Below are 144,179 nucleotides of genomic sequence, written 5' to 3' on the forward strand. Positions count from 1 at the left end.
CTCTTCAGTTACAAACAAACTATACAAAGCCTCAAAACCAAACATCTGTAAGTCACAATATATATTAATTACATTGCAAAACAACTTGGTTTCAATACTTCATGTGGTGATCACTCCAAGCAGGAAATACTTAAACATCATAAAACGGTTTTGGATATCTTTAATATCCTCAATAAAAAATGAATGTGATTCACCGTATTTATATACAGGATTCCAAAGATTCACAAAAGATTCACAAAAATCGTTACAAACAAATATATATAGCAGGTTCCGGTAAATGTTCTAGCAAATATCTCTCTTTACTCTTTATTAACACTCTCACAGTATTGAAGAAGAAACTTAAAGAGTACTGTACAACAATATACTCCAGAAGTGGGGTGAATCTGATGTTGATATTTTAAAACTTTAAAGAATTATTCGAAATTTTGAAGTCACAAAATCTTACCAAAATCAATAACATCAAAACATACGATTCCTGAACGCTCTAAACAACGAATCCCTGTAACAAATCAAAATCTAGGCTTTTTTATATCATTGACAGTTGTTTTTTCAATAGAAATGTTACTCGTAAATTTTCTTATACCTTGCAATTAGATATCACAAAATTAATTTGCTAAAAACCATTTTGATTGGATTGCACACAAAGTACTCTGAAGTTGATATCAAAAAGGTGCTTGAATTTATGATAGACAACATCTTCGTAGTTTTTTAGACCATATCTTCTAACAATCTATCGGAATTCCCCAGGGCACAAATTGTGCTCCTCTCTTGGCTGAATTATTTTAATATTCATATGAAGCAACTCAAAGCTAATTGTGCAAGAAAAAATAAAACAATTGCTGTGATCTTCAATTGGACATTTAGATACATTGATAATGTTTTGTCCATTAACAAGAGTTACTTCCTTTCTTATGTTAACTCAGTGAGCTTGAAATAAAAGATACCACAGATTCTGAGACATCTGTTATATAGTTGAATGTTATACTAGACCACTGAAGTAAATGGTAACCCAACAATAAAAGTATATAATAAACGAGATGATTTTAATTTTTTCAATCGTCACCTTACGTAAGTAGCAATATACCATCATCACCTGCTTATAGGGCCTTTAATATGTCTCTCAGCTTGTTAGTCCTGCAAGAGCATGCTCTGCATAAAACAATAATTTCATAAACGATACAAGCTACCGAGGCCAAGTTGTTGGAACACGAATATTAAGAACCTCGATTAAAATCATCTTTACGCAAGTTCTGTAGTCGATACAATGACCTCGTAAGAAAGTACAATGTCTCACTGAGACTTGTTAGACCATTATTTATACACCGGACTGACTACGGTTTCTTTTGTTTTTTATGGTCATGACAATAAGCACACGGCGGGTCTTGAATTTCACTATATGGATTTTTGAGATGGCTGCTTCCGAAAACTATCATAGTAACTATTAGCATTTTTCTTCTTCGCATTTTTCTCATTTTTTGCATTTTACCTAATGTCCTCTATAAGAGCGATAACTCTCGCCAAGGTCATTGACTTTTCATTCCTTAAGAAAAGACAGTTTCAGTCACATGTTGGCCAAAGATCGTTTTTGAAAGTGGGGGGGGGGGGGGCAGACTCATCCAAAAAATGACTGGCTGGCGTAGTACATGTATATAACTTCAATTTTACTCCTCCTTTCCTTATTTTCATATCAATTTTTTACATACTCTCAAAAAAGTGGGGGGCCAACACCATGATAATTCAATTTTTTATATGTAAATTTTAAGGCCCCCCCCCCCCCCGATGCTACGTGCCTGTATCTTATAATCTTACCTTATTGTGCATGTATAGGACACCCCAAAACATATTCCAAGTGAAAAAACGGCATTTTTTACCAATATTTTTTGACCCCGCAGGACTAACAGAGAATTTTTGAGACCATTTTACAAAACAACATGACACCCCAAATCAAACTCCAAGAGTTTATGTTGCTTATTTGAAAGATGTAAGAGCAGTTTGAGAAAGTAAAACGTGACAAACGGACGGACGCACGGACGAGCGGATCCCGGGAAGTGAAAATAGATACCCACCCCTCACCCAGGAGACATGATCTGTGTCTCAGTATATGATATTGACAACTAAACAAGAAACAGAAGGCTACTTCTCAACATTACCTGGGCGGTATAAAATCAAACATCGTCTTTATATAGTTTTATAAGAGCATATGTCATCTTTTTTTCTGTCACGCACATTTCCTAATATAGCTCTTTATTTATATTTGACGCGCGTGATGCGACTAACGGCTTAATCTTAATCTTTAAAGTCACTTTAGAATTTTATCAAAAATTGCTACCGTTGAATATTTCTAATTTTAATGAATAAAAGATCGATGTTTCTGACTAGAGCCTCCTAACGCTGCTATATTTAGTTGGCAAATTATGCAATTTCTAAGAATCGAAACAAAACCTTTCAGTGGATAAAAATTTCTTTTATTTATTTTAAAAATGTGTTTTAGAGCGCGGGTTAAAATGATTATTGCATGTATAATCATTTTCTCACAATTTTCTCTCTTAAAATTATCATTCCGAAATTGTTTTCATTATAAACGAAAAAGAGTTATTTTTATAAATCATTAAAAAGGCCGTAGTCTATTCTTTAACGGGCAATACGACTTATTACTATATGTAAAGTCTAAGACACATGTCATCCTTAGTACAGGGATACTTTACTACACAATTTGTCTTCATTAGACCATAATCCGGAAATCAGCGCCTTCATATCCGGGAAATTTCATTCCTTTTATGTGTATATCCTGATTATCTGTTACGTAATACGTTGAATTTGCAATAAACTAAAAAGGACTTATGTTGACATCTTTGTGTGATTAAGAATAACAACATCCGAATTTGATTTTAGTGTTCTTAATATTGAAACATATTAAAACGCTTGAACAAAGAAAACCTTTTAATTATACCACTAATAAAACTCATTTTATTTACACTTTTGAAAATCACAACAGTCATAGATTGGATCCTGTGGTGACGATTTAGTGATGATATGAATAAGAACCGCAAATTCAGTCTGTGTCATCAAACGTTAATCCCCATTGCATTTTAGAAACAATGCCCTTTTTATTCCATATACATGAATTCGGTTATTTTTTTTAAATCAGAGCATATACATTTGGCAATAAAGTCATTGTCCCTGTAACAAAGAACGGTGCGGATTTCTACGTTATCTTCGTTATAATTCCAGGGAGAAGGTTCCCACCAAATGTAGGGTGACGATATGTAGGGTGAATAAAATCCATCAATCAAGAACTTGCATATGATTGTAAAAAAAAATTAAAAATAAAAAATAAAAACTTATGGGCCATCAATCAGACACGGTACAATTACATCTATTGTCCATGTTAACCAAGCAGGCAGTGTATGCTTTTTTTAAACCTACTTAATCTTCAATTTGAGTCTAAAGATACACAATAGGAAATATAAAACGATCGGGATATCCATCACTGTATATATAGATACATTATTACATTATTTTTTGTTTTAAAAGGGATTAATAACACGCACAAATTAAAAAACGTGTGGATCCAATTGCATTTCAGAACAGAAAATGACAGAGAATTTTACATATAAAAAAAGATACCGGTATATGAATCTCATCTATACTACTATATTAAAATAATAGACTCGAATTTTTAAGCTTCAATAAGAGTATTGCCTTTTGTTTTATATATTTTAAACAACATTGGTACTTGAAGTTTACCAATTTGTTTTTATTTTTTCTCAATCAAGCTTAGCTAATTAATAATCAGTGACAATTCCTCAAAAAATTCCGGAAATCATCTGGAGTTTTTGGATTTTACAATCTAGCGCGTGCGCAATACATTCACGCTGACGAGATCTTTAGTTTATGATTCCACAAAATCATATTTGCATTAATAAAATCAGAAATGATAGTACAAATACGTGTAAATTTTCATTGGAAATTTAATTGCTATATATTCTGTTCATATATATTAATTTTATGATTCCTTATGAGAGAAATTATAGAATAACAAATATACATATTTACTTAGTATTTAGCCTACTTTTGTTTTCGTGTATCTCTTAGGAGAGTGAATATATAATGTATAGATTGTTTTATCGTTAAAATGAAAAAAAATATATTTATGTCCTACGGGCCCGGTTTTACGATAGAGTGCGTTCCGTGTATTGTCTCTGTAGCAAAGAAAATACGTGTACGTTGTTGAAAAAGTGTAGAATTTTTACATTATATGGATTAAATTTTTAGATGAAAGGTATTTACAGGCAGTCTCAAAATGGTTTATTATAATTCATTTGACTGTTATTTTCAATGCTTATTCATTAATTTTCTCCAAAATCGTTACGGGGCGATTTTGCAATTTTGTGTTACATTACGGGTATATGTGAGGCATTAATAATAAATGGTTACATTGAAATTAATGTTAAAACGGGCTTGGCCCCTGTGGATGTATCTATTTCGTAAATGTACATGTCCGATATGCAATGTCAACCCGTGCACGCACGGGCCAAAGTCTATTTTTAATTTTAAAAAGGCAGCGATTCTTGAATTTCTGAATTGCTTAATTGTTTGATGCCCTCAACGTTTTCAAAGTTATTCATACACCGAAACATAGATCAGAGAAACCATTAGGCCACCAAAACATCCATATGCATCATCTTAGCTATAGCATTGTATAATAGATATAAACATATAAAATGTTTCCATGCATGTATGTTGAATAGGAATTAATTGTATTCAGAAACCAAAGCGAGTGAAATCCAGTTTGTGAAGAGAAGAAAACTGACGGAGTATGTTTACAAAAGACGTTTGAATATCATTATGATAAAAGTCAGCAATCTTATAACTAACAATATGCTTGCTCTTCTGACCTCAACATTTTCAACGGGAACCTGTTTAAAAAACAAATCAAGCATCATAAATGTCAAAACATGCAGCGATATTTCCCTCCGTCCATTCCGTGCGGCATGTGACCGGTGAATGATAATGACATTGTCACCGAGCGAGCAGCGGGGCGATAAATAAGATTTACTGATGATATGATAATGATAATTTCTTTAACTGCAATTAAAAACACATATATATTGTGCACATTGATGCATATCTCTGTGTTATGTCAACGCCCACTGAAACAATGGCAGTTAAGACATTGAAGATCATTTCAATTCAACGACGGAGTCACAAGCTTGTGTTAATGCAATATTTTAAAATATGAGTTTGTACCCAAATGCCAAGATTTGTAAGGACTGACCGACTATTTTTGCCTATATTTTTGTTTGTACTGTTCACCATTTTAAGTGCTTTAAGATGTATGTATTTTGCAATAAGAAAAATAAAGTTTATAGGGTTTAATTTTAGTTACTAGTATACAGTGCATTTTTTAAAAAGTTATACTTTACACAGGCTGGCAGCTCATCTCTTTCCAAAGTGAAGTAGGAGGATATTTCATCAATTTACACATACACATGTCATTTGGTACATAAGCACAGTAGTACACTGTCAGATTATATTTAGTCATTTACAAAGATACATATCCTTATATTGACTTCTCAAAAGAAATGTTACAAATAACTTGAATCAATGCGAAAGATTATGTTTAAAAGTAATATTGTTTCTTATCGTTCTCATTCAGATACATGCATTTATTGTTTACTATCAGATTATGTTCCGTACAACGTACAGGTCAACTGTTGTACTGACTTAATTTAAAAAAAATATCAAAAACAACTTTAGTGCGAATAATCCCGTGTTAAAGTAATTGTTTTTAGTTTCATTCTTAAAATTATCCTTATGCATTCAATTTTTGGAATGGCCTACACTTTTGGTAATCTGAGTGATAATATTCCTCTCTCTTTCTGTCTGTCTACTGAATTGTGAATGTATTCAATCCTTTATGAACTCTTTGTTGTTTAATAAATATTAAATGTGTCGTAAACATCGTTATTTTTTTTTGTGGAAAGGGGGGGGGGGGTCCAGACAAGAAATTATACATTAATTTCAATTTGATGATTCAAAGAGACAAGATTTATCCTCAAGTAAACATCCTTCTGACCTAGCGGATGAATACATTAAAACTGAACCTCTCACAAAAGCAACGCTTATCACAAAACTGCAATTGAAATATTCCTGGGAACTGTTAAAGAATTCAAAGCTATTGTCCTTTCTGATATATTTCATAGTCATGTTGTATATTTTATTTGAAAAAAATGAAATATATCAGAAAGGACACTATCTATCAAAACAGTAAATCAATGGATTAGATATGCAGATTAGCATGTCTAAAACAAAATTACATCGTGTAAGAGTGCTACATCAGACATCTTGACAGCCTGTCACCTTGACACAAAAGCTGATCTGTCGGTCTCTCCAGCTCATTAGCATTCTAATTAACGATGCAGCAATATGAATAGGCATTATGCAAACTTAAAACAAAACATAACAAACGTATATAAAGAAGCCTTCGAGAAAATAAATGTCATAAATTTCTAAGTCGTGCAGATTTGCAATGAGAGACTGAGAATAAGATTACAGACCGATTTATATCTTCAAACAGGTAAGCATTATCTGTTATATGTAAACCTGTTTTGATATCAAAAAAGAAAATAGTTACAATTTTTTAGAGTTAAAATGATTTCTTCTTTCTGTATTTTAAATAACTATATCTCCAAAATGTCTTCATTGTGGTTCTGTTTTAAATTGCAAATGTAAAGTTGTTTTTCGAGCTTGCTAAACTTTAAAATTTTAAATTGATGAAAAAGAAGTCACAATATGTTAAATATGGCAATCTCTATGGTAATAAATAGATCTCAAATTGTTATACCAATCGTAATGAAATCTTTTTTTAACAAAGCTCTCAAAATGCTATAATGTACATATTACAATGTAGTATTGTAGATCTGGCTTAAGAGACGAATAGTTTGTTACGTAATGCTCAAATCTGTTTAAATGACACTTGGAATTATCGTATCATTTGTTTAAAAGAGACTTGAATACTTTTCTGATTGTTTTCTGAAAGTAATAATTTACTATAAACAATGCAGTTGTTAAATCTATGTTTTGAATCAACTGGATGAGTGTAAATGCAAATTATTTATACCATAAGTCCGAAAACTAAATACTTATTCCAAACCGTTTGAAGGTTTTTTTCGAAGCACGTATTTTTTTTCAAAGTGCATTGCAACAGATGTTCTTAACATTTAATGGTATAATAAGCAGAGACACTTTATATCAACTCTTAACCATTTTAGTCATACATGTACATAAAACATATAATCCTATATCTTTTTTATTTTCGTTATAGGCAAATAAGGAAGGATGTTGACAGGAAATAAGCTCATACTTCTTTGGACCATACAGCAACTCTGTGCGATAGAACTTGTACAAGCCGTGTACCAACAAGTGCATTTAAATCCTTGGAGTGCACCCATCCCACCCTTTCCTCGAATACACAACAACGTTCTACCTCGACCGAATCCATCGCTTCCTCAATTCCAGGATAAAGCAGAAGCTTCAGACAATTCATTGCCTTTCGAAGTGGATAACTTTGAGAAAGACCTCGAAGATGACAACGACAAACTCTCTGCCAAGGAAGAAGAGGAAGATTACGACGTGGATGGTGATCCGTATCAGGAAGATTTAGCTTCAGATTTAGATTTCCAATTTCCAAAACCTTCCAGAAAAGACGGTCTCTTCCACCCTCTAAAAGGGCTGCAAGCTTTACGTGAGTTCAAGAAAGCGAGATACCAGGATTCAATGTCACACCCACGACGGGAAAATCGCCCAGACATTTATATGGACAGAAGATTCAAGACACGATCCGAAGAAGTCGACGATATGCCTAGACCTCACAACATGTTCGAGAATTCAGCTGGATATGGAAAAGAAACTCTCGGTGATAGATACGCAGGTCCACCTTTCGATCGTCCCAGTGCCTTTCCACATCTCGCTTCAAGAAATTCCTTTAAACCAGTCAGACAACTCCCTTTCCTACCGATGAATCTCCCTCGATATCGTCCTCCAGTAACGTCGCCTCCTTTGCCGTTCCCATCAAACTTACCTATGCACCAAATGGAAAACACGGTTTTCCAGGGATATTCGCCGAACGCGCATCTAAGGCGTACACCGTTACCTCTAAACTATTCTCCACTGCGGCCTTTCATACCACTGTCTTTTGTTTTTAACGCTCTATTGTCACTATTGCAAAGCGGGAGAATACCGGCTGTCTTCCCAGTACGCCCAATGCCACCCGCACAGAGAATGGAAATGTTACCTTTCCTTCCGAGACCATTACCTCTATATTCACCATCACATCAGTTTATGCGACTACCTGCTCCGACTCCAAATAAATATATTCCTCGAACTGATAATAGATTTATTCCATTGAATCTTCCAGAATTACGTGTTCTGTTTGGGTCTCACTTGGGTACAGCTGTTGGTCCGAATCGACCAGGGTTCCAGGGCTTTAATCGCAATTTCCAAAAAATGCAAATGGGTCGTTCATATGGACAATTCCCACAGCCAATGAGAAAAGAATCTACTTTTTACGGAAGGAAAGTTTTCCCAGCGAATCGTCCAATGCCATTCTTTCCTTTGCCAAATCGTAACATTGCGCCACAGCCTCTTCACAATTTCCAAAGACAATTTCATGGTCAAGTCCCTCAAAATCCATTATATTTCAGACCTCGACAACCATTCCTCCCTCCCGCTGGAGTGCTCCGTCCTGCACTCAGGAACATGCCTCCTCCTCAGCCAATGCGACCGCCATATTTTAGAGCACCATTCTTGACCCCTAGGTCTCGACTATCGTTAAATCTTCAACAAGTATCAAAAAATCAAATTACTCTCCCACCTCGTATAGTAATGCAATCTAGGACACAGATGCCAGGGCCTGGTGTGAACACACTATTTCCACGTATTTCGTCGCCTTATAACCCCGCTCCTTGGCTTCCAAACAGAAGTCGTCCTCCGCCAAAAAATATTCCATATCCTTATAGACCGAACAACGCTTTTAGAAACCAGCCTAGCATCCCCGTACGATCTTTCAACCCCCTCCTCCCGCCCCAACATGTGCACCTGTAATGAAGGTGATGTAAGGCGCATCCCCAGAGGAGTGTATGAACATCATTGTCCATACCCTCACTCTGTATACAGTTTGTCTCACAGTAGATAGTGAAATCCACACCTCTGTCATTTGTAAATTGTTCTTGACGATTAATTGTTTCTGTTTATGAATTATGATGCATATTTTATTATTCTACTTCAAGTATTGAACGTCAGAATATAGCTGTGCATTTTATAAATACAAGTTATATCGGCATATATGATAGATTATGTTTGTGTTTTAGACTTTGTATCTTTAGTTCCATGTAGTTGATAGAACTTTATAATAAATTTCAGTCAAGTTTGCTTTTTTTATTTACAGCGATTGTCTTTATACGTACTTAAATATTGTATAATTATGCATGACGTTATAAATTCATACCCGCAGCAAATGCATGGAACTTGATTGGTTAAAGAAAATATATTCACCAAAGCATAAACTTAGAGCATAACCGTAAAGCATATGCTAGCATAACCAGTCTGTTATGGAATCCCGTTCTCAAATTGCTTATAAGTGAAATCACCTTTTTAGCTTTTGAATTAGTGATATCACTTATTCGAATATGTGGTATTATGACAATTATCTATCAAAGTTTAATTTATTCCTCATAGAACAAATTTAACAAGACCTTGGACTTTCGGTAGGAGGTAACTATCTATTTCGTTCACAAAACAAGTTGAAAATGACGCTGGTTTTCAATGAATCATACACAGATTGTGGAGTTTAAGATTCAAATAGCTATGGCTGAGTGGCCGCCAATGAAATAGACAGGCCTACGTCACATTGCTGCTTGACACAACTATCCAAAGTCCAAGCTCTTGTTAAAATGGTTCTAATTAAATCTTCAATTATTACCAACGTAAAACTTTAAACATTACAGCATGCGGATTGGTACATTTTAGGTCACCTGAGTCAGTTGACATTCGTCTTCGTCCGTCGTCGTGCATTGGGTGTCGTTCATTAGCAATTTTACATTTTTAACTTCTTCTTGAAAACTTTAAGGCCAATTTTTACAATTTTTGATTTACAGGATCTCTAGGATAAGAAGAATATAAACAGTAAAATGTTTGACCTATCACTTCCAGGGCGTCATGGGTGGGGGCCATATGGGCAATAAAGGCCAATTTTTTCAAAAATCTTCTTCTCTATACTCCTTCACATGTCGAACAGAAAACTAAATGCTTGGCTATGATTTCCATGAAGCCTAAAATGACTAATCTTATTTTAAAAGATTGACCAGTAAAGGCATGCACTTTTAATTAAAAGTTTACAATGTTTGGTCCATGGAGCTAGGGTATAGATAACCCAAGATTTAACTGACTCTACCAACCCCATGCCTTATGAATAAAACTTTTTCAAACATCAAATAATAAATGGTAAGGGTTACAGTCAGAGGAGTTTCGGACTAGGGTTTAGACTCCAATTTGAAACTTTAAAAAAATGCAAAAATGAGGCCCTCTGACAATTTAAGGGCTATGGTACTCATGACCAGATGGCCGTCAATGCTTGTAGTCCTCTTGTTTGATAAAAAATCCTGCTTCAGAAGGTAAAACTGAATGGAGTGAGCTAGCATTTAAAGATGATAATAATGAATGGAATAAATTCCATAAAATAAGCTCCAAAAAGTGACATCTGTTACATGTCTGGTTAAAAGGATGCTTTTTTATATTACAAAATATAACTAATTCTTCTCGTACCCCCTTCTCTCTCTCTCTCTCTCTCTCTCTCTCTCTCTCTCTCTCTCTCTCTCTCTCTCTCTCTCTCTCTCTCTCTCTCTCTCTCTCTGCATTTTCTATTTAACCCACTGTATCTCCGGATTCGCCCCCCCCCTCGATCTGCCACTGCGATAAATCAAATACAAAATCAGATAAGACATGGCTACACTATATAGTCCTTTACCAATTTTCAATCTTAAGTTTAAAATTGTTATCTAATTTTTCATGAAATATTTTATCTTAAATTTGGATTAAGAATTAGTAAAGGACAATATAATATCAGGGATATCGGTCAGAATCAGTGTGCATCATTTGGTTACATTTTACTAAAAGGGGTAGGGGGTATTGAAATGTAAAATTAGAAGCTACATTGAATATTGCAGCTGTGTCCTTAAAAATTACTGAATTTTATTTTATCAGTTTCAATTAAATTGATTTTATCTTGGTAGAATGATAAAATCCCGTCAACGACAACAAAAAATTTAATAATGCAGTTTGGTATGATTTCTGCTGTGTATTTTTTCAAAAGTGTGAAGTTACTAAATCATAGATGGCATCAAAAAAAAAAAAAATCTATGCATTCTGATTGAGACTTGAACATTTATATAGAGTTCTCTTGACTTTTTTCTTTAATTTTTACATTCCATGTATAAATTTTATTATATTTAGTTTGAATTGTTAGGGCCCCCACCCTCCCTACCTGAAATTATGATATTTGCGCGGTAATATTCTCTCGATATACATATATATATCTTTTTCTTATTTCATTATTTAGAATAAGTTTATGAGTTTTTTTTTTTAATTCATTTATTTAAAAACAAATCTACATAAGTGTAGAATTTATAGATACATAAATAACTTCATTGATTAAAAAAAATAATTTGATTAACTTCAAAAGTATCTTTATTAATTAACATAGCGTCATGGGGACCGGTTTGTATTTTTCCGGATCTATCTACGGCGTCGTTGTTGGTTTTAGAGGTAAAATTTAAATCGACAGAAAATATGGCGTTGAGGAGTGTGTACGAGACTTTTTGGAGTGAATGGTTTTGGTTGCCGGCAAATGTGACTTGGAAAGACTTAGAAAACAAAGATGATGGTTTATATTATCCACAGACAAGAGATCTATATATTCCATTAGTCCTTGCATTTATAATATTTGCTATCCGTAAATGTTTCGAAAGGTGAGTCAAAGCATGTGATTCGGAGGGTGTGTCCCGAGGGAACTCGAACGGAATGTATCGTACGATATTTTTTTAAACAGAAGCCAAATAGTTGTTCTTCGTGTTTTAATTGCACTAAGCAGATTTCAGATGTCTGAAAGATTTGAGAAACTCTTCATAAAAAGCAAAAAATCATGTCCTGCTTTACAAGTAACGCAATACTTGATTTATGAGCTTCAAACATGGATCCGGCCAGCCCGAATGAACTCGGTATTTTCTCAAATTGTATCATGCGATATGATCGGATGCATTTGAATACCACGAATCGTACCTTTGATATTTAACAGTATAATTATAAAAAAAATAATTTTCACCCTACACTATTTGCTAGCTTTGTAACGTTACAGTTCAAGAGGTTTATGGTATTTAGTAGCCAAGTAGGCTTGGGTTATTTCAGGGCTGAATCTTTCAGAAATATGTCAGAAGCTTAATAATCCATGCATGCATTCCAATTATTGTAAATCCGTAAAATACTTATAAAAATTAGGAACTTTCAGCATACATTTTTTTTCTGTAAACCCTGACTGACCCCCCAGCACTCTAAAATTTCTTGTGGGTCAATTTTATAAACTTAAATTTTACAGAAAAGTTTGCTTGCTAAAAGGTGTTTTATTTAATGTAAATGATAATGTTTGTAACACAGTAATACTTCTGTTTTTTTTTTTTTTTTTTTTACATTTATTACACTGTAAATTTATAATTAATGTGGGATGTCATATTATATCAAATTGAATATTATAACCCTATTGGTGGTTATATGTGCCCCTAACTTTAAAAAAAAACCAACTTACTAAACTAGCATTTAAACTGAAATATTGTTTTAAAATATTTATAGTGATAGATTTTTTTGGTTAGACAATTGAAGAGATAAAAGGATAGCATTGATAAACAACAATGCTCATCATTGCTGATTGTTAAAATCCCTATTGATAAAAACAATGAGGTGATTATTGTGTGCACACAATGCCTGAAGGGACAAGTCCGTAGTCTCCATGATACAAGCATTAACTTGGACTTTTAATTGTTTATAACTAATATCCCAAGTTCCAAGCAATGACCAACCGAGTTCATATCCTGGTTAACTTTTTAACATTGCTACCCACTACTTATATTTATGTTTGAAAGAAGCAAACCTTACAGAATTATTAAAATTGCCATGTTTTAATTTTTACAATAACCCTAGCGTTAAACGATAAGTGCGTGCCGTAATCATTGTGTAATTCGTGATGCCATGAAAAAGTTCACACAGAATTGAATGTTTTTGCTATTCAGTATGTTCATTAAGGAAACATATTTGCAAACATAAATATTTGTTTATTACTAATATCCAAAGTTGTAAGCAATGACCAAGGAAAACTTTTTGTTCTCTTTCTCTTTAATTTTGAGCTTAAGAATCATCATACTTTGATCACATTTAACTTGGACTAGAGCGATCTTTGAAATAATGCTTGATTGGCCTCTCCCAATCATCTGTCAAATTTAGACCCCTGTATGCAATTTCTTAGATTGGCACATATATGTATTTTTAATTATTGTTTTACAATATTTGAGTTAACAGTACAAAACCATTTTTTAAGATTGTTAAAAGTGTTCAATATCTTTGCCAATTAATTGTATTTGAAACATTTTAAAAATGAGTAAATGTAAGAAGGTAATAAAACACTTCTATAATTTTTTTTAATAATAGCTGCGTGTATTTAGATTTTTTTTCTTTCCTTGATTAAGAAGTTGATATCAGCTTCATAACTATTTTTTTTAAAAATCTCTCGTGTAGATTTTTTTTATTTACAAGTATAAAAAAGTCAAATTCTATTAAGAATTATGTCATCTGAGAGGCATGAAGCTTTTTTCATGTAAAGTGGCCACTAGCTAGTTACTAATAATACAGTCCCTAGGGTCTCACTTGGACATCACATGTTTATACTTGATGTGACTGTATTCTTTTTTATTACTGTCATGAAGATTTCAAGGGTTTTAATATCAATGTTAAGATACATACTGGATTATTTTATGGCTGTCATGAAGAAGATTTTGGGGCTCTTAATATTATGTCAAGGGGGATTAAAGTATAGAACAATGTTTAACATCAGTAGTAGCTAGGGCATCAGTCGACTCCTTCTCTCCGCTGTCAGTCTGAAGTGGAGAGTCCACTATGTGTCCTACTACAGAGCTCTAAGCATTGCTCTATAGATAGATACTGCATCTCAATATATTTAAAGCCATGATAATGCTGTCACAGCTATAAATATCAACATAGGAGACCTTTAACTCTCCTCATTGGCTGTCGGACTGAAGTGTGCCTTGTTTAGAAGGCTCTGGGTTTGTTAATAGATTAATTGTGACCAAACAAAGGGTAATACTGAGATAGTATAGTACTGTTAATGATTTCAATGAAAGACTTAAATTTTTTTCAGCCCTGTGGTTTTATATTTCGGGAAAAAAAAATTATTGACAGTTTTGTTGCATTGCGAAAACCTGTACCTTTACATAAGGCTAGTAGATAAATAGAATATGCGATGAGGTATAGAAACATTTTCTTTTGATTTATTCTCTCTTTTGTGTTGAAAGGTTACACTTCCTTCTTTGGAAACCTTTAAAACTCTAATTGGAAACATTTTTGCAAAAAGATTCAAGGTTTCATGTGTGTGTGGGCTTTGGAATGGGAAAAAGTAAGTTTAATTAGCAGAAATGGTTAATTTCTGCAGAGGAAAACGGAATTGACTGTTACACTAAACATGCTACATTTAAAAATATCATTGTGTAGCAGCATAGATCAGTTGTTGACATTTGTATCCATGCTCAGTATGCTACTTGAACTGTAAATTATGGATCTATTAGAACATGTTAAAGATTCCTGGGGTTGGTCCTTCCACATCAAAATGCACCCATAGCATCAGCCCCCCTTCCCTTCCACCTCCCCCCCCCTTCCTTTCCTTTCACCCAGACAGTTCCTTTGAGGTTACATCAGATCAACATCAGCCCCAATCCTTTGCCACCATTTTCAGCACCTTCATTTCTCTAGATTCATTTAGCAGTGATATATGTATACTGCATACAGTTTACTGTATATAATATGTAGGTATGATGACTGTACACTGCATGTTTAAAAATGCATTGCAACATCGATTTGAACATACTTGAATCTACACTACCTAAATGCATTGTAAATTTTTATATTTATTTGTACGTACATTAAACACCTGTAGGCTTCTTCCTGGTTTGATCTGTTTTAGTTTAATGTTCACTTCAGGGTTGTCAATTTGAATTACCTGTAAATACCTGGGAAAATTATTGCTTTATATTGGTAATTGATCAGTACGGAATGAGAGGTGAAACTCTTACCTCCCCATAGATTACTTGAAACTTTAAACGCTAGCTAGCTGGTGAAAAAAAAATTGGACATATAACAGTATTTAGTTTTATTAGAATTCCTTTACAATTTACTACCTGTATCCTGGCAAAAAGCTTCAGGTATTTTTACCAGATATGAAACAAAAAAAAATGATTCAAAGTACTAGCATATGTAATTTATTGATAATTTAGTGAATATGTTGCTCATTATACCATTGTGTGATTTTCTTTGAAGTTCTATAATGATCTAAGGCATAAAATGACTCTGGAATATTTACATGTAATATGATTTTTTTGTAACCCAAAGACCTCCCTTGTATGATAGAGTGTAGGGGGTGGGGGATGGCCTGGGGATCATAATAATGTGTCCAGCTATGTGGACAGTTCATTCATTGTTTAAAAAACAACCTTGTTCAACTGGGATTTAAAACTTTTGCATGGAGGCCTTTAAAGTAAGTTTTGGAATTATCTCAGTCATAACAGAGATCAATATTGGATTACACTTTGCTATTGACACCTTGCTTTTGATCCTTGGTCATATACCCTGCAGTGCCCTAATCTTGTTTTTTAGAGATTTTACAGACAGCCCAAAAGGCAAGGAAGGCTAAGGATTTGGGGTGGTGGGGGGGGGGATGTCAGTTTCAACTTTGTGCTTAAAACGGCCTCTAAATCCCTAGAATGGTTTTAAATTGATTTAGAATGCCATTAATTTATAAAAAAAAAAAAAAAAAAAAAGCATAAATTAACTATGGAAACATGATGCCTCAAGTTATCCATGAATTAAAATTTTTAAAATAGGATCCGTATCTAAAGTAATCCAAAGTCATTACACAGGACATATACATGTAGGGCCAAAATGAAATTATTGTTTGTTTGGAATTGCCTCCTACCTCATTTAAATACCCCCAAAAATTTATTAACAGAAAAGAAAGAACTTTTTTTTTTATAAGGAGATTTTAAATTTGTTTTTACCCATTTTTAATAAGTTAAACTACAAGTTTGGAAAAAAAAATCCCTTCTTCCTTCCTGAGTCTAGAAGTAGAAACCCCCAGGTGGCATGTCCAAAGAAACATTTTTTTAATGATGGCCTAGGATATAAAAGTTCAGTAAATGAATGATTTATTGAATGGTTGTTGCTCTTGTCTCAGGAATGGCATCTCAGATTGCTCTTTCCCAGGATGCACCTGTTTTCGCCTGGGTGCAGTCTTCTCAAATGACTAAGTGTTTTCATATAGGTAGAGAAATACAGTACGCTTTTACATATATTTACATAGGAGTCTTGGGAATGAAAATATTGATTTACCTAATCTCAAACAAACTTGTGAGAAGTTGTTTACTTATGTCTTTAAGGTGACATGGATACACTGTGTGATATATATTTACAGATAAATGCGTTATGCTTCCATGTATATTTAACTTTTGAAAATAATCAAAATTTACAATATTTGATCAAAAGAAATTTGTGAAAAAGTTCTTTTTAAAAATTTAAATGTAAAGTAAATTTATTGTAATTAAAGTCTAGACATAACTCGAACTCAATACGACCTACATGCTGATGCTATTACCAAAGTTCTTTGCTACAGGGTTCGCACAAGGCTTTTTTTTTAACTTGAGTCCCTGGGCTTAATGTTTCTTACAAGGTCGAAACCCAGCTAACTTTATTAGATGTAGCTCTACATTCTGTCAGCTATTGTTGTAATATACTTTAAAGACTTCTACAGTCCGGGTATGGTATAAAGTTATGTACTTGTGTGATGTAGCTATGTATATTGTCCGCCATGCTTATAATACATATACATGTGGTAAAGTTTAGAATTATGTACCTGTGGTGTAGCTATGTATATGTTGTCCGCCATGGTTATAATACATATACAGGGGTATGTAGAGTTATATATGTGTGGTGTATAGTTATAGGATTATGTCCCCACTGATAGTACAGGGGTATGTAGAGTTATATACGTGTGGTGTATAGTTACAGGATCCTGTCCCCCACTGATTTATGAGACCTAGCCCCCTGTCCTCCTCTGTAAGTGTACCGTGACCTTGGATCAGGATGGAGCTCTCTGTATTATCTATTGTCAGTGTCCTTGAATGGACCGGGGTATGTAATCTGGCTGAAATACCTAATAGTGTGTTATCTGAATACCGCATATCCTATCAGTATTATGTATATAATGGACATGTATGATGTAGATCAAGATACAAGTCAGGACCTTCATCTGATGAGGGTTGGATAGGGGTGGTTGGATAAAGTGGGAGACCAAAAAAAAATCCTTAGAGTTATAGGACTATATAGGAGTAGCTGTGAAGAAGCTGGCAGCAAAGACAAGTGTTACAGAAGCTTTTATTATAAATATGTACCTCCATATGTATCACTGACAGGGCATCAACATAGAATAGAATGCTACATTCAGATTTATTGCAATATCAATTTTACATGCATTCGAACATATATTAAAAAGTTTTCTTTTTTAAAACATTGCATTAGTTCACATTGGAGTAAATGTTAAAGTGTTGATTGAATAAGTGTTAATACTAGATGGGATTTTTGTTACACATTAAAAGTCGATTTCAGTATTTTATTTTTTATGGTATGTCACACCCATTGTATAAGTGGCTGTTCTACCTTTAATGTCATGAACGATGAAGTAAATGATAACTTGATAAGTAACTTATCACTCTCATTCATCTGTTTGTCAACTACCTACACATCTTGTGCCTGATTTCCCGACAAGGTCCTCCAAAGTTTAAGTGAGGTAGAGGCGTTATCACAAATTGTACCACGTAGAGAGTTTGGCTGACATGTTGATCAGATCTCAAAGTGATACAATATTACAGTAAATACATCTGGTACCTGCATCCTGACTTGGAATGTAGTTTTCTTTGGAGATGGTGGAGAATACTTTGTTTTGTTCATTCCAAATCATCATAATACTACAATACTTATACATGTATGTTTGTATTCATGCAAATAAAAGTTTAAACACTTGTATTTTGCTTAACATACATATATATATATATATATATATATATATGTGCTGCTGGTAAAACTATGACAAAGTGAAATAAAGAAATCGATTCAATGTTTTTGAGCAATAAATTCTGGAGAAGGAAGTTGTACAATGTTTTGATCATAATCATTATAAGGGTAATGTTATTGAAGAAGAAAAAAGATTTTACATTTATGCAACAGCAGATTCAGGTGTTCTCTACATGTTAATTCACACAGTTATTTCTCCTTGTGGGACCTGTAGGAAGTAGATTTAAGCTTTTAATCCCCATGAAGTGGCCTTCAAAACCCAGGTAAAATGTAATAAACTGAAATTAATCCTATAAGATAGTTACCTATTAAAGTCACAGGCGATAGTAAAGAGTGGAACTTCAATCGTACTTTTAACAGCCATTGCCGTGACCCCTGTATACCCTTACTCCTTGTAGTGCAATAGACAGATTAAAGGCTTGGAAGGAAAGTGATAAACAAAATCCAAATTTCTGAAACACAAACAGTGGTACCTGGAGTACTTTAGATATTAGTTGCACGTGAATTAATGCTCGGAAATCATGATTATCAAGGAACATTAACGAGACAACTTTTGAATATTAATCTGCTTTTGAAGTTTTGACTTGTTGTTAATGCTCCTCAGTAGTCTTAATAGAGATGTCATCTACCGAATGGGTTTGTTTATTCCAACAAAAGCCTTTTTGTCTGTAGTATTAGTCCATTAGGTCATCAAACAGACCTTGCACTGTGACTGTCCTATATATATACCGTTATATACAATGTACAGCAATCATGCGATGACCCAGTAATCCAGGGCACTGCCCAGTGTAACTCCTACACCACAACAACAAACAAAGGTTTTTTGGGGGGAAAGATGATGTGTGAAGATGACTCAGCAATCCTATGAGGAAAGAAATAAATCATGGATATTTAATAAAAGAAGAAATTATTACAATTATCGAAAGTATTTTGGGAAATTTAATAATTGATGAAATCTTTAGATGTGAACCACTTATACTCTATTCTGCTTTGTTGTTTGTGTGTTATGGTTCAATGATTCTGCTTTTAATTGTTATTTGTGTGTTGTGGTTCAATGATTCTGCTTTGTGGCTTGTTCTTGTGATTTTGTTTCTGTAGTTCTCAGATGGGTTTCACCGAAATGTAACAATATACATTATAAATAGAATATATGAAATTAACCGACCATGAATGAAAACAAAATAATCATAGAAATTGAACAGAAATCTCAGAGTTTTCCCATATGCAATAATATAGGATATTGAATTAACTGATCATGATATTGATAAACTCGAACAGAAATAGCTAACTAATTTGAGTCAGACCTTTGATTTATGCCAGCACTGATCATTTCAATCAAAAGACATGTTTAACTCTGAGATTTTGTGGAGAACTAGTCCAAAGATTTTGTGCACAACATATACACAGATGGTTCTAATCAAATCTGAAGGTCATATGTTTAGTGTATAATTTAGCCAAAGAAGACACGTACAACATCAAATAGACAAGTGTGAAAGTGCTCCAGATTTGATCCGTACATTGTCCTGAGATTCCTATAATGAAATGAAATGAAATGAAATATGTGTGAATATTGCATTGCAGTCAATATTTTGTATAAACTTTTTGGCTAATAAACATTGCTGGTGTGTAGTGGTGAAACTCAGTGTCACCTTTCAAACAATATAATATCTCTAACAATAATCTTAATATGTATCTGTTTATTAGTCCCCTACCGGTTTCACCGGAGGGGACTATAGCTTTCCTCTGCATCCGTCTGTCCATCCCTCCGTCTGTCTGTCCCACTTCAGTTTTCCACACTTTTTTTCTTTATGCGGAATTGAGGAATAATATGAAATTTGCTGAACAGCTTCAAAATGTCAAACTACAGATCAAGTTTACACTTTTGTAGCGTCTGGTTGACATATTTTCGAGAAAATTAATTTTTCATGTTCAAATTTTTTAATGTTCGGGTTCGATATTCTGCATAACAGTGCATTGTTTTAACAATTTCCACAAACCAGTAGGGGACGTGTATTGCTTATGCAATACTCTCAGAATGCTTGTTTTATTTGATATTTTAAATATATGACCAAACAGAATTTAAGTTTCCCAGGCCATAAAATCAAAATGTGATACAACATACAGGTATTTGTTTTTAGTTTTACAAGATTTGCACGGGGGACAGCTCAGCCTCTATTTTCATATAATTTAACTGAATCAATGCGACACCTGATGCAGTGGTGCTAGATCTGAGAAACAGTTGAGGTTTAATTGTTGTTGTTACCTAACTTGTAATGATTTATACGTTAATATATTGTTTTTTCTTTCATTGCAGCTTTATTGCTAAACCAATAGGATTATATTTTGGTATAAAAGATGGGAGACCCAAGACGGTACAACCCATCAGTGCCTTGGAGAATTCATACAGAATCAAGAAGTTCCCTTCAGAGGACACAGTTAAGGTATGTATACAAACATAATAAAAAATGGAGAATTCATAAAGAGTCAAGAAGTTCCCCACGGAAGACACAGTTAAGGTGTGTATATACATACAGGGTGAACAGGCATCTGTAATTATAATGATCAGGGTAACAGCTTGAAATACCCTTTATCCATTTATTTTGATGATGATTTTTTTTTTTTATGGGATTATGCACTTTGTAAAAAATTATATCTGGTTTGTTATATTTCATGCACTTTTACATTGCATTTCATTGTGTGTTAGTTGCCTTCTTCATTACTTGATTGACTCATGAGTTGCCTTCTTGATTACTTGATTGACTCATGAGTTGCCTTCTTTATTTCTTGATTGACTCATGAGTTGCCTTCTTTATTTCTTGATTGACTAATGAGTTGCCTTCTTCATTACTTGATTGACCCATGAGTTGCCTTCTCTCCTGTAGGGGTTAGAGAAACAGACAGACATGACAGAGCGGGAGATACAGCGATGGTTCAGGATGCGGAGGAACCAGGAGCGACCCAGCCAGATGAAGCGCTTCACGGAGGCCTCGTAAGTCTGTGGCCCTAAACATTATACCTTTAGCATTGGGGAGGGGTACTTGCAGAAGCCTTGGAAGTTTGGGGTTCTAGCTACATTATACCTATAACATGGGAAGGGGGACTCAAGGAGGCCTCGTAAGTCTGTGGCCCTAAACATTATACCTGTAGCATTGGGGAGGGGTACTTGCAGAAGGCTTGGAAGTTTGCGGTTCTAGCTACATTATATCTATAACATGGGAAGGGGGACTCACAGAAGCCTTTAAAGTGTGGGGCTTTAACCACATTAACCTATGATATTGGTTTGGGGGGGGGAGCCACAGAGGCTATGTAAATCAGGGGCCCTAGCTACATCAACATGTACCATAAGGCCTAAAAAAAATAATAGTGTGTTTAGGGTAACACTGATGAAAAAATTAGGTTAGGTAGGTGGGGATTTTTTTTTATTTATCTTTTTTTTTTGCCTGAATCCTAAGAATTTTTGTTTGTTTCATATTTAATCCGTATTTTTTATTGGAAATAAGATAAAATTCACAGTCGGATAAAATCAGGCATCTAAAAATGGTAGGATCGGGCCATTTTTGTAGGTTAGGTCGGGTTACCCGAAACACACAACTTTTTTTTTTTAGGCCTAAGGATGAGGGTTCATAAAGGGCTCATTAGTGTTGCCATAGCTACATTGTACTTGTAAAACTTTGGGGGGTGGGGGCTCATGCTCATGCTCATGCTAGAGGCAGAGGCTTTTGTTTGTAAGGCTAAATGATAGAATTGTGGTGAGGAGTAGCTACCTGTACCATGAGGGTCAGGATTTGAAGCAAAGGAGCAACAGTACTGCTTTGACTTCTTTTCCTCTCAGTGTACAGATACAGTACAAAATATGATACATTAATCCTACTTTATCAACCATAAACACAAGTATCTATGGCCTTTAACCAACACCTATTCACCTTGGGTTGATATCTAGGTTCACATTAGGTCATTTTGAAAAAAAAGGGTGTGTTGTTTTATCCTCTTGTAGTGGATTGAATGAGGAATATAAAAACAAGTTATCAATGAATTTGTGCATGTGTGAACAATTTTGTGTGAATCATTTGAAGTTAATAAAAAACAAAACTACCAAGAATGTAACTTGAATAAATGTGTATGTGCATACATATACACATATACTTATTAGCTCACCTGAGCTGAAAGCTCAAGTGAGCTATTCTGATCACTTTTTGTCCGTCGTCCGTCCGTCCGTCCGTCCGTCCGTCTGTCCGTCCGTCTGTCTGTCCGTCTGTAAACTTTTTACATTTTGAACTTCTTCTCTAAAACCGCTTATCCAATTTCAACCAAATTTGGCACAAAGCATCCTTATGGGAAGGCGAATATAAATTGCAGAAATAAAAGTCAGATCTGTATTCAAAGCGGAGAAAACCTTGAAACTGTAAAAAAAGGGGGGTGCATTTTAAAAAATCTTCTTCTCAAGAACTACTGATTCCAATTCAACGTTGTTTAGCATAAATTATCCTTATGGGAAGGAAAATATAAATTGCAAAAATTAAGGTCTAATTATGTTTCAAATCTGAGTTATTACGAAAATAATAATAAAGGAAAGGCGTGTTTCAATCAGTTTAATAGCTTCGGATTCGGTAAAATGGGTAGACAAGACTTGGCCTGGGCAAAACAAAAGATTGGCAGTTATTAATCTGCCAATCTCATTAAAATTTCAGGATATTTGATGGACCAGTATATTTGTATTTGCTGTAAATATTGCTGCAAAATAATGCGTATTTGGAATTGACGATTGCCGATCTGCCCCGGCTTTTATTTTGCCACGGCCCAGGTTTGCGTACCCATTTTACCAAGTCTCGTATTCCATACATCTAAAACGAGGTTCTTTGTTTAAAGCAGCCATGACATTATACGAAAAAGGGTCGATCTGACTATGATGAATTTGCTTGTTGTGCAACAGTTCGCGAATGAAGGGAGAGTTTTGAAACATGCAAAATGTATTTGTGCCGATTTTGTGAAGTAAATTGAGGCTAAATATTTCAATGCGTTGACAGTTTTCACACATGACATTGGTGTTAGCTTGTTCTGATTTTCGTTTCGTTTTCATTATTTATGCTTTGTAACCTGGGAACTATCGTCTGTATTTCGTGATTTTTACGTATCAAATCAAACAGAGACTTCGGTAAATCAAACAGTTAACTGTTTACCTGCGCAAATTAAGCAAAATCTGATGTATCAAAAAAGTACTGAAATACAATTCATTCTATCGGTAATTCGGCATTATATTTTGCGTAATGGTATATTAATGCAATAGGTTTTGTTGAGATGCTCGGCATTTTCTCGAGTTTATTCAGTTTAAATAGAGTTTGATATCGCTGTCGGAAATATGTAGGTATATACATGTACATGTATATATATGATTCATTTCGAAAAAATAAATTGTGTTCTTTATTTGTTATAGTGCATGTTTCTTGTGTTTTATATAATTGTTTACAATTTCTATTTACTAACCATATTTGAGTGTTAAGCTTCGAATTATAAGCAAGATACAGAGATTTGCTCACAATTCTATGTTTGTACACAGATCTTAAAAACTAAAGATTAAAAAACTAAAAAAAAATTCAATATTTATGAAGAAAATTTTCAAAGTCTCTTCTTCCAGAAACCACTTTAACAACTTATTGCATTGTAAACTTAACCTTTTTTAGCTCACCGGAGCCAAAGTCTTCTCAAAAACTATTAGGCCAGGAAAGCTCAAATTTGAGTGGAAGCATCCTCAGATAGTGTAGATTCAAGTTTGTTCAAATCATGGTTCCCGGGGGTAGGGTGGGGCCACAATAGGGGGATCATGTTTTACATAAGAATATATAGAGAACATCTTTAAAGATCTTCTCAAAAACTATTAGGCCAGAAAAGTTCAAATTGAAATGAAAGCATCCTCAGGTAGTGTAGAATCAAGTTTGTTCAAATCATGATCCCCGGGGGTAGGGTGGGGCCACAATTGGGAGATCAAGTTTTACATAGGAATATATTGAGAAAATCTTTTAAAAATCTTCTTCTCAAAAATATTTGGCCAAGAAATCTCAAATTGGCATGTAACCATCCTTAGGAAGTGTAGATTCAAGTTTGTTCAAATCATGGTCCCAGGGGGTAGGGCGGGGTCACAATGGGGGATGAATTTTTATAGATAGAGAAAATCTTTAAAAGTCTTCTTCTCAAAATTATTAGGCCAGGAAAGCCCAAATTTGAGTGGAAGCATCCCCAGATCGTATAGATTCAAGTTTGTTTAAATAATAGTCCAGGGGTAGGGTGAGGGCACAATGGGGGATGAATTTTTACTTAGGAATATATAGAGAAAATCTTTAAAAATCTTCTTTTTAAAGAATTTTTGGCCAGAAAGGGTTTAAACTTGTGTAGAGGCATCCTCGGGTAGTGTAAATTCAAGTTTGCAAAATCACAGTCCCTAGTGGTAGGGCGGGACCGTGATGGCGGTTTGAATTTTTACATAGGAATATGAAGAGAAAATCTTTAAAACTATTCTGGGAAAGTGTTCGGTTCAAAACTCAGTACTTAGTGTGAAAGCAAAGGTTATGCAGATTTAAGTCTGATGAAACCATGATTCCCTAGAGAAAAATGGGGTCATGAAATGGGGGGGGGGGGTATATAGGAATAGAGACAAATCTTCTTACAGGTACAACAACAAAAGGGGCTTGGTATTTACCAAAAAATAAGAGGTTGATAAAAATTGGCAGATTTTCAATTTTTTTTAGCAAGATCTACTGTACTCAGTTGTCAAGATATTTTGATACTGTAATGCTAATTTGATCAGAATTAAGGCAATTGTTGCTCAGGTGAGCGATGTGGCCCCTGGGCCTCTTGTATACATATATGTTTTGAACCAATGTAGAAGATACAAAACAAACTTTTGTGATTTAAAATAAAAGTATTAAAAATCATCAAATTTTGATTTACAAAAGATAAGATAGATGCTTTGCTGTGTTTATATTAATATAAATTAAGACATTGTGATCTTTTATTTTTTCAGATGGCGTTTTTTCTTCTATTTTAATATATTTGTGTATGGTGTAGCTGTTTTATGGGATGTAAGTAAACAATATTTTTTATGCATAAATCAACAATTGAAAAATATATCAAAATCAAAAAAAAAAAAAAAAAGGTTGTCAGAGAGATGCATCAAGGTTAAAATATGTTAGATAAAGAGTGGTATATCATTTCACATGGATATGTTCAGGTTTTTATAATATTGATGATTGAGAATATGAAGTTTGACTGTATAAAATTTTACCCTGTTTTATTGTGAAATGGTGGTCCTACATCAATGACCCCCTAGCACTTACATCTGTGCCAACAAAAGATATTAATATAAGTTGTGGAACTTGTTTATCAATTGTTGTAAAATAAATAAAGTTCTTTCATTTATTCATCGCTATAGATCTTCATGCCCTATCTTTTACAGAAATGATTGTGTTTTACAGCACTAGATCTTTATACCCTCTCTATTACAGAAGCCCTGGTTTGCAGAGTCCATCCAGTGTTGGGTAGGATACCCCAAACATGTAGGTGGAGCTGTTTTGCTACCATTTTCCCTCTCAGTCCATATTTTTTTTTCACACTATTTTTTTCATTCATTAGTTTCCAGATTAGTGTGTTATATATATATTCTCACTGGTATTGATTTATGATATTTTGGCTAAAGGCCTAACAAAAAAAGTTGTGTGTTTCGGGTAACCCGACCTAATTAAGCCTACAAAAATGGCCCGATCCTACCATTTTTAGACTGTTTTCCCCAGGCCGATTTTGCATGGCGGTACCGCCATTGAAGATCCCCTGCCATGCATCACACAGTGCCGCCATGCTTCCCACTATGCATGTTTATTTCAAAGCAAAATTCTTCTTCCGATTATTACACATCTTAACTGTAATTAGTAGATATAAAGTTATCGTTTATCCGCTCAAACTTCAGAAAAACACTTGCACCCGCATTGAGCGCAGTTAATTTCGACATCGATCTCAGCAATGGGGCACACGTGGTTTACGGTTTAAGGACTTAGCTTATGATTACTAAAAAAATCTCTTCTATAAGGAGTGGGAATGGAGTGGGACAGAAACTGATGTTGAACTGCCATGTGAATCTATATTTCTTGTGTTTTGTGAAAACTTGAGAGGACCAACCTCTTAAAAAACTGATTTTGAAAAAAAAATGTTATTAGTTTTGCAAGAAAAAAATCCAGAAAAATTGTATATTAAATATACACAGATATTAAAATATAATTATAAATTGAAATGATCCTTGTTGATGTAGATTTCATGAAAATGCATCAGTTATAGTACATATCATGTAGTACGTTTCATCAAATGGTTATATTATTACACACAGTGATTTCCCCGGCTTAGGCGCTTTAATGCCGCACCGCGCACTTACTCTGACAAACTTCCCTCCATGCTTCAAAAATTTTCTGGGGAAAACACTGTTAGATGTCTGATTTTATCCGATTGTGAATTTTATCTTATTTCCAATAAAAATTACGTTTTTAAATATAAAACAAAGAAACATTCTTACGATTCATACAAAAAAAATATGATAAAATAAAAAAAAATCCCTACCTACCTAACCTAATTTTTTCTTCAGTGTAACCCTAAACACACAATTTATTTTTTTTAGGCCTAATATATATAAGTTTAATTGTGTTGATTTATCGACTTAATTGACTTAAAAAATATTTACAGGAGTTTTACATGCATTGTGAAAGTAATGACTTACAGGATTTATCACCCGGAGTAATCTGGTATAACATGATAGAGATCTCTTACTTAATGTGTTATATATTACAGGATTTATCACCTGGAGTATTCTGGTATTACATGATAGAGATCTCCTTCTACTGGTCACTAATGTTTTCACAGTTCATGGACGTCAAAAGAAAGGTCAGACTCCAATCAAGGGAGGTTAATCTTGTCAGGTCTTTACAGGGAAAAATTAAGCTTTATTTACATATTTTAAATTTTAATCAACAAGCTTTGGATTAGCATAGGGGCATAACAAGTTTTTCTTCTTCAATATTTGGTTTCTAGCTTAAATTTCTTTAATTTATTGAATTTTTTAAAAGTATTTGATATATTACAAGATTTTTGTAATGGTTATACACTGTGTATTTTGATGACTGCTGATTCTGTGATGGTGTGGTGGTTTAATTTTCAGGATTTCTGGGAGATGTTCACTCACCACTGCGCGACGATATGTCTGCTGACCTTTTCTTGGTGCGGCAACTTTGTGAGGGTGGGGACCTTAGTACTGTGTATACATGATGCTGTAGATTATTGGTTAGAGGTAAGAGAAATGGTCACTCAAGTAAACTCACCTAAAAATGCTCCAAATATCAATTAACATATCATCCTTGCTTATTCTGCTGTTTTGTAAGTTTAGATGGAGCAATGCTTACATTTTGCCATTATCAGATAATCACTCAATCAATAAACAATGGTTCTCATCAAACAACATTATTGACTATTCTTATTGTAGTTCATAGTGCCATGAATGAAAATCTTTGTTTTATCAGGGATGTGATTTTTTTAGTAGAAATACAGATTCTGTTGTATTTTGAGGTCAATCTTGTCATTACTCAGATCAGTGCAAATCCATATTCGATTTGATTCCATCACATTATATTTGCATTTAAAGTTTTTACAAATGAAAATCTAACCACCATACAGTAACATTCAAAAGGTTACAAATGTGCCTTGTTGTTAGTTATCTACATGGAGGCCAAGCGTTTGTATTGTATTTGTTAAAACCTCAGAAAAGGGCATTGATATTTTATATATGATAAGCCTGATAATTAATAATGTTGTTTCCAGTACTAAGTTTTTGTTTGTTTGATTTCTTCCCCCAGGCTGCCAAGATGGCCAAGTATATCAAAGCCCAGCGCCTGTGTGATGTGCTGTTTGCTATATTTGGAATTGTTTGGTTCATCACTAGATTAGTTCTCTACCCCACAAAGTATGTACCCGTTACGGTCTTCTGTATTTCTTGTTTCAATATTTGAAAGCATTATCATGATTATGTTTAAAAAAAAAAATGCTTTATGTTTAAAAGACGTTTAAAATATAACTGGTATTAGAGAATTTATGATAAATGTTCATTTTTGATATGATTGAATTTTCATCATTTCTGATCATATGATATATATGCAGCGATACATACGTTCATGATCTAGACGATTAGATAATTACATATTCCATGCACAGGCCAATACATTATGAATGCATCTCACATCTCTATCATCTCGGCCATCTCGCACCTGTGATATCTCATCTGAATCTCTCAAATTATAAAGAAAAATTGGTCTGAGGAATTTTTTTTTTTTCTTAATATATTTCATACTTTTAAGCTTATTTTTTACTTTGGCACTTGGAAAGGAAGAGTATTCAAAAATTCCTCTAAGGCACACTGTCGCTCCCCTGTTTGCTGTGTTCCGTGTTTATTTATTTGTTTTTGTGGATCGATTGTCAGGGTAGGCCACATACAGCTCTTTCAAATTTTTGACTCATTTAGACCATTGTATTTAGGGTAGGGATATCGGTAGGAAAATCCCTTTGGTAGATTGGCAGTGGGTGTAATTGATCGAAGCAAATTGGCCCCTCCTACTGTACAAGTGATCCTAGAAATTCTGAAGTTAATTTTTATAGATGTTCTCGAATTAAGCATTGAAGTCTGCAAATCCATGAACATTAAATACTTGTGTAAAATTCATCAATGAAAGGGGTTCTTCGTATTGTTATACTTTTCTTCATGATTGCGTATTTGTTCACATGTATCCATAGAGAGTACATATTAACATTATTTGCCAAAACAATCCATTAACTAACACTCAGTCTAGTTCAGGCATTTCTTGTTGTATGAACTCAGAGCTGAAGTGTGGCCTACCTTCACTGTAATATCTCTTGTATCAATAGATTTTGATTATTTTGAGTTTTTAATATATGGTGGTGGCAAACTGTTGAAGATCTGTTTTAAAACAAGACATTATGACTCATCTCACTGACTATGAAATCTAATATCATAGCAAAGTGTTCAAATATTTAGGATAATAAAAAATTGCAGGCAATTAAAACACAGGCCTGTTGACTTGTTTATTACATTTCTTTATTTGGATTTTCATGTTCAATTGGACTCTTTGGCTTACCTATAGAAGTAAAAGTATTCCTCCTAAGAGATACTGTACATTTTGTATTGAATTTCATTGATGAATACAATAAGTTTAGAATCAGTAGTAAATTTCTCTTTGATGAAATAGCCCTCAATGTCTATCTCTGAAGATTCTATAATTTTGTGTTTGACATTTAAAAGCTGATTTGCCTTACTTTTCTTCCAAATAGATACTGTACTGTTTGTATTTCCTATGAATATACTGAGTTAAAAATCAGTTTTAAATTCCTCTTCGATCCTATACCATCAATAGATTCTTTAATTTTGTGTTTGATCGATATTTTAAAGATGAATTGGCTTAAATCAAAAAGTTTCAGGATGGTAAACAGGCCTAATAAGTAACATTAACAGTTGTTTTAGATTATCCACTAAGGCCAAATTTATTTATTTTCTCAAGCAGTGGGTTCCTTCAAAGCCAAACCTCACAAAATACAATAACTGACTCATTGTAAAGGGAATAATTTTCTTTTTAAAATTGATTGAGGAAAACCAGGAAGAACAAATTTATGATGAAAATAAAAGCTCTTCTTCTGGTTTTTTTGCCTGAGAAACTAAATATTAACTTTTTTGGCCTATAATATTGCTTAAATCTCATACTATCAACCAGTCTTTAGGAAAGTATATTTTAAAGAACCACACACAATTTCTTTGTTTGGCCTTTATTAGATATGAGCATATTTTCAACTTTATCTAGATACCAGTAAATGTCTTACTAAAAGAAAATTGAGTATAAAGGCAGCAAAAATTAATTTGTGTTTTGGAGTACAATGCTAGTACTCTTCATTGTCTCTACTTTTATATGTTAACCTTTAGTTATTATTTATTGTACAGAAAAAAAAACCCAGCTATAATTATTCATTTATATGAGCAGTCCACAAAAGTAGAAAATTGTCAGCTGAAATTTTGTGTGTTTTTTAGTAGTTGCGATTTTATATAGATCCCTATTGTATAAGAATTAGCACAACATTTCTGTTACAGTAGTAAGTTGTTGAAATCTTTCACCTAAAACCTGTCTTGGAGAAAGAGAGACAGAGAGAAGAGAGAGACTGTGTATGTGAGAATGAGATATATTTTGTAGCAGAGGATCAAGGGAAAGAGAGAATGGTATTAGTTGTCTATGTTATTTGAAGAATTAAAATGTTGATATCAATTAAAAAAAAAATCTTCATTAATTACAGACACACTAATTAATAACCTGTATGGTGGACATAGGATAGAACAAATGATGTCATATACAGTAGGTCTATGTTACACAATTGACTGTACCCCTTCTAAAGAACCCAAGTAGTGTCTTCATTCATAGTTGAGTTAATGAATCCCTCCTCCATGAGCTTCTGTATCCTTCCCAGCAGGAATCTGAGAGTCTATCAACATGCTGTGTGATATTGCAAACTGAATAGAGATAACATGCCTTCATTTGCTATTCCCAGGAAATTATAGAATGTTAGACAAAGCACTAAGCACACAACATGAACAATAGAATGTGCTTTTTTAATCTGAATATTGCATGTAAAATGCCCACGTGAGAAGCCTTTTGAAACTCGCCACTGAATACTATCTTCATTATGATTTGTGACTACTTTGTATATGATTGTCTGTATAGAACCATAGTGTAATGTAAGCTTAAAGATTTTTTGTGAAGTTAACATGGTTAAGGCCTACATTATTTTGAATATTAAGAGAAAAATCTGCAATACAGCTTAGCTCAGTCACCTGTCACCGTGAGTTCAATCTCTAGGTGGACTGCTAGCCATTGGGTTCATTGCAGAAACCAGCACTATTATAAGGCTGTTTATTAGATATAGTCCTGTAGATAGCTTTGTCTAGGTGAGCTGTGGTAGTGTGGTGTTTGCTATAGGGAAGGGGTTGTATTATAAAGGTGTAGGGAGGGTTGTAGCACACAACTGTAGATTCCTATTTCAGCGAAAAGAATTAATGTCCGCACGAAATCGTAAGAAACAACCCTCACAAGTTTTAAAATCTTGTTTTTTTTTCTGACAGTTTTTATCACAAAAAATTGATGTCTGCAATTTTTAATCCTTTGCCATTTGATACAAATTAGAGGAATTGTAAAATTAAGTACTTCCATAAAATAAGGAATTTACAGTATATAAGGTGGGCCAAGATTGTAGCTTTTTGTTGTTCAGCATGACAGTGTGCCTTGTTTTTGGCTTTGTTATTGTTACTAGGTTTTTTTTTATTACCTATCATTTTGTCATCTGAATGTTGCTTTGACTGTATCAGATCAGGTCTTGTTGTCACTAGCTACCTAGGAGCTTATTCCAATGATCAGCTTTTACTGTAGGCTGGGTAACCAGTGCATGTATCAGCTAGTAGATTGAAGTTCTCTATCTTTTCACTTTGCTGTAGAAAATGAGAAGGGCTTAAAAAATATATACACTCTATTTAAGATTTCGTGAATTCCTGATTTTATATAGCTATTTTTACACTGCAGTATTAAAATGCTTCATTTGTTCTTCTTACGTGAGAAAGACAGTCCATTGTGAGTAAGAGATGTATACTTGAGTAATTGTAAATTCTTGATTTGGAACTCTTGATTCTGTCATGTGTAATTAATTACCTGATTACTACATACATGAAAGCTGATTCCTTTCACAAAAAGAAACAGTTTCTAATCTTTAGATTATTTGATCTTGCTCAGGAGTAGAGAATATGATGAGTTGAATGAAAAGGAGAAAGTAGAATGTTTGAAAATGAGAACTTGTGTAAGATGTGTGACATTACAGAGGAGACTGCATCTATTTAATATGAGACAAGAGGACTACATGTCTTGATCCTGTTTAAGCTATAGATGCTTACCCAAGATGTGTTGTTTCCACATAGCTTTGGAATGGGACTCTATCTATCCAGATCTAATTTGAGCGTTTTGTATCCTCTTTTCAGAATTGTAGTTAGCACACTTTTCTATGCCCACCCAATCGTGGGATGGGGCCCCGCCTACTTTGTCTATAACGGTCTACTGATAAGTCTACAAATTTTGCATCTAATTTGGACATACATGATTGGCCGTATCGTGTGGCTCCAAATCAGTTCGAAGGTAAAACATACCTAAGTTATCCGCATGCCGACCTCGATAAAGGCTGCCACTAACGTCTTTAGTCCTAGATTTAAGACAAGCACAGGGGGCACTATGAATAATTTAGTTCAAGAAGCTTTTGAATGAAAATTTCAACCCTAGCAAGCAATATGATTGACTGTAATATCCAAAGTTTTGGCATTTGTAATATATTGATATAAAAGGTGGTCTGAATAGCTGTTTATCAAGAGTTACAGTGGTTAGTTTTTATCCTGTGTTTGTTTCAAATCTTGGGCTTGCTGCCTGTGTATATGGTATATTGGGTTTGTATCATTGTAATTGGGGCAGCAATGTGGACGATTTTTTTCCCTCCATTTTTATTGCCACTTGCTTTCTACATACTCATATTATATCAATCTTTCCAACACATCTGCAAATCATAATTTTAAACAGTGAAGTCCCAGTATATATGCAATCAAAAGACATAGTGTACAGTTGTCTGAATAGAGAACCCTTGATTATAGCAGACATGCTTTGCACATCATGTACAACAAGCTCCTGAAGAAAAAACACGCCAGAAACATATTCACAGTTCACCTAGCTTAGAATGATTAAGTATCACGAAATATTGCAGTTGAAAAGATATATATGTTTAAATTTTAGATTTTCTTTTACATAAATCAATATTGAGTTTAGAGCAGATATTTTTTTTTTCTTCATATAACAAGAAAGCACTCCCGTATATGATATTTATGGAATGAGAATAGCTGGATATTTACAGATATGTGTGTATATGTATGCTGCATGATTTGCTTGAGTGGTTAAGGGTGACTACCAGTAGCGGTTTAGGCATGACATTAATGGCATGGTTTGTACAGTCCAGGGATAGACTTGACTTAAGAGACTGTACTAGTTAATTAGAGATTGGTTGACAGTTCTGGCATCAGGGGAAAAGGAGCTAGAGGAAGTTCGGGTTTCTGCCATCAATTATTATGATTTATCTTTTGCAGTTCTTAGATTCAGTGTTCTTGAAAAATAAACTGATGCTACAATGGAGTAGTATTTGACATAACTGAAGTTTCCTTTCAGCGAAGATTTTGTATTATAGATGTATTAGTTTTTTTCATGATGTTTTTGTTCATGATGTCACACTCTGGATTACAGATTAATTTTTTTGCTCAGAGTTTACTCAAGGCAGCATTTGAGTAAGAATTAGTGCAGCTGTGAAATATTTTTCTAATGAATAAGAATGGATGTAGCTATGAACTATATGATATATTTTTTTTCTGCGTTCAGCACTTGAATAAGAATTAGTGTTGCTATGAGATAAATGAGACATTTTTACTGTGTGTCTGTTTATTGGAGATATTTTTGCTGTCTACTTCACAGTTTGTCACCTCAGATAGTAAAAACTGATTTTCTTTTTCATCAAATTACACTTAAACTTTGATATCTCCAACTTTCAGTGTGTCAAACTTTAATATCTTTAATACCTTGAATACCATGTGTATGTTGAAGTAAATTGGAAGTGCCACCTACTTTTCATTTTGTATTTTAACCATTATATCTTGAATCATCTTAAAGCTTTATATCCTCTTCATCAGAGTTTGCTACAACAAAGATTGACAGTTTTTATTTGCTGAAAAATTTGACATGTAAAACTATTTTTGAGGGGAGTGAGGGGTTAACACCTCATATTGATAGCAAAAATATTGATATGTATTAATGTCTGGTTAAAATTTGGTGTATCTGTGTGATTTGCAAGTAATATGCTCTGTTATATGCGTTGTGTGTTTTTAATCTATTGTTTTAAGCGACATTGTGCCAGACCCTCAAATTTCTATTTCTTAAAAAAAAATTAGTTATGACCAAAAATCAAGGAAAACTTACTTGTCTTCAGAATGGTCATCTAGGAACATTTTATAAAGAAACAGAAATGAAGTAGTTTATATCATTGTCACTATCATCATCATCATCATCATCTAGAAAAAAGAAGTAATTTTCCATCTTTAAATTAAACACAACAACAGTGTCTATGCAGAGACAATCATGGGATGTTATCTTAATGTCCTTATGGACAGAAAAAATGTATGGTACTCAAAAAATACAAAAAAATTCATAATGAAGATAAAGTTTTCATTCAAATTTGTTTTAAAAAGAAGAAACATTAGAGACATACCTGTAACGCTGTCTTCATGCACCATCCACAATCATCATGTTTCCAGACACAAAAAACTTCATTTATGTATCCAGACACACCTACATACATCCTTCATGTATCCAGACACACCTACATACATCCTTCATGTATCCAGACACACCTACATACATCCTTCATGTATCCAGACACACCTACATACATCCTTCATGTATCCAGACACACCTACATACATCCTTCATGTATCTAGAAACGCAATCATCCTTCATGTATCCAGACACACATATATCCTCTATGTATCAACACACACCTACATACATGTACATCCACCATGTATCCAGACACAAACATCCTTTATGTATCACACACCTAAAAACACCCTTCATGTTTCATATACCTAAATACATCCTTCATGTATCCAGACACACCTACAAACATCCTTTATGTATCCAGGCACACAAACATCCTTCGTGTATCCAGACACACTGACATATATCCTCAATGTATCCAGACACACAAACATCCATCCTCCATGTATCCAGACACACAAACATCCATTATGTACAACACACCTAAAAACATCCCTCATGTTTTACACACCTACATACATCCTTCATATATCGAGACACACTTACATACATCCTTCGTATATCCAGACACACCTACATACATCCTTCATGTATCCAGACACACAAACATCCCTCATGTATCCAGGCACACATACATCCTTCATGTACCCAGACCAACCTACATAAATCCTACATGTATCTAGACACACCTACATCCTTCATGTATCCAGACACACATACATCCTTCTCGATCCAGACACACATACATCCTTAATGAATCCAGACACACATACATCCTTAATGAATCCAGACACACATACATCCTACATGTATCCAGACACACATACATCCTTTGTGTATCTTAACACACATACATCCTTCATGTATCCAGACACACAAACATCCTTCATGTACCAAACACATCCACAAACATTTTTCACATATTATTACAGGCATCCTTCACAAATTACACACATACAACCATCTTTCAAGCATCAAACACACACAAACATCCTTCATTTATCACACACTTACATACATCCTTTAGGTATCCAGACACAAACATACTTCATTGTATCCAGACACATCTATAAACATCCTTCAGGTATTCAGATGCACTCAACATCTTTTGTGTATCCAGACACCCACAAACATCCTTCATGTATCCATACAGATCTACACAAACATCCTTTATGTATCCAGACACCGACAAACATCCTTCATGTATCCAGACACAACCCCACAAACATCCTTCGTATATCCAGACACATCGGTACAAACATCCTTCATGTATCCATACAGATCCACACAAACATCCTTCGTGTATCCAGACACCCACAAAAATCCTTCATGTATCCATTCACATCCCCACAAACATCCTTCATGTATCCAGACACATCTATAAACATCCTTCAGGTATTCAGATGCACTCAACATCCTTCGTGTATCCAGACACCCAAAAACATCCTTCATGTATCCATACAGATCTACACAAACATCCTTTATGTATCCAGACACCCACAAACATCCTTCATGTATCCAGACACATCCCCTCAAACATCCTTTGTATATCCAGACACATCCCTACAAACATCCTTCATGTATCCATACAGATCCACACAAACATCCTTCGTGTATCCAGACACCCACAAAAATCCTTCATGTATCCATTCACATCCCCACAAACATCTTTTATGTAGTCAGACACCTACAAACATCCTATATGTATCCAGATACACACCCACACCTGACAGATAACACTACAAACATTCATCACCCGTTACCAACCCTCTGTTCAGTTGCGGCTACTATTAACCATGCCATCTGTCCGCACGCTTTCTTCTAGGGTCATGTGGTCTACCTATTTTGAATGCAAGCAGATCGTGGGGCCGTTTCCCAGTTGCTACTTCTTAAATTGCGTACTTGTGGTTCTTTTGATCCTGCATGCCTATTGGTTCTCACTAATCGTCACCGTCGCCTACACGGTGCTGTCAAAGCAAGGGGAGGTAAGTACAACAGAAACTTTTTTATAGATGTGCTTTAGTTATTCCATTGTGTGAAACTGTGTGTGTGTGCTTTTCTTTTAGGTATACAAACCATATTCTGTAATCAATAATGTTTATATATCAAATTTCCAATCCAGGGGGCCCTTGGCACCCCAGGTGAGGAATAGTAGAGGGCCTCTGCGGAGGCTTTGTCTCAAAATTTTTTTTGTATGTTATGAAATAAATAAATACAAATTTAAAAAAAAAAAATATTCTGTAATACATTGCTTTAACCTTTTTTTTTTCTTCAAAATTTAATATGGTATCATAAAATATGATTTAGTCTTTAGAATATATTTGTCAATTACAAAGGCATTAATTTGAAAGGAAATTGTTCGCTCCTCTTCAAACACCCATCAAAATTTTGCTTTGACAATACTTTTCTAGTGTTGTTATGAAACAAGAATACATTGCTGTTCAAATTTAATGGAGAGGTTAAGTATTATTATGCTAAAATATGAAATCATGGCTAAATTTATTTGTTTGACAAAAGTGACCTGCATTGGAAAGAAACTTTGCCCCCGCACTCTCCTTACACCCAACAAAATTTTACTTTGACATGGCTTTTTCATTGCTGTTGGTTTTTTTTCAAATCTTCATATTTCTAAGCATCCTTATATTATCTTTAAGTTATTTACTAGATAAAAAATTTCAAATAATTAGAAATGTGGTTTACAGCAATTGATTCTCTCTTTTTTTCTGTTTAAGACTTAGAAAATAAATTTTGTAAAGGACTTAATGCAATTGTGCCTAAACAACCTAACATTAATATTTAGGACTTTAAGAACACATCAAAGAAATAAATAGACAGTCATATACCTTCATAAAACTTATTCAAGCTCAGCTTTCATCGCTTTCTCTTAGTTCTGCTATTTTTGTTGTTGTTCAAAAGTTAGATTGAGATCCAAAGCGGGTTCATATTTGTTTTATGGCCCTAAGCCAGGGCCTTTTAATGTTGTGAATGCCTCCTATTTATCATTGATCCTACAGGGTGTAAGATAATGCAATACATGTATGCTACACCTACATTGTTTTGATACTGAAGCTTAATAGCAATATATTATTAACATGCTTGTTTTTAAAAACAAAAAAAGAATAAAAAAATTTTTAATGTGAAAGACCATTTTTGAGAAACTTTATTGCACCAGGCAATATTAATTTTATTGTATTTAAGATTTAACTCAGTTTTATTTATATATTTCTCAATTTACCTTTATTTTCAAAATGAAAGTGATATGGTTGAAACAACTTAAACTCACTATATCTAGATGTATGTGAAATGTTTCTATTGACAATATTGAAACAATATTATATCACTATTGATCATTATTATCCAGAGTGACCTAGACTATACACAATCTAATACAAACAATATCTACAAGTTCATATTTGAAACCTGATTATATGTTTTAACTTCTGTGTATGTGGAGTTGATTGTTTACCTGCTTTCATCCTTTTTTTATATTTTATGTTGAAGGGGCAGGTATGTAGAGGCTAATACTGCCGAGTTTGACTTAATTCTACCGCTTTCTCTTTCATGGTGTAATCTTTGTGGTAGAAATAGAGCAACTGGCACTCATATTTCAGCCTTTAGTTTTAATCAATTTGAATTTTGTTTATGGGTTTACTTTATTTTATTTCATATCTTATTTAATTTCCCTATTTTTAAAATAAATTTTGTTTAAATAATTGAATTGAATAATTGTCAACATTAAAACATGATATCCCCCCCAAAAGAAAATGAAATAAAAGTGATGAATTGATAGACAGTTTGTGAGCAATGTTCAGCAGGTGTACTTGGGGTAAAAGTTTGATACCATGGTGAGGTTGATAGGCCGATGTTTTATCCGTGAACCAGCACTGTGTACATCATGACTGAGAATTCGGTGTGTACAATTACCTCGGTCCTTGTGACTCTCGCTGTAACTTACAATGTATTATAACTGCACTGCCTCACACTCTCAATCAACTCTCATAGCCCATCATTTCCGATTCATTTCCTCCATTTTAAATTCTATGTTAAAGCAAACATCATGGTCACATATTCCATTTAGGAATTCACATATTTCTAAGAGAATATACAGCAATTATTTTAAAAATGTTCCTCAAGATTTCTCATGTATAGAGGGTTAACGCATTTTTCATGATCATTCTCTTCTATCAATGAGGCATCTCAAAAATATGATTCCTTGACATAATCAAAGAGGAATTTCAGACAGAGTGATATTTTCAAATGTAACTTTTTATTTGGGTGGGGGATGTTACTGTGGAATCATAAGACTTAGTGGTGGGTAAATTTTTGTGGTATTCGTCGGTACCTCTCACCCACGAATTTACATCCTCAGCTAAAACTAATTATAGAAGATTTAGTTTTCTTACTGAAACTGAAAACCGATTCATCTATGAATATACATCCCCTCAAATAAGCAGAAACCCCACAATCTATGAAAATTGGCCCCCACAAAACTAAATGATTCCACAGTATTTAAGGAGGCTGGGCGATCAACAAAATTAACCATCAGATGTACATTAAATTGCTTACAATGATTTGTTGATCTATATAAACTATAAATTAGTAAAGAAAAATCCATAAAGGACTGTATATGATAAAGGCCTAAAATGGCCCTCTAAAATGAACATCATCATTTTACTATCATTCTATGTTTTCTTAGTACAGATATGTATGTGATGTGTTTACATAATATTCATTTTGGTTCAAGTGCTCACAATTTAGAAATTCGACATTGTAAAGACAACCTTTTTCCGCCATTTTTGCATTTTTAGCGTAAAAAAAGCTTGTTTTCAAGCAGTTTTTCCTTCCGAAAACATAGAGCGCATTCTTAAACAAATAAAATATTTTAATCAGAGATGTATCTAGCCAAGACTAATAAGTGAGAAAAAAAATTTCCTTGTTCAAGCATGCGCTCTATATTTTCCATTCGTATATAGATAAGAAAAATGTCAATTTTTGGCTGATTTTGATTGAAATATAGAAATGGCGTCACTTCTGACGTCATATACTGCCAGTGAGTGCAAATAAATCAAATAAATAGATGAAAAATATATTTTATATCAACTCTTCTAAAAAAATAGTTAACATTTTATTGTACCCGAAGCACTTACAGACCCTGAAACGTGCTACTTCACCAGTTGCACGGTTCGGTTCGTTACGCTTTTTGAACGGTACGGTTCGCTTTGTGAACGGTACGGTTCGTTTTGTAAACGGTACGGTTCGCTTTGTGAACGGTACGGTAAGCTTTGTGAACGGAACGGTTCGCTTCTTGCACGGTACGCTTTGCTAAAAATAGCTGCACGCTTTGTGAACGGTTTGCGCGCTTTATTAATGAGGTAGGCGTGGCCTGCACGCTTTGATTTTTCTCGATATAATTTTGTTTAGTTTTTGCCCGATCTACTTCAGCATGGTGGTAATTATGACAAGAATTTTTTTTTTTATTTATATGATGTATTACAAAAGTATTTCAATCGATCTATTTAAAATCAGGACTTCCATCCGTTCCCCCGTTTTTAATACGTTGCGCGAAACGTGTACTCAGTGACAACCGGGAAGCGGGGGTAATTTTAATTTTGATCAATCTGTTATTATAAGTATTTAATTTAGATAAATGTAATCATTAAGATAGATTAAAAGAACTGTTTGACTTTAATCCGATATATTTTTGTTAATTCGGCGAGCTGTCGATAATTTTACAAATCGTCTTAAGTTTTTATTTCTATACATGTACTTGAGTTGAAGTCATTAAATATTTCTAATCCATTAAAAATTTCTACAAAAAATTGCCCAACTTTATTCCGATATTTCTTTAGTTTCCTTTATCGTTGTCTTGATTCTCGGCTAGTTGTTATTATTCATAATTTGTATGATCATTCTTTATTGCGTACTACTGTAGTACTACTGCCGACCGCCGATTGCCTTAGATGTAAAATAAATGATAAGATAAAAAATGAATTTCAGATAAGAAATCTTGAATTAAACTGTTATATAGTTTTTTCACACGAATTTTATTCATTTAAATATTGATTCTATGATTTTCTGCAATTGTTCGTATACACAGATGATACCTACATGTAACCCGTCATCGCTTCTCTTATCTGAACTAAGATCGCGTGTATAGTCAAAATATGACAATTAGTTTTTGTTTTTCCGTTAAACTATACATGTACATGTAACATATTCTTACGATATGTACACAACTGGATATACACAAAAAGTCAATAACTTTTATATATGTAATGGCGATATTTATCATTCTGTTGAACAAGTGTCCGCTCTTCACTGTATACATGCGATTTAGCTGACGTTTTACAACTGCTGACTAACCTGTTTATATTTTATTTACCTTTTTACACACAAACTTGTTGTAAATAGGACACGAAAAAATACCCGGTAATCAACAAATAAATGTTAAAAGTGATAAATATATAAGAATTTATCAAGTAACAAAATAATACGACAGCGAGGGAAAACGACTCTGATCGCCAGTATCTGAATTATAATCATGAAATCGGAAAGAAATTATTGTTGAATAATTTAAAATAGGAACACTCTTTTCAATAGGGATTTAAGAAACATAAAACAAAAATGTTTCATTCGATAACTTTCTTCTAGCCCTATAGGAGGAGCCAAGTAGCACGTGGCGCATGGCGTGATCTGTACTGTTATGCTTAAACTGATTGACAGGCGAAGCACGTGGAGTCCTGAGATAAAATCCCGCTCAAATGACCAACTATAGAAACTTAAAGCGAAATAATAAAGTTCAGTAATAAAACTTAAATTTAAGTATTATAATCAACACACAAGTTCTCTCTCTCTCTCTCTCTCTCTCTCTCTCTCAATTTGAGGGTGTATGTGATTGTGTGCAAACAATTTTGAATTATTAGATTTTTATTTGTATGAATTTAATTCATTTATTTTAGACTCATGGTTTTCACAACGATTTCAACACAATGACTAAAAGTTTGTACAGTGGACGATGTACATATAGATTGATCTCGACGGTTAAAATTTCGACGCTATTTCACATCACAGATATTAGATTGAAAATAAATTTAAAAAGAGCTGTGTTTGTGCTTACATGTACTTGTTATCTCATTCAACTATTTATGATGTAATTAATCATTTTTTGATACATTAATGTACCCGGTAAATGATATTTTATCGCAAGTTAATATGTGAAAATCCCGCATGTACAGAGTCGCTGAATTGTTCTACGGATCCACGCGCCGATAGTCTTACGTGTAGTTGTTTGTGTTCATTTCTACAGACAATTCTTTTGTTTTCTAGAGATTAAGAACAGCCATGAAACTAACAAAGTATAAGTAAGATATATTTAGACTATACACACGACAGATTGTGATGAGTTACCTAACAGGTGTCCGTGGAAAGGTGTGAATACCGGCATATCGTGTACACCTGTTTAAGCGTCCAAATATACAGAGTTAGTTGTAAAGTACAATTACTGCTAAAAAAACAAAGAAAGACAATAACACCTGTTGTGTATAGAACCAAAAATCAGCTTCTGTACTCGAGTTTCGCGCGAGTGATTTTTGTTCATGTGAAATCACGACACCATTACCAGCTATGCGGGAAATAAAGTTGAAAGTTATTTTATGGAATGCGTGTACTTTTTCCCGTTCAATGCTTGCATTTAATAAAATTATTTAATAAATATAATTGTGTGAAAGTTAATAGTTTACAATGTTTAAGAAATCGGCGATGCAAGTTTTGTCGAAAAACAAAGAAATGATTACGGTCTAAGAAATGAAATATTTTTGTAACTGTTTTAATAAGAATAACAGTTTTAAATCTTAGTATCTGTTATCGTATCCCGTATAAAAAATCTAGCTAAATATTGAACTTATCTGGTCAGCGATAATCTCCGTCCGTACTCATCTAAAGACATTAGGTCAATAAGCCGTATATGGAAGTTGCACGCTTATTGCACGGTACGGTACGCTTTTTTGTCCGTCTAGAGGCGGGTCTTGCATAGATTATCTTGAACGCTTTTTGCACGGTATGGTTCGCTTTGTGAACGGTACGGTTCGCTTTGTGAACGGTACGGTTCGTTTTGTGAACGGTACGGTACGCTTTGTGAACGGTACGTTTCGTTTTGTGAACGGTACGGTTCGTTTCTTGCACGGAACGGTACGGTTCGTTTTAGAGGTGTAGTAGCACGTTTCAGGGTCTGTAAAAAATGGCCAATTATGGGGGCCAAATTTAACTCTTATCATATATAGTTCTTTAAATTTTTTCCTCTATTTTTATACAGAGTTCTTCTTAAGGAGATTTATTTTGTCATAAAATGGCCACCACCATCCAGCCCTCCTAATTCAGTGACTGTGCTGTCTCTATGATAGCTGGAGTATAGCTATTTTCTGCTGTCTCTATGAGAGCTGGAGTATAGCTATTTTCTCTGTCTCTATGACAGCGGCAGTATAGCTATTTTCTGTTTTCTCTATGATAGCTGAAGTATAGCTATTTTCTGCTGTCTCTATGATAGCTGGAATATAGCCATTTTCTGCTGTCTCTATGATGGCTGGAGTATAGCTATTTTCTGCTGTCTCTTTGATAGCTGGAGTATAGCTATATTCTGTTCAGTCTGATAGCTATTGCATACATATTTACTCAGCAGAAACAAACCATTTCAAATCTATACCTTATCAACTTTCTAAAATTCTACTTCATCTAACTAACGCTAAGTGTGCCAACAAAGATAGACTTTTATCCTCTATCCCCTTTTTCTAGATAAATAATGTAGCATGGTGATCAGTACTTCTTTGAATTATTATTTGAAAGACACTTGTGACAAATTTTGTGTTTTTGAAATTCAATGTGCAATTTTCAGTTGGTATTAATTTTAACAAATTATCTCCAATTAAAAGATTAAAAAAAGTAAAAAAAAAAAATCAGTGCAATAAAGATGTTTTTGATACTTGTATTTGTATAATTGCACATTTAAGTTATAAATAAGTTACTAAATTTTGTTATATCTTTATGAGATTGAAAACAATGTTATTATGTGTGTTTTAGAATAATAATCAAAAAGTGTTTATGCATATATACATGTAGTATATATACACTACTAATATGAATAGTTCTTTATATATGCAATATATGAAACAATATTCAGTCATTTCCAATTTCAACTTCAAAATGTAATTTTTTTATAAAAGTAATCCTTAAGCTTATAGTCCTATTTATGGTTAAGGAAAGTTTATCATGTGAATTTACATGTAAACTATCAGTTTTCATTAGCTATTAAGTTTGGGATCATTAATTCTCACCTTGATTACTTTCAAGATATTTGATGCAAGAATAAGAGAATTCTTGTATGCTATTTACATGTTCATTGTGTCTGCATAAACATTAAAGAGACCTCATACAAAACACTAGGATATGCTTTGGACATCTAAATATTATTATGTCCATTCAGAGATTAATCATAAATGTTTTTCAAAAAAAGAAAATATCTGATTAAAGAGTTCCTTCTTTTTTCTCTTTTCTAAATTTTATTGTATATTAAATTAGATATTTTTTTTTCAAACAAATAAACTGAAGATAAAAAGAAATTTGGGAAATAGCCTTGAACATTTTAATTTTTTTCAAAAGTTTCTATACATATGAGTAAATTCTTTCATTTGTTTAAAGACCTCATTGGAATTTCTATATTTAGCTAAATTAAGTAATAGTTTGAAACAGTGGTGTTTCTATATGTAAGCAAGACTTTTGTTGGGTTAATAGTGTACCAGAACAGTTACTGGTAATAATGAGGACAGAACTGCAAGACTCTCTGACACATAATGTTCTGAAGGCAGCATATTGGTCTAAGAGTCACAACATTTTATGTAGTTCCCTCACATCCAGTCCACAATTGTACAGAGCCAATCATCTTATGAAAATATAACAAACTATATAGATATAAATCTGTGTATAAAAGATACATGCATAACATGACTAGCTATATGAAGCAATGTTTGGAGATCCTGTGTTGCAATGTAGGTGCCTCCAGGCAATCAGGTATGTATAGAGGAAACAGTGTACCGCATCCTGTATTACTCTCACCGCTCTCTCTGACCGCTCTCTAATCAGACAGTCTGGGTCTCGACAGAGCTTGACACTTTCCTTAACTGATGTATGCAAATTTACTTTAGAGAATATTTGACGTTAATTGTAAATTTTAAACAAAACTAGTCATTTCTTTTAATCTTCTTAATTTAGCAAGAAAGAAATCAAAACACTAAAATTTGTACAGCATACTGTAGATTTACTTCTAGGATCTACTGTGGAATCATTTATATTCATGGGGGCCAATTTTCGTGGATTGTTGGTTTTTTGCTTATTCTTTGGGATATAAATTCGCTGATTTGTTGGTTTTCAGTTTTAGTAAGAAAAGTTACTCTTTCAAAACTTGTTTTCGTGGAGGACGTAAATTCGTGGGGGAGGGCTACCCATGAAAGCCACGAAAATTGAGCCACCACGAATTCTAATGATTCCACAGTATTTAGTCAAATTTTTAAAACCATTGAGTTGACTTCTCAATAGTTTTTCTCAACACAAATAAGAAGTTTATATTCAGTTTTTATGCTCCCCTCTCTCCTCCCCGAGCCTGAACTGCACCCGATCTATCTACACATGCACGATTCGGGACATTTGAGGCGTGTATGTGTTAACTCATGTAGCGAGTGGTGTGAATATAATGTCAGGAAATTGATAGTGTTCCTACACAGAGCTTGGTCTGATGGTAAATGTACCGTTTCCTACTTCTTTACTAGCTACATAATTTTGCACTCAGTGAGAATTTGAACTATGATATATTACTGTTAACAATATTAAACAGTCATGGTCTTTGGCTGGTGTGCATTAACGTTCTCTCCTTTTCAGTGGAATTAATATTTATTTTAACACTGGTGTTGATGTATTGTCTGTTTAGGTTTTATCATCTTTTTCTTTGGTTTTGATTGATTGATAGTTATAGCCATTTAAGTTGAAATCCTCTCAAGACCACAATTGTTGCACATTTTTCCTTCATGCAATAAAAGTACAATGTAGCATTGGATAGAAGATACTGATATTATACACATTATGAAATATATGTCACTGTATCTAAACAGGATTATTCAATACGTACTATGTTTTGCAATTGTATTAATGTGTAAATTTATAAAAGTATATATATTATTAATAAATTGTAAAAGAAAAAATATTTGATTGATAAGATTGAAGTTTTATGAAATGTAACAATAATGAGCTCTTTTTTAGAAGAAAGTACAGGCCAGACCCAAAGGTCATATCTAAATTATCATGTATCTGACTATTGTTTTGTTTCAGACTATTTGATGATCACAGACTATTGTTTGTTTGCTTACTAGTTAGTAATTTTGGACTTTATGGACATTACCAATAAATCTTTAGTCCTGTTTTATGTTTGGGACTATTTGTTAGTTTGGACTATTATTAAGTCACTGACTAGTTCATAGTTTTGGACTATTTGTTAGTCTTGGACTATTGTTTAGTCTCTGACTAGGTCATAGTTTTGGACTATTTGTTAGTCACAGACTATTGTTTAGTTTCTGACTAGTTCATAGTTTGTGACTATTTGTTAGTCACAAACTATTGTCAGTCTATGACTAGCTTGTAGTTTTGGACTATTTGTTAGACATAGACTTTTGGTATGTCTTTGACCTATTTGTTAGTCAAATACTATTGTTTAGTCTCTGACTAGTTCATAGTTTGTGATTTTTTGTTAGTCACAGACTATTGTTTAGTTTCTGACTAGTTCATAGTCACACTAGTCACAGATTTTCTAGTCTCTGATTGGTTCATTGTCACACTGATCACAGACCATCGTAAAGTCTCTTCTGATTGGTAATCTTTGTTTAATTTCAGGAAGTTACAGACATCCGTAGTTCAGATGAAGAAGAGGTCAGTGAAGAGGACTCCTCGCGTAACGGCTCCGGAGACGGGAAACACCTCAATCATGTCAATAACTCCAAGTGAACTTAGAACTCTATGTTATTTTTAACCAAATGACATCATCAGGGAAGCTGTCAGAATAGAATGAATTGTGATTGTTCATTATTTGATATGTATAGCTTCCTGACCACCATGTTTCATTCTCATATTGTTGTCATACATAAGATGTGGAGTATTTTATCATTACTAACCAATTCCATTCATTAATCTTGAAGGTTTTTTTTAGCATTGATCATTAGGCACAATAAAAGGGTTGAAAATGTGCTGTTGGTAGAAAAGAAACTGCTTTTGATAACTTCCCTGATGATAAGGGATCCAGATGAGATTTAGTTAATACCGTACATGTAGAATATATCAGATGTTTTTGCAGCAAATTCTTCTGTTTAATTCAACAGGCTTTGTTTATTTTTTGTGCTTTGCTGATCATTCAAACAATGTAATATTTTCTATGTCAGAAAGTGTTTCTGTGCATTGGTTCAAAATTCTGTTTTAACATCAACCAATAAAAACAATAAAGTCAAATGTAAAAAGATGATTGAAAAGAATGTCTAGGAAGTAAAAAGATAGGAAAGAGACTAAAATCCTTTTATGTAGGGCTCCAGTCAGGGTTAATATGATAACAGGTATCCTTGTCAATGCAAGACAGAAATAAACTAGTGTCATTATAACTTGATACATGCTCAAGGCGACAAAGACCCGCGTCTGTCTGTCAAATAGTTACCTATCACAAAGTCCTGTAGCTTTTATTTGTTTTGACCAAATGTATGTATATAAACAAAAAAATCAGAGTCTAGTTAGAAAACGGTACCCAATGTCACCTAAATTTTCAAATCTCAACTCAAATCTTTAAAGGAAAAGTGCAGAAATTTGAGGTAAAACTTGAGGCTAAGTATTCACATGAGGAAAGTTGGTGACAATGGGGCCTTATACAATATCTAATTGCATGCAATCCTAAAGATATTATTTGAAAAAAACGGCATTCACTCCAATTGTTGTGTTTTTTAGATTTTGTTCATTGATTCACAAAAAAAGTTTGAGAATATTTGTATGTATATGAAGTGAGCATGTGCGATTTTAGTGAGTGAATACCTTTATATTTTTGTATAAAGTCCCCACTAGGTTAAAAATACAATGTATTTCTGTGTAATCTTCATAACAAACATAGATTTCACTGCCCTGTTTCTATGTAAAGCAATGTGATGTTCTGAAAGGTATGTACAAGATGTTATTCGTTCCTTAATTCGCCAACAGAGGGAGGGCAGCTCAGTAGAAAACCAAAGGCAATGAATCCTTGAACTATTTTTTTTTTCATATATACCCATTATTTTTGCGGGGTTGGGGGCATGCATTTATAAACATTCTCCAGTATTTATTAATCAAATTTTAAAGTAAGAGTTGATACACTCTTTCAACCGTTCTCTGTTCAGCGATTTATCATGGAGTTGTATAGTATGTACTGATATTATGAACCAAATAGTTAATACTGCATGTTGGAATAGTAGTACATTTACCAATAATTCAGGTACCATCTTAATTAACTGTACAGGTAACATGTCTTTACAAATGCAAGTTTGGAGCAACGTTTTCATTCTGTTAATCACACAAAAACATAGCCTCAGTTTGATTAAATGGAATACTGTACACAGGGAAAAATTCGCCCAGGTTTTATTTTCGCCCAATTTGCCCTCCTTGTTAGCGAGTGAATATAAGACTGAGCGAATTTTAATCTCTCAAATTATAAATCTTTAAACGCAACTGTGTATAGGCGAAATTAAGACGGGGCGAAGCTGTTTATTAAGTACAGGCGCGTGAAAATTACATTGAGCGAAAATAGCATTGTTCACAGTAGTTACTGGAGAATTTGCACATTTATTTGGACATTGCATGGATGGGACCAAGACTTGGTTAACTTACTGAAGATGTTATTTAAATAAAATGTCAAGTTATTCGTATAACCTCTATAAGATATTTAAGTAAATTTTTGAAAGGTGTCAAGTTCATATATTTATCACAGCCTTCCATTAACTATCGTAAAACAAACGACAAGTTCTGCATGGTTAAACATATTTGTTATCAAAGTATACATGTCAAAGTTATGCCAATTATTTAAGATTAAATGTTCGTGGTATTGATTGAGAATTAATTTGAATACTTTTTCACAGCATCAAAGGCAACTACAAGCTGGAGTTTACCATTGAACAAAGTGGGCTTTTATATTTTTCATTGCAAAGAATTAAAGAATGTTGAGTTTGAATTGCAGCGAAACAATGTTATGTCCACATTTTTTCTTAAGTAAAGGCTTATTTACAGCAGACTGTGATCTTTCGCTCAATATGTTCTAAGACCATAATAAAATTGTTTTAATTTTTTTTCTCTTCATTGATTTTAAATTAACAAGGTTGACATGATTGTATAGATTTCTGTGACTTGATCCAATTATTTATTTTCTGTAAATATTAAATGTTTTATGATGTGTACCTTTTTTCTATTGATGTAGTAGTTCTTGCATTAATATTGCTTATATGATTCGTGAATAAACAATCAATATGCACAATATTTCAGTTTCTATTCGTAATTATTTTCTAGGCATCTAGATTTAGGCATTAATAAGTAAATCGAATGATCATTTCGTGACCAATACATGGACATAAATTTGGCTTACTACTACATTTTCCTCCAAAATGTAGATGTGTCCTGTTGAATTAAATTGGAGGTCAAGGGCCAATGAACAAACTATTCATGACTTGATCCTTCTTATGGTCAAGATCTACATGTAGTAAATAAAAGATGCCTACAAGTTTATGAAATTCAAGATATAAATCCTGTTAATGATGCTTCATAACAATATCTTTGTTTCATATGGTGTACCGGGGATTAAGTTTTTGGTAAACACAATGTTTCAAACAACCATTTCCTATGAAATATGAATATGAAATAAGTAACAAATCTTGGAGTGTTGTCTATTTTTGACTAATGAAATATATCTAGAATGCCAACAGTCTCTCTAAAAACGGCATTAAACAACCTCATGACCTCCTCTTTACAATGATATCATTTGAAATTGAATATGGGTATCGGGATTACTTTTTCCGTGATTAAATATAGAATGTTTGAATATTTTTTTTTTATTTTCCACATAATTCCTTTAAAGTCGTAAAATACGCGAAAAGATTTTACTAATTAATTATGACGTCATAATGGTTCTAGCACCTAATAGACACTCTGAAATCATTTACTAGATCTTGACCTTATTAAGTGAAAGTGTCGATCAATATTCTTAAAAGCCATTCGTCAGGCATTAAATTTGGTACATACTGGCGATCTTGATACAGTTAATGAACCTTATGCATTTCAGAGACTTGTGGTAAAGGGGTCAACGTAATCTGGATATAGGACTAATTGTCCAAAAAAAGCACAGAGAGACATCAGCTTTGGTACATTTATACACTTATAATTATAATAGAAATACTGATTTTAGGAGTAGATTTGGTCAGCAGTCAAAGAACTCTATAAACTAAAGACAAAGGGTGATTTCCTTCGCATATCGTCTTGTTGATGAATCCTGTAGAGCTCTGAATCAAATGTAAAGGTTCAGTATCATACATACTGTTTAATAGGATCCATTGATAAAAATAAGGTATTTGTTCTTTTACGTTTTATATTTGTCTTCTAAATCATTGCTTTGTATTTCAAAACGTACAGTACCAGGTTGGACGTGCCTGTAACCCCATATCCTTGTATATTTAAAATCATTGTCTGTTGTTTTGAAGGCATGTGTTTTGCCAAAATTCGTGAACTAAATTGATAATAATCATAAGCTAAAGAGGTGGCTTCTGTTGTAATTGGAATGCAACATGTAGGCTCTTAAGAGCTTGAGAGACTGAAGTATAATGTAAAACATACGGCTTTCACCATAGGGTTACTACGTAGTAAAATTGCAAGTTACAGACCAGGGGTGTAATTCTTAGAAAGAAGTTGGATGGGAGATATTAGAGACACAGGTACAGGTTTAGTGTGTGCAAGACTGATAAATGCACATGGTTCGGATTGTCATCTTCATGCAGGGGGTTAGCTGAAGATTTATAGCGCTAAAGAAATCATGACAAATCGTTGAACAATGAAAAACTCTTTGAAATTTACACATCTAGTGTAGAAATTTTCTTCCGAAATAGGTGTTTTTTGGAGAGTGAATCAGAGGTTGAAGTGCGACATGAAAGTACTGGACTTTATAATAACAGAGTTTTATCAAAAATTGGTTTTACCAAAGTAAAAGAAAAAAAAGTATTGAATGTTACAATAACTAATTTTCCTTCTTGAATGATCCGCAATGCACGGAACATTTCTTCAGCGTACGCTCTACAAAAAACGACCAGCAAAGCACACTGTACTGATGGATGTAATGAGATAAAAGTTAACTAGAATGAAATACATCTTCCTTGATCGTTTTTTTTCAAACAGATATGACTCTGTACGTTTGGGCTTTGAAATTGATATGTGTTGGACTTCTTTTGCAGCATTCAAAAGGTAAATAATAAAAAATCGACCAAAATTGATAATCTGAAATTCCGATGGATCGAATTCTTTAGTAACTGTTAACTGTTTGTGTGGTTTACCAGTTAATGGGAAAGGATGCTCAACAAAGTCACTATTACATCCGCCTATGATTTTAAGATAATGATTTGTTTAGCTATAAACAATTACTTAGTAAAAAAAAATCCATATATTTTTCTTTTCAATTTAAGTTTGGGTTTTTTGCTATATTTAACATAGAGCTCTTCTTCTATGGAGGTCAATACAGTCTAAAAACGACCACAACTATCGAACCCTCTAATTTTATTTACAGAACGTGTGCTCGTTCATGTTTCTGAAAGACAGATCCAGTTGAATACCTCATCTATCCTTGTATCTTGCAATGCGATTCTAGAGAGCTTTGAAATGTCGAATAAAGTGGTTCTTGAATTCCAACCGAACAAAATGAAAGGGTGGGTGCCGATTGTGAAAGTCAACAAGTCTGGTATGTTCCAAATTCACCATCTTGAAGCGAATAGATCAGAATCATACCGACTGGCAGAGAACGTCTGTGACTTCAACACGCTAGGATGTACGTTTGATGCCCGTGTATCCTTGAAGTTGAAAAAATGTCCAGATGAACGTAATGGTTTACCAAGTTTTCGCTGCCAAGCGTCTAATGAATATGAAACTGCAAATTATTCGGAGGAAATAGAATTGCAAATAACAGGTAAATAAAACACCAGGTTTAAATTTGCAAATTACTACTAAGAAGATAATAGGTGATCGCCTACCTTGAAGGATAGTTTTTGTTTTTATAAAAGCCATAATCGCGGATGAAGAATAAAACGGCAAAATGAAAACGCAATGTTAATAAAAGGAACATACGCTTAACCAATACATTTTTTTAAAGGAGATATTAAAAAAACAATGTTTTTTTTCAAACAATAAAGGTCAACCAACATACATTGAACCCCCGTCTATTGTTCATCCTCTGAATCCAAAGATCTTCACAGTTGGTGATGTATTACAGCTGCAGTGTACAGGCAAAAAGGACTACAGAGCTGAAAGTGAGGTATATGTTATTAGATGTATGCTAGTTTACAAATGTCTGTTTTCAACAAATTTCATTTCTCATACAATTGTCCAAAGAAGCAACCAATTGCAATTCCTTCTATTGACATGATGTCTATCTCTTTCTTTTTTTTTCACACAAAAAATGTACGTTTTTCTCTTGTGATATACCGAAGATCAATTGTTGATCTTCTGTTGTCAGATGTGATATTTTCGGGCTAAAGCATAGCCAAGATTGTGCAGCACATATTATGCTTTATTAGCATTAAGATAAATATAATTAAAATATTAAAGGAAACATTTTTATAAATGTAGACTATCAGATGGTGCAAGTCTGTATCAGGGCAGTATGAGGTCATATCCCTACATGAGAATCATCAAACTCACAATGTATCCCAAAGTGACGACGGCTGTACCGTTGTTCAAACATCAGAGATATTTTATCACATAACGAAGGAAGACAATGATCTTGAAATCATATGCGAGCTGGGATATAATAAAAGCAATAAGATATGTGGATACGGTAGATTTAATTCAACACTTCACATCGAAACTCAAGGTAGATATAAACAGGTGCTTGTTTGACACAGTGAAAGCGTCATTACCTGACGATGTTAAACATTGCATGTTTTGAGGATAACTCAAACTTTGTCCGAGTACCAGACCGCGAGCTTAAGTACCTCTATAAACCATCTTTGTAGGCACCATGCACATGTTCATGGCCTTTGATACTACATCATTCCTAACTGTTTTCTAACAAATATCTTCAAACTCACGATCAAAACTCACATAATAGAAATGATTTACTGAAAATAAACAGGTTTGCGGTGACATATATTCGCAACAAAGATTAAAATTATCATAAAAATAAAAAAAATTGAGAAATTTGAGGACTTTTTTGAGGCGTATGATATTTTCACAAACTTTTCGAAATTTTTGCATGTAAAAAAAGAGCTGATTTACTGTGCTTGATATGTACATACTGTCCTTCTGTGTAATCAATTGGTGTTTGCATAAAATGTAAACTCGTTACGTTAAATGCGCATTTCAAATACTGCTTAAAATCATTAGGGATGTTAAATAAACCTAATTTACGTTTTAAATCGGTGAATGTTTTGTTTTTTGGTCTTTATATTTAGCAGGCAATTAATATTGATGTGAGTTAACTGGTTTGTAACGTATTACAGGAACACGACTGTTTTACTTCCTAGCAAAATCTTAACTAGTCATTTATTTGCAACATCACATCAAAAATTGAATTAACCAATCTAAATGTTGTTAATTAGAATAACTTTCGCTGTTTGTAACAATAATAATGTATATAACGCACAAACAAAAATGTGTTTGTCACTTGTTTATATACATTGGTACAACAAAAAAGGGTAGGTCAATTTCATCTGTTATGATTTATGATAAACATGCAAGGCGCAATGTAAATAACATCACTTTAAAAGTAAATGGCAAGACCCGACCGTACAACTTTTAATTGGCTTCATTGACAACGTTACTTACATTCATTATTGTCAGAGTTTATGGCTTTTGACTAAGAAATTAGGTACTGTATCAAGATTTGTTATTAAGTAAAATAAAAAAAAAATACATGAATACGTTTACTATGCGGCACCATTCTGATAAGCTAGGGGATCCCTCTTACTTATTCTTTTCTTATTCCGTAAAAAAAAATGTACTTCTTAAGGAAATTTTGTTTTCTCTCTAAAAAACTACTAGTTCCCGGATCCGGAAGCAGCGACACATGGCCGATAGTGTCAGTGATCGTGTCTGTACTATTGGTTGCCATCTTGTTATCTGAGGCGCTTCTTCTTACACTTGCACACAGGAGAGGCGGACTAGTTCTGTTAGGTAAGATTGTTGAAGACAGTCATTGAAAAGGTAACTTTTATGTAAACACAAGTGTTTGCGATTAAAAATCATTTTTTTCCACACCATATCGAATAGAATGATGTTATGTTCTATATTTAGATTTCTGATTACAGTGTACATAGAAATGGGATATGAGAATCATTTTGTGTTTGTTGCATTCGTATAGAATTGGGTTGTGCTTCAATAAATCAACAATTATGTTTACATTTCTAGCTATCAAAAGTATTTAAAAACATAAGTATCATGATTAAGACGTTTTGCTTCAGAGAAATTTATGTTCTTTTTCCTGGGGAAAATTTGTAAATCTCAGAACGAAGTTTGCTCCTTTCACATTTAAAATCTTTCGGAAGGTATACAATTTTTACAATATCTAGTTAAAGACATTTTTAAAAAATATCAAATATATATTATATTTAAATTTCACTAAGTTTTGTATATTTCAATCTATCTATATGTTTTTGGATTTTGTTGTATTCAAGGGATCCTGATAAGATTTGAAAGGTAAGCTAGATACTGGTCATAATCTATGTATATGATTAAAGCAGGTTCGCACAAGATATATCTATGGCACTAAGTAGAATACTCTACTGGAGCTTTACTTCACCCTTCTTTTCTAGACCTGTAGATCTTACTTCCCTAGCAGAGTGTGCGTAGCGTGCAAACTACCGCTATTGTTATTTTTAAACCTACTTCGTATGCTTGTTTTTTTTTTAAATATCTACATAGGAATGTATATTTATATACACTTTATCTATCTGCTGATTTTCATGAAATATATAAATATTTATGAACCATTTTTTTTTTTGCATTTTTATAATCATGTCGTTCTGTCTTTTGAATGACTTTAACTGCTCACTTTTCTGGATTATTATTCAGGATACCGGTACTTGCAATTCTATGAAATGTTTGTTTTTAGTAAAACAGCAACCACCATGAAAAAAGAGGAGGGCCACATAAAACCAGGTAGCATGTGCATATTTATTCAATAATATTATTTATTAATAAGGGAAAACGGGGAATCATATGATTTAAACATCTACAAATTTGAACTGTAAAATATCATGTTATTTAAAGATTATTATTATACTCATTATTATTTTTATTTTATTAATCATAATTATCATTATGAAAATTTGTAGATCAAGACAGAGAAATATCATTGAACTTGAGAGCAGGGTAATCTTTGTTTAATTACTGTATATTCTCATCTCCCATTGAAATATCTTTTTTTCACACTTTATTGTAAAAAACAAGTGTGGACTTCACAGTGGACAGAGGTTTAGCTTATTTAATTTTCTAAACTCTGTGCTACAGTAAAATTAAAAAAAATCAGCAATGTAACTTGTCTGAAGCCGAACATCAAGGTTATTGTATAAATGAAAAAGTTCAGAACTACAATTACAGAATAAATATTATGTAATTTATTCATTATAAGTTGGTGTTATATTTTTCAATTTACGATTGAAAAAGTTTAATACTTATTCATCTATTCGTCTGTGATTTTGATATGCTATTTACAGTCCAACGTACGAAGAGTTAAATTTGAGTGGGATTCAAGTTGAAAAGTATGAGGCACTGGAACTCAAATGACTATTCTAAACCAGTTTGTGTTTTCATCTGACACTCTTATAAAGAAACTTTTTGTATATCAAACGATTTTCTCAACATGCAAACCGCAAGTTTGTTTTGTTTTTTAGCTCATCTGAGCTGAAAGCTCAAGTGAGCTATTTTGATCACATTTTGTCCGTCGTCTGTCTGTCCGTCCGTTCGTCTGTCTGTAAACTTTTTACATTTTGAACTTCTTCTCTAAAACCACTTGGCCAAATTCAACCAAATTTGGCACAAAGCATCCTTATGGAAGCAAATATAAATAGCAGAAATGAAAGTCCGTTCTTTATTTTAAGCGGAGAAAACCTCGAAACTGTAGAAAAAGGGGTTGCATTTTTAAAAATCTTCTTCTCAAGAACTACTGAGTCAAATTCAACGTAAATTAGCATAAATCATCCTTATGGGAAGGAAAATATAAATTGCAAAAATTGAGCGCTAATTCTGTTTCAAATTTGAGTAATTTACGAAAATATTAAGACAGAGAGAATGGGGGTCAATCAATTTAACTTCGGGCTCGATATTTCATTTATCGAAAACCAGTTTAGAGGACCAGTCTATGTTAAAAGCAGCCATCTTGAAAGGAGATGAAATTGCATGTTGTGTTTACGTGCGAATGGAATATTTGAAACATCCAAAATATATTTGTGCCGTTTATATGAAGTAAATTAAGGTAAAATATTTCAATGCGTTGACATTTTCATTTGTGACGATGGTTTTAGCTTGTTTTGATTTTCGTTTAGCATGTTTAGTTTTACTTGAGAGGAACCGTCGTCTTTATTTTCGAATATAAAAGTTTTACGTTTAGACCGGTTAATTAGACAGACTAACTTCTATTGCTTATATGTGCCTGCGCAAAATCTGACAACATATTAAAGAATAATATTCATTATGTTGGTACATGTAATTCGGTACGATCTCTACGTAATGGTTCATTAATGCAACATGTTTTATTAAGATGCTCAGCAATTTCATTCTAAACAGAGATTATTCTCGCTGCTAGAAATATATGATTATATACATTTTTTAGTGCATTTTTCTCTTGTTTTAATTGTTTACAAATTCTATTTACTAACTTCTATTTACTAACCTGAGAGTCAAGCTTCGAGATATAAGCAAGAAACAGAGCTTTGCGCACAGTGCTACTGTATGTTTGTACACAAAGCTGAGGTCATGCTTTAGTTCGGTTATATTTTAAATGCAACTATGCTGAATAGGAAATACCAAGTTTAAAAATCTAAAGTTGAATGTAATAAACTCATGTGAACAAAAACATGACTCAAACCAAGCTATGTATCTTTCTTATAATTCCACGATTGACGCTGAAATTTTGGTTGATCAATAGAAATGTCTTGCTAAAAGTATGATATGCTGTAACCACTTTCGTGTGCCCCTTCTTCAACGATGAATTGCTTAAAATCTATAGTTATATGATAGTTTTTCGAACACGGATAAATAAAAACGACGTCTTTAAACAGTTTCCATAGTCCTGACACATAATTATAATGATGATAAAAGCATTATCGGTGTTCTTAAAAAATTATTGCAACGGAAAATCATCTTTGTTTGTAGATATTTGTTGTTTTTTTATTAAAGATGAAAATAATGGGTGGGTCTTTGTACAATAGAGCGACATGCCTGCCAAAAAATAAATTTGAATTATAGCTCTTTAACATATGGAACAGTTTTCAGTTAAGTTTATTCTTCAGTCAAGTGAGTAAGGACATGAAACGTCATACGAAATGAATTCATGCCTGGTAAACGACAATTATTTATAATGGAGAAGGCTAATTAAATTTTTCAATGTTTTTAATTTGAGGAATTGAGCGCATTCATTCTGGTGCATTGGGGTACACTTTTCATCTTTCACATGTAGGATTTTTTAAGATAAAATACAATAACTAGTGAGTAGTTGAGGGAGAAAATGTACCTTTATGCTGTCATGCATTTTAATCGTTTTATAAAGTGTTTTGTTATTTATATTGCATATGATCTTATTTTCCGTAAGAATGATATTCCATAAAGGTAAATATGTCAAAGATTAAGTGTGTGCAAAAATAGGTGAAAATTCGGATATTCATTTTTGGTTAATCTACCGAGAGGCCACATGGCACAATATCCTTTAAACGCCCATATAAAGCCAGTGTTGCTCAGGTGAGCGATGTAGCCCATTGGGCCTCTTGTTTTTCTGTTTGTTTATTTTTTTGTTTTGTTTTTGTTTTTTATTTTGGCTTTTAAATATTTCTTTATATCACATTTATATTTTAACATGACTGACTTTGGTTTTTGCTTTTCAATATTCATGAAGATAAAATAAAGCATATTTACGTTTTTATAATTTTTCACACAAACTTTATTCTTTGTTTAAGATGTTAATAGTTAAACTCTTTATGACGAGTTCTTAAACTTTATTAATAAAGAAAAATGAATGTGGAGTACTTTGGAGATTATTATAATAAAACTAAGAACATCAAGAATTTATTTTAAACTTGATTAACAAATCATCTTCTGTAATACCCCATAATAATGACATTTTCTATTGCTTTTGAGATTTTGAAATTTCTCCTCTGTATACGGAACGGAAAATTTGGCAGGGATGTGCTTAATGATGTATGAAGTATTGCTAATTACAAAATAAAAACCAACTCAAGCAGGATGTGGTTTGTGGTAAAAAAAACTTTTATGATTAAGCGACTAGATGTACAAACACATATGTACGGTTTTGCGTTTCTACGGACGCATCAAAATTGCATTGTCATTTGCTCTTAAACAATTCGCATTTTTACGTTGTTAAGGAGCTGAGACTTATGCATATAAATATATTTAACCAATTCTGCCTAAAATTTAACTGTAAATTCGGGAAAAAAACTCAGTTCATCACAATTAAAAACACTTCTGGTTTCAATAATATGTGTCAAAAATACGTAGCGTTTAATTATACACGTTAATCATATCAACTGAATACAAATAACTGAATACGAGATTAAAAATAAAAAGGCAAAAAGAACCGCAGTATTAAAAAACATAGAATAGTCAGAGATGTTCAGGAAACCAATCGAAAGATGTTATACATATTATTAATTTTATTTAATAATGACTTGAGGTTAGCAAAGATATAGGGAAGTGTAGAAATATGAAATATTATGACCGGAAAGGAAATAATACATAGAAACTTTTGTTAAACGGACCCTTGAACTATTTGATGCACAAACGTTACAGTGATCACAACTTCCTTGATCAACATTTAGCTTGTTTATGTAGATGGAAAAAAATGACTGCTCTAAGTTGTGTTTGGAGTGTGTTGTTCTGTCTGTTTCTGTTTCATCATTCAAAAGGTAAGAAAAAACCTCGGATTTGTTTATCAATAAAAAGATGGTATCGTGTGAAATTATCACATGTTATCTTATCTATGATATTGTCTCAGTTCCGTAAATTATTTTTTTTTCAGAGCAATATGTAGGAATAGATGTTACTAATACACAAATATCAGTGGGAACCTCGTATATATCCGTCAATTGTGGTCTTAATGGAAAGAGTATTTTTAAGGATGAATACTCGAAAATCGAATTGCATCTTCAATGTCGCCAAAACAAAACCAATGACTGGCAGACAATTGTTTTGCTCAATGATTCCGGATCATTCATAACAAACATAAGTAAAGACATTGAAACAAACCTAGAGAAAAATGGAACGTGTGACTACGATTACAACCGATATTGCAAGGGATTCAGGATATATGCCAAGATATCAATACACTTAGAATCCTGTAAAGGATATCTTGATCCTAGCTTTCGATGCCAACTATTTGGTATATATGGAAGATTCAAAGGTGATAGATCAAAGGAAGTTCAACTGGAAATTTCAAGTAAGTGAGACAAAACTTGTTAGATATCAGGAAACCTAACGCAAGTTACCCTATTTATGTAAGGTGGAATATCACTCTGATAAGAGAGATAACTTCTGTAGAACAAAATCTCACTTTGTTTCTGTAAACTCACAATAATTAAGGCATGTAGCAATAAGGTAGGCAGTGCTGGGCCCCAATTTATGTTGGAAGGCGACATTTATTTTATATTCAATAATATAAAAAGAGAAAATTTGAACGAACCGCACTGAACCCAAACTTTTGGCAGGGGAAAAAAGGACAGAAAACTTATACCAAAAAAAAATGCTAGAAGCGAATCATATTGATCAACATTTTATTGAGGCAATATCTACATGTATACTCCCCCCCCCCCCAATGGATTAATTTTTTTTTTAATAATTAATTTTATGTACTTCTTAAGTACATGAACAGTACATGTTTGATGTTTAAAGCCAGAAAATATTGGATGAAATTTTGCTTGCTCTCTCTCTCTCTCTCTCTCTCTCTCTCTCTTTCTATTTATAGCTCGTTCACAAAGATGAATGAATTATAATTGAGGAAACAATTGCAAACTCTAACTTAGTTCTTATAACATTTCAATTAATTAAATACTTAAAATTAAATAAGGGTTTTCTTATCTGAAAGAGCAGATATGGGACAACAAAATTAAAAAATAACAGTAAAACATTTCATTCAAGACAATATTGAGATCATATCAATTACTGGAAGATCCTTCATTTGATCCCCTTTTTGTGTTATATAAGGAATAAGGAATCATTCTTTGAGTATTATGAGGTGATAATTTCGGTCGGGGCGTGATCAAATCCAATAAAGCCCGAAGGGCTTTATGATAGATTTGATCACACCCCGACCGAAATTATCATCTCATAATATTCAAAGAATGATTCCTTATTACTTATATTTATATAATTTTAAGCCATCGTGCCATTATATATTAAAATGATAGATAAGCAAACCCCGCTGGCGCCTCGATTTAGCGTCATTTGTATTATGGGTTATATAGTACAAAATCGATACGTAGTGTTATCAAAGGCGAAGACATTGGAAAATGTAAATATAACAAAATGCACTCATGACTGGTTTACATGTTTAGCATTTCTAAAACATATGGATCCATTTACATGCACTATTATCTTATCCAAATTTAAAAACAGAAAACCTTTCTGATTAATTAGAAACTGAGGCAATTTATCATGTACTGTATGTAAAACATGTAGGTATAACCTTAAATAGTCTATGATAAAGAAAGATAACTCTTGCTAATTGAGGCAATTTTTGTTACACAACTATACAACAAAGTGCTATTCTGAACTAAAAGACAGCGCTTCATTTTGTTTTGTAATATGAACCGGCAATGTATATAACTATATATTATTTTCATATTCAGTTAATATTTTTAATTTTATGCTGTGATGGTAAAATTTTCCTTTTTCTATTCTCTATATCTAGTTTTCTTCATATCATAATTAGACACATTTAATTTATCAATTTTTGAAAAATCTAGCAGCGCTTCATTACTTCAACTTTGTTTCATTTGAATCTATTGATATTGAATTTCATGGAAATCAATATGAATTTAAAAAAAATATATATATGGTAACATTAATAGCAGAGGGATGTTACACCTTTAAAAAACCGTGATAAGTTATATTTTATAGATTATATCATTCTTCATCAAAAAAGATTAAAGATACCAAATGTAAAATTTAGAATCACGTAAACATTTTATGGTATAAAAAATAAAGACAAATAAGTATTTAGCATACATGTAAGTGCATGCACGAATACATATTGAATATACAACAATAATTATAACTAGAGCAGAGCTCGTGGCAAAGCCACGAGTAGGTCTTCCGTTGTTGCTGCGGGTTGCAAATATATGTGATATGGTGTCAAACGATCGTAATGACTAAACTTGCAGTTCTGCTTTTGTTATAACAACGTGTTGTGATTGAAAGCCTGTATATAAAACATGTTTTGAAAAAGAAAGGAAGAAAATGTTTTAGAAAAACTATTTGTCGAATACAGTTTGTGTAATCGTTTCAAAAATTCTTTTAAAAATGAGATGTTAAATGGGGAGTTTTTTCACAGGGTAACATTGTTATAAACAGTATGTACTCATGATTCATGTCAGGAATTGTATTTTTTTTAAACAGAACACGCCTACAAAACACGTAACCTTTCTCTAAGATAACTTCTTTATTTAAATCTTTCTAAATTTTTGAAGACTATTTGCAAGTTTAGAATTGTTACGTGCTGACAAAATTTAGTAATTAGTCAAAATTGATGGCATCTCTGAACTTTTCTACAGGGAAATGTGTGTCGTCTGATTTATTTAATGATACAAGTAGACTTGGATATTCAAAATAATATATAATAAGCTAAAAAAAAAAGATCAGCGGGAGAATTTATGCAAAAGCGAGCATCTAAATTTTACACCAGATGGTGCTGTTTCATAGAGACATTGCTATGTATCGTAAATTAAATAACCCTAATATTTACAGAAATGAATATTACCTCTCTCAACGATGTAATAATATGCAAAATCCTTATCATTATGTCAGTGGGTTGATTTATAAAATTGAAAAAAACTTCAATACGCTTTCGTAAATTGGAATTCTGGGAAGGAATTAGACAGTCCGTGTTAGAGAAATTCGAAGAAGTTATGAAACTGGTCAGTTTCTAGATCAAACTGCGCATTGATGTATCAAAAGACTATCATGTGTATCGTCTGTAGCCACGGTCCGGTATCCGTATGTGCAGTCATACATTGTATGTATATCGATACACCTTTACCTCCTCACCTACAGCTATACAAATGAGAGTGCAACCTTCATATACACATGCATAGTATTATAGTTCTGGAAACTATTTATCTTGTATTTTAATATATTGGGTATTCATTGTTCACCTAAAATTAGTATTCCACTAGCTGGCTGTAGCAAACCTTGTTAGTAAATTAAGTTGCATTACAACCTCATAATACACAACTTCAATTAAAAGGTTGTAACATTTTCTCCTCAAAGTGTCAAAGTTTGACTTCCAACTTTCAATTATAATATATTATGAATTATTCTGTTCATAACTATAGAAGTTTAGCGTGGTCAACAGGTTGATTTATTAGCCACATTCTTAGGTAAGGATTTCACATCTTTAATGTGAAGATGATTGACTTCGAATAATAGTCTTATTGTTGATAAAAGCACATTCCAACTGTTACTCAATTACATATGTTCTGAGTTGTGTGCGCTAAAGCGACACAAGATTTTCGGTCGCACGTGGCGATTGAATTAACACAGACTGACCGAATAAACAAACGGGTGGGAAAGTGAAAGTGAAAGTGAAGCACGTTGAGGAGAAAATGTTACACATAAGAAGAAGTCGCCAAAAATGATTTTCGACATATCTGGATATCTTTTCGCCAATTTAAAAAAAAATCCAGCGCAAGCACTTGTCAGCGGGAGGAGGGGGGGGGGACGCAGCAATGAGTTCGCTTCCACACTCAAACGAACAACCATGTATTAGAAAAACTACAGAGTGATTAATATGTGATCGATAGAATCTAATCTTAAGGGTGTTGTTTACTCAGGGTTTGAGTTCTCGAATTCGGATTGTTATAAAGTTCAATGTCATGAGTAAAATTTGTTCTAAACACAAAAAGTATCTGTGAAATGAATTATTATTGACATAACATTCGATATTTCTACTAAATTATGGAATTATGCCAAAACAAAAATAGACTTTAAGCCAAACAGAGGAATTTCGAACTACATTTTGCAGATTTTGTTTTCTGCTAAAACATTTTTGGAAGTACTCTGATATTAAAAGTTAAAATTTTATATTTTAGTCTATATAATTATGCATATTTTCTGGTAGTTTTACTTCATTTATTCATTGTAATAACCGTATGGCATGAATTTAAAGAATATTGAAATATGCTTAAAAACAAGAAAAGACACCATATCTCAAAATTTTGATCATTGACCTCATATAAATTATATGCCAACAGAATAAGATCAATATAAGTGGTTTAATACTATAAATGTTTTTGTATTATCATCATTCATTTTTTTGTAAAATTGGATCAAAAATGGGTAGGAATTTGAAAAGTGATAGAGGAAATTCGGACTGGAATATTTATAAAAATTGTGAAGGAAAACTTAATGCTTTGTATGTATTTAGTGTCACTGCCATTCATAAATTGTATTTCATTTTCAAAAGTGTTGAGCAATTTGTATTATTTTCACAATTAAGAAAATCTCAATCATAGTGTAAAATTTTAAGTGATTTTTCTTTAATTTTCCAAAAATATAGTTACAATGGCCATTAACTCAAAAAGTAGGTCATTGACCTACTTTTTTGAAAATGAAAAATAACACTACAATAAAAGGCATATAACACACAATAGTTGGTTTTTCATTATCATCAGTGGATTTTTTTTTCATCCTGAGTAAACGTCATCCTTAAGTTGTTTTAAACTCAATTGAATATTCTTTCAAATAATTATCAAATGCCTCAATTCAGGACAATTCAGTACATTCTTTTATCGTGCTAGCAACTACTGCAAACATGTAACATGGAACTTTGATTATAATTTGAGTTGATTTTTAAACTACCTTGTACTCTATCGTATAATTAAATCAATGCTTAATCAGCTGTACAAGTAAAATAAATTTATCTTTTCATCTTAAACCTAAATAATAGTTAAAACATAATAAATATAGTTCTGTCCGTGCAAAATATGAAACATGAACGCGTGATAAGGTACATGTAGAAGAACACGAGCCGACCGCGGATCACTTGTCCACTCGCGCTATATCTCCTCGGCCATGTGCGAGGGATGATCATCATTTAATATTTCGAGGGGGGGGGGTTAAGATTTTTTAGATATACAAACCAACCATTAATTTATTTCTGACGATGTTTCCGAGTTGGAGTAATATCGTTCATTAATTATAATTAATTTTCAATCAAATGTTTAATTAAATAAATACAAGATGGACAAACAATTTTATAACATAAAATTAAAACAGTTCTTGTATTTACGACTTTATAAACTCAAACACGTTTATATTCATCTAAGTGTGCGTCGCGGTGTGCGATTCTTGTGTATGAGATAACCGCTTACCGCTAGGTAGTACAGCCGTGGCTGATCTCCTCGGCCGTGAACGAAGGATAGATTACGTAAAGGTACAACGCACAGACACGCACAGCACGCAACCCAGGACGACTTGTAAAGTTTGCAGTATAATGACCATATTCTATCAAATAAAAGTTCTTTATTTTAAACTTAAAACCCACAATTGATCTATGTCTGATATTGCTTTAGATTGAGAATGACATTGCTTTTATTAATTAGCTGAACATTTCTTAATTGACACTGAATCGTTTAGTCCATAAACCTTTATGTGTAATCAAAACTAAAACAATTCTTGAGTTCGCGGCTAAATAAACTCGTATATGAGAGATGCAACTCTTGTGTATTAGATAACCGTTGACCTCTAGGTAACCCAGCCGCGACCATGGTGACCGATTTTCTCGGCCGCGGTGAGGGCGAGTTTCGTTAACCTGGCCAAATTGCCGCGAGTACTGGTCAACACGTATTACCTTTTCCCTCACATTATGCAATACCCGAACACAAAAACAGTTTAATGAGATCAATAAAGTCACAAACAACATTTTTTGCAGCGACGCCCATATCGATAAATTTACCGTTTTAGAGTTATGAAGCAAAGACTTTTAAGGGCTCTAGACCTCTCATTTTAGGGGCTATCCCCTTTTTATGGTATCAAATGAAAGCTCTGCATATTCTGCACAACTTTTGTTTTATATGTGTGTAGAAATAATTTACAACTAAAAAGTTATTGAGCAAAGATATAAGCCAAATTTAACATTTTTTGAAACATAAATTTCGATGTAATTTTTAAGGAGTATACGTGGGTTAATCAAACATTTAAAACCAGGAGGACAACGTTCAAGGTGTCTACATTAAAGATTTGTAAATTAAAACTACTTGCTACGGATCAACTCGGAGCCTTTGCAGGTACACGAGACCCACTAAAACAATATTCAAAGAGGAATAACTCAAAACCGGAAGTAGCGATTTCACAATTTTGTGCTATAGTAAGCTATTGTCATTTCCAATAAACCCTGAAAATTTGAATAAAATCTAATGACAAACAAGCGAGATATTACAGTTTAAAGAAACGTCTAGAAGAAAAAGAAGAAGAAAAATAATAATGAAGAAATTCCAACAGAATCAGTACAAGGTCTTCCGTTGGAAACGGAAGACCCTAATTAAAATATATTTTAAATATATGTATTTGATATGCGTAAACGCATTAAAACATCCACAGTTCACAAATGAAGTAAGAATGTGAAATGCATGCATTTCATGCCTAAAAACGAGTATTTTCTTCTCCTGTTCACATTATATCTAAGATAAAAACCTTTGTGATTAAACGCAAGGTAGAAAAGCAATCTTAATCTTCAATAATTCTTGTGAAGGGAAATAGATATTATGCATAGACGTTTATGTAATATAATTCTATATTTGTTTGATAATAAAAAGGTAAACCATCATATACTGATTCCCCAACAATTATTTATCCGTTGACTTCATTATATAAATAGTGCCTGTTTGGGAGGGTAACAGTTGAAATTGACACCCCGAGAAAACCATTGTCAACCGACGCGAAGAGGAGGTTGACAATGGTTTTCGAGGGGTGTCAATTTCAACTGTTATCCTACCAAACAGGCACTATTTATTTTGTTATACTGAATGTCTTAATTTTAAAGAAAACTTAACTGCTTTTACATAGGAATAACGTGAATTCTACGGCGAACCATACGCGCATAATTTTCGCGCATGTAACAATTTTGATGTTACCCGTTGCTAAGTGCGTTGCTAACGCTGAGGATAATAGAACGGATTATGAACTGCGTCTAAACCAATCAGATTTCAGTATTTAACATGAAAGTATAACAAATCTAAGATATAAACCTTTGTGATTAAACACAAGTTAGAAAAGCAATTTTAATCTTCTATTATTCTTGTGAAGGGAAATAAATATTCTGCATAGATATTTTTGTAATACAATTCTCTATTTGTTTGATAATAAAAAGGTAAACCATCATATACTGATTCCCCAACAATTATTTATCCGTTGACTTCAAAAGCTGTCAAACTTGGAGAAGTGCTTCAGATGCAATGTACAGGAGTAGAAGACGTCAATATTCAAACAAACACAGTAAGTTATTTTGTAAGTGAAGTATATTTGACTATCACAGTATTATTTCTCCACGCAATAGAAATATATTGTTTTGACTTATTCATTAATAATAAATATTAATATATAAATTTTAACTTAACCCGTTTTTCACTACGATATATTTATTCGGGCTATCTTTCCATCTTTCACATAGCTTAATGTTGACACTAAGACTTTTGTCTCGATCTCTCTGAATAATTTAAATAGTCTGGATAGTCTGAAGATATTATCGTCGTCATTTTAGAAGATTTACAATGAATATTGACATACAAACCTGCCATTTAGGCACTATTAAATTCGATCAAAGGGAAAAAAGGAAAAAAATCAAGATTTCCTCATTGACACGTCTGTGGCAACGCACTTTGAAAAAATTACGCACTTTGAAATTTTTTTTCAAAGTGCGTTAAATTTTGAACAAAATCAACGCACTTTGAAAAAAATTTTCAAAGTGCGTTAAATTTTGGACCAAGTTAACCCACCTTGAAAAAATTTTTCAAAGTGCGTTATGAAGGTACATCAACATTTTTTAGTATCGACACTCTTAACGCACTTTAAAAAAATATTTTTATATCACAAATTCTGGAACTGAATTTCTATTTTTTTTTTTATTTTATGATGATTTGTTAACACTCGTGCATCTAACTTAACGTTTTTAGAACGAAGATGGGGGTGGGGGTAAACCAAAGATACAGGTCAAATACAAGTGCATCATTTAATTGATTACAGGATGAAGGTCACCTACCCCTCATTTTTCCTTCCAAAACATATGATATTCAGCAACTTTGGGTAAACATTTAAGATCGGAAAAAGAAATATGCTCTGTATAAGTACATGCAGTGTTATTGAAAAAACGTGCTGGCCGAACAATAATTTCTCCATTGGTATGTTAAAGAATCTATGTGTTTCAACAGTTACTGTAACCCTCTTTTCGTATTCTAATCAAATAAATCACTTTAATAAAAGGATATTAACATTAACGAACATTAAATTATTATAAAATTAAAAACAAGAATTAGGATGTGGGTTAATTTTCTCGCACTGATCTTCTAAAAGATCATATTGTTTTTGATAAACATAACTAAGGTATTCTTTTTTCACATCATATTTGTAATAAGCTAGTTGAAATTTATTATACATCGATCTCCATTATTCATATATAAAAATCATATTCGTTAGGGCATAGCCCAACATACTAGATAAAAGGTAAATTTGCTGCATACTCAAAAAAAGGAAAATGCAATTGCTAGGCGATGAAGTTTATGTCAATACGGATAATTCAAACCTCCCGAATTTTTTTTTTTCTGTGATAATTATTGTCTTATGAGAAAAGAAAAAAATTCTCATCTAGAAACAGTTAATCAAGTTACCTGAGAATGCAATAAGTTCTTTTTTGTTAAATGTATCACATTAAGCTAAACAAGGTTAAAACAATAATTTATTTTACGTGTATATAAAACTAGCAACTATTTTCACTAAACCATGAACCTTTTTTTTCAAAGTGCATTAATATCGACGATATCAACGCACTTTGAAAAAAAAGTATTTTTTTTTCAAAGTGCGTTGACCTAGTCCCAAAATTAACGCACTTTGAAAAAATTTCTCAAAATGCGTAATTTTTCAAAGTGCGTTGTAACACACGTCATTTATTTATACCCAGGGAGACTAACAGGAATGAAAACACATTTCTTACGGAGATTTATGATGGGAAATGCTGACATTCTTTATCCATTTGGAATTTCTCGGGACAGCTCGCGCAATTTGAACGCATCATTTCGGATACTTTCACATCGATTACAATGCAAAATCTTTGTACGTTTTTATTCTTAGTCGAGTACTGAAATCTGACAAGCTAAGATAGAGGGAATGTTTCAAAGGATTTTTTAATAGATTTTTTTCATTCTATTTAATGAACATTGTTTGAACCTTAAAACATTTCTAGATATCAAGTTATTTCAGAAAATGTGCTGAATAAATATCTTTGGACAGAGTGTCAGTTTAAACACAACATACTATGTTTTGAGTTTGATATGTTTGATCATTATTAAACTGTAGGATGTAATTTACTTCATTGTATATCAGGTGTAATTTATGTGCATGATTGTAAAAATTTTGAATATTCCTATCAAAAAAACTTTAAATCCTTCAGGACATCAGATGGTGCAAGAACGTTTCAGGACAGTATGAGGTCATATCCTTACAAGACACTCCTCAAACGCAAATTGTATCCCAGAGTAAAGATGGCTGTACATTCGTACAACTATCGGAGATCTTCTATCACATAACGGGTGAAGACAATGATCTGGAGATTATGTGTGAGTTGGGATATAATGAAAACAGTAAAATATGTGACAAAGGAAGATTCAACTCAACACTTCGAATCAATACCGAGTTAAAAGGTATGGTCATTTTACATTTTCTTGCAAATTTTTATGATCCGAATGTGCTAATTTATTGACTTTTTAAAATTTTGGTTTTGTGAACATAATTTAAGCAAAGAAATTCAAACGGTAATTAAAAGGCATGCTATATTTCTTACTTTTTCGAGATAGTTGACAGTTTGTTACTGCCATTTCTCATTACTTTGAACTATTTGATAGAAAACATTGATTAAATATTTAATATTATCACAATATCTTAAGTATACCTTTTCATCCTCAGAGTTGTTTTCAAGTTCTCGAAGATGTTTTAAAATTGCTGAAAATGCTCAGTTTAATTCCAAAATATTGTGATTCACATGTGCGCTTTCAATATGTTTTTTTTATTTATTTCTTTTGTTATTTTTTCTACATATCTTGTATATTTGGAGAGGGAAGGGGATAATTGTTTCTGAGTTAAAACAATAGTTACCGGCTACCATTCTCTGTTTATCGTGCAATGTGATCGCGATGGCTAACAATGCGAAAGTTATAGCATGATAAAAATAACAGGATATATGGTATTATATTGTACAAAATAATTAGTTGTTTTTAGTTAGTAGCACATACATGGAACAACATTACTTATACTAGACATAAAAAAGATTATATATGATAAAATTGTGGTTTCTTGGGAGTTGATATTATTAACTCTCCTATGCAGTAACTCTGACAAAACGGAAGTGAAGCAATGTTTTGAGATCAGTACAAATCATTACCATCACATCTGAAAAGAATTCGTTTTTGGAAATAATCAAAATAATAAAATCAACTCCCGTCAGTGCTCAGTACTTTGATTTAACTTTACTAATCGATATTTTTGTGCTCAATTTCTTTGCTAGATGACCCATATATTTTATCTCCACAATACGAGGGTTGTCCAAAAAGATTATGGACACGTGTAATTTTATTCAAAGTAACGGCGCAGTTATCATGAAAGTATTAAAATGTTTTAATTTTTATGTATAACAATCAGAGCAATGTACATTTTTGTATTGGATTTATCATGGTATATACATTGCCTATACAGAAGGCATAGCCCAGTCTGACGTTAAGTTATAACGTCGTAGTCCTTGGTTAACCCGAGAGTGATTTGCCGCATTTACAGTCTGACCAGAGATTTCAATCGCACACGCTCCATTAAAATCGCTTGTATCACTTGTAGATAAGTAAACTCTTATTATTCGATGTTTTTCCTGTTTCATCCATCATATATATAATTTGTTTCTTTTGGTGATTTTTCTTAGTCGACACAAATTTTATGATTGCGCGTTGTTCCGTGATGTCAGCTGACGTCGCTTTTTCAGGCGTTTTTAAAGACATGTTCTTGTCGTAATATCTTTTAAAAGTCCACTGCTAGTTTGAAAATGTCTTCAAATGACTATGAAAATGACGTACAACATACATACTACATCACATTCGAAGATTATGAAGTTATGAAATGTTTTATAAAAAAACTTTAAATACCTATACTATATCTAAAAACTCAATCACAAAGTTTGCAAAATGTGTACGCTGGGTTATGCATATTTTTCAGCAACCCTTTGATGCATTAACATCTAATAAATTTTTATGGAAAACTTTTAAATCACTTTAGTTTGATGTAAAACCTTATGACAAATATTTCGATATACATCATGTACATGTAAATATAAACCCATCTAAAATGACGACCCTCGTTTGTCACCATTGTAAAATTGCAAGTTGTTTATCGTCTAGATTTAGACGCAATAGCACGTAATTTGTTTTCTAAATTCAATGACAGATGACGGATGGACACTGTCTCCCGTTATAGTTTACAGTGAGGATTCGATGCTTAATCCACAAAACATTACTATAGAAGGAATAGGAAGGACTGTACAACTTCTCTGTGTTGGTTCAAAATCAAACCAGATCGAATTAATGAAGGTCCGTTAAAAACTGCAATAGTAAATCATAACGTAGAATGCTATTTGATATTGAATCTTTTGAATTGTTTAATATATGTTTTTCGAAATGGCAAGTCCTAAACATCATATATATTGTTTTTACTGTAACATTATTTCAAATTTCAAAAATATTTTAACAAGTTGATATGAATAGAATGTAATTGGTTTTTGTTGTTGTTTGGGTTCCATTCGAATAAAATTTGCTGCACAATCTCAATTTGTAGGAAGAAGTTATGTGGTGTGTAAGGAAGAAAAATAATACCGAATGGACACCAATTGTTCTTCAAGAAAACAAATTAGAGACAATGATAAACTCTAGCGGAAAAATAAGAATTTTCAGTAAAGTCACGTATCACTTAATTGGGTTGGAGAAATCCATTGATATTATGTGTCAGATTTCCTCTTCTCCCAAATGTGGAAGTGGAGTGATATCTTCTAATGTCTCCCTGCAATTAAATCCTAGTGAATCGGAAGGTAATATCTTAAACTTAAATTGAATCGCTTGAAATCACTATCAATAGTCTATTTGCTATAAATTATGACTAATTTCGTACAAAATTGAACCCGATATAGTTTAGTGAACAAACAGGTAAAAAGACTTTTTGCATATTATTTCTTAAATTACTTGGACAAATTGAAATTGTCATTCAATATTTTTGGAGAAGGCCAGTATTATCTGAAACAAAGAGAAACAGCCCCTGGACCAGAAAGAAAAGAAACATGGGTGGTAGTGACAATGATTATCTCTGTAACACTACTGGTAGTCATCCTGGTCCTCGACACAATTCTTCTAATTCTTGCATACAGGAGAGGAGGACTGTCCCTGTTTGGTAATTAAATGAGATTATACATTTGTACTTTATCTTACTACTTTCCTACAACTTATTTGATAATTTTGTGTAACCAATTAAAAGTAACTAGCACTAGAGAAGATAAAAGAATCATTTTAACATTTTTATCGACGTGATCTCTTCTTTCATCCTTGCAATTTTAAATCATGTTCGTCCATTTTTTATTTGTTGTATACATTTCCAAATCCTAAATTTTATGTTATATATCCTGTAAAATGATTAAAATTAATTTTTTGTTTTATTTTCTGACTGAATATACTATCCGCAGAAGGGAATTTAAGACAATATAGACATAAATAAAGAAATAAGCTATTCGTAAAAGAAATAAAACCATTTTGAAAGAAAATGAACTTTTTATGACCAAAATCTTTGGTTTAACTTAACAAAACACTTTAATATCTGCTATTTAACTTCATTGCCTCCGTTGTTTTTTATGATGTCGGATATATACATTTGTATTGTTGTATTTTAGGAATCCTGATTCAATTTGAAAGGTGTGTAAAGCATTCTTTAATTAAAACAGGTTTTGCCATAATGATTTGTATCAACGATTGATTTAAATTTAAACTTTATTTAGTTTTCTGAAAAATATGTCAAATTGAATAAATCTTTAATAGAAATAAAATAACTAAAATAAAAAATATCTTCAATTCGAAGGATTAAAATTGTTCCTTAATGTATTCTTTGTAGAAACAAGAGAGTTGTTAATATTCAGGGAGAGAGCCGTTTAGATACAGGTGATTGTAAATATTCCCTGACATAAATAAAAAAAAAAATTATATTAAGATTTTTCAATTACTTGCATCATAAATACTTTGTACTTTGTTGAATGTCACCTTTTGTACTGTGAAAACATCGTTTGCAGATGTTGACAGACACGTGTTAGTTGATCAAACAGCAGGGTAATGTATAATGGCCTTATCTCATATATAATTATTAATGTTTCTTTTTATAACACGTTTTAATCTACTAATTTAACAGAAAATAGTGTTTGCCATCTTATATATTTCTAACTATTGCAGAGTTATTTACAACAATCAGCAAATCAGCTCAAATGTAACCAATAGACCAAGCTACCAAACAACTGCAATAACACAAATCAACTCAGAACAGTATGTAACGTTTATTATGTCTACAAATTAATGCACATCTAATTGATCTTAAAATGTTAATAGTAATCTTCAAATTGCTATTACTTTCATAGAATGGCACTATATTTTTGATCATTTCTCTCCTGAACAATACAATACAATACATAAAAACCTTTTTCAAAAAGTATAACTTGTGTAATTTTAGACCTGCTTACGAAGAGATTAACAGCAGGAATAGATCAACACAAGAGTACGAAGCTTTGTCACATTCTACAAAATATTAATTTAAGTTGAAAGGCAGGGATACATTTCTTCCAACCGTTATTAGTATTTTTGAAGCCAGTTATCAATAGTCCTTTTTGTTTGCCTTATCATGGATTTAGACAATAAAAAGGTATGTAATGTGAAAATATTTGTTACAACTTAAACATGTACGATTTTATATAGAAGGAAAATATACAATAATACTAACAAATACTTAGGTGATTTGATCGATGATGACTTGAAAACTTGTACTTTTATATCGTATGCAAAATGATAATTGTATCAGTGAAAAAGATAGGTAATAATTATTTGTAGGATCGACAGTGAATACGTTATTGTCAAAATAGATTGCGTTTTAAAATGTTTTTTTTACGGGCCGCCAGAAGGCGCTCCGTTATTTGATACTTATTTAGATATTGTTACTGCGTTTCTGCGCGATAGTTTTATTTTTTATAGAATTAATATCATGCTTATATTTATGAATTAAAAGTAAATTTGCATGTAGAAATATGTTTTATGCCTTTAAAAATTTTTGCATATTGTTGTCTTACTCGTAAATGTAAAGTAAGTCATAGACTGGATACTAGGCGGGTTTTAATCGAGACTATAATCTATTCGGGAAATTTCGGAGTTTTTCATTATTTCCAAACAATGTATCAAGATCGGTACACGGGACATACTAAAGACCCGAAACAGTAAAGACCTGAATGGCATGAAATTTTATATAAATAATATACTTGATTTGTATGTTCTGCATCAAATAAAATGACTTTATGTGTGTATTTATTATATTTCCATGTGAACTGTGGTCGAAAAATATCATGAAATGACACCCTTATCAATTATTTACAAAAAAAAAAAAAAAAAAAAAAAAGACCTGAAAATTTGAAATGACCTGCAAATTTGAGCTACCATGATTTATTTTTTATTCTTTTGAGAACCTCATGCAATTAAACAACCATGAATATTTTCATACAATGAAGTGTAGACATGATTTATAATTCTATTTAAGAAAAAATATCCGGCTTATTTTTTACCTTTAAAATTGTGTAGTTTCTACCAGAGGAGCATGATATTACATTTCATGTACCTTTATATTAATCAATTTCTGTTTTATTATGTGATCCCTTGAAATCATATATTTAACTAATGCATTAAGTTTTAATTCAATACAATGCAACAAAAAATAAAAATGGTTTGAAATACATAATCTCCAAGAGAAAAATGATGGGCTGAACTGTATTTGAATAATGTACAAATCAATGTGTTCTCCATTACTTCATAATACTAGTATGGCGATGGTCTTACAATTACCGTTAGAAATGCTTACAGTAAAGAACTCGTTTCTTAATAATAACAATAAAATGTTTATCTTCAAAACGTGCTGCTGAAAATATATTAAAAATAACCTTCAAAATTAGTACAATTAACCAACTCGTTATTTTCTTTTTTGTGTTGCATGTTTTTTTATGTTAACAACCAATGACGATTCATACAGCAATCATACATGTATTTTTGCGGCCCATTTGACGCTTGCGTCAATATGTTTTTTTGTTACCTAGTAAAACACTCTCAAAAGGTAGTACTATCAAATTTCCTCAAGCATAATATGAGTGACACGAAAAAAGTAATGCTTAACCAAACTTCATGCCTGTTTTTTATCCATTTTTACTAACCGGTACATATCGAACAACTAGTACATAGATGTCTGTTGAAAAACGTCCGAGATTTAAAGATCATACGTTAAATAAAAGATATAAGAATGGCGTAAGTTATTCTCCTGAGATTTCATTTATTCACGTTGTTCTTGTTGCATCCATAGTCACAATCATAATATATACATGACAATGTATACAGGGTGTTTTCTATTTTTTTGAAAAATTCTTTATTATATACTTTATGTTATAATGTATGGTATACCTTTTACGATTTCTGTGTTTTCAATGAAAAGTAATTTTATTTTTTTAATTGGACAATGAGACAATATTCGTAACATTTTTTTGGCTTTGTGTAAGCCGTTTTGTATTTTTTTTAAGTTCTTGTTTTATCTAGTCAATAATGAAAATGTTTAATCTAGTCCACGTGTTCATATTGATATATTCATAGTAACATTGTATTTACTGAAAACAACAAGTATTAAATGAGTTCCCTCTTCTTTGTAACACCTGTTTTTGTGATTTATTGTATAACTTTGAAGATGTCATGATTAAGGCATCTACTAATACAGAGAATCATTTGTCTAAATAGTGACAACGTATTTGAAATGAGCCACGGAAAGAAGGAATGGATTTCAGTAAAAAAATAAATAAAGTAAAATGAAAGTGCAAATGTACAATAAATTGTTTTTAACATATAATCAACATTTATTTTCAATGTTGATTCAACGTTAATATTTCAACGTAAATCCTCGCATCAAATATATCTTCAGTTGTCAGCTAATGTCCCAAGATACATTAACAATATGCACTCGTGTACCAGACGTATGTCAATTTTCTCATATAAAATGTAATTCATTCGGAACAAATCTTCGAAATAATACTCACTGGTGTCACTTGTAGTCTTAACCTGAAAAAGTGCAATTTGTTAGAGTTTGCAACTGATATTTAGATACGTTTTCGAATCTCTACACATTAAGAAGATGTTACCCAAAACATATTTTATGTATATTGAATTGTTACTATCACATACCAGAAATGAAAACTGGAGAATTATTTTCATGTTCTGTATTTATCATTCAAAAGACTTATGCTGAATAAAATAATACAAATGGCAGGCATGAATGGTAAGTCCAAGGATTTCCCCCTTTTTGTACTTTTGACTATACCGTAAAAAATCGATTTGTTTTTCGAACAACACCAAAGGCTAGAGGTAAAATAATGTTCCAACCATTTGCTACATGTACAAAAAGATTACGATACTGTAACATTTTGCACTGACCTATGGTGATACAGGAAGAAGTATTTGGGTCTACAACGTGATGCATGTTTTTCTGTTTATACCAAATTCTACTTCTCTGAATGAAATATTATCAGTTCTCACCTGGTTCTTTCGCTCCAAAACCTTCCAATTTTCATGTTTTTCTTACTTTAGATTAAAACAGAATCCTTGAAAAAAAAATTCATGAGTAACTGCTAATTATAGATTCAGCATCTTAAAAAGATGTACTTTAGGTATCTAGAAATTAAAGTTTGTTTTCATGAAGTTTAAACTATAAAGTGTAGTATTTTTAAATAAAAATATTCAAAAAATGAAAGCGTAGATAAATTCCCCTACTTCACTTCTTCAACGACACATGCATGCTTTAAAACCCGTTATCGATCGACTTTCAAACTACTTTTAAAAAAATGAGGCCAAAGATAGTTTCATGAATCATAAATACAAGTGCTTCTACGTTGAATTTTACTTCCTTGATGGAAAGTGTTAATACATGGACAATATATATATGTGATATGAAAAATGGCCGTACTAGGATGTGTTTTTATGTTGATATTTCTTGGATTTATTTTTCAACATACACATGATATGAGTTAAAGTTCAAATTATATATTTATAAAACTTATTGTTTACATATTTGATTTTCTATATTTGAAAAAAGGTTGATTTTTTTCATTCTAACAGATTCTGTCTTTTTACACCTTCGTTCAAACACCATCCGTTTGGGACAATAATAAGAGAATCTAAAATAACAAGGAAATTCTCGCATTTTTAGCTTACGGCACTCCAATTATCATTTTGAAGCGGTTTTAATGAAAAAAATATGACGCGGAAATATGTAAACCTTTGAGAGTTTTCTTAAAAGATAATTTTTGTTAACAAACTGTAAATAGGTCGACCTTTTACAAAAATTGGTACTCCATCAGTTATTCGTCCTTAGACTGCAAACGCCAGTGGTGTTGATACGTACCAAGCCGGCAAAGTGAGAGAGACTATGACGTTCCGCCAAGTCAGGACTGTGAACTTTTACATTACGCTACGCATGTTATATAAATTTTGATTTGACTTTTTCATCACATGATACAAACTATTTTTTTTTCTTTCAAATAATAGTTTCTAGAAATGAATTTTCTTAAACTCTTTTCTTTTAATCACTTTAAGCATGTATGGTTTAAATGCAAATATCAGATCGGTATCAATACCATTTAGAACATTTATTGTGTTTCGAATTTTTTGTTTCTAAATTTCAGGGTATCAGGTGGTGTAAGTCTGCTTCAGGACAAATTAAAACGATTTCGTTGCAAGAGAAACCCAATACACATAACATGTCCCGAAGGAAAGATAGATGTACCTTTATGCAACAATCAGATATCTTTAATCGCATTACAAACGACGACACCGATCTAGAAATAATGTGTGAATTAAATGATAAGTACAGTACAACAAGTAGAAAAAGTAGATCCAATTCACTGCTTTACATTTCAACCGACATTAAAGGTTTAACTTTTTGGTAATATGTTTTACGGTGCCACCGTTGTGGCGAGCGCTACAAGAATTAAACATACATGTACATTGCTTCAATGTCAACTTAATGTTATTTAAGTCATCAAGTAACATCAACGAATTTGAGAGAGAGAGAGAGAGAGAGAGAGAGAGAGAGAGAGAGAGAGAATTGTAAGATTTCTAAGTTTTAAAATTCTTACAAAATACATAAACTTGCCTCCACCTAAAACCGTTCTTTACTATTGGGGAGAATTGATCAGTCTGTTAAATTTATTTGTGTTTAATTTGGTCAAAATTGTAAACGACAGAGACATAAATAACAAATGTTTTTTTTATGTCTCTGATAACGATAAATACAGTATTGATAATTATTTTTTTTTGTACCTTATTATCTGAATTTTATTTTTTTTTCCTGGTTCATATTATTGCGTGGACCCTGAGGTCCACGCAGAAAATATATAAGCGAGGTTAAACCGGATGCTATGGGGAAAATTCAGCCTGCGCATGTGCTAGCCTGGTTCCTGTGCGTAATGGGTTGCTCAGGGAACCAGGCTAGCACAAGTTTATCTGAATCAGGATCGAGATTCTGTGCCATATGCACACACAAGTTCAAAGGCGCTGTAATTGTAAAGTGGTCGGTAAACAGTACAGAAACAAAGTATTCCTTTTAAAGAAATGATTCACATGTGATATGAACTATCAGTATTATGAAATAAGTTAATGTTATGCATCAAATAGCATAATTTGCAATGTTTTGTTGTTTTCCGAATACACATGTAACTTAACTTTATATTTATAGTAGGCGAGGCTAGAGAACATTAAATTTTTTTAAGCATTTAAGTATGATTGAATAATTATGTCACTATAAAAGTTTAAATCTGAAGAAAAATGCATCAAAATATGAAAGGACTATATATGATAAGGGCCTAAAATGGCCCCCTAAAATGAACATCATCATTTTACTATCATTCTTTGTTTTCTTTGTACAGATATGTATGTGATGTGTTTACATAATATTCATTTTGGTTCAAGTGCCCACAATTTAGAAATACGACATTGTAAAGACAACCTTTTCCCGCCATTTTTGCATTTTAAGCGTAAAACAGTTTGTTTTCAAGCAGTTTTTCCTTCCGAAAACATAGAGCGCATTCTTGAACAAATAAAATGTTTTAATCAGAGATGTATCAAGCCAAGACTAATAAGTGACAAAAAAAATTTCCTTGTTCAAGCATGCGCTCTATATTTCCCATTCGTAAATAGATAAGAAAAATGTCAATTTTTGGCTGATTTTGATTGAATTATAGAAATGGCGTCACTTCTGACGTCATATACTGCCAGTGAGTGCAAATAAATCAAATAAATAGATGAAAAATATATCTTATATCAACTCTTCTAAAAAATTAGTTAACATTTTATTGTATCTGAAACACTTAGAAAATGGCAAATTATGGGGGCAAAATTTAACTCTTATCATATATAGTTCTTTTTAATTTACTCAAAGCTGTAAGAAAGTAGTGCGAATTGTAATGTGTGCGCAAATAGTAGAATTCATCGAATGCCTGATACTATACATGCAAACTTCATTCATAGATAGATCATAATTATTTTAGAAGTATGAATCCTTTAAATTCTGAGATAAAAAGTCAGGGCTATACATACATGTATACGTAATACAACATACAAATTTAGTGGTTAAAAGCAGAGGGCTAGAGTCGGTGGAATCTCTGATAATCTTAAGGCTTTAAATCACGTTTTCGTTGGAAACACATGCAAATGGTCCACGTATTGTAGTCCCTTTTTAAAGGACAGCAACTTGTTATTATTTTTTTGCAATGCAGAATCTGCTTCACGACGAACCGGAAGCCCATGTTATAGGTCATGAAGAGGATTGGGATTACAACACATCTATAAAAAAGAATTGTTTCGTAAGCTAGAAAATGGCAATGGTATATCTTATATAATAAAAGGAGAAACCAATCTAAATAGGTAAATAATGTCACTTAATAAGGGTTTTTGTTATTGTTTAACTAACGATTGGGGATTTCGATGATACTGTGTTAACCCATGATATATATTCGAGGCCACTTGAGAATATTTCAAGTTTTGTTTGCAAACAATATTTGTTATATTAAATATAGATATGACGAAGGATTTTGTTATAATGTAACTTTCTGATTTGGTCATAATTCATACGTGCTTGATGAAGCCAAATGTTACATGATAAAAAGAATCCAATAAACGCAACCGTAATCTTACATTGAAAACTGATTTTGTCGTTCCTTTACACCAGTTATCTCGTTTCTTTTATTTCAGCATTTGTATATAATTTTTGATATTTTATTTATGTGGTATAAATTGTTCAGCTTGTCCATTGCTTAAACTGACTGAAATTTTATTTCGTCCACTGTACTGAAACACTATAGAAAACATATATACTCCCATAATATAAAGAGAGCAGGCGAAGGTTATACAAAAGGTCCTATATAAACGTTCCAATCGGCCCATAATCTGGCATTGGGGATTTAAAGAATAATGAAAATCTATATCTATACAACTACTCACTTTTTATAATGTTGTTTTCATGTATGATTCGATGAAAGCATTGCAATCATAATATTTTGTTTTAAAATTCTAGTATGACAAATGAATAGTGTGTTTTGAGGTGTAGCCATAAATGTTGCGAATTTAGCTTTTCCCTTGTTCAATGTAGTACAATGATTAAAGAGTTATTTCAATTAAAATGTTCCCTTCGAAAGTTTGATATAACTGAATAATTCATTTCCTATGTTAACAAAAAACCGAACTCTATACGAGAATATGAAAAGAATTTGCACTTTGTCATAAAGGATAAATAAAAAGAGCCGCATAGATAAAATGTCGCTGACATCGGCACACAGCTTGCCTTTGCGTGGAGTCCTCGGTCCCTGAACACATCCCAGAGCGTGAGGAACTGGTGACGGGACCAGCACAGAAAAAATACAATCAGGACAGTGAAGACATAGTGGAGGGATTGGAAAACACAATGTAGTGCTAAGGACACATTACAATGAATACTAAACAAGCTAGTTCGTGAGACAAGGTAGTAAATTTAGACAAAATATTTTGTATATGACTCCGTAAAGCTGATTTTATTAAGTCTCTTGTTGCTCAGGAGAGCGATGTGGCCAGTGGGCCTCTTGTTGTAACATTTTTATTCATATACTAATTATTTGCAAAAAACGAGAGCGTTATCTATTAAAATCTAAAACTGGTTTAGTCTTGTATATCATTTTTTATGCTAAAGATAAAAATACAATATTTACAGTAATAAGATTTGATTTAGATATATATTTTATTATGCAAATTAATATTTACAAAAATGGATTAGACCACAGGCAATGTCTATGTAAGTCTACTATTTAAACAACACGAACAAGATAAATTGCAAGTTCATCCTCTCAAATCAATAAAGTGTTCTTCATTAGTATGGTTTTTATATGTTTTTGTCTCACAGAAGATAAATGTAATAACATTCAAGCCAAAATGAGAAATGTAACTGAGTAACATGATTTCTTTGAACTCACCGATTCACGTTCTATTTGAACGTATCACTAAGATTTATTAACTTTTGTAGTAAAACAATGCTCATTAAATATTTACATAACATCAGCATTAGGCTTAGAAGCAAACAGACCTAATCATTATAGTATATTTTGTCATTTAATGTCAGCAAAGCAGTAAATCAATTCGTGATCTAGTATATTTTGTATACAATGTTACATTAATGAATTTAAAGATTCCTAAAATTATGTCACGTTTATCGGAAAGGAAATAGTACTTAAAAGCTTCAGTTAAACTGACACTTGAACATTTTTACAGCACAAACAGTGTACACAACTTCCTTGATCAGCGTGTACTCTACGTAGGGATGGCTGCTTTTAGTTTTGTTTGGATTGTGGTTTTTGGTGTATTTCTTTTTCACTATTCAGAAGGTAAAAAAAAAATGGGATATCAAGGAAACAAATTGAATTGTTTGTGTGTTGTTGTTGTTTTTTTTTTTTTACAAATGATTCTATACCAAAATCTTGTAAAATTTTAACGTGCATTGTTATGCTTATCGAGTTTTATCAGTTATTTGGTTTTTTTTTTCAGAATGGACATTCATAGATGTTGGTAGTAGATCAATCTCACTCGGAGAATCATATTTATCCGTCACCAGGTGCGATCAATTTCCACGAAATTATTTTAGGAATAAGACTAATGACTTGAGACCCGAACTGTTTCTTCAATTTCGCCAAAACAAAACCAATAAATGGGAGACACTTATTGAGGTCAACAAATCAGGAACATTCATAACAAACATTAGTAAAGCTATTAAAACAGACATTGTGAGAAATGAAACATGTGACAACAACCGATACCGATACCGATACCGCCGATCGCAGTGCAGGATATACGCCAACATATCAATGCACTTGGAAACCTGTAAGGATAATCTTTTTCCCAGCTTCCGATGCCAATTTTCAGATGGAACAGATACAGAGATCTCAAGGGATTTGGAACTGGAAATAAAAGGTAAATGAGACAAAATAGTTGAAATCACAAGAGAACAAATAACCTATCCTTAAGTAAAACGAAATCTAATAATTGTTTTTATCAATTTTAGTTAAGATAGTGTCAAACATATCTTATGTATGTTCACCTGGCTCCAATTTCACCAACAAAAAAAAACTTAAGTCAAATCTTAGACTTAAATCTGAGTTTTTCTCAAATTTGAGAAAACTCAAATCTCTACATTTCACAAAAAAATCGTACTCGTATTTTTTTACTCAATTTGAGAAAAAACTTAAGTTACCTCCATAGCAGACTTAAGTCAAATTTCAAATATGAATACATGTGTAATGTGTTCTTTTTTATATTGTCGGCTGAGCGAAAAATACGACTGTAAAGAAAAAAAAAGTTTAATTTGAAAAAAAATAAACAAAACAAATCAATTTTCTCACCCCCTCTTTCACGCCTCTCTTATTCGAAAATAACTTTGAAAAAAAATAACTTATTTAAAGAAATGAATAAATATCTGATACTATCAACTTCATTGCAAAGTTAAAATTCTTTTACTCGCACTGTATCAGATATAAAATTGTAGTAAACTACAAAATGTTGTTTTTAAAACTATTTCAACCAATTAAATTCTTGTTGAAGAATTACTAAAAAAATGTTAAAGTTCAATAATTGAAAAAACGTGATATTACGTGATATTACAATTGCTTCAAATTTCAGCTCAGTATATATAAAAATTAGCCTGTAATAACAGTCACTTTAACACACTTAAAACCTCTGAAAAGAATCTTCAAGGACACCACACACCCAAGACGCTCCTGCCCTCGTCAAATTGCCTGCCCTTTTAGTATCGCTATCCTGACTGCAAGCCCTGGACTCGCAGCTCTCTCGCTTCCAGTCTACGACCACTTTTTTTACAGATAATTACGCCCCGCTCAACGCTGCATTCGTCCCCGATATTCGTCTGTTACCCACATGGCTTTCCATAGGAAAATTCCCGTCTAGCGCCCACAATCTGTAGTACAGGAATGTGCATTAAATTTGTTTCCATTTCGCCTTAACTGTGAAATGCAGGTAAAAAAGAAGAAAAAGTAGTAAGGCGAAATGGGAAATTCTAAATGTAACTACTATATAAATAGAACAGGTAAAGTGGTGAGATGTTTTGATAATAATTACTTAATAACACACATTATAAAATGGGGTTAGAAAATGCAATGACATGAAAATTTAAAAAAATATGAACAGGAATAACACGAATAAGAAAATTTTAAAGGTTATAGTATAAAATCATGTAAAAATATTTCAGTAATTCTTTAAAACAACAATTAGTTGAATTGGCTGTTATGAAATATAATTCACATGCTAAATTGAATTAATTCATGAATTAACATTATCTTAAGTATTATGAAATCCTTGATATATATCTTAAGAATAGTTTTAAGAGAAGAACTATGTATAACTTAGTGAGCATAAATCAAATTTGTCATTACTTGACTAGTTTGCTTCTAGCTTTGGTGCTGTTGTAAGGATTTGTCAAAGACTGGTAATAATTAGGTAATGTGATAACAATTCAAAATATCAAAAACAGTACATTTGTATAAATACCAGTGTTAAAAATGAGACTGAACAGTTTATAAAACAACAATGGAGTACTACTACATGTTGATTTCATAGAGACAGCCAGAGGAGGCAAACATCTTACTTGGAATTGCTATACATATAGACAGAATAACAAAATAGAAACTTGGATATCTTGAAAATGCACTCAACGGAATTGCAAAGCCACAATTTGTACCAGAGACGATACACCGAGCAAGATTGGACAACTGCACAATCATCTACCTGACCTGGCAGCAGTAGAGGGAAGGCGCATACTCGGCATTATACGAAATAGAGCCAGAGACGTACTCATACCTCTGCCTTCCATTTCCGACGAGGAGATAACCAAGCTCAGGGATGCACCATGGGATGCTCAGAGTAGGGAGGTAGCATCGAATTTACCAACATTCCACACAGTGAAGTCCTCACTATACAAATCCAGAAAGAAGATGTTTCCACCAGTTCCAACTACAAGACCTGAAATCCAGTTGGAGATGACATTTCGCCAGACCACCAGTGGAGAGCCTTTCCTTCAGGCTGAAGAAGGAGACATCAACAAGATTCTCATCTTTTCAACTTTAGAGAATATCAATTACCTGTGCAATGCAGACAGAATATACTGTGATGGAACTTTATACACAGCGCCCCATGTGTTTGACAGTATCTTCACCATCCATGCATTTGTCGGGTCAACTATGTTCCCTTTAGTATTCACACTCCTACCAAAGAGAGAGAAAGACACATACATCAGACTTTTCAATCATCTCCGATAGATATTCCGGCGCCACAATCAGATATTATCGCCAACTTCAGTCAGCCTTGACTTTGAGTGTGCTTCACGTAATGCAGTAGTAGAGACTTTTCCAACAGCGGAACTCAAAGGCTGCCTATTCCACTACTGCAAGGTTATTTGGAAGAAGACCCAGGAATGTGGCTTAGAGAGAGATTACAAAGACCTACAAGAACTAAACATACTTGTTAGACGTGCAGCAGCTCTGCCTGTACTACCTCTCGACAAAGTCGAGGACTACTGGCTGCACATTCTGGAAAATGCACGAGACAGAGAGGACTGTACCAAACTGACAAATTGATAATTTTAGCGGAGTTATCCCCTTTGAAAAAATGTAAACAAAGGGAACTATTTCATTTGTTTTTGTGAAATGAAATAAATTTGCAGTGATTCTACTTTCTAATGATTTTAAGGTAACCATAATGTTATTGATGTGGTTTTTAGTTTGCTAAAGATAATATTAGATCATATCATTATGTTATCTATATTTAGCGTAACAAATTGTAGATTTCATAACACTTGTTGATTTAATCCGATTTTCTTCTATTTAAAACATAAGCAAACGATTGTTTTTGTTGTTAAACATTTAAGCTTTGTACAGTTTTACGAAAAAGTTTTTCTTTCCTTTTCTAAATTGTTAATTTATTTTCTTCCTTTACTTTATAAAACAGAAAACTATAATAATTTACTGTGGACACACGAATCAAAATGTCCGCTACATGCTGTATTTCATGTTGTGGGATCTTTCATTTTCTGCTTATTAACAAGCATACGATCTGCCAGAATTGTCCCCGTTTGCGCGATGTAACCTTTTCCGCATGTAGGGCACGTCATACAATAAATTAGATTTTTCGATTTGCAAATCATGTATAAATAATTTACATGAAAGTGTTTTCGCGGGGGTGTTAAGGAAGCATACGGAATCTGAGTTACATGTAACTCCGTGAAATCACAAATATTAATTATTATGTACATATTCAAATATCTAAGCAACTAAACGTAGATCAAAAACAAATAAAAAATACTGAAGACAATTTTTTTCCAAAAATTAGTTTGTATTACGTAGATTTACACATTGATGACGTCATGACTAAAAGTTGAATGTCGTGTGAATTTGATCGGAAAGCATTGTAAACATATTCAAAATATAACTAATCTAAGAACTCTTATAAAGTATTGTGGTGTGATTTATTGAGAATTGAACATAAGAATACTGGGGGAGATGTTAGTTTTATCAATCATTCGCTAAAAGGTATGTAAATTTGCTTTTATTTCTCGGCCAGGCTTTCCTCTGTCGTTGTTTACGATATAAAGATCCGACTAGAACAACACTACCTCGTATATATTGAACTTGAAATTTTATACGTATCGTTAGTTTGAACAATGCTTAAATTGAAAAGTGCTGCTAGAATCCCATGTTGTGTGTTGTTTTGATGCAATTTGCCGTTTTCCGTGCAAACTATATAAAAGTTGGGAAGGTTTTACGAGAACCGGATAAATAACTTTTTAATAAGGAAAAACATAGGATTCTAGCAGCGGTTTTGATTAAACGGAGATGTTTTGCTTTCACTTGGTATGTTTATTTTATTTTTGAAACCGCGGGGTAGTGTTGTTCTATCTCATTTTATGTTAAGGAATATACATAAGCTATTTATAGTTGTCACGTGATAATGCACCAATGTGGCAGTTATGCACAACCCGATTTTATTGCACTGACATCTATTTTAAAGGATTATACTAAGTTTTTGATCTTATATAAAATAATTATTTAATTTCACGATTTTTAATATAACAGTCAAAATAAGACGCTAAATTGTCCATATGCTTCCTTAACACCCCCGCGAATTGCGTTTCTGAAACGTTTAGAGTTGCCATTTTGTATGAATTCACAAGTACCAAATCTTTGATTCTCGCTTTTGGGGACAGTGAGTTTTTCTTATAAATTTATCTCTATCCCGAAAAAAACAACGACATTTTAACTCAACGAATATATGTGCTTCTTCAGTATGTGTTTCATGTGGATAATAACACCCCGCAGATCAACTAAGCAAACTCTTTAAGACGCATGTATCGCGAAATCTTAAAAAAAATGTTTTTTTCTTCCTGTGTGAATTTTAATATAACACTTAACCTTCTTTATTTCATCTTTTTCCAAAAGAAATATGATAAAATCACTTAGAGTCGAACTTTACGTTGCACAAAAATAAAAAAGCAGCTGCATCTAATAGAACACTAAAAGATTACTAGATTTTGTGGATAACAAAAAAAACCCTTTATCTTACCTTGCTTTGCAAACCACAAATCCTCCCTCCCCCCACCCCAGAACCCCCCCCCCCCAAAAAAAAAACAAAAAACAAAAAAACTCATCTGCGCATACTTCGATTTTTCTATACAGACCCCAGCGTAATAGGGCCACCAATCTAAACAAGACATGAAGGCTGTACTGCAATCTTTTATAATATACGTGCAATTCTCATGTATCTGATTTATGATGCATATATGTATAATTGACATTTATGGGTGCTTTAAAGATCAACAATGTGCATCTTATGATCTTAGTTTTAAAAAAGTGCATCTGTTCTTCAGTGTACACAAGAATCAGTGTTCAACTCATTGCTTTAAGCTTAAATCGATGCATATATTATGTGGTTTTATGTTCTTAACAGTAGATCACGAATAACCAGTAAAGAAGTTAATATCCTAGAGTTTTTGTTCTTGTCTTCTGTTTTGTTTTTTATTCTTATTTTTGTAATTTTGCTTCCTTTTGTATTACAAAGGTAAACCAATTTTTATTGATTCCCCATCAATTGTGAATCCGTTGACTTCAAAAGTATTTGAACTTGGAGAAGTGTTGCAGCTACAATGTTCTGGAGACAAGAACTTCAGTACACAGTTTACAGTAATGAAAATTTTGGAAATATTATTTTACTCCACTCAAAAGAGCATGGTTATATCTGGAGTAAATATTTTATAGAATTTGTTTTGCATTATGCATATCTATATTGACGACTGTCTGACTTACCACTATTTATATCGCCTGTATGACTCCTTGTAGGCACATTAAAGTTGGATATCCGAACTTTTTCTAGATCTTTTGAAAATTATTTTGTACTAAGTCTTAGGTATCGTTTGAAAAAATATATATTCCGACTCAGTAATCTTTGATCAAACTGGGTTATATAAAATTTATAATAGGGTGATACTAGCAAACTAGCTTTATTGTTTATGGTCGGTAAGATCCATATGTGTATCACTAATGCATTCCTCTCAAAATACGTTTTTGGATTTAGGACATCAGGTGGTGTAAGTTTGCATCAGGACAGTTTGAGGTGATATCCTTACAAGAGAATCCCCAAACTCAAATTGTATCTCAAAGAGAACATGATTGTACCTTTGTACAAAAATCAGAGATCTTCTATCACATCACGGATGACGACAATGACCCAGAATTCATGTGTGAATTAGAATATAATGCAAACAGTAAAATATGTGGCAAAGGAAGATTTAACTCAACACTTCGAATCCCGACCATTTTAAAAGGTATCATTTTATTTTTCTTGTTACTTTTATGATCTAAGAGTGCTTTTTTATTATAACTCAAGCCAAGAAATTATATTCGATAGAAAAAAAATTATTAAATATTATCATAAACTCAAAAATATTCAATCTTGCATCTTTCCCGGGTTTTTTTCCCCCTGCAAATACTGTATATTTAGGGGAGAGGAGAGGCGGGGTATTACCATTTCTGAGATTAAAAAAAAGTTCACAGAATACTCCTCTGTTTTGTGTATTTTCTTTAATGTAATCGAATGCAAAAATCATAGCATGATGAAAATGACAGATTAAACGGTATTTATTTATACGGGGTTATATTAAGTTGCTATTTCAGTTAGTAGCACTTGCTACCATAATAAATATTTCCAGACACCATCAAAATTACGATATATATGAACAATTCTCATGTTAAATGATTTGTGAAAATATCTGGGTTTCCTTTTATAACTTTGGCCATATATGGATATATGTGTTCTCAATTACACACATTCTTACTGCACTATTTTTCACCAATGTAAAGTTCACAAGTTGCCTTATCCCCTAGATAAAGACGTAATAGCACATACAACTTCTTTATAATTAACAACAGGTGACAAATGGACACTATCTCCTGTTATAATTTACAATGAAGATTCGATGCTTCATCCACAAAATATAACTATGGAGGGAATAGGCAGAACTGTACAACTTCTCTGCATAGGATCTAAAGTAAACCAAACCAAGTCCGTTATGGTAAAAAGTTATTTTAGATGTAATAATTTATTTTAAAAGGATGCCTTTTCAAAAAAGCGAAATATTACACATTGTGTACATTTGAAAAACCGGTTTTTATTCTTCCAAAACCAATTTGAAAGACATTTTACAAGTTTGGAAAAGAATGAAATGTTGTGGATATTTTTCAAATTAATTTTTTTTTAAATTTGTTACACAATCATTATTTTAGGAAAAAATTATGTGGTGCATAAGGAAGAAAAACAATACCAAATGGAAACCGATCGTTCTTCAAGAAGACAAAATAGAGTCAATGATAAATACTAGCGGAAAAATAACAATTTACAGTAAAATCACTTATCACTTAATTGGGCTGGATAAATATATTGATGTTATGTGTCAGATTTCCTCGTCAACCAATTGCGGAAGTGGGGAAGTGTCTTCCACTGTCTCCTTGCAAATAAATCCCAGTGAATTAGAAGGTGAATTTTTGAAATTAGGAAGAAATCACTATCAGTATGTTATCAAATTTCTTTTCTTACAAATTTCGATCTGATATTTTTGACAAACAAAAGAGGCTTTCAGCACTTCATGCTATTGAATATATAGAGTGTCTATGTAAATGTCATTTTAGAGGACTGAGTGCATTATATATATATATATATATATATATATATATATATATATATATATATATATATATATATATATATATATATATATATATATATATATATATATATACACTATGTGATAATTGATATATTTTCAAAAGACCAGTATTATCCGAAACAAAGAGAAATAGTTGAACCTGAGAGAAGAGAATCATGGCTGGTAGTGACAATGATTATCTCTGTGACACTATTGATAGGCATCCTGTTCCTCTTGTTTGGTAAGAATTTGATACTTTGTCTAAACAAAAATAATTGAGGTTTTTTTTCTCGAAAAAAAGATCAGTTTAACTATTTTCAAGATACAAAAAAAGATAAAGGTACATGTAGCTTTAAAGTTGAAAAAAAAAGTTTTGTTAAAAGGATATTTTACAAAATTATTTTTTGCATTAAATGATTTTATTTGAAAAAAATAGTTATTCATTTATTTATATTTACACTTCTTACCACTTATTCAAAGTTTTTGTTGTATTAAAGGATTTGTAATCAAAAGGAAATGGTATGTAGATTATATTTACTTAATACTATATATACGACTTCATTTGATATATTTATTTCTTACACGATGTAGATCCTATGAATTGATAATTATCCTACCATTGATTTTAATTCTTTACTTCATTTAAACGATGGTCATACCTGTGATTTTTCTTCATTGAAGCAAACAAGTTGTCACTGCACCAAACGAAGACTATAGTAATACAGGTTGGAGTGAAACTTCTGTCTATAAAAAGCAGTTATGAACTCAGTTAAAAATAGCATGCATGAAATCTAATTTCATCTAAAAATCTAAAGTGCCTTGTGTTGATATTAAACATTTTCTATGCAGAATTAAACAGAGGGTGTTCGCCTAAAGGAAGAGCAGGGTACGCCTGTGTTAATTATTTCCATATTTTTATTATCTTAGCATATTTAAAAAAAAAGAGCTTCATATTAGCGGTTCATTTATATTTTTATTATTATAGAGATATTTACCAAAATCAACACTGTAGCCCGACTGCTAATGAAAGTGACAATACATATGAGATGCCTTTAAGCCCAATTAAACAGTATGTCTTGAGTATACACTCTTACGTATATGTAATTTTAGGTTGTATTTTTGAATTGAGAGACAAATTCTTATTTCAGACAAATGAGGAAGAGTTTAATTTATACATGTACATGTTATTCTTCCTGGTGCACCATCTTATCTGTTTGCTTTTAAATATATATTTGTAGACCTACTTACGAGGAGATGAACAAGAGTGACGTCTGCAAGGAAGAATACGAAGCTTTGTCATTTTAGACAATGTTCAAATCTTTCGTTTAATATTGACAATGTGTGTTTACATTTGTTGAACGCTATTTTTTTCCTTTAGAATCTGCATGAAAATTTCGTAATAATAATTTTAATTTTTCATCGGTCTCATACAATCACACTTAAGCCATCAGTAAAAAAGTAAGATTTTAACTCATTAAGAAATGAATCTGATGTTTTCTTTTTTATCGACGTATCAAATGAAATATAGTTCTGAAAACTTTTTTCATGATGCGTGGGGAATCAAAACAAAAGGCGGAAAACTTATCAATTAATTTGCAAATAGCCAATGTTCCCATTCATTCTTTATCAGCAGGAACATATTACATCAAATTCATTTCTTAATATTTTGTTAAAATATATTCCAATTATAAAAAGTAAGGTGTCATTAATCAAAAGGAATACACAACAATACAAAAATTTTTGAAATGGATGAACTATCAGCTGATGCTAAGTAATTGGATTGATTACAAAATGAAAATTGCTGATATCTGTAACGACTGAATTTGAAACGAAGGAAAATGCATGCGATACTTGAGAACTTCTTCCCCGTGAAGCAAGATTCATTTAAACTGAAAAGAGCAATTTAGTGATGGAATGGACCTGTGAAATATACAACGGGGCATTAACCTGATGCAAGAAGACAGAACGTGTACACAAACATTTTATGTGTCGACAAAACGGTATATATGTTCAAATTCTGCAAATGCCATAATAAGTCTAGCCAGCGGGGTACTTTTAAATGGCGTACTCGCCGCGTTGAACTCACTGAAGCCTGAAGGAGGAGGATCAGGCCGATTATTCATCGTTAAGAATTTAAGCAGTAATATCACTGCTGTGCCAATGTGTTAGACTTCCTAGAAAAGCCAATCAAGCCTCGCCGGAAATGTTGATTGTACTTTCAAGCAGGCAAAATCATGAGATATCACTTAATTTTCTGTTTCGTGAATTAATCTTTATATGGTTTTTTGGGGTTTTTTAAGGTTAGCTTTAATTTTCTACATTGTTATATGAGATTACCATACAATTAAATGTCATAACTTTACATTTCACTGTTCTTTTTTTTTATTTCTGTTCTATATACAAATAGTGTTTGATTTCCTGTGGTAAGAAAAGGTAGACCTAGGTAATGTACCCGGTCACATGTATGTAGTTGTATAGCTAAAATTTTTCGCTGAAATAATATGACTTCATAATATTGTACAGTATTCATCTTGTAACACTGGATTCAAAAAACAAAAGCATTGATAACGACTTACTGCTTTTTGTCGTTGATCGAATGATTCAACATGTTTGCTCGGTCATAGCACTTTTTGGCTGATCTTATAATAAAGATAATATGAAAAATATTTAAGTTTTGCCTTACAATAAATGTAATCAGTTTTTAAAACTTATCTTTAACTTGCAGTCAAATTTTCCTAATATAAAAGTTGTACTTCTTGATGAAATCATCAACAATTATAATAAAAAATTTCACATTTGTTTACATGATCAAAACACGCTCAATTGCAACATAATACATAGCCTTAAAAATAAAAAAAATTAAGATAATATGATGTAGAAGTATAAAGTGTGAGATTAATCACATTTTTAACAAAACTTATTTGAACTGGTTTCTGGCAAACCGTCTCTGGTAAAGCGAGGGACACAAATCAAAACAAAGGTTTTGATGAGATTCAAAACATTGTCAGATTATATTGCACTTTCTATTTGATCACTGGTACATAATTGTTCAGTAGTTAAGTTTGAATAATCTACAATTGGAATATCTTTTATATTACATTACGTCAAATCATTTCTCATAGAAAACAAAAAATGCAGTTTTGTTAAGCGGTAACAATCTCCGACAGAGACAGTTATATTACATCAATCTTGAATAAGAAAAAAGAAACTAGAACTGCCTTATGATTTTTTGTGTTGTGTTTACAAGCATTCTTCTACTTAAACGAAAACTCTAATTCATCAGCACTATCATAAAGTTTTATATGTGCAATTTATGGAACGCCATAGCTGCCTTATGTGGCTATTTTATATGTAGATGGTGCTTTATTATATTATGCTGTGGTTATTTCATGTGAAGATGGTGCTTTATTATATGAAGATGGTGCTTTATTATATGAAGATGGTGCTTTATTATATGAAGATGGTGCCTTATTATATGAAGGTGGTGCTTTATTATATGAAGATGGTGCTTTTTTATGTTAAGATGGTGCTTTATTATATGAAGATGGTGCTTTATTATATGAAGGTGGTGACTTATTATATGAAGATGGTGCTTTTTTATGTGATGATGGTGCTTTGTTATATGAAGATGGTGCTTTATTATATGAAGATGGTGCTTTTTTATGTGGTGGTGCTTTTTTAATGTGAAGATGGTCACTCGGAACTTTATTTCTGAAGACTGAGTTAAACATTTATTATCTCGAAAGTTTGAAACTAGAACAAAATTGATACAGTTAAAATCCATTTAATACACAATTGCTAGTTTCTCTTTTTTAGCATAATAAGTATTTATGTTACGAGATGAACTGTACGACTTAATCTCAACTGAATTGACAAATATGATTAATTGAATAATACAATATTTTGTCAGTATTTCTTGACATTTTACTTTTGCCTTTACCACTTATAAAAGGACCATCTTTGAGCTATATTATAGTATAGTAGACCTTTCCCTATGACTTTCCCTTACTTTATCTTCAAGTCAAATCCTATCACCTAGGGCATCAGTCTGTTTAAAATCAGATCCTCAATCCGTTCCTTTATTTGTTTTTTTTTTTAAATAATGTTTTGTTTTGAAACACTCAGAATGTGAGCTCTTCCTCCAACTCACCACTTAGGTTAAAGAGGAACGGTCATCAATGACGAAGACCGACTGGGCGATGACAATAACAAAATCAAAGTACTGAAGAACTGACGAGAGTTGATTTTGTCGATGTTTATTTATTTTAAAATCAATGATATGTTATTTTGCATGACAAGTACATGTAGTTTCTAATTTGTATTTGAATTACGCACATTTTTATAATATGAATTTTTGGACTTTTTCGACAAGAATGTCGAGAAACCTCCCATATGAATCATCTTAAATAATATTTAAAGATAAAATTAATTCAATCAAACTATGTATCAGTAATAGAAATATTTCTCGAAAATTGTATGGATCCAAGCAATATTGAATTCTATAGTCTCGTTCAACCAAACGCTCGACTGACACCGTAAGCAAAACAATCTCCGACAAGCAAGGGAGACTCTCTGCTTGTCGGAGATTTACGGAGACAGCCGAGCGTCGAGTTGAACGAGACTATATTGAACTCTGGCGTAGGAATACATACGACTACAAAAATATCTAAATTGTTCGTACCACTTAAAATCTGACTATTTTCAAGCTATTTATAAATAAGTTTCCTTGAAAAACAATGCTTTAGCATACATTACATCGAATTTATCAATTATGTTCAAGAACTAAGTCTTGTCAGCAGCGATGATTTGTGATGAGGTCCAAACACTGTTTCACTTTCGGTTTGTCTGAGTAACTGCATAGGAGAGTTGATTAAAATCAACTCCCAATTAAGAGCGGATCAAAGAGCTTATTTTAATTAGATTGCTAGGGCATAACCTTCGCTTAAACACAAATAATTATTAAATTCAATTTTCTGCTTTTCAGGATAACGTTACTAGGCTTTAATTCTCGTAATATTCCGTCATTATATAGTTGTCACTTAATAGATTTAAGTTCGGTTGGGGTAAAGTCGTACACAGCTAGATCTTCTCGATAGCTTATATACTAATTGTGCTAGAAAAAAGAGGAACTAGCAATAGTGTATCAAATGGATTTTGATCGCATCAATTTTTTGTTTTACTTTCAATATTTCGAGATAATACATAAATGGTTAACCCAGTATTCAAAAATAAGAAGAGTTCCGAGTGACCACCTTCACATTAAAAAGCACCATCATATAAAAAAAGCACCATCATATAGTAAAGCACCATCTTCACATAAAAAAGCACCTTCACATAAAAAAGCATCATCACATAAAAAAGCACCATTTTCATATAATAAAGCACTATCTTCATATAATAAAGCACCATCTTCATATAATTAAGCACCATCTTCATATAAAAAAGCACCATCTTCATATAATAAAGCACCATCTTCATATGATAAAGCACCACCTTCATATAATAAAGCACCATCTTCACATGAAATAACCACAGCATAATATAATAAAGCACCATCTTCACATGAAATAGGCACATAAGGCAGCTATGGCGTTCCATAGCAATTGTTGAAAACTCAGAAAAATAGTCTGTGTAATTGTTAAATTGTCAATAAAATTTCTTTTTAAAACAGAAAACACAAAGAAAGAAAAGCTTATTTAGATTGGAACAAAATTAGCAATAGAGTATATGTATACATCAGATAAATGTAGCATTACTAAATCCTATCCACAGATGGTACAGGTTGTCTCAGTCTACCATTGGAAGTTTCAAATATATAAGAATTTTGATGTCTGGAGATTTCCAACGATCGTTGCTATAGTAGGTTTTGGTTCGGCGGAGAGACCGGATATTGCTGAACAGGATTCCATGTGATCATCAGTGTCCATGCGCACTGTACTTATTTCGAATGAGTTAATATTGTTAACTGTGGAAAGTTGTTCTGAGAATTAAATCAATCTTACTAAATCTGTATAATTTTTTCTCTCATATCAAGCATTTTTTTTACTTCTATATAATTTGACTTCTCATTATAGGATTTATAATATGGTATACTATAGTCTACAAGGTTGATTCTATTTATTTCTGCATCCTAATATGTACTAAATAATCTCATATATGTGAATAAATCCTATTGAAAAAAATTATGAGCAACAGTTATGAAATCAAAATAAAGATATGACGGATTGGAATATATTCATACTTACGTATTGAACTTTTTTTTTTAATGAAAAATAAAATAAAAAGCCTTTTGTAACAATATTACAGTTTATGATCGATTTATTTAAAATTACCTTCAATCTCCATTGTAGTCACATCAGCGTTTGTGTTTACCTGACTTTTTGAATGCAGAATCTGCTTCACGGCGAACCGGAAGCCTTTGTTAAAGGTAATTTAGAGGATTGGGTAAACACTGCTGCTTGCGTATGCCACATAGAAATAGTAAAAGTTGTACTCTCGGATATTCTTCGGTAACTGAAAGTAAATTTAAAGTTCATTTGTTATTTGTCTGTCATTGAAGTTTACATGTAGAATGTTTAGATATTCCATGCGCTGTTACATATAGATTACAACACATATTTTAAAAAGAACAACTGTGTCGTAAGCTAAAATGGTAAAGATATGTCTGATCTAATAAAAGAAGAAGCACTCTAAATAGATAAATGATGTCACTACGTAAAGGTTGTTGTTATTGTTCAACAAACGATTGCGAATTTTGAAGATACTGTGTTGATTATTGTTATATTGTTCTAGACCACTTGACAATATTTCATGTTTTGTCTGGAAAATATATAATTTAAATACATATTATATCAAATGGATATAACGCTAGATTTTGATATAATAGTTTTTATAAACCACACTTCAGAAATATTAAACATTTTACACATTGTCTTCAAATTGCAAGATTAGATTTCAATAACTCTTATTTGAATTATACGCATTATTAAAGATGCCAAAAGCATAGCAGTAATAGAAATAACAATACAAACATTACCTCATGATGATTTTTTTGGTGATATAAGCCACGATTAATATTGCTATCAGTAACTAAAGGGAGTAAAGCATAAATTATTGCCGTATAGGGCTTCCCCAAACAATGCAAGAAAGAGTGGTGAACCCTGGGAATAGATGCTCACGTATGCGTGCTTGATCACCAACATGTAAAATACATTAATTAAAAATGCAACTTCAAGTAAAATAGGAAACATCTGTGCACTACTGGTGAGACAAGTAGACACAATGGAACTATGCCAAAGCATAGGCTGCGCCACCAGTAGGACAAATCCCGAACGTTAACCGTTAAGGTTGGGCTCAAATAAATGTAAAACCAATTTGAGGGAATTTTTTAACAAGTTTTTTGAGTCAAAAAGGCACTCTTGCCACAAAAGAAATGAAATAGAGTTCAAATCAAATACTTGGTCTTATCATGTGACAATTATATGAGGTGTGTCAATAGCATAGACATCCAATAATCTATAAGCAAATAATGTATGACCCAACATTTTATTACAGCGCAGTCTAGTGTATCCCCAGACCTTGTTAAAAGAGTTTCCTCATAAGTATTGACCTGCATTGTAGTCGTCTCATTATGGTGGACGGTAAAAATGTAGTTAGTTTTTCTAACACGCTATTTGCGCATGTCACCTGTTTTGGTCCTTTTGGAATCTTAGATGTTATTGAATGATCGTTGAGTGATCAAGGTCTTGGTGTATTTTGTACCTTGAGCAGTATTCTGCTAAACCTGTTTCTTCCGGGTCATTTGTTAATCTCTGAGGACGTGTGCACCGTCTTGGTATGTGCGAGGTACACGTAGGCTACACTTATAAATTGAATGGCAGGACTTGTGTCTGCATGGAATTATAAAATTGTTCCCCCATTCTAAAATATCTGACAAATCAGTCGAGAATATGGCTAACCACAGGGTAGAATCTTGGATTGATTTACATATTAATTCCGTTTAACAAAACTGCTAAATATAAGTTGCTTTCGGACGTGACCATTATTGCCGAGAAAGAGAATCGGCTTTAGTATAATCAAGGCCCATTTAACTTTAAATTGTACACTAACCCTTGCAAAACTAAATTCTTAAGTGCGTAGCCCTTCTAAACTTGTATTATTTGGGCATTGAGAATTGATACCGGGCGATTGTTGGCTGTATGAATATTTAAGCCTGAATTCTGCATCCTCAAAACTGAAAATCAGATTTGTTGACTGAGAAATCTAAATGCAGTTTTTTTTTTGTCTAAACATGCTTCCTCTCCTCCAGGACCTAAAAATTAGAGCATGCTTAGTGCCTAATCGAACATTACTTTTTATGTACATGTACTAAACCATTTACACTGGCTCAAGGGGGTTGGTTGTGAATTTAGCTATAAGAGCCTCTCTTATTTGGTAAAATACCTACTGGTGACAGCTTGAGGTTATACAAAGGGGAATTATCAAAGGGGCGTGCTACTCTGCCTAACGTAATTGCCCGTAATACTGATTGAACGGCTTCGATTTGGGAATTAAAAATATAAGTGGCTATTCTTTGACCCTCATAGCAAAGCTTAAAGCCAAAAAAAACCACCCTGTAATGAATTTGAAAAAAAACAACAAAATTTGACTGTGCCACCAGCAATATCACTGATGTCTATATGAGAGGGTAAAAGGCTGGGAGGCTATGATCGCAATGTTGACCGCCCACTACTAGACTATAAAATTTAAACTAGATCCGTTGGATGTTCTTTGTCTTATGTAAGGGTGATTTGGTCAATTTAAAATACATTCATGTATTGGCACTGATATTTTCTACATGTACATTGCCAAATAAAATGGAAATTAAAGTCTTAGAGAGCATGGTCTGCTGTTTCTGGGTACCAGTTATTGGCCTACTTTACGTGTACAAGAGTCATAGCACTTGATCAGCAATGACAAATGAAATAGAGGGGAAAGCTTCCTTTTGAACCCAAATTGTTTATCGTAATCACGTCATTTTATTGTTTAATCTCTACCTGCACCAACCTAATTGTGCGTATGTATTTAAAATACTGCATTATGGCCTTGGGCTGTGTTAATTCATATTTTGAAAGGTAAATAAGAAAATGACGCAAAATCAGGGCAATACCCATTCGGAACTTGAAACAAACTTATTGGTCCTTTAATAAACGGATGTAATTTTAAATGGTTATATCCCATTATAAAAATTCAATAATGACCCGAAGGCAGTAATAAACATAGGGTAGAAAATTTCAAATTCTATTGGAAAGGAAATAATACGAAGTAGCTGAGGTTAAAATGACGCGCTTAAAGCATAAACGTGCGTTGTCCATGACTTCCTCGATCAACATTTACTCTTAATATGTTGATGAAAAAATGACCGGTTTTAGTTTTGTTTGGATTGTGGTTTTCATTATATATTTTTTTCACTACTCAAAAGGTAAGAAAAAAATCCTTTCCATTTGATAATAAAAAAAACAAAACGTTTGTGATTTTTTTTTTTTACAAATTATCATATTTAAAGAATTTGTTTACTTTATTTATAGGTCTTTAGTATTTTCCGATTGTCATCAGTAATTTCGTTTTTCAGCACAAATAGACATATACGTTACTAGTATACCAATCCCACTTGGAACATCATATTTGTCCGTCAGGTGCATAGATTATACATATATGGGGCATACTGGGTATGATCTTGAATTGATTCTTCAATTCCGCCAAAATCAAACCAATGAATGGGAAACAATTGTAAAGGCCAACAGATTCGGATCATTCCTTACAAGCAATAGTACAGACATTGAGACACACCTTCTAGGAAATAGAATGTGTGATTATTATATGTTTAGGTGCATGATATACGCCGAAATATCAATACACTTGAAAACATGTAAAGATGACCCATATCCTAGCTTTCGATGCCAAATTATTGATGGAACAAACACAATTGATAGCTCGGAGGAAGTTCAGCTAGAAATTACAGGTAAATGAGACAAAATAGACATTAAAGAGGTTTGCACCTTTCTTTTTGATTAACTATTTTATGTCACCTTTTATCTAAAAATGTTGCATCATATATTAATTCTATTTGTATATTTTACAATCCCAACTAAACAACATTAAATAAAACTATTAAATGAAAAGTATATATTTACAAAGTACATGCAAAGTTTTGGATGGTTTTTTTAAATCTGTGTTATAATTTGATTGCTCCGAAAGACCCAATCGTTTTAATGTAGAAATTAAATTGTAAGATACGTAAAAATAAAAACAAAAAAATGTACAGGCCAACAGATGCGGATCATTCCTACTAAGCCATAGTAAATTTTTTAAGTTAAAAAATAATAAAAAAATACAAAAAATCTAAATAGCTTATTAATTTGGAAACATAAAAATTTAAATCTGTATCATTACAAACGTAAATTGAGTTTTCGTCAAACGGCGGTTTTTTTTTTCAACATTAAGAATTTTTTGAAATGGTTTGAAGGAACGAAAACGTAATATCTAAATAATATTTATTCAATTTCATTGATAATTGATAATTATTTAGAAATATATGAGTCCTCGAATTTGAAAGAAGGCTATGCATTTAAACGAGTTTTTTGCTTATATCGTATCAATCGCATATAAAAATATGTTCCGCACGCAAAACCAGAGTTTAAATAAGACGATTGGCATAAACAAAAATATAGTTTGTATCACTTTTAAGGATTTCTTTTTTTTCTAAAATAAATTCCATAAATTATATCAGAAGACAACACTTCAATGAATTAAATTTTAGACTCAATTTACATGTATGCGTAACATCGCTTTTACCACAAACTGTTTAAAATTAGAACCATGCATTTACTAATAGTGTGAACAGTATATTATCATCTACGCTTTTTTTCATTGAGGTGATGATTGTTATGTCATTAAAATGATGTCCTTTATTAAATACTAATTCCGACTGCTTTAAAGTCATTGTTTTTCATTTTTTGGCTGTTGACAAAAAATAGACGCATGACCATCCAATGAAAAAAAAAATACACAGAGTTTATTGACATGTTTAGTTTAGCTGCAGGTATGTGTTACCCGATGTCCGAGTGCTAACACTGTCGAAAAGTTTCAGTTATAAGTGTAAAAAAAACCAAAATAGGGCCTACTACATTTTTATTACGAATTGACAGTATCATAAAGAGTTAACTTTATTTCGTTACAAAAAAGTCATTAGTATACATACATAAGTGTTTTTGTTAATCACAAACTATTTTAGGAAGAAATCTGGCGCAATTTTGAAAGAATTATGAAATGTTCCGAATGAAATCTGATCAAACGTTTCACACCTTTCTAGCACGCTTTGCTCGAAACGCTTTACACCTTTTGTCCGAAACGCTGCACGCTTTGCCCGAAACACTAAACGGTTTACACGAAACGCTTCACGTTAACACGAAACGCTAAACGCTTTACACGAAATGAACACACTTTTTTTTTTGGTGTATTACGTTTCAGAGTCTGAAATTTTGGAACAATCTTTACATTTGCTGTTGTATTCATTATGTACTGGCATTTGAAGCCATCAGTAAAGCAAGGTTTATTAAACTTTGACTTGCATAAAACTGATGTAGTCACTACATTTGTTCAACTTCATGCTGTCTAGAAATCATAACCAAATAATAGTTCCAACTATAAATATTTGTTTGATATTTTCAAATAATCAATTTTCACGCCCAGTTTACGCAATACTTTAATGAAAATTATCATTTCTGTTTGGGACCCCATATTTCCAAAAAAATGGCATGTGACATAGGTCACAAATAAAAAAAAATGAGTATCTTAGGTTCCAATCTGTATATCCAAGATGTTTTTGAATGATTGACATTACTAGTATTTCAGGTGCCAACCTCCTTAAATGAATTATTTGGCAGAAGTAAATTGAAATAAAATCAAAGAGTTTATATTGTATAAATGTATCAATGAGTAATCAATGATCAATGAGTAATAAAGTTATTGTCAATTTCTTTTTAAAAAATGGCATTTTATCAAATTGGAATTATAAACTTCGGTTTTCATGTTCACATTGGATGAACACATGAAAATATTTTTAAAATTGACGAGAGTAAATACCATGCTGAGGAAACGCACCATCTATCCAAAAAAATGCTTGATTTTGTATATAAGATGAAAAAATGTCACAAAAAGCAGTGAGGAAGTAATAATCCTGTTTCTCTAAGAAATCGGCTGTTAATTTTGTCATTTATATTTGCACCTTTTTGATTTTAAAGGTAACCCAAAATATATTGATTCCCCATCAATTATTTTTCCGTTGACTTCAAAAGTTTTCGAACTTGGAGAAGTGTTGCAGCTTCAATGTACAGGAGAAAAGGACTTCAGAACCCAAACAGACACAGTAAAATATCATTTGTATATATGTATTTATTTAAAGGGTGATGAAAGTTAAAAAAAAGTCATCTAAACAAATAAAGTGCTTTAAGTAATTACAGTTGTTCATGATCTTATGGAAATAATCATTTTATTTAATTTTTTATCGTATTTTATTTTTGTAAATTTATTGTACAACATATGATTAGTTTCCCTCACCTTTAACATCTTAACAATCAATTCTTCCACGGTTACAAATGAATACGTTTTGATAAAACATTATAGCACTCGTTTTGCAGTTTGGTGCTTTTTATCTATAATGTCTGTCAGCAAGTAGACATTTTTTATCGATATTTTTGTCTTATTCTTTCTGAAATGTATGTTGTAGAAAATCGGACCCACGCACCCACACCCACAGCATTTAAATTGCAAAGCATTTCAGTTAATTTTCATTTGCCATAGCTTATCGCAGCATAAATTATAAAACATACGAACGATAGAATTCAAAATATGTTTTTATGATTATTTTCATATTTAAAGAGGTTCGATCCTCTGATTTTGGGTAGCCATTTTGTGTCATCTCTAGTCTGGAAATTCTGTGTCATATATGAATTCTACTTGTAAATTCCTTTTTTACAATGTCAAATAAACTCTATTGAATAAAATAGTGAAGAAAAAATTCCATATTTAGAGAGTGTAGTAAGGGACTATATTTTGTGGCGGAAGGTTTTTAAGAAGAAAATGAGCATATTTCATAACTCAGTTGTTTTAGAGTACCGTAATTTTAGCTTTCTTATTTTCCGTGCAGACCAAATTTTCAGATAGTTTATGCATTGGGATATCTTCGTATTGTTTCAAAGAACATATTTCAACAATATTTCAATATTTCTATCGACATATATTGGCATGTTTAAGTGATATTTCATAAAAGTAAAGAAAAAATCAACTCCAATTTTCCCCTAAAATTAGCTTATTTCATGCCATATCTCAAAATTTACATTATAGACCCATACTTTTGGTTTTATTTTCTGAATATTTAAGTTTCTTTTGGCAAGTCTGTCATAATTTGAGAAAAAGTTTGAGACTTTTAAATTATTTAATTTCATGTTGAATCGTTTATAAATAAAAATAGTATTTTTTCAGTGCAAAAAGGTCAAAATATCAATAAGGTGAAACAATTGCAAACTTTTTCATTATGATTATATTAATTTTATTAATTCTAAATAATGTAAATTTGTATTTGATACCATGGTTCATTTCGATAAAAAATTATAGAGGGAAAAGCGATTTATGTGCAATTTGCATTCTCAGTGCAGAAAGGTCATATTAAATACACCGTAGCACCGAAAGGAGCAGATAGACCCCAAAATTTTGTTTTGAATTTTGGTTTAGATTTGTGTGTAGATATTTAAAAAATACTTTAGAAAAAAACTTAGAGACTTTTGATTGCAGGATCCAACGTCCTTAAATGAGATTAAAAGGATTGTGATACAATCCTTACTTATTTCTAGTATATATCTGTTGACACTCATTTACATCACATCAAATTTACAAGACTCCTCAAGAACCTGTCGAAAACAGATTTCCATGAAATGACTTTTAAAAACCTTGCTCTGATTTGGTAATGTTTGTTTCTTAGGAGTAAGATAAAACTATAATCAAACAAATCGTAGCTATAATTGTATGTGCATCATTGTAAAATAGATAAATATGTTCCTCTCACAATATTTTTTGTCATTTTTAGGACATAAGATGGTGTAAGTCTGTATCAGGACAGTATCAGGTCTTATCGTTACAAGACACTCCTCAAACTCAAATTGTATCCCAAAGAGAAGATGGCTGTACCTATGTACAAAAATCGGAAATCTTCTATCACATAACAGAGGAAGACAATGATTTGGACATTATGTGTGAGTTGGAATACATTGAAAACAGTAAAATATGTGGCAAAGGAAGATTCAACTCAACACTTCGAATCTCAACTCATTTGAAAGGTATGATTATTTTAAATTCATTTCTACTTTTTAATCAAATGGTGCTCTATTCGTTGACTTTTAAAAAATGTTATTTTGTGAACGTAATTTAAACAAAAATCATCAATAAGTAAATAAAAAACAGATAATATTTAACGATTTAGTTAATTGTTTCACACACTTAGCCTTTCACGGCGCATAAGCAAATAAAAAGCAGATAATATTTAACAATTTAGTTAATTGTTCCACACACTTAGCCTTTCACGGCGCATGAGCAGAAATATAAACGTCATCATGCGCGTTTTGAATATATTCATAATTGTAAGATCAAATGACTCGTCCAAATATTTTTACCAATTTGGTGTTTATTATTGGAAAATAATTGTTAATCATATCTATTTCCTAATAAAAGAGATTTTTCTCGACAAATGTTCTGGTACTATATCTTTTATCGCAGAAGCAGACTACATAACATGCTAATGTGGCTGCTTCATGTATACTTCATATCGCTGATTAGCATCAACTAAGGCTTGAAAGCGACGATTCACATATACTTAATACAAATAAACATCAATCAATATGAATATAAATATGGGCATTGCATGCTTATTTTGGGGTGTCGTCGGTCATTTGACACACCAAGTCTGTGTAGATAATCATCATACATCATACATCATTCCGAACTTTCCACTCTTAACATCATTACGGTTTTTTTCAGCCAAACGCGTTGCCGTTACGCCAAAGCAATCTAAGATGAAAATGGCAGTTTTCAAATGCATGTATAAAAGGAAGATACATGCAATTGACATAAAGCAATCAAAATTATATTCTTTCCAAAAATCTTTCTATCATTGACAGTGATTTTAAATTTACAGTTACAAACTTTTGATAAAATTGTTTATTTTTTAAATGAGTTGTACATGAAACTTTTAAATAATGCTTGACAATGTACAAGAAAGCGTTAAATAAGATCTTGTCTGCTAAATAACGTGAGTTTCATCGGTAAGGTCGATCTTTTCTCATTTGTTGTAAAAACATAAAGGTTTGATGGGTTTCTTTTAGAAATAAAAGCAACGTTTTGCCTCTTGCTTTTGCACTTTGTATCAAACCCTGACTACTGTATTGACAAAGTAAATGCACAACTGTTACGACAACCTTCGACTTGATCACTATAACACAAAAATATGTTGTATTTTAAAATTATATATTTAAAAAAATGTACATTTATACAAAATAAATTGAAAGATGAGAGAATAAGTTCATGCTGTCAAGATCCCGGTATCGGTATCCTTGGTGGAATCCGCCCTCAGGCTACAGAAATTACTCGGTACCTACTAAGTGCGTTGGCATTCGTATTGTACGCCGTTTCTTCGACCATTGTACTGCCCCCAATTCCACAACGTCTATTGACAGCCGATCCTCAAAGCATTATGTTTCAGACGTAACGTCGTCTCGCCCACACACTAGACGTCGGAAAGTCCTCCACGACCGTTTACAAATTTCTACACTGGAAAACCCTCCAAAACCCTCAACAAATTTGTTGACAATATTACTAAAACCGATTTGGTTTGACTTTTCCGATCGCGTCGCGTTCAACTTTTTCAGCTACGTCATACATAAACAATACCCGCACCTTAACCACAGTTTTTTTATTGGTGTATTCAGCTTACCGCTGATTGGCTGCTGGTTAACTAAGACTAAATTATGCACGGACAGAACAACAACATATCAGAGAATGAAAAATTCACATGGGTACTCGTGACTGTCGAAATTGGGCTATTTTTCGAAAGTGTACACTTGTGATAAAACAATACATACGGTACATAACATATGATAGCTGTAGCTCTGTAAAATAAAGAAATCTGCAGTAAATGGTTTGTGGATATTTACACCGAAAGTGATAGGGCAACAAAAGAGAAACGAATCGGACACTTGCCTAATGAAGACGCACATGTACAAACCTCCTTGCACTCTCCACTTCCGTCTCGTTCTTTCACACCATCGTTCAATACTTTTATTGACTGTCGATTGCCGATCGAAAGGTGTAGAAATCGAGGAATTCATACCTATCACTTTGACTGGCAAGTTGATAGGTAATACATGTGCATTATACATTTACGGTATTTACATGAAATGAACGCTTAGCACATGCAACTTTTAAATATTATATTCTTTATAACGCCGTACTCTGGACCATAGCTTGAGGCTATGGTTTAACGCCCGTTTACACACACACAGAGAGAGAGAGAGAGAGAGAGAGAGAGAGAGAGAGAGAGAGTTTAGCACAGAATTTAAACATACGGGATAGTCGATTTTGAATGAATAATATTGGGGGGAAATAAACTGTTCTGAGAAATCCTTCAGTTCTGGCATTGCATAAGCGTATACTGATAACTCGGCCTAAAAATAGGAGTTAACCAATCATATAGTTTTCATACTTGTATAATTTATGCATGACGTAGCTGACAGAAATGATCGTGACGCTATAGGAAAAGTCAAACCAAATCGGTTTTGATAATATATAATTTAAAAAAAAAGTGCCACCAAAAGGCTGACGTACAAAGTACAAAACACATAAGCAAATTACAACCAGTCACCATAGGTACATTTTCAATAAATACCACCGGATCAAAAAGCAAAAAAATGAACTATGTATAATTACATGTACCAAGTATAATACTACTTAAACTTAAATTGAGGACAAGTTTACGTGTCAAAATGTAAAGTATACACTTCGAACAGGCTGACAAATAGAAATACTACTGCGTCGGAAAGTCCTACACGACCGTTTACAAATTTCTACACTGGAAAACCCTCCAAAACCCTCAACAAATTTGTTGACAATATATAATTTATAAAAAAGTGCCACCAAAAGGTTGACGTACAAAGTACAAAACACATAAGCAAATTACAACCAGTCACCATAGGTACATCTTCAATAAATACCACCGGTTCAAAAAGCAAAAAATGAACCATGTATAATTACATATACCAAGTATAATACCACTTAAACTTAAATTGAGGACAAGTTTACGTGTCAAAATGTAAAGTATACACTTCGAACAGACTGACAAATAGAAATACTACTGCACTTTAAAGTAAACATTTTAGCTGAATATTATTTTTAGTATGATCAAAATGAATAAAATAATCTTTGATTGGAGATTTAGTTACCAAACTTAAAACTTCTCCTCCTGGAGCCTCCCAGACTGAGCCACATACATCATCACCATTTATAGCAGCACTGGTTTAATGCCCAGAATAGCGGGGCTACTTGCATGATAATACAAACAAGTCTACCTGCTCAACATCGAGGATAAAAGGGGGATGAAACATCGAACAAATTTAAAATTGATTGTGAAAACAACAGAAAATTATTAACAGGGTGCATAACTATTTTATATTCAATAATAGGAGACGGATGGACACTATCTCCCATTATGATTTACAACGAAGACTCGATGCTTAATTCACAAAACATAACTTTGGAAGGTATAGGAAATACTGTACAGCTTATCTGCGTAGGGTCAAATACAAACCAGACCGATTCCATTATGGTACGTTATCAAACCACTACCGTATATCATAACTTAGTGTGCTCTTTTAGATTAAATCTTTTGAATTATTTAAAAGATGCCTTTTGTAAGAATGGAGAATTCTAACCGTTTTATTCATATTTATAACGGTTTTGTTCTTCCAGAATCAATTTAAAAGACATTTTACAATTTTATGAATAACATATTGGGGATCTTTAGGCTTGTATGTTTTTTGTTGTTGTTTGGGTGATTTTAATAAATTTTCTTCTACAATCGCTTAGGAAGGAATGATGTGGTGCATAAGGAAGACAAATAATACCGAATGGACACCAATTGTTCTTCAAGAAAACAAACTAGAGACAGTGATAAACTCTAGCGGAAAAATAAGAATTTACAGTAAAGTCACGTATCAATGTGGAAGTGGGGTGATATCTTCTAATGTCTCCCTGCAAATAAATCCCAGCGAATCGGAAGGTACCATCTTAAATCTAAACTGAATCAATTAAAATCACAATAAATAGTTTATTTGCCTTAAATCATGACTTATTTCGTATGATATTGTACCTGATATATTTTAGTGAACAAACAGGTAAAAAGATTTTTTGCATATTATTATTTCTTGAATAACTTAAACAAATTAAAACTGTCATTCAATATTTTTGGAAAGGTCAGTATTATCTGAAACAAAGAGAAATAGTTGAACCCGAAAGAAGAGAAGCATGGCTGGCAGTGACATTGATTATCTCTGTGACACTATTGGTAGTCATCCTGGTCCTCGCCACAGTTCTTCTAAAACTTGCACACAGGAAAGGCGGACTGTCCCTGTTTGGTAAGAATTCAATACTTGTTCTTAACTACAACGGTTGTTTTTTTTCTCGAAAAAAATATCAGTTTAACTGTTTTCAAGATACAAAAGTAGATAACTAAATGGACAGCTTTTTTATAAATAAGTAGCTTTAAGTTGAAAAATGTATTGTTTAAAGAATATCTTACAAACTATTTATTGCATTAAATGAATTTAATCGGAAATTAATTATTCATTTATTTATGCTTTCAATTCTAAGCACTTATTCTGAGATTTTGTTGTATTAAAGGATTTGTAATCAAAAGGGAAAGGTATGTAGAATATATTTACTTCATACTATATATAATTTCCGTTTATATATTCACTTCTTACACGATGTAAATCCTATCAATTAATATTCATGTTCCATTGATTTTAACTTTTATTACTTCATTTTTAACAATGGATATATCTGTGATTTTTTTTTATCAAAGCAAGCAAATTGTCACCGGACCAAACGAAAACAATACTAATACAGGTTGGAGTGAAACTTATGTCTATCAAAAGCAGTTATGAACTGAGTTAAAAATAACATGCATGAAATTTAAAGTGTTTATAACAAAAATCGTGCTGTGTGTTCATATTAAAAATTTTCTTTGCAGAATTTAACAGAGATCATTCGCCTGAAGAGATATCAAGGTACGCTTTCGTTAATTATTTCTATATATTCATTATCTTGAGCCTCTTAATAGCGTTTCATTTATATTTTTATCATTATAGGGATATTTACCAGATTCAACACAGTAGCTCGACTGCTAATGAAAGTGGCAATACATATGAAATGCATTTTAACCCAGATAAACAGTATGTCTAAAATTTACACTATTATGCAATTGTAAGTTTCTTTTAAAATGAAGAGACACATTCTTATTTTAGACAATTGGGGAAGAGTTTTATTTTATGTATGTAAGTCTTCCTGGTGCATCATCTAATCTCTTGCTTTTTAATTTATAATTTTAGACCTACTTACGAGGAAATTACCAAAAACGCCGGCCGTAAGGAAGAATACGAAAATTTGTCCTTTTAGAAAATGTTTAATTCGTTTAAAGTTGACATTGCATGCTTACATTTGTTAAATGCATTTTTGTCAGAATTTGCATAATTTTTTTTGTTAAATCATATTTAAATTATCAAACGTAATGTGTGATTAATCAAAACGAATACACAGCAGTACAACAACACTTCTAATGGATGTACTATCAGCGAATGAAAAGTAACTGAGATGAATAATTGGATTGATTACGAAATTGTTCTTATCTGAAACGGGTGACTTCGAAACAAAGGAAAATGCATGCGATACTTTAGAACTTCTTCTCATTTGAAGCAAGATTCATTTAAACTGGTGAGAGCAGTTTTGTGAGTTGGAATGGACCTTTGAAATATACAACCTGATGCAAGAAGACACAGCCGTATACTTATATTTTATGTGTCGACAAAAACAGGATGTTCAAATTCTGCAAATGCCATAATAAATCTAGCCAGTGTAGTACTTTTGATTGGTGTATTTGTCTTTGAACACACATAAGCTTGAAATGGGAGGATTCGGTCGATTATTCATTGTAAAGAATTTTGAACAGTTATATCAACGTAGTGCCTTATGTTTAATTCTTCCTAGAAAAGCCACCCAAGCCTCGCCAGAAATGTTGATAGTTGCTTCAAGCAGGCAAAATCATGATATAACACTTAATTTTCTGTTTCGTGAATTAATCATTATATATTTTTGTTTATTTTTTAAGATTATTTTTAATTTTCGATGTTGTTATATTAGGTTAGCTTACAATAAAATGTCATAACTTTACATTTCACTAGCTGACGGGTTTTGGTTTTTTTTTTAAATCCCTGTACTATATATAAATAGTGTTTGATTCCCTGTGGTAAAGAAAGGTAGATCTAGCTACTGTACCTGGTCTCAGGATTTGTAGCTGTATATAGAAATTTGGATGACATAGTGCAAGTTTATAATATTGTACAGTATTCATCTTGTTAAACGGGATTAAACGAACAAAAGCATTGAATACGACTTACTGCTTTTGCCCCGATCGAATGAATCAACATTTTTGCTCAGTCATAGCATTTTTTGCTGATTTTGTAATAAAGAAAATATGAAAAAATTTCATTTTTGCCTTATAATAAATGTAATCAGATTTTATACCTTATCTGTAAAAAAAAGTCACACTTTTTAAGTAAACTCAGGTGAACTTTTGCTATTTTTCACTTCTTAAAAACTACAAGGCTAATTGTTTCCTTTTTTGGTGTAGGGTATCTCTACTCCCATATATATTTGTTAATAACTAAATGCATGATCATGATGTCCATGAAGCACTCTACTAAAATTGTGAAATTCATGAACCTTGTGTCAGGGGTTCAGGCTCTAGGGTGGGCCATTATGGCCATATAGTAAAAATATATTAAATCTTAGAAAATCTTCTTTACTCCCCAACATGTTGGCAAAAAAACTGAATACACGGTTTTGATGTCCACTAATCCTCTACCTAAATTGTGATATTCATGGCCCCTGGGTCAGGGGTTCAGGACAATGGGGGGGGGGGCTATATGGCAAAATATTCTTCCCTATTCTCATGCATCTGTATGAAAAACTGACTTCATAATTATGTTTACCAGAAAGTCCTCTACTAAAATTTTAAATGTCATGTCCCCTGGAGTATGGGTTTTGACTCTAGGACAGGGCCAAATTGGATGTATTTTTTAAATGCATAATAATGTTTAAAAATAATTTTCTTTTTCCCACACACCTGAGGGAAAACTGAATTCCTGATTTTGTAGACCAGATCTTGAAGTTTTACGCCAAAATTATAGGTTTCACAGTTCTTTTTGGAAGATTTCAGGCAGGGAGGTGCTCGTCATTACAAATGTTTAATTATTCTACTCCAGAATGAAACCCAACTAAATGAATAAATGAGACTTTTCGACAAGGTATGACGATATTCTACTCAGGTGACCGTTAAGGCCCATTGGCCTCTTGTCTTAATATAAATGTTATACGTATGAAATCATCAACGAATTTAAGAATGTTTTTCCATTTCTTTACATCATCCAAACATGCTCAATGCGGCTGAATTTATAACCTTAAAAATAAAACAATTTCATGTGATGAAATAAAATATCTATATTTTACTAGAATCATATAGTGTGGAATCAGTCACATTTTTAACACCAACCATGCTCACGTATGTAGAATACACAAAAAATGCTTTTCTAGCTGGCAGGTACAATGGCTGATAATCTAAACTGGCCTCTGGCAAAGCGTTGCTGGTAAAGTGGGGGACACAGATCAAAATCAAGTTTTTGATGAGATACAAAACATAATCAATTATATTGCACTTTTTATTTGATCACTAGTACATAGTTGTTCAGTAGTTTAAGTTGAATCGTCTACAATTGGAATATCTTACATATGACATTACGTCAAATCATTTCTGAGAGAAAACAAAAAATGCACTTTTGTTCAGTTACTAACTCCGATAGAAACATATATATCACATCTAGCTAGAATAAGGAAAACAGGCAAGAACTGTCTTATGATTATCAGTGTTGGTGTAAAACGTTAATTCTGCTAAAACGAGAATTTTACTTTATCACACTATCATGAAATGTTATTTATGCAATTGTCGTCGACTCAAAAAACTTTTCTGTCATTGCAAAATTGTCTATACAAACAGGAAACATTAGAAAAGGGAAAGCTTATTTAGATGCGAACAAAATAACCAATAGAGTTTATGTGTATATTAGAAGGTGTTGCATCACTAAATCCTAACCACATATTGTACATGTAGTCTAATCTCACTTCACAGTCTACTGCTGGAAGTTTCATCAAATACATCACATTTTCGATGTCTGGAGATGTCCATCGATCGTTACTATATCAGGTTTTGGTTCGGTAGAGAGACTGGATGTTGCTGGGCAGGATACCATGTGATCATCAGTGACCATGCGCACTGTACTTATATCGAATGAGTCAATGTTGTTAACTGTGGAAAGTTGTTCTGAAAATCAAAACAACCTCACTAAATTTGTGTAAAGCTTCCTTCACGTCAATTATGTTGTTGTGTACTTCTATATAATTTGACTAATCAATATGACATTTTCAATGAGATATACTCTTTATTTTACTTTTTAGTCTGAAATATTGATTTTTTTCGAACTGCGTTCCAAACTACTGCATTATTATGTATACTTTATAATCTCATAAATGTAAATGAATTCTATTGAAAAAAATTAAAAGCAATCAAAGTCAGAAATCAAAATTTACTAAAAAGACGGATTGGAATATATTCATACATACGTATTGGTTTTTTAATGAAAAGAAAAATAAAATGTCTTTTTTACATTATCACAGTCTATGATCGAAAAATTTGAAATTACCTCCGATCTCCATTGCAGTCACATCAGCGTCTGTGTTAATCTGACGTTTACAACGCAGAATCTGCTTCACGGCGAAGCGGAAGCCCTTGTTATAGGTCATGTAGAGGATTGGGTAAACACAGCTGCTGGCGTAGGCCACATAGAAAGAGTAGAAGCTGTACTCTCGGATATTCTTCGGCAACTGAAAGTAGATTTAAAGATTATTCAGAACAGTTGAATCGTAGGTAAATGGCAAAAGTATGTCTTATGTAATAAAATAAGAAACCAATCTCGATAGGTAAATGATGTCACTACGTAAGGGTTATTGTAGTCCATCCATAACTATAATATTTCATATCTAACAATTTGCAAGTTTGATCACTAACAACTCAATGTGATTTTAAGGAGTTCATAAAATAATAAAAATTCATCTTTAAAATTTTTTTTTTAAAAATAATATTTATAAATGTATTATATGTTTAAGTTAACATTGAAGTCTATGGAAGAAATGCATTTTTAAATATATTTCTTTAGTACAGGCCATTTTTTCATACTTCTCTAAAAAGTTGCAAAGGCTTTCCCTTTCTTTGAATATGCTAAAATAATTCATAGTTTACCATACATATTTTCAGAAAGTGTTTTTTCAAAAATTTTCTGAAGGGCAGACAACTCTTTAAAAAATTATAAGTCCAAAAATTTCATTAATTGACTACATACAAACACCTGAGTTTGGTTTATGTCAGCCTCACAATAGGTCTTAAACATAGGCGTCGGAACCGGGGGGGCTAGGGGGGGCTTAGCCCCCCACTTTTTTTTGCAAATTTATACCTTACCATTAGAAACATAGCATAATAGAGGGTTCAGCCCCCCCACTTTTTCTCGCAGGAAAGATTATTGTTTCTAAATTTACCTTGAAAGATTGAAAAGTTGGATTCACAAGCATACTACTACTCCGCCCCCCCCCCCCCCCCCCCCCCCCCCCCCCCACGGATTAGGAATTTCATGATTTTTGGAAGAGAAAAAAAATTTGGGTAAGTATTTTTTTTTTTTTACGGGAAGTATAGGTATACCCCCCCCCTCCCCCCCCCCCCCCCCCCCCACGGATTAGGATTTCCATGATTTTGGGAATTACTTTTTTCTCAATATTTCAGAGGATTAGTCTAGCCCCCCCACTTTCAATTTGCTTCCGACGCCAGTGTTAAATATGTATTTGATGTTGTAAAGATCAATTAAAATTGTTAAATTCGCCTTAGTTATGGATGGACTACCTTTATGGTATTGTTCTAATTATTTATACCGGTACATTGTTCTAGACCACTTCAGAATATTTCAAGTCTTGTATGGAAAATATATAATTTGAATACAAACAAGATACATCAAATTGAATTGACAATAGGTTACGATATAATCTATCTTTGTGAACTTTTCATATACGTGGTCAATGAAAGCAGTTGTTACATGTAAAAAGCAAATTAATTTATGTGGTACAAATTGTAAAGTTTGTCCATTACATGAACTACCTGGCATTCTGTTTTGTTCACTGTACTGAAACACTATACAAGACACTGATACTCCCAAAATAGCACGAGTGCAGGCGAGAGTTACACAGAAGGTCCCCTTTATCAAACTTCCAATATGCCCATAATCTTGCGTTGGCGATATAAAGAGTACTAATTTTATCGTAACATATACAAATACTCACTTCTTACTATTATGTTTTCGTTTATGATTCGATAAAAGCTTTGCAATTAATATATCAAAACAATCATTGTATAACAAATTAATAATGTGTTTTTGAGGTTTGGCCATAAATGTGGCACTTTCCCTTGAACAACGTTGTACAGTGTAGTTTGTTTTAAGAATTATTTTAATTAGAATTTTCTCTTTTAAAAGCTTGATATTACTTGATAAAAATTGTCATATATCAACAAAAATCAACCTCTATTTGAGAAAATAAATATATTCTGCATTTTATCATAAAGACTATATATATTTTTAAAAAGTAGCATAGAGAAAATATTGTTATAACATCAGGGCACAGCTTACCTTTGCATGGAGTCCTCGGTCCCTGAACACATCCCAGAGCATAAGGAACTGTTGAGGAGACCAGCACAGGAAAAATACAATCAGGACGGTGAAGACATAGTGGAGGGCCTGAAATACATAAACGACAGCTAATTATGACAGAAGATGTGCAAACATCAAAACTAGCTATAAATTAAGTATAGAGATAAGTGTGTAAGATTTTAAAAGATGGAAAGTATAAAATTGTAAAGTACAGTAGATTTCTTATTTAACGCGAATACTTAATTCTGTGATTTAACCGTTTTCCATCAAATTGCCAGGAACATAAAGAAACATAAAATTACGAATGCTGAAGTTTTATCATGTTTCAAGTAGTTTACAAATGTCATTAAAATTCGCGAGATGTGCGCGATTTTACGTGATTACTAATTTTTCGCGTTTAATTAGAAATCTACAGTAGGCGTCTGCAATGTACATCGTTAAAAAAAATTGGTAACCTTTTTTTCGTTAACATTTTTTTTTTTAAAAATTTTTTCTCGAAAGTATCCTTTGTTTACCCCTGATACACACGAAGCATCCAATATCACATGTTATATTAGGTAAATTGCCCTTGTAAGGTACCAACCCTTCGTCTCATTTTGCATCTCGTTCTTTCTTCTCTTGGCATGCTATCATTCGGAACACCTGGTCTTCTCAACGATACACTTATAAGGAAAAACATGACTAGCATTGGAAGAACATATCCGACCAGGCAGAAGATTGTGACGTAAGCACGCCGGGACTCCATGGACGGGAAATGAGCTTGGCACAGTCTTTCGTGTCCCCCGATCCAATCAAATTCGAGGAATCTTGTGTAGATGATATACGGTAAAGAAAGAAGAACTCCGAATACCCACACTATAAGCATAACGATGACCATATGATCCTGTGTGTATTTTTGAAGTGGTGATTGTAGCGTTGCAAGGAAGCGGTCAGTGATGGTTACTGTTAGAGTGAGGTTACTAACACAAACAACAAGAACTGAAACAGAAATATTAAAGAATCATTATGATTATCATAATGATTCTGGTTGTGATATACCAGAAATGTCGGTTTTATTTAAAACAACAGCAAGATACTTGGAAAGTAATTAATAACCTTACGTTATATTATTATATTTTTTTTGTTATTCAAATTATTTCATTCGTTAATTATATTTTAATATTCTAATTCCGGTTGAAACGCGTTTTCTGATTGGATAAAAAATATTTTATTAGTCTACAATACATACAGGCCTAGGTGTACAATAACATAGAGAGATGTATCATCAACAAAGAGGCGGACATTATTTGTTAAACTGGAAGAAATATCATTCATATATGATATAATTAAGAAGGGTCCAGGAAGAGTCTAGGACTGATTCCTGCGAAACACCTGAATTACTTGAACCTAATGATAAAGTAAAACCATCTAGGACTACTTTTTGTTTTCTATTCCATAAATAATTCTCCATTCAGTCATAGTATGACCAACGTAAAAAAAGTAACAATCAGTCTGACGTAACGTTTTAATTCTGTACAATTTGACGTCATTTTTAAGGTCAAATGACCGTTTTATTTACAATTAAAAGTAAAAAAAATAATAAGTTATAAGCAATGAATTAAATATTTATTAGTTTTAACGATATGAAACAGTTTGAAACAGTTTATGGTTTAGAAAGCGTAAACTGCCTAAAACAATTTTATATCTATAAAGCTAATAAATATTTAATTCATTCCTTAACCGTTACTTATATATAAAAAAGTAATAATTTTTTTTATTTGACGTAGGTTATTCTGTTGGTGACAAAATACACGTATTTTTTTTTTAATCAAGTGCAATCGTATATTTATCATCATGTTTGATAAAAATGAAGTTTTTAGAATATATGAACACACTATACTTATGTAAAACTACGTGATAAATCTTTCCAAGAGGAGTTCATAAGTTGTCTTAAGTAATGACCGTACAAACTTACCATTAGCTGGTTTTTTGTACTATGAAAAGGATACTTATTTCAAAATATTTGAACGGGGAACTAAAGCAATTGTTTTACTTCAGTCTTTCTATAATGATAAATGAAAGGAAAAAGTTAAGAAGAAAACTTGCATATCAATATCACGCATTGCTTAGAATTAATACTCATAATGATGGTAATGCGCAGAATCAGCTTTTCTGGCCGAACAGTTTCTTGAAAAAGATTTTTCATTATATATTCCTATGTAAAAATTCGACCTCTTATTAATTCCTAAACCTAAACCACCACCCTCATCCCCACCCGGAGATCATGATTTGAACAAAATTGAACCTACTGAAAATTTGCACTTTATATTCCCATGTGTCCTATTTTGTCTTAAAATCAGAATTGATCGAAAAATTATGAATGCATGACTTTTTCAAACGTGTCATTTCTAAATTAATCCAATGATAAAAGTGAATTTTTTATTTATTCACCAAATCTATATAGCAGAAAATTGTCAATATTTTATTAGTAATAAAGTGTCTGCTTTGTCTCATAGACAGCGATATTTTTTATTTACTACTCACAATAACAAATGTAGTTAATAATCGTTCTTCTCAATGTTTTTAATCAACAATTTAAAAAAAAAATAATTTCTTCTTTTTAATTTGAACTTCAAATTCATAAAGTTTTTTTGTAAGTGACGTCTAAAGCAATCTATCTCTAAACATTTTGATTATAAGCTATTGAATGGTACTTTATATTTTAAATTCAAAATCAAAAGTCTATCTAACAACTTGGTTTGATTTCAGTATGATATTTAATTAGAGAGGGGTTGTAATATATATATATATAATACCTTAAAGGAAATTTAAAGTTTATCTCTCTTCAAGTTTAAGAATAGCTTGATAGATACCTCATATGTCTATAAGTCAATGTATTGGGACAAAATTACGACAGAAGTGTTATAAATTCGACAGAATTTAATAAATGTCTGCGATAGATAATCTCTTAACTCCTACGCCTACCTATAAAAGGCGAGAACTGCCCGGTGTTCGTGTGGCCTCGCCCTAGCTAAAAAGGGCGTTGTTTCATTTACCCACATGTACAGTAAACCTCAAAGAATAAATTTAGTTTCACCGCCCACAATATTTCTAGCAGGAAGATCAATAGTTCAGGTGAATGTGATCATTTAATTTTATCTATCTACGTAACGGGCGTCGTATAAATCACAAGTGATCATTACTACATTTTACTTACATGGGTTCCTAAATGGGCATGTGTTGGTTAAGGTAGCTCGATTATAACAAAATTTGCTCATTAGATCAACCGCAATATTTTAAAAATATTATTTCTAGTCAGGTATAAAGTAGTAAAGTAAAAATCTACAAACTTCTGCTATAAAATCAAATTAAAGATAAATATTCATTGTTGTATATTCTTTAATAGATATTTAATGATTCAATATATCCAAGAAGAATTCAAATATACAAAATTAATGTTGCACTTGAAACGTTAACATTCCATTTATAAATTATAAACATCACGTAGTTTGTTGTAACTATAAGTGTTATGTGCTTTAACAATGTTTTAAAATAGTCCGTTAATTACATAATTTGTGGATCAGACAATAAAATAAAGACAATATTTCTTTAAAGGGGTGGTTGTTGGAGGTAGCAGGGAAGAAAGAGGTTAAATTTAGATGTTCTTTGGTTAAAGGGGATGTTATATGTTGGTTAGTTTCCTAGAAGCTAAATAATAATGATTATATTTTATGATTACTATTCATTTGTGTCATCGGTTTCTTTTTTTTTTTTTTGCTTTCATTATTTATAAGTTTTAGCTTCTATAATCAAAGTTTTTTTTTTCTTTTTAGAACTGTTTTATTTTAAAAGCTAGAAAGTAATGATTTGAAATTTTTTTTAAAAAATTAGAGATGTTTGATTTTAATCAAAATTTTTTTTTCAATTTATATACATGTTTATAAGAATTTTGTTAGAGACATACCCTGTAGGAAGACATTTATCCTGCAAAAGAATTCCCCAAATCTCCACTCTCCTTTATCCAGATGATACACTAGATGAAGCCACATGCAGAAGGTCGGAATCAGTAAATTCACTAACGAAAAATTCACAACGTAAAAATTAAACTTAGTTCGCAAACTCTTAGTGCCTAGAATTACGGACACTAACCCCACATTGGCCGAAAAAGATAAAAACATGGTGAATGCATACAAATAGATCTGAAAAGTTCTGTCTGAATCTAGGTTTTCACTGTCTGCATTTGGAAACAACAACGAAGAATTTCCCCAAAATTGGAAACTAGAAAAATTAAAGTGAGATAAATTCATTATGTACACAGTCCGAAAGTTTGACGAGAAAAGTCTACAAAATGCACTCTCTGTCTCACGTGTGATGACTAAAATAACTCAAGGAAGACGATTTTCTTATACAGAGAGATAAGGCGGGGGACCAGCGAGTTATTTTGGACCTTACAGTCGCAACATAGATACCTAATTTTAGCGAGACCAGATAAGACCGATGTCAAATATGTAACTAAATAAATATTGACATCCACCTCATTTTATACTTCTCCTATGATCATCTTTATTTAAATTTTAAGGTTGCAAGATTTAAATATAAATATACAGTTGATAGTTGTAAGAAATAATTAAAAAAAACAAACAATGTCAGTGTAAAATTTCATTAAATTGCATGGTAAGTTAAATGCATTGCCCTTTTATATATTTACAAAAAAGGTAACATTAAATAGAAAAAGATTAAGGATTAAATTAGAGAATAACATGTTTTAACCATGCAACTGTTTGATAGATATTTTTTGGAAAGAGTTCAAGCATTGAATTTATATACATCTATTATCTATGTTGGTACAATTTCTTACTATACAGTGACGGAATAAAAACAAATATAGATTTTGTCCTTTGCTATGAACTAATAACTTTGGTATATATAATCATGCGCGATAAATTCAAATACTCCTCACAAATAACGACAACTGTAAGGCTAGTGCTATTATTCAAACACTTTTTATTCTTCAAGGTTTCATGACATTTGAAACTTTTACCAGTGCAACACCTAGGATTTGATGTGTGTGAACTTTGACCATTTGTTCTGCAGTTTCCAGGATGAAGGTCAAATGAATTTGCTAACATTTGGCCTCGAGTCTTGAGTCTTTTAGCTCCTACGACCAAGGTAATTTATTTCATATGTGGAGTGTTTCTTAATGACACAATTAGTTCTATGTAATTTGCAGTAAAAGACAGACCTTTTAATGCCAAATAATATTAGCGAATCTTTGTTGTTTAACGTGTAATATATGAGATGCAATAATTAAAATTTCTTCACTACTAAGTTTAATTCGATAGAATGAATTAAGTTGTCTCCAAATTACTGAACGTGTGTTCAATTAAACATTTTTAATTAAATTTTACTGCTTAATAGTACATCAAGATTAACTTTTATAATTACACTATATATTCAACAAGTAAAATATTATTACATTAAGATACACAACAATGCATTTTAACAGTTTATTAATTTACTCTTATTTGTGATTTGTCACGATGTTAAGCAGGCTAGTTATAACTTTAATTTTATGAAATAGAAAAACACATGAACAGAAAGGCAAGTTAGTTACATGACGGCATACCAAAAGTATTTAGGTAGCTTTTATACGTTCTAGAGAAATTTGGAATTCAACAAAATTTTACCGATATGAAACTTCACCATTGACGGAAATGTCGCTCCAATATTTTGAAACAAACTAACACTTCAGTCAAGATTGTAATCTTTTCTTTTTTTTAATTTAAAAATACTTTTAATTTTATTACTTCATTTTAGTAACGTGAACTGAAATCTTAAACTGCAAACAACAGCTGATATATGATGCAAGATATTTTAGCTGTTCCATTTCAAACGCTGGTTCTTTAGAATTGTTTTTTATACTATAAAATGTTGATTATGATCCGAAGGTTTACAGAATAACAGATCGTGTTAGGTTTTAGATGCATTGAATTGTTAGGAAAAAAGATATACAGAGACAGATAAGTTGCGCTTTAATTGATTTCATTTAAATCATTCTTCTCGTGTGATTAGACGGAATATTTAAAATTCTCATAGAAAACAAAAATATATGTTTACCCTATCAGAATGCAAACTCTCAAAATTAATCTAAGGCTAAAGATAATTAATTTCACAGCATCACACGGAACTGTTGGAATCGTGCACCTGCTACAAGTACCTTTGAATGTATATTTATCTTATAAAGAGGAAGTGGACGACACGATTTGGAAATCTGTAACCCTACAACATTGTGATGAAACGCACCTTAACCGATAGTTTATCAGAGAAGAGGTATTCCTTAGATTGTGTGTCGTTGATATGCTTTCGTTACATTACTTCTGAAATGGAGCAAATTGTGTCAACAATAAGAAATCGATACCATTTAGTGTACGAATAATATCTTTACAATTCTTGACAGCATATTTTGATGACGGTATCTGACGAGTTGTCTGCATTTAAACACATATCACAAGTCCTGTAACGCTTTTTATATCGATCAGGATTTCTACGTATCTTTGCAACAAACGAAGGATTTAGGTCCATTTCATTCCCATTAAAGACATAACGTAAATATATTCTTTTTGTGAATTTCATTGCTAAATAACTCAGTTAGGTTTTTATTGTTGTTTTATTTCGATACCACTTTAACCATACATGTATTTGACGATACAATCACCATGATATATTTACATATACCGAGTATTATTTCCTTTATTCGGAAACTCATAGTTAATTCATAGCTCTATAGAAACAGCCAGACTGAAATCTACACGCCCCGTTTATCGATTGGTCGAAATCTACAGCGGCTGAAACTGACAAGAAACTGACAGGAGTGAAATTGACACGCCCTATTTATCGATTGGTCGAAGTCTACAGCGACCTAAGGATAATCACGGACTGCTCGAAATAATCATGATGCTGTCAGACTCAAAGTCTCTCAGGAGACGATTTGGCTGTTTCTTTTAGCTTACGTACTTACGTACATTAACAGTAATTTAGTGAATTTTACTTACTTTTGATAATCAATTTATTGATTAGTCAAAAGAAAGATGTAAATACGAGGGTTGTCCCAAAATAATGTAGACAAGACACATAATTCACAATCTGTTCACTGCAATTTCATTAGACTTCTATGTTTTCTTCAATGACCCTTTGGCAAAAAATGCTGAAAAGTTCAAATCTGTACTTTATTTATTTCTCGAGAAAATAAATAATTAGTAACAACAAGTTTTGTCAGGCGGCGCAATGTGCGACGTCGAAAATTTCCAGTTTTACGTTGTTCCTAAACCATCCACATTGTTTACGATAACATTTACGTTTTATTTCCGAAAATGTCTTAGAAAAAAATAATATCTTTAAACATGTACCCAGCATGTACATTCAATATATATTTCTATTTTTGTTTTTTTTTTTAAATATGTTTTAAGTACAAACGATCTGTCGGCTCCAAACTTGTCCTGTATTATTTGTTGTCTAACGTCCGTCTTACCGAAATGTGTCGTTCAACATTTTGACGTCCATTGATATCGTTCGGGGTTTCATTTTTCCACTTATTGTCATCAATCTTGTTCAAATATTTTGAATGTTGTTTAACTACTTATTCATAAAACGCATTTTTCATCGATTTTGTTAATTTCATTTACTTCCAAAGCCGCTTAGGATTTATTTCATGGTCTTTACAAAATTGTATCAGTTACTGCTGCGCCGCCTTAAACGCTGACAACGTCATTTTATTACTAGTTAACTTTTCAACTTGTCCCAAAACGCGCTATAAAATATTTAAAAGTTTTGTTATAGCCAAAACATTTTCTGAGTAAATAATAGAACTTTTATCAAATATCCGTGTATGTTTTATTTGAATTTTTTTCATTCAAAAAGTACTTTTCCGCCCAATTTTCAATTCATTATGTTATTTTTAATTCTTTTTTTTTTGACATTGCGCCACATGTCGAATTTCTGATCTAACATGCTTTCATTTCACTAATTTAATCTCAAACAATATTCGATTTTAAAACATTATTTGAATGCCAATTTCTTGTACCCTTTGTGGCACAAATTTCATCTTCCTTTGTCTTCGATTAACTGAAAAACGCCACTTGTCTACGCTATTTTGGGACAACCCTCGAATAAATAATAAAATGCTTTCTTTGGTGATTCTTCGGGATATGAAGGTAGCGATCATTGCAGAAAAAAATTTACATAACCCGCGTTCTGCAATGTCGCTTCCTTCATTTCCCGAATGAATCGCCAAAGAAAGCATTTTATTGTTTAAATACAGCACATCATAGACGTCAACAGATCATGTCTTCAGATTTATAGATGTACTAAAAATAAAAATATAATTACTGTTTATTGTTTTCATTCTTTTTTGTTTTATTCAAATTTGTACTTGATCAGACTGCCAAATAATTTGTTTGCTGTTAACGGTTTGTTGTTATAGTTTTAATTTTAGCTGTATGTCAATCCTAACATGTGAAAAAACTCCTTTATGTAGATATTTCCAAGCAAAGAGAACGATTTTTGTTTAACTCGTGGAATTTTTTCCTTATCTCATCTGAATGACTGAGTGTTTTCATAAGTCCATTTGGCAGTTCTCTGATTGTTAAAAGTAAAAATGGTAAAAAAAAATCATCCTGCCAGTAAGTTAGCAAAACATTACCGACGCGAATTCTAATTCTAAAACATAGATAGATTTTAGGCAAACCACTTTTTCTCTCAAATCAAAAACATTTTTATTAACCTTTATTTCCTTTATTAGCAAAGTTAAACCAAGACATAAAGCACTAAAAACTTAATTCATTTTCTGTAATTATATAATAATTGTTTCATTTTAACATCAAATAATTTCAATATCTTGATGTTTCTTCTTTGTTCAAGTTGTATCAAGTTGAAGCAGTCTGTTAAAATGCTGCGTACGACATGTACAATTAGTTACAATTTCTAGATTAATAGGATTCGTTGTTTAGAGTGTCATGTTTTAAGAGCTTAAACTATCTTTTGATGCAGTTGTTGCTAGGAGTCTTTAAAAAACTGATTATTTTTACCCGTTTGTAAAACTATACCGTTTTCGTGTATCTACATCTATAATTAAGAGTTACAGTTCGTTAGAATTTTTAAAACATAGGTATATACTCTAAAAGTTTTAGCAACATTATTTTGGCTTTCTTGAAAACATTTTAGTCCATCAATATTGGAAACAGGCTTCACATGAAGTAATATTTATATATTTGATATATATTAAATCCCTGAATGAGAAAACAGGGGTACTGTTTATTAATACAGGTTTCTTGATTGTGTACATTTTACATTAAATCATAAACATTTTTTAAAAAATCCATAAATATTATTCAAGCAGTATCTTAAAAAATACATAATTTTCCCCATCATTATGGCAATTGTTCGAAAGAAAAATAAACTCAATTTTTATATATCTTTTATTTCTTTATATTTTTCTCTTGCAGCCAGAGCAAGAGCAAACTCGCCCAGTGCTTTCCAGGATTCTCTACAGTTGGGTTCTATCTGATCTTGTGGAAGCAAAAACCCAAAGGAGCCAGTGTCCCGGAGTTCTATAGTGTAAGAATACTTTATATTAGCGACTCCTTTCGCCCAGTCTTCGGATACACCTGTCGCAGAATCTGGAAGAAAAACGTCATATTCCCTTAGCTTTGAGTCTCCATTACAAAAAGACATTACGAAGAGCATATCATACGCATAGTTTCGCCGTTGATTTCACTAAACGTGTACTAAAATATGTTTTCAGAAAACCGATTTCACACACCTGATTTGCCTCCTTTGGTAAACATATATGTAAGGCAACTACAAGTGTTAAAAAGGCATCGATCCAAATTCTGGTATTGACAAAAGTATTTGTAAAAGTTAAGTTCAGAAATTGTACTTACAAAGAGTTTTGACGGTGGGTCCGGCCAAATAGGGAGTGCCGTACAGACTTTCCTGAGCTTCTGTTCCTACTGTTGCAGCAGAATCCTATAGGCAAGAATAATTTAGGCTCAAAAAGAAGCATAGAACTATTTAAAAATGAAAGGCACATGTCAAAGATGTCACTGTGTACTGATAAGGATATAATATTAATTATATATTTGGGATCTTTGCTGTGGTACTAATTCAGAAGGTTATATCCAAGACGTGTCTTTAAAAAGGGAGGGATCAGGCAACAATCCCTGGGATGTTTATTTTTGGTACAAGTTGACGTATGTTCAATTTGTAAGTGGAAATAAAAATTGACTCCTTCAGAAACCTGTATTAACATAATACTGTGGTTTTAGCAATATTCGTTGAACACAAAATTTCGTGGATTTCGTTGTTAGGTTGATCCTAGAAATAAAATGTTCATTGAAGTGCAATTTTTATCAACATTATGCATTGGTAGGGTCAATGGTCATGAATTTACGTATATTGAAACTGTGATTTTCACTTAATCCACGAAAACTGATGCCCTTGAATATGAATAAAACCACAGTAGCCTATCTTTCATACATCCATACCAGTTCTTGCCAGTCAGTAGGAAGAGCAGAGGTGTACCCCCAGGGATACAGCCACATCTGTCCGTAGGAATGATATGTCAGGTAGGCGGTAATGTTATCCTTGTTGTTGAGAATAAACATCTTCAAAGCGAAACTTTCTTCCTCAGAAAAAGCAAAGGGGCCGGCGTATACATCTGAACAGCTATTTGTGCTTCTGTTGATTACTGAATTTTATTTATAGAAAAAGTACAAGACTATAATAGAGTCGTTAACTTCCTTCAATTTGAAAGAATAAAATTCAGTAAATGTCACGTTTATAAATATCTCTAAAGGTCCAGTATTTTCACCGTTAGAGACTTTACACTTTACATTATCGAAATTGCTTCATATACGCATGTAAATGAAACACATAGCTTAACCACTTGAAACTAGATTTACAATTAATAAGTATTTTTGGAATGACAACGTTCTGTAATTCATTCTCATTTTCCACAAAAGCACAATAAACATTTTTTTAACATCGTCATTTACCTGGGTTCCACATGTATCCAAAATTTCGGTTTATATCAACTCCGATGCATTTTTCGCCATGGCTGACGCGGTTCTTCCTCCAAAGTCTATCCTGTGTTTAAAATGACTTTTTGGAGACAGGTTTATTCATAAAAAAATAAATTGTTTGCTATCATTCCATCTTTATCTATCCATCATTCTCTCTCTCTCTCTCTCTCTCTCTCTCTCTCTCTCTCTCTCTCTCTCTCTCTCTCTCTCTCTCTCTCTGTTATAACTAAATTATCAATGTCCAATGTCCGTGGATCGAGTAGAGAATCTGAATTATTCTAACCGTTGTGTGTGAGTATTCGTAGCCGTCAGGGTTCAGAAGAGGGATGAAATACCAATCAAATTTGTCGAGGAGTTTGGGAGAATAGTCAAACTCATCCCCTGATACCAGCTGAAAAAGACTTATTTCAACAAACGTACTGTATAAAGAAACACTTGAATACAGTTACTGTTTGCAGTTGAACAGCATAGTTAATCAGATTTAGTTCCTTCAAACAGGAGAAATTGAAGTTATTTAAGAAATAAGCATAATAAAATGTTTACCGGGTATAAAATTGGTTCGTCACGTAATTAAACCATGTGGTATCTTATGACATTTGATTAAACAATTTATACCGCAGTGAACTTTTTAACACGGTCGTTTTTTTTTAGTTATATTTCAGATAATCGTGTCTGAAATAATTCGTAATAAATTTTCTCAAACTGAAAAGATCAGCTTTTTTTTTATATTGCACGGTGTAATTAATATCTTTTTATATAAATAGTACTAGCTTTGCATGATCCTTGTAGGATTAAAGTAATCTGTCTATCGAAAAATAGGTTAACTACTTGTGAACTCTAAATGAATAGGATTTACTCTCATAAATCTAGTTGACAGTGAGTGGAATCTTCAAACATAAAAGAAAGTTAAAACGTTCACTGGGATATGAACTTTGTTTTTCACGTGATAAAATCCTGTGAAGACTAGACGGTTTCTCAGAAGATTTTATCACGTTTCTACAAAGTTCATATATCCCAGTAAACTCTTTTAAATTCCTTTTTCTTAATTATATTTAAATTTGAGATAGGCAAATTGTTCAAAGTTTTTAACATAACCCTGTTTTATGTATACAGTGATGTGCCATTAGTGATCATCAAAATTCAAAATGGCCGCCGTAGTAACATGACGCTTCGGAAAAAGAAAACGATGAAATAAAATAGTAAAACACTTTGAATTACCTTAATATTTTGTTATGTAGCCCTTTGACCTTAGTACTCTGTGTATCCGTTTAGGAATTGACCTATATAGGCTCTGCACATAGTCGGTTGGGATGTTTACCCAGATGCGTCGAATGGCCGCCTCCAGTTGATTTTTGCACATAAATGTTTCATTGCCGTTTTTAAGTTCACTTTTGAGTCTTAACCAGATATTTTCTATAATATATAAATCTGGACTCTGAGCGGGCCAAACCATGTTGTTCTGCACCTTGAATTCTTGGACAATTCGAGCTCTGTGAATGGGGGCATTGTCGTCTTGGAAAATGTAATTATTTCTTGGAAAATGACGAGCGATAACAGGCCATAGTTGTTCATCAATAATATTTATATACTTCTGGGCATTAATATTACCATCCAGAGCAGTTACAGTACCCACACCATCGAAAGTAATGCAACCCCATATCATTAAACTGAACTTGGGCGTCGGGGGTGTCGATAGACAACATGGCATCCACTCTTCGCCGACCTTTCTCCAGACAAATATACGGTTATCACTTCCAACATCCACTTTACATTCATCACTGAATATAACTCTGTTCCAGTAATTGTCAACAGTTTTAAATCTGTTTCCTCTACACCACGAAAGCCGGGCTTTTCTGTTCGCTTCTCGAATTCGAATGCGCTTCCGAACAACTCGTCTAAAATATCCTTGCTTGTACAAACTTCGCTGAACAGTTCTTTTTGAAACAACAGAGTCCCTATTCTCATTAAACAAAGCCGTGATGTCTGATAATTTTCTCTTTCTGTTTTCCTTCACCAACCTCAAAAGTTTACGACTGTCTCTGTCACTCAACTTCGCATGCTTCCCTTTCCGACAATTGTTTTCAACACTTTCCCGCTTGCGATATCGGTCAATTATAGATGAAATTGTAGGTCTGGGTATCTCTAACCTTCGTGCAATATCTGAATGTTTTAACCCTGATAGATACAAAGAAACGATAACTTCTTTCAACTCGGTACTCAATTCTCGACGAACGGCAGCCATGTTGTTTACAAGGGAAAACCACAGCAGACGAAAATATTATTGATACGTAATTATTACACGTGACAGTCACGTGAATACGTGTTAAATATAGACAGGCTTTCTCAATATGGACGGTGTTATTAAAAACCAGAGCGCCGGTAAACGCAACCAAAAATTAAAGGTGACGTAATAGAAATGAATTTGGATGATCACTAATGGCACATCACTGTACAATAATGCAATCGTCATACGATAAGCGCGTGTGGTAATCATTGTGACGTCATCAAAAAGAAACGTATTTAATATCCATAGGTTTATATAGGGAAACATATTAGCATATGTAAATCATTGTATACAGAATTAAACGTTTTTGCTTTTTTATATGTTCAAATCAGGAATCAAAATTAAGTTATGTGTTTGGCCTTGCGAAGATTGCATGTACCTGTCCAATGAAATAAAGAACTGTGGCCGGGGAGATCCATTCCCGGGCGTGGATCCCACCATCAATAACAATAGCGGGGCGCGACAAGCCATCGTTTCTTGAAACCTGCAGAATATAATGATAATGTTTAATATCTCTCTCTCTCTCTCTCTCTCTCTCTCTCTCTCTCTCTCTCTCTCTCTCTCTCTCTGACAGGTTTAATACGTGTCAAATTTAAAATTTTGAAATTTGAAATTAAAATATGTTTGTTTTCCTGCTATTCGTCGCTGTCTGCATCTGTTCATCGCTATTGACATTTTTTTTTCAAATTTTGTCAAAATTATATAAATATTTGTTCAGAAAATAATTAACCGATTTTGTTTCTTCTCTTAGAAATCCAACAGAACAGATAGACATATGATCCAACATACTTATAGCGGTATAAATATCCAGTAGATATTAGATCTAGTATACATTAAGCAGTAGAGATAGATATGTCATCCAACATACCTTACACAATCCATGTAAATGTATTGTATAATGGGTACTGTAGTATTCAGATACACATGTACATGTGGGACTACTTACCTTTATCATTTGTATTTCCCTGAATTCGAAGCTGTAACCTATAGTTGTCAACTGGGCACTCACATTATTCATTGAGTTTGTTGCTGTGACTACGTCAGCAAGGTATTTCTTGATCTTCATATTAAGCAATAGAAAACATGATATATAAATCGTAAGTCTATAATATTCGGTACTCGAGGTTTGTGATGTGTAAAACTGAAATTTGAATCAGTGTTTAATTGATGTTAATTGCACTCATAACGGTTAAAAATAAGTCTCATTTATAGTTTATGTTTAAATTATTGGGTATAAATAGATAACTAGAAAGTATAACTCAGTTACAGTAATTATTGATATATTGTTGAAATTAGACAGACAGGACATTTAATCATAATTAAGAGATACCGCAGAAAATCTGTGATAGGCAAAATAGTTAAATCCTGTATCCTTTTTCTTTGTCTGTTTCTGCTCATTGTCAATAAGTCTTTCGAAAAAATAAAATAAAAGTGAAATAAGTTTACAAAGATAAAATGCTAAAAGATTCTTATCCTTCATTTTCAAGTAGAAGTAAAAACATTACTGTTGTGATCAAAACATAAATTACAATAATATGGTAGGGGGGGGGGAGATAACCCGTACTGTCGCACTACTTTGGTGGCGGAATAATATGATTAAAACTAGAGACGAGCTCGTTGCAAGCAACGATTAGGTCTTCCGTCGTAGCTGCGTCATACTTGTGACGTAATACAAAAATTGATACCTGACCATGGTGCAATATTAGATGTATAAACACTGTGTAAAAGAAACAAAGTACATGTATATAAGCAAATACAGATCTTTAAAAGTTGTCTGAAGTTTGATTCGCCGCATGTTGTTTTTTTTTGCATGTGCATTTTATTTTGAGAAACTTATCTAATCATCATAATTGACTCAATATATACAGAATATGGACGACGATTATAATCACACAGTGGGTATGCCCGGTATGAACGTAAAAAGACCAAACATTTTACTTGCATTTTTTATCAAAAGCAAGGGCCAATGAATCTTTTAGAATGTATGCGGAGATCCTGGAAATTTTACAGGGGGTTCTGAAGAATAATTTTGTTTTTTGAGGGGGGGGAGGGGGCATGCGCGGATAAGAAAAAATTTCCTGGGGTGGGGGTTGAGTGTCTGACGGTTATTTGAGTTTGCCTGGGGATGTCCGAGGCATATTTTTGTAATTTTATATTGTACATGTAATGGAAAGAAATTTTGCGGGGGTTGGGGTGGGGTCTGGAACCCTCACCCTACTCTTCTAGATTCGCGCATGGGGAAGACCGATGCCGGTAATTTAACGGTAATTTTAACCATTTTTATTTAATTAATCATTTTCAAAATTATCGGAATTCCAATATTACCTTTACACGCAGTTAAAACTTAAAATACGAACCATTTAGTCTCGGTGAGTATTCGGCCAACATGCGTCCGCGTACGAAAGAAATGGCAATATTCAAGAAATTTGGATGGACGATCTGGGTCCTAGGTCGTCCATCCGATTCTCTTTTAGACTAAGAGCTACAGACCTGCACTTAGAGAATGTCAAACTGATTATGTCAATTTATTTTGTCTCAAAAAATCAGTTTTTTTTAATCAATAAAGTTTTACCTTAAAAAAAAAAGAAATCGGGCACAATTTTCAATGTTAGCATTTTACAATTCAAAGGTCTAATAAAATTTTGAATGAAGTTTCAAGATACTACTCTTCGTTGTTTTATACGAAATATTGCATGGAAAAAAGATTTACATCGCATATTTTTAAATTACAAAAGGATATACAAAATGAACTTAGATTAACCGCTAACAAACAAGCATAAAGTGAGACTGAGAACTAATTTCTTCACTTTTTTATAAAAAATATATATAAAATAAATCCAAGAAAAAATCTAAATATTTTTTTCCTTTATATGCGTTCATGAAAACGTTGATCAGCAAGGGCCGGTTCTATGTCGTGCAAGCACCTACTTAATAGATTGTTACACGGATCTACCACGATGACAAATATCGAAAAGGCAATATTGTGGGTGAAGGATGAAAGTGTAGTTTGTTTTTTAGGTTTATTTTTGATAATTATATTTATCTGGATCAATTTGGTCCGTTGGTTTGTTTTGTTAATTGAAAAGGGGAATAAAGAAAATGAGTAATTTCCGATATGAAGTCAAGCATATATTTTCATATTATCATTGACTTAAAACATGTTGGAAAAAAGAAATATTGTATCAAGCAGTTAGTTATTATGCGCAGATCATGCATTCCTCTATGGTTCTCACAATTGCATGTATCAGTTACTACACGTATTTGCTTACGGAGAAATAAATTTCCAAAGAGATGATATAGTTATCAGTTAAGTTCCAGATTGTCTTCTGCACATGCAAGCACGTGTGTAATCCTGATTTAAAAATAGGTATAATGGCCGGGGGGGGGGGGAGGGGTCATCGCAACAAAATTGTGTATTAGCGTACTAGAGTGTACATTGTTAATTAATAATTGATGTTGAATTGTTATTAACAAACAAAATCATAAATTCATAATAACATACACTAAAATGCCAGGGAGTTCTGCTGGACGCGATTTCATCTGTCTTCAATTAATAGGGTGTAAGGATGCCCGCCTACTTAATACATATGCTCACGCGTCAACCGATTAAAAATGACTGTATTTTGGATTTATAAATCGTTCTAAAACATTCGATCTTATATATCGTTGTCAACAATTCAAAACTTTGAACGATTAAATTTGTTTTTATACCTACCCCGACCCTCACGGAAAAATCCATTCAGATCAATGGAAATTTCATTTACAAGACTCCGCGCCAAAATCAGAATGTCTCATTCATTAATTTTTTCGTAGTTATAGTGGACGAGTCCAAAATAGGAATTTTGAGACACATCATACAATGTGAACATATGCCGTGAATGCAGTTTACTTTGCGTCTATTTTCTCATTACGGAAGGCCCTTGAATATTGTTATCTTTATGCAGGCACGTAGCATCCTTTTTGAAAGAAGGGGGGGGGGTGGCCAGACTCATCCAAAAAATCTTGACAAGCAAAAAAAAAAAAAAAAAAAAAAAAAAAGACTTTCCCAAAATCTTCAAAATCCTAATGGGGGGGGGGGGGGGGGGGGGGGGCGTAGTATGTATATAACTTCAATTTCAATCCTAATTTCCTTATTTTTATATAAATTTTTTACATCCTTGATAATTCAATTTTTTTAAAGTAAATTTTTAAAAAAATAGTTGCTGTGAGAAAAAGTGGTGGGGGGGGGGGGGCACCCACAAGCTTGAATTAATAATTGCCTGACGATGCATCTTTAATGTGTCAACATTTATATTCATAATTGATGAAAACGTTATATGGGATGTAATAAGCATCAATGAGCAAGAGTGTTCAATTAAAAGGGCTTTTCACATTGCACGTGTGTAATCTTGATTTAAAAATAGATTGCCATATTTGAAAGGTCAAAAAAAAGGGGGAGGTGTCATTGCAACAAGATGATACACAATGTCTAAGTAGTACAATGTAAGTAATAGTTTGTGTTGGATTATCATCATTAACAAAAAATCATCAGTTTGGATTAGTTAAAACAAATATAAATTCATATAATTGGAATATTTACTTTTATTTAAAATGCCCACCTTTCCAAAACTTTTCTAAATATGATCGCATTTGTACTAGTGCCAGATGATGTAGCGCACCCATTACAGAGGTCACATCAAGTTCCCTGGGACGACAATAGCTTTTACCATTGTATTACACACGAATCATTTATTCAGCAGATAAATTATTCCCATTCTTTTGTCATATCCTATCATTTAGACCTTTATTTAAAACATCAAAATCGATAAACAGTTCAGAATTTATGAATATCAAAGACATAAAAAAAATTACCAAAATATCAATTTTTATAATAGTTTGTCGTACATGTAAATATTCTTTTTTGTTATTTTTTGTTTCTTAGTGTTTCTTTTCTATCAAACATAGACGCACTTTCTCATTGCTGGAGACTTGAGTTTTTTTAGGTTAGATATTATGCAAATCTTCCTTACCTAAACCTAAACGGCAAAACGCTAAATAATGCAGTGCACTCTGCTGTTGAAATAGATGTGAATTAAATAGTGATGAGATAAATGTTTATTAAATACAGTTGTATACGCACGGAAAACGTTCAAAAAGTCCTTGTTTATTGACAAATGATGAATTTTGCACATATTGGTTTTTATCAAATGGAACCCCCTCCCCCCCCCCCCCTTTTTTTTCAAATTGCTGGATCCGCCTCTGGATACATGTACATTCCTAAAATGATTTAAAATAATGAAATGATTTAATTTCCAGTGATGTACAGGTACATGCACTCGATCGAAGAAAAAGATTGAAATTGCTTCTAAACTCTGCACGTTCAGTTTAATAATTTATGATCCGCAGCGAAAATTAAATTTCATTTCTTATAAGATAGCCTAATTGATACATGCATGCTTCCATTGAATTTGGGTAGTCAGGCAAGCTTTCTGGAAAGCTATTGATTGTATAATATTAAGGTCAGACGCGACCTTCATGTATCTTCCATTTTTTCTTATCTCCACAATGTGAAGATTTCCACTTTGTTATTTCATAATTAAATCTTTATGTAATATGATTTTTTTTGGTTTGAATATAAAGTGTTCAAATTAAAATCTATAGTATGACTTTACTTATTAGCATTCAAATGCATTTTGCGTGCTATTTTAAGGAAAGTTCGAAATATTCTAGCGCCAAAACGAGCCTGGTAATGTACTCTAAATTTTTTTTAATTAACAGGTTTAAATGTTAATAAATAAGGAATGAAATATGAAGGAAAATTATATAAAATTGAGGAACGTCTCGTCTGTCCTTAATTAAAATAATATAAATAGACATCATAAATCCCATATCAAACGACATATAACCACTTGAATCTGCGCGTCTTTTAATGAATTTATGAACAGCGGCAAATTCTAAGTTAATGTCTGTATAGCCCTTGTATGAAAAATTTCGGATGGTACTCAATTTTTCCAGACGGAGAGCTACATATATGCAGCTAAGGTAACTAATAATGCTTCCGATGAAATACTTTGTTTAGTAATGCAAGGTTTTAAGAGAGCAATACTTCTTTGTTTAAAAAATGACACCCTAATACTTCGCATTTCATTCGCTGTTTGTAGAACAAGCAGAACCAGTATCAGTTCGATCCCTACCGTATGTACATTGTTCGAATTTAATAGCCCTTGCATTGCATTGCTTGGCAAATACAAAATATCTTTTATAAATTCAACACTGAAAGTGTTTATCTATATGGCTATTAATCTATATGTACATGTACACATAGCGTACACATGTGATTCAAAATACCCCAAACGGAAAAATTCACTTATTGAGTCTACATTTTATAGAATTTGCAAAAAATACATTGCGGGTCTGAATGTTTGTTAATGTGTCAATCTATCAATATACAGTTTGTTAATTATTTTCGATTGCTAAGGCTACATCGTTTTTGATGAACATTGAACAACATTTTTTCCATGCCATTATTTCCACGGAAGATAGCGAGTACAATTATAAAGCACAATTTAGTTAATTATCTCTTTAATAGTGTGTACTAGTATGTAATAAATAATTTATAAATTGCTGCCGAAGGTTGTTTGGTATTTTCGTTTGTAGATGCATTGCAAGTAAAAAACGTGAAACGCGGGGCAAGTCATAATTAATATCCCTAATAACCGTTACTTAAAAATAGCGGGTTTGGATTCAAATATTATCGTATACGAATATAAAGTTCACTTTTTAAAATCATCTCCACGATGATAATATTATATCCATCGGAAATCAGTATTTTGTTTTGCTTTAAAAGAAATGTTCTATCGGGAGCAATCCCGCGTTCGTTTAAATTGCCAGCGTACATTTGTCATGTCAGTAATACACTTTGTGCTTTATATGACGGCCGTGTATACGTACTGTAGAAAAGTCGAGTTTAATTACCATGCATTCGAACCATTTTATTAACACATCTCCCAGTACTGAAACAATTCAAAATGTCTCTGTTACAGTAACACAGTGGGGCGTTAAACATGTGTACGTCTAGCTCTACAAGCATATGCACTGTCGTCAAGGCGACGGCCTGAATACAGCTAGCGACTCTTCTATCGATCTCGTAATGCATCTAAATATAGAAAGGGGCACAGTTATGAAACAAACAACAAAAATAAGGTCAAAGAGGTTCATCTTTTTTAAATGAATATGTACATATGAATAAAAACATTTGGGAACTTTATGTAGAATTATTTTTGCGCGCTGCATGTATCAGTTAGTGCATTACAAAAAGCCCTTTCATAACCTCCTAAACGTGCACACCCCCACAAAAATGGACCGAACTGACAACAATTGTTTCTGCAAATACTGGCTATAAATTACGAAAACATTAAATTGAATACCACGGAAGGATTCAAAATTAATTTCTTTACAACTTTGCTTCAATAATGCTTTAGAAATTCTTATTCCTTTACAAGTTATTGACAAGAAACTTTTGACGCATCTAACTCCCTAATTATAGGGGCCAGCCCCTTTTTCTGTATACCGAATGAAAGGTCTTGGTAAGACCAAGATTTTTTAAAATACATGTTATAACAAATTTTTATCAGGTAAAAAACTAACACGGAAAATACGCGAATTTTTTTGAATTTTTTTCTTACCTTTGTTTCAACATCTATACCACCCCTTTCATTTGCATTTAAATAATAAATAAAATATATCTCGCACAAATTCAATGTATTAGCTTCCAAACCAGCCCATCTTTGAGACTCTGCCAGTCATCGTTATAGGTAAACCCCCCTGGACAAAAGAAGTCGTTAAATTTTACTAAAAGGGGAATAACTCAAAACCGGATGGGGATTTTCCTCAACTAAAATATGCAACGACAACATCACGCGGCATGTTATCAGTCCTGAAAATTTCAAAACAATCGGTGAACAAACGAGCGAGATATTAAGGATCAAAGTTGGCGTCTAGAAGAAAAAAAAAATAATAAGAAATTTGAAAAATTTTCAGAATAATAGTAAGGTCTTCCGTTGGAAACGGAAGACCTTAATAATCATCTCTACAATTTGTGCTTTCTGTTTTAATGCTTAAGTTTTGTCCTATAAGATTTGGGATAATATCAGGATATAATAGTATTCGTATGTTGTTAGTGCAGCCCAGGAAGAGAACGCGGATTTTTAAAAAAAAAAAAAAAAGTAATGAACACATATTCAAATGTATACGAGTTATTCCATTTCAACGCGGATTTAGCTAGTGGACTGACTCACTGCTGTATGTCGTGGATCCAGACTCTGACGTCAGCACCTATCTGTTGGAGTGACGTAAGCACCAGCTCTAGTTTGTGTGGCTCTACATGGACATCCATAGACAGATTTCCCATGCGTGGGTGGCGCCATATATTCAGCTGGTGTAGTATTTAGTTGTATGTTTATTGTCACATTATAACAATAGTTCACGATTACTGAGTTAGGATAATATCTTTTTTTCAAGAAATTTGTAGATAGAGAATGCGTTGTAGTCGATTTAAATCGTAAAATTCATAGAGTATGACGAATAAAAAAAATTACCAATTTATATTTATGTAAGAAAAAATAGTTTTTAGCGTTCCTGTTGAGCACAAAGCTAAAATACACCCAGATCCATGCGCATGTTGACACAATCTGATGCATGCCAAGCAATAATCAATGGTGTCATTTCTAAAACTTGAATGCATTCTAAAAATGTTTGGTCTTTAACAGCTTTTCACCAAAACAAAACAAAGATAAACATGCATATTCTTCAGGACGATTGTTAAATCCGACAATTGAGACAGACTTGGCGCACATTAAATCAACATATCGAAGACTTACATTTAAGAGCTCCTTCAATTCAAGGACGTTATTCAGGTGCTCTATGGAGTCAGGAAGAATGTGTAGAACTTTGTGTCTGGAAAAGGAGTCAATGGCGTGTATCTTACCATTACCTGAGTATGACAGAATAACTTATAAGATTTTTTGATAACAAGAAAATCTAAATAAAATCATCTCCTAACTTCCAAAAGTGCAAAAAGCGCCCCACCTAAAAAAATTACCATTTTTCCTTAAGGACTTATTGCGCGTTTCAGAGATTCGAAAAAGGTTCTAAAACTCACTTGATGCATAAACTTTGTAAACGTAAATGCATGTGTATTGTATATCAATATGTTTTATACATGTCATACTTCTGTACATCTTATATAGGTATTCCTTTGTACATCAGACTTAAAATCTGTCGATCATAAATGTTACTTTTCAGTAAAAATGGCTTACCGGTCAAATATGACCGGTGCGAACGTGAGAGGATTAAGTAAATGATTACACATACCCATCGAACCTCTTTGGGTCCGCCAATACATAACCACACAACAGCATTAACACGGAGAGTAATGTTCCGGTCATTTTGCTTCCAGGGACTCTATAAGTAATAATATGTATTTGTTATACAAATATTTAACCAATTTTTATAAACACTAATATCCACATAAAAACAATATGTGTGGGATTTGTCAGCAAATGGTAAGCACACGTATTAATGATACATATATTAGGTTTGTCTCGTTCATTATATCTACTCAGAGACAAACACTCTAAGATAACCACACTCTTAAATATTTTTTTCCTACGTCCATTTACAATTCAATTTTGTACAATTTAAAAATTAAAAAAAAAACAAACAACAGAAAGTAGCACAAAAAAATAAAAAATAAAACTTACCGCTATGGCAAACTTTTTCTGTCACTTCAACTGTCCAGAGACCGGGATAATCCTGTAATTAGCTCCAGATGGAAGATCTCTATAAACCATTCACCTCGTACTTTTTTACTACTTCCTGATTATTAATTTCGTGGAGCATGTAAACTGAACGCACAGCCCCGTACCGAACTTTTTTCTTTCCTTCTTTCTTTCTTTATTTTTGTGAGGATTTTTTTATTCTTTGCAGCGATGCGGATTCATGGTCGAACTCATGCAAAATCGGATAAAAAGTTTATTATTTTAAATAAATTTTCAAAGCGTTCCTTATAATCAAATCCATTCAAATTTTAAATCCATCGATAGCCTTAAGCTATTCAGGGTTTAAATAAAGGTACGATGTTTATCATAGTACTTTCTTCATGTAATTATTTCGTTTTCTTTCGAACCCTTTTGTCGACCAAAACATTCACGTTTACAAAGTATACAAACAAAGATGGTTGTATTAGTAAAAATATGTCTGTCAACAAACAGACAGAATTAAACCGGCAAACATTATAATTCGTTGTAAATGTACCTTAATCTGTGGACCATAGCAATCCAAACTAAACTAAAACAAAAACTAAACTGCATTGAAAAAAAACAGATATTTTCATTAAAACAACGCGATCAGACTTATCCAAATCTGTAATTACGTCGGAATTTTGGTATTTATGATATGAATTATATATTTCAGTTATTCCCCTTTGTCTATTTTGTTCGGAACAAAATTAAACAGAAATAAGCAATGTGACCTGGTTATACTTTAAGACTGAAAAACAATAACAATTATGTATGGTATGATCTACGTACATTTAGTATATTTTACGTGTACTAATCAAGACATATATAACAAATAATATCATACAAATTAAAGTTTTATTTGTATGTTTTCAAAAGAGCGCTAAACAATTATAACAACAGGTTTAAAACGATTTAATGATATAAAAATCCTTGAATCTCGAAAAAATTATTCAACGCAAAACAGTATTGAAAACATCCACTTTGGAACTCATTCCGGGAGTATATCTTGATGACTGGCAATGCGCATGCGTTGTGGGGTAAGACCGGATTAAGATGTAAATGGACAGGGTTCTTCTGTTGTTGGGTTATTGTGTACAGTTGGGAGAGTGTGTCCACAGCTCAGAGCTATAATCAGAATTTTACAACAACAAAACTAAGATAAGATAATACAATATAGAGATAATATTGACAGCTAAAACGTTAATAGAAAAAAATAATAAAGTAAAACCTCATGCTTCAAGTACAACTACATGATCTAGTTCAGGAACTATGTTTATAAATGTTAACAGTATGCCTCATTTAAAAATGTATATGCATTTGGAACATGTTTTCCACGTTTCAAGTTATCATGTAAAAGTATGATCATATTCAAACGTAGGAGGGTCAAATATCGCACAAAAATATCAAGCAATTGCAGTTACCAGGCTGAATTTTGTTTCTTTGCCGCCACGTTTTGAGGACCGCCATGGCGTCGTGGAACCCTTTTCTGAATTTCTGACTCATCCCAGCGTATATGATTGGATTGATGGCGCTGTTACTGTACGCCACGAACAGGGCCGCATACTGGAGGTCTTTGAGGTAATACGGAACCTACAAGGTCGGTCAAATTAATTCCTCGGCTAACCGTTATAGTATACACATACATGTAGTTAATTTATCCATATAAATAAATCGTCTAAGTTTGATATAAAAGAGGACTTAGTCTTGGTTACATTTCTAAAATTGTATCACCTACCCGAATACGTATTGCTTTTCTGTGGGATATTAGAAAAAAAAACCTTTTAAAAAAAACTGATGTTACATCAATCTGGAATGATTGTGTATACCCTACATATTCCAATGAACACTGTTATTTCTTGCCCCAGTGTCTACTGTGTTTACATTTAATAATACAAAAAAAACACAACGATTTTTGAATGTGCATAAACAGGAATCATGTATGATATATTACACTGTACCAAACAATACCAGAAGAAGCGCATGCACTGTACCTGTTTTTGTTCGTCCCTATACACTCTGTACAGAATCAGGATTTGTTGTGGAGTCCAGCACACGATGAAGGCTGTTAGAACCACCACAAACATCCTCATCACCTACAGAACAGAGGGTCAAAGGTCATTTAGGGAAGTGGGGTCAACAAATTAACCAATAGATCACTCTTAAACTTTGACATATTAATGACCATCAACTAGCATAAATCAAAATATTTTTACTTCATTATTAGATTTTTTCTATAATATCTTTATATAGAGCCCGTCTTCTTAGGGAAATTAAAATAGTCTATAAATGGCCATAACTAATCTTTTCAAAATCAAATCAAGTATAGTAATTACATATATTATTAAATGCATTATTAAATCCTGAAGTAATTAAGAAATGCGTGATATAAAGGCACTAGGGTGTTGTATCAGTATATACTCAAGTATATTCAATGAAAATTTTCATTAATCATGATAACAATATCGCTAGTGGGAATTTTTTGATTAACACTTAAAAGAGTTGTGATTTGAAATTTCATGTTGGCCATACACAGACATAGTTTAATGTTAAAGAAAACAGCAATCACCAAAAACGTAAACACGGTTATTCGAAGGCTTCAAAAACCTTATACTATATAGTCACCTTTTTCCTTGCGTTGCCATGCACGTCGTTGACAGCAGTGACCCCGTTACCAGGCATCTGACGCCGGAATAACCTCACGCCTATGAGTCCATAGGCCAACATCATCACCGTGATAGGGATAAAGTACATAAAAACAGACAAAAAAACGTAATAACTTCTCCGTCCGGGCTGGTCCGAATTACACCTCGTATCCGTGTAAAATCTCGGCCAAATCTCGTCACACCACACGTCTTTACGATTCCTCCATTGGATTTCGAGTTTTTGTCTCACTTTCAGATTTGGCGCGCTCGTTCCTATGGCAGCGACCCAGGAGAAGACTACTAAGAAGGTTAACAAGTTTTTAGAAAGTCTGCCTTTCATTGGAAACATCACAATGAGGAATCTTTCTATGGACAGAGAGGTAAGAGTCACCACACTGGAGATTACTGCTACCACTGTAATTAGTGTAAAATATACTATTATTACATATTCTACAATTCCAATAATGTAAAATATTCCATCATAACCTACCAATGTGCAAAATACACCATTGTAACAAAATATTATAATACATTGTACTACTGTAGTAAATATCAACTTTACCATTGTAACATAATCTACATTGTACCACTGTAGTTAATGTAAAATATTCTTTTATAACATAATCTACCACTGTAATTAATGTAAAATATACCATCGTAACAAAATTTACCGCAGGTTTAAATGCAAAATAAGCCATTGTAACAGAATATAGCACTGCGTTAAAGATATAGTACACCATTGCAAGAAAAAGTACAATTGTTATGAATTTAAAAATATGTGTAACAAAAATTGTAATATATTTGAAACGTGTCAATGTAACAATGATATACCAATTTAATAAATAAAAAACATGTCATTGTTAAAATGAAAAGTAAGACTGTCAATTGTTAACACAATTTGTTTGTGCATTACTTATTTTTATTTCACGTATTGCCTTCTTGTCGATAAACTTAATTAAGAAGTGTAAACAAAATCATGCCTTGTACAAAGGTCTCAAATTTGCAGAGGAACGCTCCGAACGGCCAATTGTGTGTGATCTGGTTACCAAGGTGAACCCACATACAGAAACAGCCAACCAGAATGTCGGATATTGCCAGATTCACGATCAGAATGTTCGCCGAAGTACGCATGCGCTTGTTGGCATAAATGATGAAAACTACGATCGAATTTCCAATGATGTCGAGTAAGAAAACAAGAAGGTAGAAAAATACTTTGAGGATGATTTCCACGAATGGAATCGGTTTTAATGGTGCGCCGTCCGTGATGGCGAGGAGAGTGGAGTCCACGTGTGTAAACACTTGTTGACCAATGACACTGGTACAGTTCTGTGTCCACATGATTCTCGGACACTATACTACACTCTACAAGGGGAAAATGTGTAATCAGAAAGTCTAGAGTTTTAAATTTGCCTTTTTTTTTACTTTTTCAACACTTATGTTTTTTCCTACTACATCAAAACGGTGTTTTGTAACTTTAAACTTGCTCGTTGGTGTCCAGAAAAACTGTTTTTCCTTGTCTAACTAGAAAATATGACAAAATTTTATTTGTTTTCGGGTTTTTTTTTTCAATTAACTCTTTTCAGCTTTGATCAATGTATAAAATGCATCTCAAAATTTTGGAAAAGACCACGCAAGGATGACAAGCATTGTACGGTTTGTATCATAAAAAGGACGCTTACACATACACGTTTATTATCAAATTCTTACTATCCGTTTTATGGCAACAAGAATGAATTAGGATACATTTTATCTTAAAGCAACAAATAAGATTAAAATGAAAGCCGAACTTCAACGGTACTACTGCACAGGAACTTACCTTTGCGGGCGTTGCTGAAGGTCATTTTTCTGACACGAGTTATCTGACGTAGACAGGGGTCACCAGATGTCTCTGTTGTCGCGGAAACCAGCAGACGACATATTCCTTATCACTTTCCACTCAGTGCCTCGTAAGAAATGTCGGCCACCTAGAATGTTATCACCAAATCTTCATCATATTCTTCAGCTTTAAGAATTATTACATTTACATATTTTTATTACCAAATTGTGTTTGTGACGTCATTATTTTATAATGCGATTATCGAAGCCATTTTTTGTTAGTTGATAATGTCACTGAACTCAAGACTCGACATTTAGCCCTTTTACGTAAAGGGCTTGCCTTGTCTTGTCTTATTCAAATATTTTTCTTTCCTTAAAAAAACTTCTAGTAGCAAACTATCTTCAGAAACCTGTATAAATCCACAAAGGGTTGTAGAGAAAAGAGGAATGGATCGAAAACCCTTTGCTACCAACCATTCTTAATTAAACAGCTAGAATATTTACTCTTTTCTACAAACCTTTTAAGGTCAGCTGACTTTCAGACAGATTTGTTCCATTGTCAGTTCGTACATGTACCAAAAGAAGGCAAGAAGATCTAAACCTGCATCAGCCTTATGTAAATGGAATTTTAATGTATGGAACGCCTCAACTGCCTTATGTAGATAATCTTCATAATATGATGATACTTCAACATTACATGCTGATACTTTAACATTACATGATGGTACTTTAACATTACGTGCTGATACTTCAACATTACATGCTGATACTTTAACATTACATGATGGTACTTTAACATTACATGCTGATATTACTTCAACATTACATGCTGATACTTTAACATTACATGATGGTACTTTAACATTACGTGCTGATACTTCAACATTACATGCTGATACTTTAACAATACATGATGGTACTTTAACATTACATGCTGATACTTCAACATTACATGCTGATACTTTAACATTACATGCTAATACTTCATTATATGATGGTACTTCACTATGCGGTAGTTTTAAAAATAGGGTTAGGGAAGCGTCGCCTAGGGAACGAAATACGCTAAAACTCAGAACACTTGGATGCCTGTTAAGTTTTTAACACTGAGATGTTTCTCTGATTCAGAGATTGATCAGATTGAACTAAGGTCCACTAAAACTAGTTTGGATCGAGATACTCAACAAATGCTACTATTTGACTAAGTGTTGTCTTTTAAATTGGTCATTTTAAATTTTAAAGAATGGCTGTATTGTGAGTTCATTGGGGCTCAGCGCATAAAAATCAGGGGGTACCAAAAGTCCTTCAGGGAATTTTGGTCTAAAAATGTGCATTCAGAACCCAATCTTTTGGCGCTTTGTCAGAGCGAACAGCTAATTAAAAAAAAAAAGCACCTAAACAAAGACTTCTGTCATTCATGTTACATGGAGAACCCTG

At 32.5% G+C, this 144,179-nt stretch overlaps 10 protein-coding genes and 1 long non-coding RNA gene across 19 annotated transcripts; 8 read left to right on the plus strand and 3 right to left on the minus strand.

Annotated features, from left to right (window-relative positions):
• Nucleotides 1-6,461: 6,461 nt before the first annotated feature.
• LOC128163606 (uncharacterized) lies at nucleotides 6,462-9,415 on the plus strand. The gene is made up of 2 exons (XM_052827235.1): nucleotides 6,462-6,580; nucleotides 7,328-9,415. Exon 2 carries the CDS (start codon nucleotides 7,342-7,344, stop codon nucleotides 9,103-9,105), a length of 1,764 nt encoding a protein of 587 aa, XP_052683195.1. The 5' UTR covers nucleotides 6,462-6,580; nucleotides 7,328-7,341; the 3' UTR covers nucleotides 9,106-9,415.
• Nucleotides 9,416-11,816: 2,401 nt separating this feature from the next.
• On the plus strand, nucleotides 11,817-49,508 carry LOC128162543 (ceramide synthase 6-like). 5 transcript variants are annotated; one of them, XM_052825774.1, is made up of 11 exons: nucleotides 11,817-12,026; nucleotides 20,771-20,897; nucleotides 21,339-21,445; nucleotides 25,472-25,529; nucleotides 25,953-26,003; nucleotides 27,280-27,372; nucleotides 27,647-27,775; nucleotides 28,338-28,444; nucleotides 36,763-36,922; nucleotides 44,979-44,996; nucleotides 46,866-49,508. In XM_052825774.1, exons 1-11 carry the CDS (start codon nucleotides 11,848-11,850, stop codon nucleotides 46,974-46,976), a joined length of 1,140 nt encoding a protein of 379 aa, XP_052681734.1. In that variant the 5' UTR covers nucleotides 11,817-11,847; the 3' UTR covers nucleotides 46,977-49,508. The 5 variants fall into 5 exon arrangements, with proteins under 5 accessions (XP_052681734.1, XP_052681736.1, XP_052681735.1 ...); XM_052825776.1 differs by lacking the exons at nucleotides 36,763-36,922; nucleotides 44,979-44,996 and adding an exon at nucleotides 32,558-32,711; XM_052825775.1 differs by lacking the exon at nucleotides 44,979-44,996.
• A 2,349-nt stretch (nucleotides 49,509-51,857) lies between these two features.
• On the plus strand, nucleotides 51,858-53,120 carry LOC128162898 (uncharacterized). Its single transcript, XM_052826304.1, has 3 exons — nucleotides 51,858-52,191; nucleotides 52,415-52,536; nucleotides 52,851-53,120. The coding sequence occupies exons 1-3, from the start codon at nucleotides 51,888-51,890 to the stop codon at nucleotides 53,118-53,120; spliced, it is 696 nt and encodes a 231-aa protein (XP_052682264.1). The 5' UTR covers nucleotides 51,858-51,887.
• Nucleotides 53,121-54,217: 1,097 nt separating this feature from the next.
• On the plus strand, nucleotides 54,218-56,015 carry LOC128163254 (uncharacterized). Its single transcript, XM_052826796.1, has 5 exons — nucleotides 54,218-54,395; nucleotides 54,896-54,917; nucleotides 55,333-55,379; nucleotides 55,556-55,592; nucleotides 55,937-56,015. The coding sequence occupies exons 1-5, from the start codon at nucleotides 54,218-54,220 to the stop codon at nucleotides 56,004-56,006; spliced, it is 354 nt and encodes a 117-aa protein (XP_052682756.1). The 3' UTR covers nucleotides 56,007-56,015.
• A 3,208-nt stretch (nucleotides 56,016-59,223) lies between these two features.
• On the plus strand, nucleotides 59,224-75,872 carry LOC128163370 (uncharacterized). 2 transcript variants are annotated; one of them, XM_052826948.1, is made up of 12 exons: nucleotides 59,224-59,356; nucleotides 59,470-59,886; nucleotides 67,033-67,157; nucleotides 69,325-69,574; nucleotides 71,358-71,500; nucleotides 71,745-71,994; nucleotides 72,186-72,350; nucleotides 72,844-72,865; nucleotides 73,062-73,108; nucleotides 73,237-73,273; nucleotides 73,394-73,483; nucleotides 73,668-75,872. In XM_052826948.1, exons 1-12 carry the CDS (start codon nucleotides 59,224-59,226, stop codon nucleotides 73,744-73,746), a joined length of 1,758 nt encoding a protein of 585 aa, XP_052682908.1. In that variant the 3' UTR covers nucleotides 73,747-75,872. The 2 variants fall into 2 exon arrangements, with proteins under 2 accessions (XP_052682908.1, XP_052682909.1); XM_052826949.1 differs by having other exon boundaries at nucleotides 59,240-59,356; nucleotides 72,183-72,350.
• Nucleotides 75,873-82,031: 6,159 nt separating this feature from the next.
• On the plus strand, nucleotides 82,032-92,622 carry LOC128163371 (uncharacterized). The gene is made up of 12 exons (XM_052826950.1): nucleotides 82,032-82,134; nucleotides 82,295-82,717; nucleotides 87,869-87,990; nucleotides 88,382-88,631; nucleotides 89,236-89,378; nucleotides 89,590-89,839; nucleotides 90,133-90,249; nucleotides 90,506-90,527; nucleotides 90,690-90,733; nucleotides 90,858-90,894; nucleotides 90,994-91,077; nucleotides 91,247-92,622. Exons 1-12 carry the CDS (start codon nucleotides 82,071-82,073, stop codon nucleotides 91,311-91,313), a joined length of 1,623 nt encoding a protein of 540 aa, XP_052682910.1. The 5' UTR covers nucleotides 82,032-82,070; the 3' UTR covers nucleotides 91,314-92,622.
• Nucleotides 92,623-99,404: 6,782 nt separating this feature from the next.
• Nucleotides 99,405-110,525, plus strand: LOC128163372 (uncharacterized). The gene is made up of 12 exons (XM_052826951.1): nucleotides 99,405-99,468; nucleotides 99,619-100,008; nucleotides 102,290-102,414; nucleotides 104,131-104,380; nucleotides 107,774-107,916; nucleotides 108,177-108,369; nucleotides 108,563-108,724; nucleotides 108,990-109,011; nucleotides 109,174-109,217; nucleotides 109,342-109,378; nucleotides 109,460-109,543; nucleotides 109,700-110,525. Exons 1-12 carry the CDS (start codon nucleotides 99,405-99,407, stop codon nucleotides 109,764-109,766), a joined length of 1,581 nt encoding a protein of 526 aa, XP_052682911.1. The 3' UTR covers nucleotides 109,767-110,525.
• A 1,351-nt stretch (nucleotides 110,526-111,876) lies between these two features.
• LOC128164093 (neuropeptide Y receptor type 1-like) lies at nucleotides 111,877-119,603 on the minus strand. The gene is made up of 5 exons (XM_052827826.1): nucleotides 119,112-119,603; nucleotides 115,752-116,146; nucleotides 115,148-115,255; nucleotides 113,123-113,303; nucleotides 111,877-112,743 (listed from the first exon to the last, which is right to left on the minus strand). Exons 1-5 carry the CDS (start codon nucleotides 119,452-119,454, stop codon nucleotides 112,580-112,582), a joined length of 1,191 nt encoding a protein of 396 aa, XP_052683786.1. The 5' UTR covers nucleotides 119,455-119,603; the 3' UTR covers nucleotides 111,877-112,579.
• Nucleotides 119,604-120,128: 525 nt separating this feature from the next.
• On the plus strand, nucleotides 120,129-125,082 carry LOC128164094 (uncharacterized). Of its 2 annotated transcripts, XR_008240899.1 has the most exons (4): nucleotides 120,129-120,316; nucleotides 121,323-121,477; nucleotides 124,648-124,759; nucleotides 124,947-125,082. It is a non-coding gene; the product is annotated as an uncharacterized LOC128164094 (long non-coding RNA). The 2 variants fall into 2 exon arrangements; XR_008240898.1 differs by lacking the exon at nucleotides 121,323-121,477.
• LOC128164092 (carboxypeptidase B-like) lies at nucleotides 124,082-138,505 on the minus strand. The gene is made up of 12 exons (XM_052827825.1): nucleotides 138,250-138,505; nucleotides 137,861-137,950; nucleotides 137,368-137,443; nucleotides 136,786-136,922; nucleotides 129,840-129,918; nucleotides 129,456-129,569; nucleotides 128,889-128,993; nucleotides 126,509-126,616; nucleotides 126,199-126,289; nucleotides 125,689-125,891; nucleotides 125,086-125,170; nucleotides 124,082-124,821 (listed from the first exon to the last, which is right to left on the minus strand). Exons 2-12 carry the CDS (start codon nucleotides 137,932-137,934, stop codon nucleotides 124,610-124,612), a joined length of 1,284 nt encoding a protein of 427 aa, XP_052683785.1. The 5' UTR covers nucleotides 137,935-137,950; nucleotides 138,250-138,505; the 3' UTR covers nucleotides 124,082-124,609.
• A 567-nt stretch (nucleotides 138,506-139,072) lies between these two features.
• On the minus strand, nucleotides 139,073-142,890 carry LOC128163653 (neuropeptide FF receptor 2-like). Of its 3 annotated transcripts, none has more exons than XM_052827276.1 (6): nucleotides 142,747-142,890; nucleotides 141,911-142,292; nucleotides 140,911-141,344; nucleotides 140,280-140,381; nucleotides 139,710-139,878; nucleotides 139,073-139,413 (listed from the first exon to the last, which is right to left on the minus strand). In XM_052827276.1, the coding sequence occupies exons 2-6, from the start codon at nucleotides 142,266-142,268 to the stop codon at nucleotides 139,337-139,339; spliced, it is 1,140 nt and encodes a 379-aa protein (XP_052683236.1). In that variant the 5' UTR covers nucleotides 142,269-142,292; nucleotides 142,747-142,890; the 3' UTR covers nucleotides 139,073-139,336. The 3 variants fall into 3 exon arrangements, with proteins under 3 accessions (XP_052683236.1, XP_052683237.1, XP_052683235.1); XM_052827277.1 differs by having other exon boundaries at nucleotides 141,911-142,447; XM_052827275.1 differs by having other exon boundaries at nucleotides 141,911-142,451.
• Between the last annotated feature and the right edge of the window lie 1,289 nt (nucleotides 142,891-144,179).

The sequence above is a fragment of the Crassostrea angulata genome, chromosome 9, assembly GCF_025612915.1.
Source record: "Crassostrea angulata isolate pt1a10 chromosome 9, ASM2561291v2, whole genome shotgun sequence".
In the NCBI taxonomy this organism is placed as follows: Eukaryota; Metazoa; Mollusca; class Bivalvia; order Ostreida; family Ostreidae; genus Magallana; species Magallana angulata.

Coding starts and splice junctions, on each gene's coding strand:
- LOC128163606 (XM_052827235.1), top strand. CDS start 7,342: ATGTTGACAGGAAATAAGCTCATACTTCTTTGGACCATACAGCAACTC.
- LOC128162543 (XM_052825774.1), top strand. CDS start 11,848: ATGGCGTTGAGGAGTGTGTACGAGACTTTTTGGAGTGAATGGTTTTGG. Junction 12,027..20,770: donor ATCCGTAAATGTTTCGAAAG/GTGAGTCAAAGC, acceptor CTTTCATTGCAG/CTTTATTGCTAAACCAATAG. Junction 21,446..25,471: donor AAGCGCTTCACGGAGGCCTC/GTAAGTCTGTGG, acceptor TTATTTTTTCAG/ATGGCGTTTTTTCTTCTATT.
- LOC128162898 (XM_052826304.1), top strand. CDS start 51,888: ATGTCGAATAAAGTGGTTCTTGAATTCCAACCGAACAAAATGAAAGGG. Junction 52,192..52,414: donor AATAGAATTGCAAATAACAG/GTAAATAAAACA, acceptor CAAACAATAAAG/GTCAACCAACATACATTGAA. Junction 52,537..52,850: donor ACTACAGAGCTGAAAGTGAG/GTATATGTTATT, acceptor TTATAAATGTAG/ACTATCAGATGGTGCAAGTC.
- LOC128163254 (XM_052826796.1), top strand. CDS start 54,218: ATGTACTTCTTAAGGAAATTTTGTTTTCTCTCTAAAAAACTACTAGTT. Junction 54,396..54,895: donor AGGCGGACTAGTTCTGTTAG/GTAAGATTGTTG, acceptor GTTGTATTCAAG/GGATCCTGATAAGATTTGAA. Junction 55,380..55,555: donor GGAGGGCCACATAAAACCAG/GTAGCATGTGCA, acceptor GAAAATTTGTAG/ATCAAGACAGAGAAATATCA.
- LOC128163370 (XM_052826948.1), top strand. CDS start 59,224: ATGCACAAACGTTACAGTGATCACAACTTCCTTGATCAACATTTAGCT. Junction 71,501..71,744: donor ACCAGATCGAATTAATGAAG/GTCCGTTAAAAA, acceptor CTCAATTTGTAG/GAAGAAGTTATGTGGTGTGT. Junction 71,995..72,185: donor AAATCCTAGTGAATCGGAAG/GTAATATCTTAA, acceptor TTTTTGGAGAAG/GCCAGTATTATCTGAAACAA.
- LOC128163371 (XM_052826950.1), top strand. CDS start 82,071: ATGGCTGCTTTTAGTTTTGTTTGGATTGTGGTTTTTGGTGTATTTCTT. Junction 90,528..90,689: donor TTTGTAATCAAAAGGAAATG/GTATGTAGATTA, acceptor TCTTCATTGAAG/CAAACAAGTTGTCACTGCAC. Junction 90,895..90,993: donor TCGCCTAAAGGAAGAGCAGG/GTACGCCTGTGT, acceptor TTATTATTATAG/AGATATTTACCAAAATCAAC.
- LOC128163372 (XM_052826951.1), top strand. CDS start 99,405: ATGACCGGTTTTAGTTTTGTTTGGATTGTGGTTTTCATTATATATTTT. Junction 109,012..109,173: donor TTTGTAATCAAAAGGGAAAG/GTATGTAGAATA, acceptor TTTTTATCAAAG/CAAGCAAATTGTCACCGGAC. Junction 109,218..109,341: donor CGAAAACAATACTAATACAG/GTTGGAGTGAAA, acceptor TTTTCTTTGCAG/AATTTAACAGAGATCATTCG.
- LOC128164093 (XM_052827826.1), bottom strand. CDS start 119,454: ATGAATTTATCTCACTTTAATTTTTCTAGTTTCCAATTTTGGGGAAAT. Junction 116,147..119,111: donor GATAAATGTCTTCCTACAGG/GTATGTCTCTAA, acceptor TTTCTGTTTCAG/TTCTTGTTGTTTGTGTTAGT. Junction 115,256..115,751: donor GATGCAAAATGAGACGAAGG/GTTGGTACCTTA, acceptor TATGTATTTCAG/GCCCTCCACTATGTCTTCAC.
- LOC128164092 (XM_052827825.1), bottom strand. CDS start 137,934: ATGACCGGAACATTACTCTCCGTGTTAATGCTGTTGTGTGGTTATGTA. Junction 129,570..129,839: donor CCTATCACAGATTTTCTGCG/GTATCTCTTAAT, acceptor CTTAATATGAAG/ATCAAGAAATACCTTGCTGA. Junction 126,617..128,888: donor TTCTTTATTTCATTGGACAG/GTACATGCAATC, acceptor AGTCTTTTTCAG/CTGGTATCAGGGGATGAGTT.
- LOC128163653 (XM_052827276.1), bottom strand. CDS start 142,268: ATGTGGACACAGAACTGTACCAGTGTCATTGGTCAACAAGTGTTTACA. Junction 141,345..141,910: donor ATTTGAGACCTTTGTACAAG/GCATGATTTTGT, acceptor CACTAATTACAG/TGGTAGCAGTAATCTCCAGT. Junction 139,414..139,709: donor AAGAAACAAAATTCAGCCTG/GTAACTGCAATT, acceptor TTCTGATTATAG/CTCTGAGCTGTGGACACACT.